The sequence below is a fragment of the Schistocerca serialis genome, chromosome 2, assembly GCF_023864345.2.
Source record: "Schistocerca serialis cubense isolate TAMUIC-IGC-003099 chromosome 2, iqSchSeri2.2, whole genome shotgun sequence".
Taxonomy (NCBI): domain Eukaryota; kingdom Metazoa; phylum Arthropoda; class Insecta; order Orthoptera; family Acrididae; genus Schistocerca; species Schistocerca serialis.
In genome coordinates, this window is record NC_064639.1 from 25,856,598 (window position 1) to 26,000,776 (window position 144,179).

Genomic DNA, 144,179 nt, shown 5'->3' on the forward strand with positions numbered 1-144,179 from the left:
TTCCGATGTAATTGCAGTGTTTCATCGTCAATGTGTATGCCCAAGGAAAATATTGAATCTGCAGTGGTGTTCGGATACTAATACTGGTCTCACAGGGAACGCTCAAAGCACAGACTGTAAGAAAAGTCTCTATTCTTGTACATAAAGCGGAATTGTGCCTTATGTATTTAATTCCAATGCGATTTCTGTGTTTCATCGTCAATGTGAAGGTCCAAGGACTACTGTGGACCTGCAGTGGTGTATCGGAAACTAATACTGGTCACGTAGGGAATACTCGACGTACCGGCTGTGAGAAGAGTCTCTAATCTTGTACTTAAGGCGGCATTGTGGCTTTTGTATATAATTACGATGCAATTTCTGTGTGTCATCGTCAATCTGAAGGTCCAAGGAATACTTTGAACCTCCAGTGGTGTATCGGAAACTAATATAGGTCTCACAGGGAATGCTCAAAGCACCGACTGTAAGAAGAGTCTCTATTCCTGTACTTAAGGCGGCATTGTGCCTTTTGTATTTAATTCCGATGCGATTTCTGTGTTTCATCATCAATGTGAAGGTCCAAGGAATTCATTGAACCTGCAGTGGCGTATCCGAAATTAATACGGGTCGCACAGGAAAGGATCAAAACATAGACATTAAGAAGTCTCACTCTTCTTGCACTTATGGCGGCATTGTGCCTTTTGTATTTAATTCCGATGTAATTTCAGTGTTTCATCGTCAATGTGTATGTCCAAGGAATACATTGAATCTGCAGTGGTGAATCGGATACTAATACTGGTCTCACAGGGAATGCTCAAAGCACAGACTGTAAGACGAGTCTCTATTCTTGTACTTAAGGCGGCATTGTGCCTTTTGTATTTAATTCCGATGCGATTTCTGTGTTTCATCGACAATGTGAAAGTCCAAGGAATACATTGAACATGCAGTGGTGTATCAGAAACTAATACTGGTCTCACAGGGAATGCTCAAAGCACCGACAGTAAGAGGAGTCTCTATTCTTGTACTTAAGGTGGCATTGTTCCTTTTGTATTTAATTCCGATGTAATTGCAGTGTTTCATCGTCAATGTGTATGTTCAAGGAATACATTGAAACTGCAGTTGTGTATCGGATACTAATACTGGTCTCACAGGGAACGCTCAAAGCACAGACTGTAAGAATAGTCTCTATTCTTGTACTTAAAGTGGCATTGTGCCTTATGTATTTAATTCCATTGCGATTTCTGTGTTTCATCGTCAATTTGAAGGTCCAAGGAATACATTGAATCTGCAGTGGTGTATCGGAAACTAATACTGGTGTAACAGGGAATGCTCAAAGCACTGACTGTAAGTAGAGTCTGTATTCTAGTACTTAAGGCGACATTGTGCTTTTTGTATTTAATTCCGATGCGATTTCTGTGTTTCATCGTCAATGTGAAGGTCCAAGGAATACATTGAACATGCGGTGGTGTATCGGAAACTAATACTAGTCTCACAGGGAATGCTCAAACACCGTCTGTAAGAAGAGTGCCTTTCTTGTAGTTAAGGCGGAATTGTGCCTTTTGTATTTAATTCTGTTGCCATTTCTGTGTTCTTCGTCAATGTGAAGGTCCAAGGAATGCACTGAACCTGCAGCGGTGTTTCGGAAACTAATACTGGTCTCACAGGGAATGCTCAAAGCACCGACTGTAAGAAGAGTCTCCATTCTTGTACTTAAGGCGGCATTGTGCCTTTTGTATTTAATTCCGATGCCATTTCTGTGTTTCATCGTCAATGTGAAGGTCCAAGGAATACACTGAACCTGCAGTGGTGTATCGGAAACTAATACTGGTCTCACAGGGAATGCTCAAAGCACCGACTGTAAGAAGAGTCTCTATTCTTGTACTTAAGGCGGCATTGTGCCTTTTGTATTTAATTCCGATGTGATATCTGAGTTTAATTGTCAATGTGAAGGTCCAAGGAATACATTGAACCCGCAGTGGTGTATCGGAAACTAATACTGCTCTCACAGGGAATGCTCAAAGCACCGACCGTAAGAAGAGTCTCTATTCTTGTACTTAAGGCGGCATTGTGCTTTTGTATTTAATTCCAATGCGATTTCTGTGTTTAATCGTCAATGTGAAGGTCCAAGGAATACATTGAACCTGCAGTGGTGGATCGGAAACTAATACTGGTCTCACAGGGAATGCTCAAAGCACCGACTGTAAGAAGACTCTCTATTCTTGTACTTAAGGCGGCATTGTGCCTTTTGTATTTAATTCCGATGCCATTTCTGTGTTTCATCGTCAATGTGAAGGTCCAAGGAATACACTGAACCTGCAGTGGTGTATCGGAAACTAATACTGCTTTCACAGGGAATGCTCAAAGCACCGACTGTAGGAAGAGCCTCTATTCTTGTACTTAACGCGGTATTGTGCCTTTTGTATTTAATTTCGATGCGATTTCTGTGTTTCATCGTCAATTTGTAGGTCCAAGAAATAGATTGAGGCTGCAGTGGCGTATCGAAAACTAATACGGGTCGCACAGGAAAGGATCAAAACACAGACTCTAAGAAGTCTCACTCTTCTTGCACTTATGGCGGCATTTTGCCTTTTCTATTTAATTCCGTTGTAGTTTCAGTGTTTCATCGTCAATGTGTATGTCCAAGGAATACATTGAACCTTCAGTGGTGTATCAGAAACTTATACTGGTCTCACAGGGAATGCTCAAAGCACCGACTGTAAGAAGAGTCTCTATTCTTGTACTTATGGCGGCATTGTGCCTTTTGTATTTAATTCCGATGCCATTTCTGTGTTTCATCGTCAATGTGAAGTTCCAAGGAATACACTGAACCTGCAGTGGTGTATCGGAAACTAATACTGGTCTCACAGGGAATGTTCAAAGCACCGACTGTAAGAAGAGTCTCTAATCTTGTACTTAAGGCGGCATTGTGCCTTTTGTATTTAATTCCGATGTGATATCTGTGTTTAATCGTCAATGTGAAGGTCCAAGGAATACATTGAACCTGCAGTGGTGTATCGGAAACTAATACTGCTCTCACAGGGAATGCTCAAATCACCGACTGTAGGAAGAGCCTCTATTCTTGTACTTAAGGCGGTATTGTGCCTTTTGTATTTAATTTCGATGCGATTTCTGTGTTTCATCGTCAATTTGAAGGTCCAAGGAATACATTGAAGCTGCAGTGGCGTATCGAAAACTAATACGTGTCGCACAGGAAAGGAACAAAACACAGACTCTAAGAAGTCTCACTCTGCTTGCACTTATGGCGGCATTTTGCCTTTTCTATTTAATTCCGTTGTAGTTTCAGTGTTTCATCGTCAATGTGTATCTCCAAGGAATACATTGAACCTGCAGTGGTGTATCGGAAACTAATACTGGTCTCACAGGGAATGCTCAAAGCACCGACAGTACGAAGAGTCTCTATACTTGTACTTAAGGCGGCATTGGGCTTTTGTATTTAATTCCGATGTAATTTCAGTGTTTCATCGTCAATGTAAATGTCCAAGGAATACATTGAACCTCCAGTGGTGTATCGGAAACTAATACTGGTCTCACAGGGAATGCTCAAAGCACCGACTGTAAGAAGAGTCTCTATTCTTGTACTTAAGGCGGTATTGTGCCTTTTGTATTTATTTCCGATGCGATTTCTGTGTTTCATCTTCAATATTAAGGTCCAAGGAATTCATTGAACCTGCAGTGGCGTATCCGAAACTAATACGTGTCGCACAGGAAAGGATCAAAACACAGACTTTAAGAAGTCTCACTCTTCTTGCACTTATGGCGGCATTGTGCCTTTTGTATTTAATTCCGATGTAATTTCAGTGTTTCATCGTCAATGTGTATGTCCAAGGAATACAGTGAATCTGCAGTGGTGAATCGGATACTAATACTGGTCTCACAGGGAATGCTCAAAGCACAGACTGTAAGACGTCTCTCTATTCTTGTATTTAAGGCGGCATTGTGCCTTTTGTATTTAATTCCGATGCGATTTCTGTGTTTCATCGTCAATGTGAAAGTCCAAGGAATACATTGAACATGCAGTGGTGTATCGGAAACTAATACTGGTCTCACAGGGAATGCTCAAAGCACCGACAGTAAGAGGAGTCTCTACTCTTGTACTTAAGGTGGCATTGTTCCTTTTGTATTTAATTCCGATGTAATAGCAGTGTTTCATCGTCAATTTGTATGTCCAAGGAATACATTGAATCTGCAGTGGTGTATCGGATAGTAATACTGGTCTCACAGGGAACGCTCAAAGCACAGACTGTAAGAATAGTCTCTATTCTCATACTTAAAGTGGCATTGTGCCTTATGTATTTAATTCCAATGCGATTTCTGTGTTTCATCGTCAATGTCAAGGTCCAAGGAATACATTGAACCTGCAGTGGTATATCGGAAACCAATACTGCTCTCACAGGAAAGGATCAAAGCACAGACTCTAAGAAGTCTCACTCTGCTTGTACTTAAGGCGTCATTGTGCCCTTTGTATTTAATTCCGATGTAATTTCAGTATTTCATCGTCAATGTGTATGTCCAAGGAATACATTGAACCTGCAGTATTGTATCGGAAAATAATACTGGTCTCACAGGGAATGCTCAAAACACCGACAGTAAGAAGGGTCTCTATTATTGTACTTAAGGCGAAATTTTTCCTCTTGTATTTAATTCCGATGTAATTTCAGTGTTTCATCGTCAATGTGTATGTCCAAGGAATACATTGAACCTGCAGTGGTGTTTTGGAAACTATTACTGGTCTCACAGGGAATGCTCAAAGCACCGACTGTAAGAAGAGTCTCTATTCTTGTACTTAAGGCGGCATTGTGACTTTTGTATTTAATTCCGATGCGATTTCTGTGTTTCATCGTCAATTTGAAGGTCCAAGGAATGCATTGAAGCTGCAGTGGCGTATCGAAAACTAATACGGGTCGCACACGAAAGGATCAAAACACAGACTCTAAGAAGTCTCACTCTTCTAGCACTTATGGCGGCATTTGGCCTTTTGTATTTAATTCCGTTGAAGTTTCAGTGTTTCATCGTCAATGTGTATGTCCAAGGAATACATTGAACCTGCAGTGGTGTATCGGAAACTAATACTGGTCTCACAGGGAATGCTCAAAGCTCCGACAGTAAGAAGAGTCCCTAGTCTTGTACTTAAGGCGGCATTGTGGCTTTTGTATTTAATTCCGATGCAATTTCTGTGTTTCATCGTCAATGTGAATGTCCAAGGAATACATTGAACCTGCTGTGGTGTATCGGAAACTAATACTGGTCTTACAGGGAATGCTCAAAGCACCGACTGTTAGAAGAGTCTCTATGCTTGTACTTAAGGCATCATTGTGCCTTTCGTATTTAATTCCGATGTAATTTCAGTGTTTCATCGTCAATGTGAATGTCCAAGGAATATATTGAACCTCCAGTGGTGTATCGGAAACTAATACTGGTCTCACAGGGAATGCTCAAAGCACCGACCGTATGAAGAGTCTCAATTCGTGTACTTAAGGCGGCATTGTGCCTTTTGTATTTTTATTCCGATGCGATTTCTGTGCTTCATCGTCAATGTGAAGGTCCAAGGAATACATTGAAGCAGCAGTGGTGTATCGGAAACTAATACCGGTCTCACAGGGAATGCTCAAGGCACCGACTGTAAGAAGAGTGTCGATTCTTGTGCTTAAGGCGGCATTGTGCCCTTTGTATTTAATTCCGATGCCATTTCTGTGTTTCATCGTCGATGTGAAAGTCCAAGGAATACACTGAACCTGCAGTGGCGTATGGGAAACTAATACTGGTCTCACAGGGAATGCTCAAAACACCGACTGTAAGAAGAGTCTCTATTCTTGTACTTAAGGCGGCATTGTGCCTTTTGTATTTAATTCCGATGCGATTTCTGTGTATAATCGTCAATGTGAAGGTGCAAAGAATACATTGAACCTGCAGTGGAGTATCGGAAACTAATACTGGTCTCAAGGGGAATGCTCAAATCACCGACTGTAAGAAGAGTCTCTATTCTTGAACTTAAGAGGGCATTGTGCCTTTGGTATTTAATTCCGATGCGATTTATGTGTTTCTTCGTCAATGTGAAGGTCCAAGGAATACATTGAACCTGCAGTGGTATATCGGAAACCAATACTGGTCTCACAGGAAATGATCAAAGCACAGACTCTCAGAAGTCTCACTCTGCTTCTACTTAGGGCGTCATTGTGCTCTTTGTATTTAATTCCGATGTAATTTCAGAGTTTCATCGTCAATGTGTATGTCCGAGGAATACATTGAAACTGCTGTGGTGCATCGGATACTAATACTGGTCTCACAGGGAATGCTCCAAGCACCGACTCTAAGAAAGCCTCTATTCTTGTACTTAAGGCGGCATTGTGCCTTTTGTATTTAATTCCGATGCGATTTCTGTGTTTCATCGTCAATGTGAAGGTCCAAGGAATACATTGTACCTGCAGTGGCGTATCGAAAACTAATACGGGTCGCACAGGAAAGGATCAAAACAAAGACTCTAAGAAGTCTCACTCTTCTTGCATTTATGGCGGCATTTTGCCTATTCTATTTAATTCCGTTGTAGTTTCAGTGTTTCATCGTCAATGTGTATGTCCAAGGAATACATTGAACCTGCAGTGGTGTATCGGAAACTAATACTGGTCGCACAGGGAATGCTCAAAGCACCGACTGTAAGAAGAGTGTCAATTCTTGTGCTAAAGGCGGCATTGTACCCTTTGTATTTAATTCCGATGAAATTTCTGTGTTTCATCGTCGAAGTGAAAGACCAAGTAATACACTGAACCTGCAGTGGCGTATCGGAAACTAATACTGGTCTCACAGGGAATACTCGAAACACCGACTGTGACAAGAGACTATATTCTTGCACTTATGGCGGCATTGTGACTTTTGTATTTAATTCCGATGTAATTTCAGTGTTTCATCGTCAATGTGTATGTCCAAGGAATACATTGAACCTGCAGTGGTAACTCGGAAACTAATACTGGTCACACGGGGAATGCTCAAAGCACCGAGTGTTTATTCTTGTACTTTAGGCGGCATTGTGCCCTTTGTATTTAATTCCGATGCCATTTCTGTGTATAATCGTCAATGTGAAGCTCCAAAGAATACATTGAACCTGCAGTGGTGTATCGGAAACTTATACTGGTCTCACAGGGGATCCTCAAAGCACCGACTGTAAGAAGAGTCTCTATTCTTGAGGGCGGCATTGTGCCTTTTGTATTTAATTCCGATGCGATTTATGTGTTTCTTCGTCAATGTTAAGGTCCAAGGAATACATTGAACCTGCAGTGGTATATCGGAAACCAATACTGCTCTCACAGGAAAGGATCAAAGCACAGACTCTAAGAAGTCTCACTCTGCTTGTACTTAAGGCGTCATAGTGCCCTTTGTATTTAATTCCGATGTAATTTCAGTATTTCATCGTCAATGTGTATGTCCAAGGAATACATTGAACCTGCAGTATTGTATCGGAAAATAATACTGGTCTCACAGGGAATGCTCAAAACACCGACAGTAAGAAGGGTCTCTATTATTGTACTTAAGGCGAAATTTTTCCTCTTGTATTTAATTCCGATGTAATTTCAGTGTTTCATCGTCAATGTGTATGTCCAAGGAATACATTGAACCTGCAGTGGTGTATCGGAAACTATTACTGGTCTCACAGGGAATGCTCAAAGCACCGACTGTAAGAAGAGTCTCTATTCTTGTACTTAAGGCGGCATTGTGGGTTTTGTATATAATTACGATGCAATTTTTGTGTGTCATCGTCAATGTGAAGGTCCAAGGAATACATTGAACCTCCAGTGGTGTATCGGAAACTAATACTGGTCTCACAGGGAGTGCTCAAAGCACCGACTGTAAGATGAGTCTCTATTCTTGTACTTAAGGCGGCATTGTGCCTTTTGTATTTAATACCGATGCGATTACTGTGTTTCATCGTCAATTTGAAGGTCCAAGGAATGAAAATGAAGCTGCAGTGGCGTATCGAAAACTAATACGGGTCGCACACGAAAGGATCAAAACACAGACTATAAGAAGTCTCACTCTTCTTGCACTTATGGCGGCATTTTGCCTTTTGTATTTAATTCCGTTGAAGTTTCAGTGTTTCATCGTCAATGTGTATGTCCAAGGAATACATTGAACCATCAGTGGTGTATCGGAAACTAATACTGGTCTCACAGGGAATGCTCAAAACACCGACAGTATGAAGAGTCCCTATTCTTGTACTTAAGGCGGCATTGTGGCTTTTGTATTTAATTCCGATGCAATTTCTGTGTTTCATCGTCAATGTGAAGGTCCAAGGAATACATTGAACCTGCTGTGGTGTATCGGGAACTAATACTGGTCATACTGGGAATGCTCAAAGCACCGACTGTTAGAAGAGTCTCTATTCTTATACTTAAGGAATCATTGTGCCTTTTGTATTTAATTCCGATGTAATTTGAGTGTTTCATCGTCAATGTGAATGTCCAAGGAATACATTGAACCTCCAGTTGTGTATCGGAAACTAATACTGGTCTCACAGGGAATGCTCAAAGCACCGACTGTAGGAAGAGTCTCTATTCTTGTACTTAAGGCGGCATTGTGCCTTTTGTATTTAATTCCGAAGCGATTTCTGTGTTTCATCGTCAAAGTGAAGGGCCAAGGAATACATTGAACCTGCGGAGGTGAATCGGAAACTAATACTGGTCTCGCAGGGAAACCTCAAAGCACCGACTGTAAGAAGAGTCTCTATTCTTGTACTTAAGGCCCCATTGTGCCTTTTGTATTTAATTCCGTTTCGAATTCTGTGTATCATCGTCAATTTGAAGGTCCAAGGAATACATTGAACCTGCAGTGGCGTATCGAAAACTAATACGGGTCGCACAGGAAAGGATCAAACCACAGATTCTAAGAAGTCTCACTTTTCTTGCACTTATGGCGGCATTGTGCATTTTGTATATAATTCCGATGTAATTTCAGTGTTTCATCGTCAATGTGTATGTCCAAGGAATACATTAAACCTGCAGTGGTGTATCGGAAACTAATACTGGTCTCACAGGGAATGCTCAAAGCTCCGACAGTAAGAAGAGTCCCTAGTCTTGTACTTAAGGCGGCATTGTGGCTTTTGTATTTAATTCCGATGCGATTTCTGTGTATAATCGTCAATGTGAAGGTCCAAAGAATACATTGAACCTGCAGTGGTATATCGGAAAACCAATACTGGTCTCACAGGAAAGGATCAAAGCACAGACTCTCAGAAGTCTCACACTGCTTGTACTTAAGGCGTCATTGTGCCCTTTGTATTTAATTCCGATGTAATTTCAGAGTTTCATCGTCAATGTGTATGTCCGAGGAATACATTGAAACTGCAGTGGTGCATCGGATACTAATACTGGTCTCACAGGGAATGCTCAAAGCACCGACTCTAAGAAAGCCTCTATTCTTGTACATAAGGCGGCATTGTGCCTTTTGTATTTAATTCCGATGCTATTTCTGTGTTTCATCGTCAATGTGAAGGTCCAAGGAATACATTGTACCTGCAGTGGCGTATCGGAGACTAATACGGGTCGCACAGGAAAGGATCAAAACACAGACTTTAAGAAGTCTCTCTCTTCTTGCACTTATGGCGGTATTGTGCCTTTTGTATTTAATTCCGATGTAATTTCAGTGTTTCATCGTCAATGTGTATGTCCAAGGAATACATTGAACCTACAGTGGTGTATTCGAAACGAATACTGGTCTCACAGGGAATGCTCAAAGCACCGACCGTAAGAAGAGTCTCTATTCTTGTTCTTAAGGCGGCATTGTGCCTTTTGTATTTAATTCCGATGCGATTTCGGTGTTTCATCGTCAATGTGAAGGTCCAAGGAATACATTGTACCTGCAGTGGCGTATCGGAAACTAATACGGGTCGCACAGGAAAGGATCAAAGCACAGACTTTAAGAAGTCTCACTCCTCTTGCACTTATGGCGGCAATGTGCCTTTTGTATTTAATTCCGATGCAATTTCAGTGTTTCATCGTGAATGTGTATGTCCAAGGAACACATTGAATCTGCAGTGGTGAATCGGATACTAATACTGGTCTCACAGGGAATGCTCAAAGCACAGACTGTAAGAAGAGTCTCTATTCTTGTACATAAGGCGGCATTGAGCCATTTGTATTTAATTCCAATGCGATTTCTGTGTTTCATCGTCAATGTGAAGGTCCTAGGAGTACATTGAACCTGCAGTGGTGTATCGCAAACTAATACTAGTATCACAGGGAATTCTCAAACACCGTCTGTAAGAAGAGTGTCTATTCTTGTACTTAAGGCGGCATTATACTTTTTGTATTCAATTTCGATGTGATTTCTGTGTTTAATCGTCAATGTGAAGGTCCAAGGAATACATTGGACCTGCAGTGGTGTATCGGAAACTAATACTGGTCTCACATGGAATGCTCAAAGCACCGACAGTAAGAGGAGTCTCTATTCTCGTACTTAAGGTGGCATTGTTCCTTTTGTATTTAATTCCGATGTAATTTCAGTGTTTCATCGTCAATGTGTATGTCCAAGGAACACATTGAACCTGCAGTGGTGTATCGGGACCTAATACTGGTCTCACAGGGAATGCTCAAAGCACCAACTGTAAGAAGAGTCACTATTCTTGTACTTATGGCGGCATTGTGGCTTTTGTATATAATTACAATGCAATTTCTGTGCGTCATCGTCAATGTGAAGGTCCAAGGAATACATTGAACCTCCAGTGGTGTATCGGAAACTAATACTGGTCTCACAGGGAATGCTCAAATCACCGACTGTAAGAAGAGTGTCTATTCCTGTACTTAATGCGGCATTGTGCCTTTTGTATTTAATTCCGATGCCATTTCTGTGTTTCATTGTCAATGTGAAGGTCCAAGGAATACACTGAACCTGCGGTGGTGTATCGGAAACTAATACTGGTCTTACAGGGAATGCTCAAAGCACCGACTGTTAGAAGAGTCTCTATGCTTGTACTTAAGGCATCATTGTGCCTTTCGTATTTAATTCCGATGTATTTTCAGTGTTTCGTCGTCTATGTGAATGTCCAAGGAATATATTGAATTTCCAGTGGTGTATCGGAAACTAATACTGGTCTCACAGGGAATGCTCAAAGCACCGACCGTAAGAAGAGTCTCTATTCTTGTACTTAAGGCGGCATTGTGCCTATTGTATTTTTATTCCGATGCGATTTCTGTGCTTCATCGTCAATGTGAAGGTCCAAGGAATACATTGAAGCTGCAGTGGTGTATCGGAAACTAATACTGGTCTCACAGGGAATGCTCAAAGCACCGACTGTAAGAAGAGTGTCTATTCTTGTGCTTAAGGCGGCATTGTTCCCTTTGTATTTAATTCCGATGCCATTTCTGTGTTTCATCGTCGATGTGAAAGTCCAAGGAATACACTGAACCTGCAGTGGCGTATGGGAAACTAATACTGGTCTCACAGGGAATGCTCAAAGCACCGACTGTAAGAAGACTCTCTATTCTTGTACTTAAGGCGGCATTGTGCCTTTTGTATTTAATTCCGATGCGATATCTGTGTTTCATCATCAATTTGAAGGTCCAAGGAATACATTGAAGCTGCAGTGGCGTATCGAAAACTAATACGGGTCGCACAGGAAAGGATCAAACACAGTCTCTAAGAAGTCTCACTCTTCTTGCACTTATGGCGGCATTTTGCCTATTGTATTTAATTCCAATGTAGTTTCAGTGTTTCATCGTCAATGTGTATGTCCAAGGAATACATTGAACCTGCAGTGGTGTATCGGAAGCTAATACTGGTCTCACAGGGAATGCTCAAAGCACCAACTGTAAGAAGAGTGTCTATTCTTTAGCTTAAGGCGGCATTGTGCCCTTTGTATTTAATTCCGATGCCATTTCTGTGTTTCATCGTCGATGTGAAGGTCCAAAGAATACATTGACCCTGCAGTGGTGTATCGGAAACTAATACTGGTCTCACAGGGAATGCTCAAAGCACCGACTCTAAGAAAGCCTCTATTCTTGTATATAAGGCGGCATTGTGCCTTTTGTATTTAATTCCGATGCGATTTCTGTGTTTCATCGTCAATGTGAAGGTCCAAAGAATACATTGAATTTGCAGTGGTGAATCGGATACTAATACTGGTCTCACAGGGAATGCTCAAAGCACAGACTGTAAGAAGAGTCTCTATTCTTGTACATAAGGCGGCATTGAGCCTTTTGTATTTGATTCCAATGCGATTTCTGTGTTTCATCGTCAATGTGAAAGTCCAAGGAATACATTGAACATGCAGTGGTGTATCGGAAACTGATACTGGTCTCACAGGGAATGCTCAAAGCACCGACAGTAAGAGGAGTCTCCATTCTTGTACTTAAGGTGACATTGTTCCTTTTGTATTTAATTCCGATGTAATTGCAGTGTTTCATCGTCAATGTGTATGTCCAAGGAATACATTGAATCTGCAGTGGTGTATTGGATACTAGTTCTAATCTCACAGGGAACGCTCAAAGCACAGACTGTAAGAATAGTCTCTATTCTTGTACTTAAAGCGGCATTGTTCCTTATGTATTTAATTCCAATGCGATTTCTGTGTTGCATCGTCAATTTGAAGGTCCAAGGAATACATTGAACCTGCAGTGGTGTATCGGAAACTAATACTGGACTCACAGGGAATGCTTAAAGCACCGACTGTAAGTAGAGTTTGTATTCTTGTACTTAAGGCGGCATTGTGCCTTTTGTATTTAATTCCGATGCGATTTCTGTGTTTCATCGTCAATATGAAGGTCCAAGGAGTACATTGAACCTGCAGTGGTGTATCGGAAACTAAAACTAGTATCACAGGGAATGCTCAAACACCGTCTGTAAGAAGAGTGTCTATTCTTGTACTTAAGGCGGCATTATTCTTTTTGTATTCAATTCCGATGTGATTTCTGTGTTTAATCGTCAATGTGAAGGTCCAAGGAATACATTGGACCTGCAGTGGTGTATCGGAAACTAATACTGGTCTCACAGGGAATGCTCAAAGCACCGACAGTAAGAGGAGTCTCTATTCTCGTACTTAAGGTGGCATTGTTCCTTTTGTATTTAATTCCGATGTAATTTCAGTGTTTCATCGTCAATGTGTATGTCCAAGGAACACATTAAACCTGCAGTGGTGTATCGGGACCTAATGCTGGTCTCACAGGGAATGCTCAAAGCACCGACTGTAAGAAGAGTCTCTATTATTGTGCTTAAGGTGGCATTGTGCCTTTTGTATTTAATTCAAATGTAGTTTCAGTGTTTCATCGTCAATGTGTATGTCCAAGGAATACATTGAACCTGCAGTGGTGTATCGGAAACTAATACTGGTCTCACAGGGAATGCTCAAACACCGTCTGTAAGAAGAGTGTCTATTTTCGTACTTAAGGCGGCATTGTTCCTTTTGTATTTAATTCCGATGTAATTTCGGTGTTTCATCGTCAATGTGTATGTCCAAGGAACACATTGAACCTACAGTGGTGTATCGGAAACTAATACTGGTCTCACAGGGAATGCTCAAAGCACCGACTGTAAGAAGAGTCTCTATTCTTGTACTTAAGGCGGCATTGTGGCTTTTGTATATAATTACGATGCAATTTCTGTGTGTCATCGTCAATGTGAAGGTCCAAGGAATACATTGAACTTCCAGTGGTGTATCGGAAACTAATACTTGTCTCAAAGGGAATGCTCAAATCACCGACTGTAAGAAGAGTCTCTATTCTTGTACTTAAGGCGGCATTGTGCCTTTTGTATTTAATTCCGATGCGATTTCTGTGTTTAATCGTCAATGTGAAGGTCCAAGGAATACATTGAACATGCAGTGGTGTATCGGAAACTAAGACTGGTCACACAGGGAATGCTCAAAGCACCGATTGTAAGTGGAGTCTGTATTCTTGTACTTAAGGCGGCATTGTGCCTTTTGTTTTTTATTCCGATGGGATTTCTGTGTTTCATCGTCAATGTGAACGTCCAAGGAATACATTGAACTTGCAGTGGTGTATCGGAAACTAATACTGGTCTCACAGGGAATGCTCAAAGCACTGACTGTCAGAAGAGTGTCTGTTCCTGTACTTAATGCGGCATTGTGGCTTTTGTATTTAATTCCGATGCCATTTCAGTGTTTCATCGTTAATGTGAAGGTCCAAGGAATAAACTGAACCTGCAGAGGTGAAGCGGAAACTAATACTGGTCTCACAGGGAATGCTCAAAGCACCGACTGTAAGAAGAGTCTATATTCTTGTACTTATGGCGGCATTGTGCCTTTTGTATTTAATTCCAATGCGATTTCGGTGTTTCATCGTCAATGTGTATGTCCAAGGAATTCATTGAACCTCCAGTGGTGTATCGGAAACTAATACTGGTCTCACAGGGATTGCTCGAAGCAATGATTGTAAGATGAGTCTCCATTCTTGTTTTTAGGGCGGCATTGTGCCTTTTGTATTTAATTCCGATGCGTTTTCTGTGTTTCATCGTCAATGTGAAGGTCCAAGGAATAAACTGAACCTGCAGAGGTATAGCGGAATCTAATACTGGTCTCACAGGGAATGTTCAAAACACCGATTGTAAGAAGAGTCTCTATTCTTGTACTTAAGGCGGCATTGTGCCTTTTGTATTTAATTCCAATGCGATTTCAGTGTTTCATCGTCAATGTGAAGGTCCAAGGAATAAACTGAACCTGCAGAGGTGAAGCGGAAACTAATACTGGTCTCACAGGGAATGCTCAAAGCACCGACTGTAAGAAGAGTCTATATTCTTGTACTTATGGCGGCATTGTGCCTTTTGTATTTAATTCCAATGCGATTTCGGTGTTTCATCGTCAATGTGTATGTCCAAGGAATTCATTGAACCTCCAGTGGTGTATCGGAAACTAATACTGGTCTCACAGGGAATGCTCAAAGCACCGACAATAAGAAGAGTCTCTATTCTTGTACTTAAGGCGGCATTGTGCCTTCGGTATTTAATTCCGATGCGATTTCTGTGTTTCATCGTCAATGTGAAGGTCCGAGGAATACATTGAACCTGCAGTGGTGTATCGGAAACTAAGACTGGTCACACAGGGAATGCTCAAAGCACCGACTGTAAGTGGAGTCTGTATACTTGTACTTAAGGCAGCATTGTGCCTTTTGTATTTTTATTCCGATGCGATTTCTGTGCTTCATCGTCAATGTGAAGGTCCAAGGAATACATTGAAACAGCAGCGGTGTATCGGAAACTAATGCTGGTCTCACAGGGAATGCTCAAAGCACTGACTGTAAGAAGAGTGTCTATTCCAGTACTTAATGCGGCATTGTGCCTTTTGTATTTAATTCCGATGCCATTTCTGTGTTTCATTGTCAATGTGAAGGTACAAGGAATACACTGAACCTGCAGTGGTGTATCGGAAACTAAAACTGGTCTCACAGGGAATGCTCAAAGCACCGACTGTAAGAAGAGTCTCTATTCTTGTACTTATGGCGGCATTGTGCCTTTTGTATCTAATTCCGATGTGATTTCTGTGTTTCATCATCAATTTGAAGGTCCAAGGAATACATTGAAGCTGCAGTGGCGTATCGAAAACTAATACGGGTCGCACAGGAAAGGATCAAACACAGACTCTAAGAAGTCTCACTCTTCTTGCACTTATGGCGGCATTTTGCCTTTTGTATTTAATTCCAACGTAGTTTCAGTGTTTCATCGTCAATGTGTATGTCCAAGGAATACATTGAACCTGCAGTGGTGTATCGGAAACTAATACTGGTCTCACAGGGAATGCTCAAAGCACCGACCATAAGAAGAGTCTCTATTCTTGTACTTAAGGCGGCATTGTGGCTTTTGTATATAATTACGATGCAATTTCTGTGTGTCATCGTCAATGTGAAGGTCCAAGGAATACATTGAACCTCCAGTGGTGTATCGGAAACTAATACTTGTCTCAAAGGGAATGCTCAAATCACCGACTGTAAGAAGAGTCTCTATTCTTGTACTTAAGGCGGCATTGTGCCTTTTGTATTTAATTCCGATGCGATTTCTGTGTTTAATCGTCAATGTGAAGGTCCAAGGAATACATTGAACATGCAGTGGTGTATCGGAAACTAAGACTGGTCACACAGGGAATGCTCAAAGCACCGATTGTAAGTGGAGTCTGTATTCTTGTACTTAAGGCGGCATTGTGCCTTTTGTTTTCAATTCCGATGGGATTTCTGTGTTTCATCGTCAATGTGAACGTCCAAGGAATACATTGAACTTGCAGTGGTGTATCGGAAACTAATACTGGTCTCACAGGGAATGCTCAAAGCACTGACTGTCAGAAGAGTGTCTGTTCCTGTACTTAATGCGGCATTGTGGCTTTTGTATTTAATTCCGATGCCATTTCTGTGTTTCATCGTTAATGTGAAGGTCCAAGGAATAAACTGAACCTGCAGAGGTGTAGCGGAAACTAATACTCGTCTCACAGGGAATGCTCAAAGCACCGTCTGTAAGAAGAGTCTATATTCTTGTACTTATGGCGGCATTGTTCCTTTCATATTTAATTTCGATGCGATTTCTGTTTTCATCCGATTACATCCTTCCGATGTAATTTCAGTGTTACATCGTCAATGTGTATGTCCAAGGAACACATTGAATCTGCAGTGGTGAATCGGACACTAATACTGGTCTCACTGGGAATGCTCAAAGCACAGACTGTAAGAAGAGTCTCTATTCTTGTACTTAAGGCGGCATTGAGCCTTTCGTATTTGATTCCAATGCGATATCTGTGTTTCATCGTCAATGTGAAAGTCCAAGGAATACATTGAACATGCAGTTGTGTATCGGAAACTAATACTAGTATCACAGGGAATGCTCGAACATCGTCTGTAAGAAGAGTGTCTATTCTTGTACTTTAGGTGGCATTGTTTTTTTTGTATTCAATTCCGATGTGATTCCTGTGTTTAATCGTCAATGTGAAAGTCCAAGGAATACATTGGACCTGCAGTGGTATATCGGAGACTAATATTGGTCTCACAGGGAATGCTCAAAGCACCGACAGTAAGAAGAGACTCTATTCTCGTACTTAAGGTTGCATTGTTCCTTTTGTATTTAATTCCGATGTAATTTCAGTGTTTCATCGTCAATGTGTATGTCCAAGGAACACATTGAACCTGCAGTGGTGTATCGGAAACTAATACTGTCTCACAGAGAATGCTCAAAGCACCGACTGTAAGAAGAGTCTCTATTCTTGTACTTAAGGCGGCATTGTGGCTTTTGTATATAATTACGATGCAATTTCTGTGTGTCATCGTCAATGTGAAGGTCCAAGGAATACATTGAACTTCCAGTGGTGTATCGGAAACTAATACTTGTCTCACAGGGAATGCTCAAATCACCGACTGTAAGAAGAGTCTCTATTCTTGTACTTAAGGCGGCATTGTGCCTTTTGTATTTAATTCCGATGCGATTTCTGTGTTTAATCGTCAATGTGAAGGTCCAAGGAATACATTGAACCTGCAGTGGTGTATCGGAAACTAAGACTGGTCACACAGGGAATGTTCAAAGCACCGATTGTAAGTGGAGTCTGTATTCTTGTACTTAAGGCGGCATTGTGCCTTTTGTTTTTAATTCCGATGCGATTTCTGTGTTTCATCGTCAATGTGAAGGACCATGGAATACATTTAACCTCCAGTGGTATATCGGAAACTAATACTGGTCTCACAGGAAAGGATCAAAGCACAGACTCTAAGAAGCCTCATTCTTCTTGTAGTTAAGGCGTCATTTTGCCCTTTGAATTTAATTCTGATGTAATTTCAGTGTTTCATCGTCAATGTGTATGTCCAAGGAATACATTGAACCTGCAGTGGTGTATCAGAAACTAATACTGGTCTCACAGGGAATGCTCAAAGCACCGACGATAAGAAGAGTCTCTATTCTTGTACTTAAGGCGGCATTGTGCCTTTTGTATTTAATTCCGTGGCGATTTCTGTTTTTCATCGTCAATATGAAGGTCCAAGGAATATATTGAACCTGCAGTGGTGTAGCGGAAACTAATACTGGTCTCACAGGGAATGCTCCAAGCACCGACTGTAAGAAGAGTCTCTATTCTTGTACTTAGGGCGGCATTGTTCCTTTCATATTTAATTTCGATGCGATTTCTGTTTTCATCGTCAATGTGAAGGTCCAAGGAATGCATTGATCCTGCAGTGGCGTATCGGAAACTAATACGGGTCGCACAGGAGAGGATCAAAACACAGACTCTAAGAAGTCTCACTCTTCTTGCACTTATGGCGGCATTGTACCTTTTGTATTTAATTCCGATGTAATTTCAGTGTTTCATCGTCAATGTGAATGTCCAAGGAATACATTGAACCTCCAGTGGCGTATCGGAAACTAATACTGGTCTCACAGGGAATGCTCAAAGCACCGACTGTAAGAGGAGTCTCTATTCATGTACTTAAGGCGGCATTGTGCCTTTTGTATTTAATTCCGATGCGATTTCTGTGTTTAATCGTCAATGTGAAGGTCCAAGGAATACATTGATCCTGCAGTGGCGTATCGGAAACTAGTTCTGGTCGCACAGGAAAATGTCAAGACACAGTCTCTAAGCAGTCTCACTCTTCTTGCACTTATGACGGCATTGTGCCTTTTGTATTTAATTCCGAGGTACTTTCAGTATTTCATCGTCAATGTGTATGTCCTAGGAATATATTGAACCTGCAGTGGTGTATCGGAAAGTAATACTGGTCACACAGGGAATGCTCAAAGCACCGAGTGTTTATTCTTGTACTTAAGGCGGCATTGTGCCCTTTGTATTTAATTCCGATGCCATTTCTGTGTTTCATCGTCAATGTGAAAGTCCAAGGAATACACTGAACATGCAGTGGTGTATCGGAAACTAATACTGGTCCCACAGGGAATGCTCAAAGCACCGACAGTAAGAAGAGTCTCTATTCTTCTACTTATGGCGGCATTGTGCCTTTTGTATTTAATTCCGATTCGATTTCTGTGTTTCATCGTCAATGTGAAGGCCCAAGGAATTCATTTAACCTGCAGTGGTATATCGGAAACTAATACTGGTCTCACAGGGAATGCTCGAAGCACCGATTGTAAGATGAGTCTCCATTCTTGTATTTAGGGCGGCATTGTGCCTTTTGTATTTAATTCCGATGCGATTTCTGTGTTTCATCGTCAATGTGAAGGTCCAAGGAATAAACTGAACCTGCAGAGTTGTAGCGGAATCTAATACTGGTCTCACAGGGAATGCTCAAAACACCGATTGTAAGAAGAGTCTCTATTCTTGTACTTAAGGCGGCATTGTGCCTTTTGTATTTAATTCCAATGCGATTTCAGTGTTTCATCGTCAATGTGAAGGTCCAAGGAATAAACTGAACCTGCAGAGGTGTAGCGGAAACTAATACTGGTCTCACAGGGAATGCTCAAAGCACCGACTGTAAGAAGAGTCTATATTCTTGTACTTATGGCGGCTTTGTGCATTTTGTATTTAATTCCCATGTAATTTCAGTGTTTCATCGTCAATGTGTATGTCCAAGGAATTCATTGAACCTCCAGTGGTGTATCGGAAACTAATACTGGTCTCACAGGGAATGCTCAAAGCACCGACGGTAAGAAGAGTCTCTATTCTTGTACTTAAGGCGGCATTGTGCCTTCGGTATTTAATTCCGATGCGATTTCTGTGTTTCATCGTCAATGTTAAGGTCCAAGGAATACAATGAACCTGCAGTGGTGTGTCGCAAATTAATACTGGTCTCTCAGGGAATGCTCGAAGCACCGATTGTAAGATGAGTCTCCATTCTTGTACTTAGGGCGGCATTGTGCCTTTTGTATGTAATTCCGATGCGATTTCTGTGTTTCATCGTCAATGTGAAGGACCATGGAATACATTTAACCTGCAGTGGTATATCGGAAACTAATACTGGTCTCACAGGAAAGGATCAAAGCACAGACTCTAAGAAGCCTCATTCTTCTTGTAGTTAAGGCGTCATTTTGCCCTTTGTATTTAATTCCTATGTAATTTCAGTGTTTCATCGTCAATGTGTATGTCCAAGGAATACATTCAACCTGCAGTGGTGTATCGGAAACTAATACTGGTCTCACAGGGAATGCTCAAAGCACCGACGATAAGAAGAGTCTCTATTCTTGTACTTAAGCCGGCATTGTTCCTTTTGTATTTAAATCCGATGTAATTTCAGTGTTTCATCGTCAATGTGTATGTCCAAGGAATAGATTGAACCTGCAGTGTTGTATCGGATACTATTACTGGTCTCACAGGGAATTCTCAAGGCACCGACTGTAAGAAGAATTTCTATTCTTGTACTTAAGGCGGCATTGTGCCTTTTGTATTTGATTCCGATGCGATTTCTGTGTTTCATCGACAATGTGAGGGTCCAAGGAATACATTGAACCTACAGTAGTGTATCGGAAACTAAAACTGGTCTCACTGGGAATGCTCAAAGCACCGACTGTAACAAGAGTCTCTATTCTTGTACTTAAGGCTGCATTGTGACTTTTGTATTTCATTCCGATGCCATTTCTGTGTTTCATCGTCAATGTGAAGGTCCAAGGAATAAACTGAACCTGCAGAGGTGTAGCGGAAACTAATACTGGTCTCACAGGGAATGCCCAAATCACCGACTGTAAGAAGAGTCTCTATTCTTGTACTTAAGGCGGCATTGTGCCTTTTGTATTCAATTCCGATGCCATTTCTGTGTTTCATCGTCAATGCGAATGGCCAAGGAATAAACTGAACCTGCAGAGGTGTAGCGGAAACTAATACTGGTCTAACAGGGAATGCTCAAAGCACCGACGGTAAGAAAAGTCTCTATTCTTGTACTTATGGCGGCATTGTTCCTTTTGTATTTAATTCCGATGTATATTCTGTGTTTCATCGTCAATGTGTTTGTCCAAGGTATAGATTGAACCTGCAGTGTCGTATCGTATACTATTACTGGTCTCACAGGGATTGCTCAAAGCACCGACTGTAAGAAGAGTCTCTATTCTTGTACTTAAGGCGGCATTCTGCCTTTTGTATTTAATTCCGATGTAATTTCAGTGTTTCATCGTCAATGTGAATGTCCAAGGAATTCATTCACCCTCCAGTGGTGTATCGGAACCTAATACTGGTCTCACAGGGAATGCTCAAAGCACCGACGGTAAGAAGAGTCCCTATTCTTGTACTCAAGGCGGCATTGTTCTTTTTGTATTTAATACCGATGTAATTTCTGTGTTTCATCGTCAATGTGTATGTCCAAGGAATAGATTGAACCTGCAGTGGTGTATCGGATACCATTACTGGTCTCACAGGGAATGCTCAAAGCACCGACTGTAAGATGAGTCTCTATTCCTGTACTTAAGGCGGCATTGTGCCAATTGTATTTAATTCCGATGCGATTTCTGTGTTTCATCGTCAATGTGAAGGTCCAAGGAATAAACTGATCCTGCAGAGATGTAGCGGAAACTAATACTGGTCTTACAGGGAATGCTCAAAGCACCGACTATAAGAAGAGTCTCTATTCTTGTACTTAATGCGGCTTTGTGCCTTTTGTATTTAATTCCGATGCTATATCTGTGTTTCATCGTCAATGTGAAGGACCAAGGAATAAACTGAACCTGCAGAGGTGTAGCGGAAACTAATTCTGGTCTCACAGGGAATGCTCAAAGCACCGACTGTAAGAAGAGTCTCTATTCTTGTACTTAAGGCGGCATTGTGCCATTTGTATTTAATTCCGATGCGGTTTCTGTGTTTCATCGTCAATGTGAAGGTCCAAGGAATAAACTGAACCTGCAGAGGTGTAGCGGAAACTAATACTGGTCCCACAGGGAATGCTCAAAAGACCGACTGTAAGAAGAGTCCCTATTCTTGTACTTAGGGCGGCATTGTGCCTTTTGTGTTTAATTCGGATGCGATTTCTGTGTTTCATCGTCATTGTGAAGGTCCAAGGAATACATTGAACCTGCAGTGGTGTATCGGAAACTAATACTGGTCTCACAGGGAATGCTAATGCACCGACGGTAAGAAGAGTCTCTATTCTTGTACTTAAGGCGGCATTGTTCGTTTTGTATTTAATTCCGATGTAATTTCTGTGTTTCATCGTTAATGTGTATGTCCAAGGAATAGATTGAACCTGCAGTGGTGTATCGGATACTATTACTGGTCTCACAGGGAATGCTCAAAGCACCGACTGTAAGAAGTGTCTCTATTCTTGTACTTAAGGCGGCATTGTGCCTTTTGTATTTAATTCCGATGGGATTTCTGTGTTTCATCGTCAGTGTGAAGGTCCAAGGAATAAACTGAACCTGCAGAGGTGTAGCGAAAACTAATACTGGTCTCACAGGGAATGCTCAAAACACTGACTGTAAGAAGAGTCTTAATTCTAGTACTTAGGGCGGCATTGTGCCGTTTGTATTTAATTACGATGCGATTTCTGTGTTTCATCGTCAATGTGAAGGTCCAAGGAATAAACTGAACCTGCAGAGGTGTAGCGGAAACTAATACTGGTCTCACAGGGAATGCTCAAAGCACCGACTGTAACAAGAGTCTCTATTCTTGTACTTAAGGCGGCGTTGTGCCTTTTGTATTTAATTCCGATGCGATTTCTGTGTTTCATCGTCTATGTGAAGGTCCAAGGAATAAACTGAACCTGCAGAGGTGTGGCGGAAACTAATACTGGTCTCACAGGGAATGCTCAAAGCACCGACTGTAAGAAGAGTCTCTGTTCTTGTTCTTAAGGCGGCATTGCGCCTTTTGTATTTAATTCCGATGCGATTTCTGTGTATCATCGTCAATGTGAAGGTCCAAGGAATAAATTGAACCTGCAGAGGTGTAGCGGAAACTAATACTGGTCTCACAAGGAATGCTCAAAGCACCGACTGTAAAAAGAGTCTCTATTCTTGCACATAGGGCGGCATTGTGCCTTTTGTATTTAATTCCGATGCGATTTCTGTGTTTCATCGTCAATGTGAACGTCCAAGAAATAAACTGAACCTGCAGAGGTGTAGCGGAAACTAATACTGGTCTCACAGGGAATGCTCAAAGCACCGACTGTAAGAAGAATCTCTACTCTTGTACTTAAGTCGGCATTGTGCCTTTTGTATTAAATTCCGTTGAAATTTCAATGTTTTATCGTCAATGTGAAGGTCCAAGGAATACATTGAACCTGCAGTGGAGTATCGGAAACTAATACTGGTCTCACAGGGAATGCTCAAATCACCGACGGTAAGAAGAGTCTCTATTCTTGTACTTAAGGCGGCATTGTTCCTTTTGTATAAAATTCCTATGTATTTTCTGTGTTTCATCGTCAATGTGTATGTCCAAGGAATAGATTGAACCTGCAGTGGTGTATCGGATACTATTACTGGTCTCACAGGGAATGCTCAAAGCACCGACTGTAAGAAGAGTCTCTATTCTTGTACTGAAGGCGGCATTGTGCCTTTTGTATTTAATTCCGATGCGATTTCTGTGTTTCTTAGTCAATGTGAAGGTCCAAGGAATGAACTGAACCTGCAGTGGTGTAGCGGAAACTAATACTGGTCTCACAGGGAATGCTCAACGCACCGACTGTAAGAGGAGTCTCTATTCTTGTACTTAAGGCGGCATTGTGCCTTTTGTATTTAATTCCGATGCGATTTCTGTGTTTCATCGTCAATGTGAAGGTCGAAGGAATAAACTGAACCTGCAGAGGTGTAGCGGAAACTAATACTGGTCTCACAGGGAATGCTCAAAGCACCGACTGTAAGAAGAGTCTCTATTCTTGTACTTAAGGCGGCATTGTGCCCTTTGTATTTAATTCCGATGCGATTTCTGTGTTTCATCGCCAATGTGAAGGTCCAAGGAATAAACTGAACCTTCAGAGGTGTAGCGGAAACTAATACTGGTCTCACAGGGAATGCTCAAATCAGCGACTGTAAGAAGAGTCTCTATTCATGTACTTAAGGCGGCATTGTGCCTTTTGTATTTCATTCCGATGCGATTTCTGTGTTTCATCGTCAATGTGAAGGTCCAAGGAATAAACTGAACCTGCAGAGGTGTAGCGGAAACTAATACTGGTCACACAGGGAAAGCTCAAAACACCGACTGCAAGAAGATTCTCTAATCTTGTACTTAAGGCGGCATTGTGCCTTTTGTATTTAATTCCGATGCGATTTCTGTGTTTTATCGTCAATGTGAAGGTCCAAGGAATAAACTGAACCTGCATAGGTGTACCGGAAACTAATACTGGTCTCACAGGGAATGCTCAAAGCACCGACTGCAAGAAGAGTCTCTATTCTTGTACTTAAGGCGACATTGTTCCTTTTGTATTTAATTCCGAGGCGATTTCTATGTTTTATCGTCAATGTGAAGGTCCAAGGAAGAAACTGAACCTGCAGAGGTGTAGCGGAAACTAATTCTGGTCTCACAGGGAATGCTCAAAGCACCGACTGTAAGAAGAGTCTCTATTCTTGTACTTAAGGCGGCATTGTACCTTTTGTATTTAATTCCGTGGCTATTTCTGTTTTTCATCGTCAATATGAAGGTGCAAGGAATATATTGAACCTGCAGTGGTGTAGCGGAAACTAATACTGGTCTCACAGGGAATGCTCTAAGCACCGACTGTAAGAAGAGTCTCTATTCTTGTACTTAAGGCGGCATTGTGCCTTTTGTATTTAATTCCGATGCGATTTCTGTGTTTCATCGTCAATGTGAACGTCCAAGGAATAAAAAGAACATGCAGTGGAGTATCGGATACTATTACAGGTCTCACAGGGAATGCTCAAAGCACCGACTGTAAGAAGAGTCTCTATTCTTGTACTTAAGGCGGAATTGTGCCATTTGTATTTAATTGCGATGCGACTCCTGTGTTTCATCGTCAATGTGAAGATCCAAGGAATAAACTGAACCGGCAGTGGTGTATCGGATACTATTACTGGTCTCACAGGGAATGCTCAAACCACCGACCGTAAGAAGAGTCTCTATTCATGTACTTAAGGCGGCATTGTGCGTTTTGTATTTAATTCCGATGCCATTTCTGTGTTTCATCGTCAATGGGAAGGTCCAAGGAATACATTGAACCTGCAGTGGTGTATCGGAAACTAATACTAGTCTCACAGGGAATGCTCAAAGCACCGACTGTAAGAAGAGTCTCTATTCTTGTTCTTTAGGCGGCATTGTGCGTTTTGTATTTAATTCCGATGTAATTTCAGAGTTTCATCGTCAATGTGCATGTCCAAGGAATTCATTGAACCTCCAGTGGTGTATCGGAAACTAATACTAGTCTCACAGGGAATGCTCAAAGCACCGACGGGAAGAAGAGTCTCTATTCATGCACTTAAGGCGGCATTGTTCCTTTTGTATTTAATTCCGATGTAATTTCTGTGTTTCATCGTCAAGGTGTATGTCCAAGGCATAGATTGAACCTGCAGTGGTATATCGGATACTATTACTGGTCTCACAGGGAATGCTCAAAGCACCGACTATAAGAAGAGTCTCTATTCTTGTACTTAAGGCGGCATTGTGCCTTTTGTATTTAATTCGGATGCGATTTCTATGTTTCATCGTCAATGTGAAGGTCCAAGGAATAAACTGAACTTGCAGTGGTGTATCGGATACTATTACTGGTCTCACAGGGAATGCTCAAAGCACCGACTGTAAGAAGAGTCTCTATTCTTGTACTTGTGGCGGCATTGTGCCTTTTGTATTTAATTCCGATGCGATTTCTGTGTTTCATCGTCAATGTGAAGATCCAAGGAATAAACTGAACCTGCAGTGGTGTATCGGATACTATTACTGGTCTCACAGGGAATGCTCAAAGCACCGACTGTAAGAAGAGTCTATATTCTTGTACTTAAGGCGGCATTGTGCCTTTGGTATTTAATTCCAATGCGATTTCTGTGTTTCACCGTCAATGTGAAGGTCCATGAAATAAACTGAACCTGCAGAGGTGTAGCGGAAACTAATACTGGTCTCACAGGGAATGCTCAAAGCACCGACTGTAAGAAGAGTCTCTATTCTTGTACTTAAGGCGGCATTGTGCCTTTTGTATTTAATTCCCATCTAATTTCAGAGTTTCATCGTCAATGTTAATATCCAAGGAATTCATTGAACCTCCAGTGGTGTATCAGAAACTAATACTAGTCTCACAGGGAATGCTCAAAGCACCGACGGTAAGAAGAGTCTCTATTCTTGTACTTAAGGCGGCATTGTTAGTTTTGTATTTAATTCCGATGTAATTTCTGTGTTTCATCGTCAATGTGTATGTTTAAGGAATAGATTGAAGCTGCAGTGGTGTATCGGATACTATTACTTGTCTCACAGGGAATGCTCCAAGCACCGACTGTAAGAAGAGTCTCTATTCTTGTACTTAAGGCGGAATTGTGCGTTTTGGATTTAATTCCGATGCCATTTCTGTGTTTCATCGTCAATGTGAAGGTCCAAGGAATACATTGAACCAGCAGTGGTGTATCAGAAACTAATACGGGTCTCACAGGGAATGCTCAAAGCACCGACTGTAAGAAGAGTCTCTATCCTTGTACTTAAGGCGGCAATGTGCCTTTTGTATTTAATTCCGATGCGATTTCTGTGTTTCATCGACAATGTGAAGGTCCAAGGAATAAACTTAACCTGCAGAGGTGTAGCGGGAACTAATACTGGTCTTACAGGGAATCCTAAAAGCACCGACGGTAAGAAGAGTCTCTATTCTTGTACTTAAGGCGGCATTGTTCCTTTTGTATTTAATTCCGATGTAATTTCTGTGATTCATCGTCAATGTGTATGTCCAAGGAATAGATTGAACCTGCAGTGGTGTATCGGATACTACTACTGGTCTCACAGGGAATGCTCAAAGCACCGACTGTAAGAAGAGTCTCTATTCTTGTACTTAAGGCGGCATTGTGCGTTTTGGATTTAATTCCGATGCCATTTCTGTGTTTCATCGTCAATGTGAAGGTCCAAGGAATACTTTGAACCTGCAGTGGTGTATGGGAAACTAATACTGGGCTCACAGGGAATGCTCAAAGCACCGACTGTAAGAAGAGTCTCTATTCTTGTACTTAAGGCGGCATTCTGCCTTTTGTATTTAATTCCGATGTAATTTCAGTGTTTCATCGTCAATGTGAATGTCCAAGGAATTCATTCACCCTCCAGTGGTGTATCGGAAACTAATACTGGTCTCACAGGGAATGCTCAAAGCACCGACGGTAAGAAGAGTCCCTATTCTTGTACTTAAGGCGGCATTGTTCTTTTTGTATTTAATACCGATGTAATTTCTGTGTTTCATCGTCAATGTGTATGTCCAAGGAATAGATTGAACCTGCAGTGGTGTATCGGATACCATTACTGGTCTCACAGGGAATGCTCAAAGCACCGACTGTAAGATGAGTCTCTATTCCTGTACTTAAGGCGGCATTGTGCCAATTGTATTTAATTCCGATGCGATATCTGTGTTTCATCGTCAATGTGAAGGTCCAAGGAATAAACTGATCCTGCAGAGATGTAGCGGAAACTAATACTGGTCTTACAGGGAATGCTCAAAGCACCGACTATAAGAAGAGTCTCTATTCTTGTACTTAATGCGGCTTTGTGCCTTTTGTATTTAATTCCGATGCTATATCTGTGTTTCATCGTCAATGTGAAGGACCAAGGAATAAACTGAACGTGCAGAGGTGTAGCGGAAACTAATTCTGGTCTCACAGGGAATGCTCAAAGCACCGACTGTAAGAAGAGTCTCTATTCTTGTACTTAAGGCGGCATTGTGCCATTTGTATTTAATTCCGATGCGGTTTCTGTGTTTCATCGTCAATGTGAAGGTCCAAGGAATAAACTGAACCTGCAGAGGTGTAGCGGAAACTAATACTGGTCCCACAGGGAATGCTCAAAAGACCGACTGTAAGAAGAGTCCCTATTCTTGTACTTAGGGCGGCATTGTGCCTTTTGTATTTAATTCGGATGCGATTTCTGTGTTTCATCGTCAATGTGAAGGTCCAAGGAATAAACTGAACCTGCAGAGGTGTAGCGGAAACTAATACTGGTCTCACAGGGAATGCTCAAAGCACCGACTGTAACAAGAGTCTCTATTCATGTACTTAAGGCGGCGTTGTGCCTTTTGTATTTAATTCCGATGCGATTTCTGTGTTTCATCGTCTATGTGAAGGTCCAAGGAATAAACTGAACCTGCAGAGGTGTGGCGGAAACTAATACTGGTCTCACAGGGAATGCTCAAAGCACCGACTGTAAGAAGAGTCTCTGTTCTTGTTCTTAAGGCGGCATTGCGCCTTTTGTATTTAATTCCGATGCGATTTCTGTGTATCATCGTCAATGTGAAGGTCCAAGGAATAAATTGAACCTGCAGAGGTGTAGCGGAAACTAATACTGGTCTCACAGGGAATGCTCAAAGCACCGACTGTAAAAAGAGTCTCTACTCTTGCACATAAGGCGGCATTGTGCCTTTTGTATTTAATTCCGATGCGATTTCTGTGTTTCATCGTCAATGTGAACGTCCAAGAAATAAACTGAACCTGCAGAGGTGTAGCGGAAACTAATACTGGTCTCACAGGGAATGCTCAAAGCACCGACTGTAAGAAGAATCGCTACTCTTGTACTTAAGGCGGCATTGTGCCTTTTGTATTAAATTCCGTTGAAATTTCAATGTTTTATCGTCAATGTGAAGGTCCAAGGAATACATTGAACCTGCAGTGGAGTATCGGAAACTAATACTGGTCTCACAGGGAATGCTCAAATCACCGACGGTAAGAAGAGTCTCTATTCTTGTACTTAAGGCGGCATTGTTCCTTTTGTATAAAATTCCTATGTGTTTTCTGTGTTTCATCGTCAATGTGTATGTCCAAGGAATAGATTGAACCTGCAGTGGTGTATCGGATACTATTACTGGTCTCACAGGGAATGCTCAAAGCACCGACTGTAAGAAGAGTCTCTATTCTTGTACTGAAGGCGGCATTGTGCCTTTTGTATTTAATTCCGATGCGATTTCTGTGTTTCATAGTCAATGTGAAGGTCCAAGGAATGAACTGAACCTGCAGTGGTGTAGCGGAAACTAATACTGGTCTCACAGGGAATGCTCAAAGCACCGACTGTAAGAAGAGTCTCTATTCTTGTACTTAAGGCGGCATTGTGCCCTTTGTATTTAATTCCGATGCGATTTCTGTGTTTCATCGTCAATGTGAAGGTCCAAGGAATAAACTGAACCTTCAGAGGTGTAGCGGAAACTAATACTGGTCTCACAGGGAATGCACAAATCAGCGACTGTAAGAAGAGTCTCTATTCATGTACTTAAGGCGGCATTGTGCCTTTTGTATTTAATTCCGATGCGATTTCTGTGTTTCATCGTCAATGTGAAGGTCCAAGGAATAAACTGAACCTGCAGAGGTGTAGCGGAAACTAATACTGGTCTCACAGGGAAAGCTCAAAGCACCGACTGCAAGAAGAGTCTCTATTCTTGTACTTAAGGCGGCATTGTGCCTTTTGTATTTAATTCCGATGCGATTTCTGTGTTTTATCGTCAATGTGAAGGTCCAAGGAATAAACCGAACCTGCAGAGGTGTACCGGAAACTAATACTGGTCTCACAGGGAATGCTCAAAGCATCGACTGTAAGAAGAGTCTCTATTCTTGTACTTAAGGCGACATTGTTCCTTTTGTATTTAATTCCGAGGCGATTTCTATGTTTTATCGTCAATGTGAAGGTCCAAGGAAGAAACTGAACCTGCAGAGGTGTAGCGGAAACTAATTCTGGTCTCACAGGGAATGCTCAAAGCACCGACTGTAAGAAGAGTCTCTATTCTTGTACTTAAGGCGGCATTGTGCCTTTGGTATTTAATTCCAATGCGATTTCTGTGTTTCACCGTCAATGTGAAGGTCCATGAAATAAACTGAACCTGCAGAGGTGTAGCGGAAACTAATACTGGTCTCACAGGGAATGCTCAAAGCACCGACTGTAAGAAGAGTCTCTATTCTTGTACTTAAGGCGGCATTGTGCCTTTTGTATTTAATTCCCATCTAATTTCAGAGTTTCACTGTCAATGTTAATATCCAAGGAATTCATTGAACCTCCTGTGGTGTATCAGAAACTAATACTAGTCTCACAGGGAATGCTCAAAGCACCGACGGTAAGAAGAGTCTCTATTCTTGTACTTAAGGCGGCATTGTTAGTTTTGTATTTAATTCCGATGTAATTTCTGTGTTTCATCGTCAATGTGTATGTTTAAGGAATAGATTGAAGCTGCAGTGGTGTATCGGATACTATTACTTGTCTCACAGGGAATGCTCCAAGCACCGACTGTAAGAAGAGTCTCTATTCTTGTACTTAAGGCGGAATTGTGCGTTTTGGATTTAATTCCGATGCCATTTCTGTGTTTCATCGTCAATGTGAAGGTCCAAGGAATACATTGAACCAGCAGTGGTGTATCGGAAACTAATACGGGTCTCACAGGGAATGCTCAAAGCACCGACTGTAAGAAGAGTCTCTATTCTTGTACTTAAGGCGGCAATGTGCCTTTTGTATTTAATTCCGATGCGATTTCTGTGTTTCATCGACAATGTGAAGGTCCAAGGAATAAACTTAACCTGCAGAGGTGTAGCGGGAACTAATACTGGTCTTACAGGGAATCCTAAAAGCACCGACGGTAAGAAGAGTCTCTATTCTTGTACTTAAGGCGGCATTGTTCTTTTTGTATTTAATTCCGATGTAATTTCTGTGATTCATCGTCAATGTGTATGTCCAAGGAATAGATTGAACCTGCAGTGGTGTATCGGATACTACTACTGGTCTCACAGGGAATGCTCAAAACACCGACTGTAAGAAGAGTCTCTATTCTTGTACTTAAGGCGGCATGTGCGTTTTGGATTTAATTCCGATGCCATTTCTGTGTTTCATCGTCAATGTGATGGTCCAAGGAATACTTTGAACCTGCAGTGGTGTATGGGAAACTAATACTGGTCTCACAGGGAATGCTCAAAGCACCGACTGTAAGAAGAGTCTCTATTCTTGTACTTAAGGCGGCTTTGTGCCTTTTGTATTTTATTCCGATGCGATTTCTGTGTTTCATCGTCAATGTGAAGGTCCAAGGAATAAACTGAACCTGCAGAGGTGTAGCGGAAACTAATTCTGGTCTCAGGGATTGCTCAAAGTACCGACGGTAAGAAGAGTCTCTATTCTTGTACTTAAGGCGGCATTGTTCCTTTTGTATTTAATTCCGATGTAATTTCTGTGTTTCATCGTCAATGTGTTTGTCCAAGGAATAGATTGAACCTGCAGTGGTGTATCGGATACTATTACTGGTCTCACAGGGAATGCTCAAAGCACCGACTGTAAGAAGAGTCTCTATTATTGTACTTAAGGCGGCATTGTGCGTTTTGGATTTAATTCCGATGCCATTTCTGTGTTTCATCGTCAATGTGAAGGTCCAAGGAATACATTGAACCTGCAGTGGTGTATCGGAAACTAATACTGGTCTCACAGGGAATGCTCAAAGCACCGACCATAAGAAGAGTCTCAATTCTTGTACTTAAGGCGGCATTATGCGTTTTGTATTTAATTCCGATGCAATTTCTGTGTTTCATCGTCAATGTGAACGTCCAAGGAATACATTGAACCTGCAGTGGTGTATCGGAAACTAATACTGGTCTCACAGGGAATGCTCAAAGCACCGACGGTAAGAAGAGTCTCTATTCTTGTACTAAAGGCGGCATTGCGCCTTTTGTATTGAATTCCGATGTAATTGCAGTGTTTCATTGTCAATGTGAATGTCACAGGAATTCATTCAACCTCTAGTGGTGTATCGGAAACTTATACTGGTCTCATAGGGAATGCTCAAAGCACCGACGGTAAGAAGAGTCTCTATTCATGTACTTAAGTTGGCATTGTTCTTTTGTATTTAATTCCGATGTAATTTATGTGTTTCATCGTCAATGTGTATGTCCAAGGAATAGATTGAACCTGCGGTGCTGAATCGGATACTATTACTGGTCTCACAGGGAATGCTCAAAGCACCGACTGTAAGAAGAGACTCTATTCTTGTACTTATGGCGGCATTCTGCCTTTCGTATTTAATTCCGATGCGATTTCTGTGTTTCATCGTCAATGTGAAGGTCCAAGGAATAAACCGAACCTGCAGAGGTGTAGCGGAAACTAATACTGGTCTCACAGGGAATGCTCAAAGCACCGACGGTAAGAAGAGTCTCTATTCTTGTACTTAAGGCGGCATTGTTCCTTTTGTATTTAATTCCGATATAATTTCTGTGTTTCATCGTCAATGTATATGTCCAAGGAATAGATTGAACCTGCAGTGGTGTATCGGATAATATTACTGGTCTCACAGGGAATGCTCCAAGCACCGACTGTTAGAAGAGTCTCTATTCTTGTACTTAAGGCGGCATTCTGCCTTTTGTATTTAATTCCGATGTAATTTCAGTGTTTCATCGTCAATGTGAATGTCCAAGGAATTCATTCAACCTCCAGTGGTGTATCGGAAACTAATACTGGTCTCACAGGGAATGCTCAAAGCACCGACGGTAAGAAGAGTCCCTATTCTTGTACTTAAGGCGGCATTGTTCTTTTTGTATTTAATTCCGATGTAATTTCTGTGTTTCATCGTCAATGTGTATGTCCAAGGAATAGATTGAACCTGCAGTGGTGTATCGGATACCATTACTGGTCTCACAGGGAATGCTCAAAGCACCGACTGTAAGAAGAGTCTCTATTCTTGTACTTAAGGCGGCATTGTGCCAATTGTATTTAATTCCGATGAGATTTCTGTGTTTCATCGTCAATGTGAAGGTCCAAGGAATAAACTGATCCTGCAGAGATGTAGCGGAAACTAATACTGGTCTTACATGGAATGCTCAAGGCACCGACTATAAGCAGAATCTCTATTCTTGTACTTAAGGCGGCTTTGTGCCTTTTGTATTTAATTCCGATGCTATTTCTGTGTTTCATCGTCAATGTGAAGGACCAAGGAATAAACTGAACCTGCAGAGGTGTAGCGGAAACTAATACTGGTCTCACAGGGAATGCTGAAAGCACCGACTGTAAGAAGAGTCTCTATTCTCTTATTTAAGGCGGCATTGTGCCTTTTGTATTTAATTCCGATGCGATTTCTGTGTTTCATCGTCAATGTGATGGTCCAAGGAATAAACTGAACCTGCAGAGGTGTAGCGGAAAGTAATACTGGTCTCGGAGGGAATGCTCAAAAGACCGACTGTAAGAAGCGTCTCTATTCTTGTACTTAAGGCGACATTGTGCCTTTTGTATTTAATTCCGATGCCATTTCTGTGCTTCATCGTCAATGTGAAGGTCCAAGGAATAAACTGAATATGCAGAGGTGTAGCGGAAACTAATACTGGTCTCACAGGGAATGCTCAAAGCACCGACTGCAAGAAGAGTCTCTATTCTTGTATTTAAGGCTGCATTGTGCCTTTTGTAATTAATTCGGATGCGATTTCTATGTTTCATCGTCAATGTGAAGGTCCAAGGAATACATTGAACCTGCCGTGGTGTATCGGAAACTAATACTGGTCTCACAGGGAATGCTCAAAGCACCGACGGTAAGAAGAGTCTCTATTCTTGTACTTAAGGCGGCATTGTTCGTTTTGTATTTAATTCCGATGTAATTTCTGTGTTTCATCGTTAATGTGTATGTCCAAGGAATAGATTGAACCTGCAGTGGTGTATCGGATACTATTACTGGTCTCACAGGGAATGCTCAAAGCGCCGACTGTAAGAAGAGTCTCTATTCTTGTACTTAAGGCGGCATTGTGCCTTTTGTATATAATTCCGATGGGATTTCTGTGTTTCATCGTCAGTGTGAAGGTCCAAGGAATAAACTGAACCTGCAGAGGTGTAGCGGAAACTAATACTGGTCTCACAGGGAATGCTCAAAGCACTGACTGTAAGAAGAGTCTTAATTCTAGTACTTAAGGCGGCATTGTGCCTTTTGTATTTAATTCCGATGCGATTTCTGTGTTTCATCGTCAATGTGAAGGTCCAAGGAATAAACTGAACCTGCAGAGGTGTAGCGGAAACTAATACTGGTCTCACAGGGAATGCTCAAAGCACCGACTGTAACAAGAGTCTCTATTCTTGTACTTAAGGCGGCATTGTGCCTTTTGTATTTAATTCCGATGCGATTTCTGTGTTTCATCGTCTATGTGAAGGTCCAAGGAGTAAACTGAATCTGCAGAGGTGTGGCGGAATCAAATACTGGTCTCACAGGGAATGCTCAAAGCACCGACTCTAAGAAGAGTCTCTATTCTTGTACTTAAGGCGGCATTGTGCCTTTTGTATTTAATTCCGATGCGATTTCTTTGTATCACCGTCAATGTGAAGGTCCTAGGAATAAACTGAACCTGCAGAGGTGTAGCGGAAACTAATACTGGTCTCACAGGGAATGCTCAAAGCACCGACTGTAAAAAGAGTCTCTATTCTTGCACTTAAGGCGGCATTGTGCCTTTTGTATTTAATTCCGAAGCTATTTCTGTGTTTCATTGTCAATGTGAAGGTCCAAGGAATAAACTGAACCTGCAGAGGTGTAGCGGAAACTAATACTGGTCTCACAGGGAATGCTCAAAGCACCGACTGTAAAAAGAGTCTCTATTCTTGTACTTAAGGCGGCATTGTGCCTTTTGTATTTAATTCCGATTCGATTTCTGTGTTTCATCGTCAATGTGAACGTCCAAGGAAGAAACTGAACCTGCAGAGGTGTAGCGGAAACTAATACTGATCTCACAGGGAATGCTTAAAGCACCGACTGTAAGAAGACTCTCTATTCTTGTACTTAAGGCGGCATTGTGCCTTTTGTATTTAATTCCGTTGAAATTTCAATGTTTTATCGTCAATGTGAAGGTCCAAGGAATACTTTGAACCTGCAGTGGAGTATCGGAAGCTAATACTGGTCTCACAGGGAATGCTCAAATCACCGACGGTAAGAAGAGTCTCTATTCTTGTACTTAAGGTGGCATTGTTCCTTTTGTATATAATTCCTATGTAATTTCTGTGTTTCATCGTCAATGTGTATATCCAAGGAATAGATTGAACCTGCAGTGGTCTATCGGATACTATTACTGGTCTCACAGGGAATGCTCATAGCACCGACTGTAAGAAGAGTCTCTAATCTTGTACTGAAGGCGGCATTGTGCCTTTTGTATTTAATTCCGATGCGATTTCTGTGTTTCATAGTCAATGTGAAGGTCCAAGGAATGAACTGAACTTGCAGTGGTGTAGCGGAAACTAATACTGGTCTCACAGGGAATGCTCAACGCACCGACTGTAAGAAGAGTCTCTATTCTTGTACTTAAGGCGGCATTGTGCCTTTTGTATTTCATTCCGATGCGATTTCTGTGTTTCATCGTCAATGTGAAGGTCGAAGGAATAAACTGAACCTGCAGAGGGGTAGCGGAAACTAATACTGGTCTCACAGGGAATGCTCAAAGCACCGACTGTAAGAAGAGTCTCTATTCTTGTACTTAAGGCGGCATTGTGCCTTTTGTATTTATTTCCGATGCGATTTCTGTGTTTCATCGTCAATGTGAAGGTCCAAGGAATAAACTGAACCGGCAGTGGTGTATCGGATACTATTACTGGTCTCACAGGGAATGCTCAAAACACCGACTGTAAGAAGAGTCTCTATTCTTGTATTTCAGGCGGCATTGTGTCTTTTGTATTTATTTCCAATGCGATTTCTGTGTTTCACCGTCAATGTGAAGGTCCAAGAAATAAACTGAACCTGCAGAGGTGTAGCGTAAACTAATACTGGTCTCACAGGGAATGCTCAAAACACCGACTGTAAGAAGAGTCCCTATTCTTGTACTTAAGGCGGCATTGTGCCTTTTGTATTTAATTCCGATGTAATTTCAGAGGTTCATCGGCAATGTGAATGTCCAAGGAATTCATTGAACCTCCAGTGGTGTATAGGAAACTAATACTAGTCTCACAGGGAATGCTCAAAACACCGACGGGAACAAGAGTCTCTATTCTTGCACTTATACTGGCATTGTTCATTTTGTATTTAATTCCGATGTAATCTCTGTGTTTCATCGTCAATGTGTATGTCCAAGGCATAGATAGAACCTGCAGTGGTATATCGTATACTATTACTGGTCTCACAGGAAACGCTCAAAGCACCGACTGTAAGAAGAGTCTCTATTCTTGTACTTAAGGCGGCATTGTGCCATTTGTATTTAAATCGGATGCGATTTCTGTGTTTCATCGTCAATGTGAAGGTCCAAGGAATAAACTGAACTTGCAGTGGTGTATCGGATACTATTACTGGTCTCACAGGGAATGCTCAAAGCACCGACTGTCAGAAGAGTCTCTATTCTTGTACTTAAGGCGGCATTGTGCCTTTTGTATTTAATTCCGATGCGATTTCTGTGTTTCATCGTCAATGTGAAGATCCAAGGAATAAACTGATCCTGCAGTGGGGTATCGGATACTATTACTGGTCTCACAGGGAATGCTCAAAGCACCGACTGTAAGAAGAGTCTCTATTGTTGTACTTAAGGCGGCATTGTGCCTTTTGTATTTAATTCCGATGCGATTTCTGTGTTTCATCGTCAATGTGAAGATCCAAGGAATAAACTGAACCTGCAGTGGGGTATCGGATACTATTACTGGTCTCACAGGGAATGCTCAAAGCACCGACTGTAAGAAGAGTCTCTATTCTTGTACTTAAGGCGGCATTGTGCCTTTTGTATTTAATTCCGATATAATTTCAGAGTTTCATCGTCAATGTTAATATCCAAGGAATTCATTGAACCTCCAGTGGTGTATCGGAAACTAATACTAGTCTCACAGAGAATGCTCAAAGCACCGACGGTAAGAAGAGTCTCTATTCTTGTACTTAAGGCGGCATTGTTCGTTTTGTATTTAATTCCGATGTAATTTCTGTGTTTCATCGTCAATGTGTATGTCCAAGGAATAGATTGAACCTGCAGTGGTATATCGGATACAATTACTGGTCTTACAGGGAATGCTCAAAGCACCGACTGTAAGAAGAGTCTCTATTCTTGTACTTAAGGCGGCATTGTGCCTTTTGTATATAATTCCGATGCGATTTCTGTGTTTCATCGTCAATGTGAAGGTCCAAGGAATAAACTCAACCTGCAGAGGTGTTGCGGAATGTAATACTGGTCTCACAGGGAATGCTCAAAGCACCGACTGTAAGAAGAGTCTCTATTCTTGTACTTAAGGCGGAATTGTGCCTTTTGTATTTATTTCCGATGCGATTCCTGTGTTTCATTGTCAATGTGAAGATCCAAGGAATAAACTGAACCGGCAGTGGTGTATCGGATACTATTACTGGTCTCACAGGGAATGCTCAAAACACCGACTGTAAGAAGAGTCTCTATTCTTGTATTTCAGGCGGCATTGTGTCTTTTGTATTTATTTCCAATGCGATTTCTGTGTTTCACCGTCAATGTGAAGGTCCAAGAAATAAACTGAACCTGCAGAGGTGTAGCGTAAACTAATACTGGTCTCACAGGGAATGCTCAAAACACCGACTGTAAGAAGAGTCCCTATTCTTGTACTTAAGGCGGCATTGTGCCTTTTGTATTTCATTCCGATGTAATTTCAGAGGTTCATCGGCAATGTGAATGTCCAAGGAATTCATTGAACCTCCAGTGGTGTATAGGAAACTAATACTAGTCTCACAGGGAATGCTCAAAACACCGACGGGAACAAGAGTCTCTATTCTTGCACTTAAACTGGCATTGTTCATTTTGTATTTAATTCCGATGTAATCTCTGTGTTACATCGTCAATGTGTATGTCCAAGGCATAGATAGAACCTGCAGTGGTATATCGTATACTATTACTGGTCTCACAGGAGACGCTCAAAGCACCGTCTGTAAGAAGAGTCTCTATTCTTGTACTTAAGGCGGCATTGTGCCTTTTGTATTTAATTCGGATGCGATTTCTGTGTTTCATCGTCAATGTGAAGGTCCAAGGAATAAACTGAACTTGCAGTGGTGTATCGGATACTATTACTGGTCTCACAGGGAATGCTCAAAGCACCGACTGTCAGAAGAGTCTCTATTCTTGTACTTAAGGCGGCATTGTGCCTTTTGTATTTAATTCCGATGCGATTTCTGTGTTTCATCGTCAATGTGAAGATCCAAGGAATAAACTGATCCTGCAGTGGGGTATCGGATACTATTACTGGTCTCACAGGGAATGCTCAAAGCACCGACTGTAAGAAGAGTCTCTATTCTTGTACTTAAGGCGGCATTGTGCCTTTTGTATTTAATTCCGATGCGATTTCTGTGTTTCATCGTCAATGTGAAGATCCAAGGAATAAACTGAACCTGCAGTGGGGTATCGGATACTATTACTGGTCTTACAGGGAATGCTCAAAGCACCGACTGTAAGAAGAGTCTCTATTCTTGTACTTAAGGCGGCATTGTGCCTTTTGTATTTAATTCCGATATAATTTCAGAGTTTCATCGTCAATGTTAATATCCAAGGAATTCATTGAACCTCCAGTGGTGTATCGGAAACTAATACTAGTCTCACAGAGAATGCTCAAAGCACCGACGGTAAGAAGAGTCTCTATTCTTGTACTTAAGGCGGCATTGTTCGTTTTGTATTTAATTCCGATGTAATTTCTGTGTTTCATCGTCAATGTGTATGTCCAAGGAATAGATTGAACCTGCAGTGGTATATCGGATACAATTACTGGTCTTACAGGGAATGCTCAAAGCACCGACTGTAAGAAGAGTCTCTATTCTTGTACTTAAGGCGGCATTGTGCCTTTTGTATTTATTTCCGATGCGATTTCTGTGTTTCATCGTCAATGTGAAGGTCCAAGGAATAAACTGAACCTGCAGAGGTGTTGCGGAATGTAATACTGGTCTCACAGGGAATGCTCAAAGCACCGACTGTAAGAAGAGTCTCTATTCTTGTACTTAAGGCGGCATTGTGCTTTTTGGATTTAATTCCGATGCCATTTCTGTGTTTCATCGCCAATGTGAAGATCCAAGGAATAAACTGAACCTGCAGTGGTGTATCGGATACTATTACTGGTCTCACAGGGAATGCTCAAAGCACCGACTGTAAGAAGAGTCTATATTCTTGTACTTAAGGCGGAATTGTGTCTTTGGTATTTAATTCCAATGAGATTTCTGTGTTTCACCGTCAATGTGAAGGTCCATGAAATAAACTGAACCGGCAGAGGTGTAGCGGAATCTAATACTGGTCTCACAGGGAATGCTCAAAGCACCGACTGTAAGAAGAGTCTCTATTCTTGTACTTAAGGCGGCATTGTGCCTTTTGTATTTAAGTCCGATGTAATATAAGTGTTTCATCGTCAATGTGTATGTTTAAGGAATAGATTGAAGCTGCAGTGGTGTATCGGATACTATTACTGGTCTCACAGGGAATGGTCCAAGCACCGACTGTAAGAAGAGTCTCTATTCTTGTACTTAAGGCGGCATTGTGCGTTTTGGATTTAATTCCGATGCGATTTGTGTGTTTCATCGTCAATGTGAAGGTCCAAGGAATAAACTGAACCTGCAGAGGTGTAGCGGAAACTAATACTGGTCTCACAGGGAATCCTCAAAGCACCGACGGTAAGAAGTGTCTCTATTCTTGTACTTAAGGCGCCATTGTGGCTTCTGTATTTAATTCCGATGAGATTTCTGTGTTTCATCGTCAATGTGAAGGTCCAAGGAATACATTGAACCGGCAGTGGTGTATCGGAAACTAATACTGGACTCACAGGGAATGCTAAGCACCGACTGTAAGAAGAGTCTCTATTCTTGTACTTAAGGCGGCATTGTGCGTTTTGGATTTAATCCCGATGTGATTTCTGTGTTTCATCGTCAATGTGAAGGTCCAAGGAATACATTGAACCTGCAGTGATGTATCGGAAACTAATACTGGTCTCACAGGGAATGCTCAAAGCACCGACTGTAAGAAGAGTATCTACTCTTGTACTTAAGGCAGCATTATGCCTTTTGTATTTAATTCCGATGTAATTTCTGTGTTTCATCGTCAATGTGAATGTCCAAGGAATACATTGAACCTGCAGTGGTGTATCGGAAACTAATACTGGTCTCACAGGAAATGCTCAAAGCACCGACGGTAAGAAGAGTCTCTATTCTTGTACTTAAGGCGGCATTGTGAATTTTATATTTAATTCCGATGTAATATCAGAGTTTCATCGTCAATGTGAATGTCCAAGGAATTCATTGAACATCCAGTGGTGTATCGGAAACTAATACTGGTCTCACAGGGAATGCTCAAAGCACCGACGGTAAGAAGAGTCTGTATTCTTGTACTTAAGGCGGCATTGTTCCTTTTGTATTTAATTCCCATGTAATTTCTGTGTTTCATCGTCAATGTGTATGCCCAAGGAATAGATTGAACCTGCAGTGGTGTATCGGATACTATTACTGGTCTCACAGGGAATGCTCAAAGCACCGACTGTAAGAAGAGTCTCTATTCTTGTACTTTAGGCGGCATTGTGCGTTTTGGATTTAATTCCGATGCCATTTATGTGTTTAATCGTCAATGTGAAGGTTCAAGGAATACATTGTACTGGGAGTGGTGTATCGGAAACTAATACTGGTCTCACAGGGAATGCTCAAAGCACCGACGGTAAGAAGAGTCTCTATTCATGTACTTAAGGCGGCATTGTGCCTTTTGCATTTAATTTCGATGCGATATCTGTGTTTCATCGTGAATGTGAAGGTCCAAGGAATAAACTGAACCTGTAGAGGTGTAGCGGAAACTAATACTGGTCTCACAGAGAATGCTCAAATCACCGAGTGTAAGAAGAGTCTCTATTCTTGTACTTAAAGCGGCATTGTGCGTTTTGGATTTAATTCCGATGACATTTCTGTGTTTCATCGTCAATGTGAAGGTCCAAGGAATACATTGAACCTGTAGTGGTGTATCGGAAACTAATACTGGTCTCACAGGGAATGCTCAAAGCACCGACTGTAAGAAGAGTCTCTATTCTTGTACTTAAGGTGGCATTGTGCGTTTTGGATTTAATTCCGATGCCATTTCTGTGTTTCATCGTCAATGTGAAGGTCCAAGGAATACATTGAACCTGCAGTGGTGTATCGGAAACTAATACTGGTCTCACAGGGAATGCTCAAAGCACCGAATGTAAGAAGAGTCTCTATTCTTGTACTTAAGGCGGCATTGTGCCTTTTGTATTTAATTCCGAAGTAATTTCTGTGTTTCATCGTCAATGTGTACGTCCAAGGAATAGATTGAACCTGCAGTGGTGTATCGGATACTATTACTGGTCTCACAGGGAATGCTCAAAGCACCGACTGTAAGAAGAGTCTCTATTCTTGTACTTAAGGCGGCATTGTGCCTTATGTATTTAATTCCGATGCGATTTCTGTGTTTCATCGTCAATGTGAAGGTCCAAGGAATAAACTGAACCTGCAGAGGTGTAGCAGATAACTAATACTGCTCTCACAGGGAATGCTCAAAGCACCGACTGTAAGAAGAGTCTCTATTCTTGTACTTAAGGCGGCATTGTGCGTTTTGGATTTAATTCCGATGCCATTTCTGTGTTTCATCGCCAATGTGAAGGTCCAAGGAATACATTGAACCTGCACTGGTGTATCGGAAACTAATACTGGTCTCACAGGGAATGCTCAAAGCACCGACAGTAAGAAGAAACTCTATTCTTGTACTTAAGGCGGCATTGTGCCTTTTGTATTTAAGTCCGATGTAATTTCAGTGTTTCATCGTCAATGTGTATGTTTAAGGAATAGATTGAAGCTGCAGTGGTGTATCGGATACTATTACTGGTCTCACAGGGAATGCTCCAAGCACCGACTGTAAGAAGAGTCTCTATTCTTGTACTTAAGGCGGCATTGTGCCTTTTGTATTTAATTTCGATGCGATATCTGTGTTTCATCGTGAATGTGAAGGTCCAAGGAATAAACTGAACCTGTAGAGGTGTAGCGGAAACTAATACTGGTCTCACAGGGAATGCTCAAATCACCGAGTGTAAGAAGAGTCTCTATTCTTGTACTTAAAGCGGCATTGTGCGTTTTGGATTTAATTCCGATGACATTTCTGTGTTTCATCGTCAATGTGAAGGTCCAAGGAATACATTGAACCTGTAGTTGTGTATCGGAAACTAATACTGGTCTCACAGGGAATGCTCAAAGCACCGACTGTAAGAAGAGTCTCTATTCTTGTACTTAAGGTGGCATTGTGCGTTTTGGATTTAATTCCGATGCCATTTCTGTGTTTCATCGTCAATGTGAAGGTCCAAGGAATACATTGAACCTGCAGTAGTGTATCGGAATCTAATACTGGTCTCACAGGGAATGCTCAAAGCACCGGATGTAAGAAGAGTCTCTATTCTTGTACTTAAGGCGGCATTGTGCCTTTTGTATTTAATTCCGATGTAATTTCTGTGTTTCATCGTCAATGTGTATGTCCAAGGAATAGATTGAACCTGCAGTGGTGTATCGGATACTATTACTGGTCTCACAGGGAATGCTCAAAGCACCGACTGTAAGAAGAGTCTCTATTCTTGTACTTAAGGCGGCATTGTGCCTTATGTATTTAATTCCGATGCGATTTCTGTGTTTCAACGTCGATGTGAAGGTCCAAGGAATAAACTGAACCTGCAGAGGTGTAGCGGATAACTAATACTGGTCTCACTGGGAATGCTCAAAGCACCGACTGTAAGAAGAGTCTCTATTCTTGTACTTAAGGCGGCATTGTGCGTTTTGGATTTAATTCCGATGCCATTTCTGTGTTTCATCGCCAATGTCAAGGTCCAAGGAATACATTGAACCTGCACTGGTGTATCGGAAACTAATACTGGTCTCACAGGGAATGCTCAAAGCACCGACAGTAAGAAGAAACTCTATTCTTGTACTTAAGGCGGCATTGTGCCTTTTGTATTTAAGTCCGATGTAATTTCAGTGTTTCATCGTCAATGTGTATGTTTAAGGAATAGATTGAAGCTGCAGTGGTGTATCGGATACTATTACTGGTCTCACAGGGAATGCTCCAAGCACCGACTGTAAGAAGAGTCTCTATTCTTGTACTTAAGGCGGCATTGTGCCTTTTGTATTTAATTCCGATGCGATTTGTGTGTTTTATCGTCAATATGAAGGTCCAAGGAATAAACTGAACCTGCAGAGGTGTAGCGGAAACTAATACTGGTCTCACAGGGAATCCTCAAAGCACCGACGGTAAGAAGAGTCTCTATTCTTGTACTTAAGGCGGCATTGTTCCTTTTGTATTTAATTCCGATATAATTTCTGTGTTTCATCGTCAATGTGTATGTCCAAGGAATAGATTGAACCTGCAGTGGTGTATCGGATACCATTACTGGTCTCACAGGGAATGCTCAAAGCACCGACCGTAAGAAGAGTCTCTATTCTTGTACTTAAGGCGGCATTGTGCGTTTTGTATTTAATTCCGATGCCATTTCTGTGTTTCATCGTCAATGTGAAGGTCCAAGGAATACACTGAACCTGCAGTGGTGTATCGGAAACTAATACTGGTCTCACAGGGAATGCTCAAAGCACCGACGGTAAGAATGGTCTCTATTCTTGTACTAAAGGCGGCATTGCGCCTTTTGTATTTAATTCCGATGTAATTTCAGTGTTTCATCGTCAATGTGAATGTCACAGGAATTCATTGAACCTGTAGTGGTGTATCGGAAACTAATACTGGTCTCATAGGGAATGCTCAAAGCACCGACGGTAAAAAGAGTCTCTATTCATGTACTTAAGGCGGCATTGTTCTTTTGTATTTAATTCCGATGTAATTTATGTGTTTCATCGTCAATGTGTATGTCCAAGGAATAGATTGAACCTGCGGTGCTGTATCGGATACTATTACTGGTCTCACAGGGAATGATCAAAGCACCGACTGTAAGAAGAGATTCTATTCTTGTACTTATGGCGGCTTTCTGCCTTTTGTATTTAATTCCGATGCGATTTCTGTGATTCATCGTCAATGTGAAGGTCCAAGAAATAAACTGAACCTGCAGAGGTGTAGCGGAAACTAATACTGGTCTCACAGGGAATGCTCCAAGCACCGACTGTAAGAAGAGTCTCTATTCTTGTACTTAAGGCGGCATTGTGCCTTTAGTATTTAATTCCGATGCCATTTCTGTGTTTCATCGTCAATGTGAAGGTCCAAGGAATACATTGAACCTGCAGTGGTGTATCGGAAACTAATACTGGTGTCACAGGGAATGCTCAAAGCACCGACTGTAAGAAGAGTCTCTATTCTTGTACTTAAGGCGGCATTGTGCGTTTTGGATTTAATCCCGATGTGATTTCTGTGTTTCATCGTCAATGTGAAGATCCAAGGAATACATTGAACCTGCAGTGATGTATCGGAAACTAATACTGGTCTCACAGGGAATGCTCATAGCACCGACTGTAAGAAGAGTCTCTACTCTTGTACTTAAGGCGGCATTATGCCTTTTGTATTTAATTCCGATGTAATTTCAGTGTATCATCGTCAATGTGAATGTCCAAGGAATTCATTGAACCTCCAGTGGTGTATCGGAAACTAATACTGGTCTCACAGGGAATGCTCAAAACACCGACGGTAAGAAGAGTCTCTATTCTTGTACTTAAGCGGCATTGTTCCTTTTGTATTTAATTCCGATGTAATTTCAGTGTTTCATCGTCAATGTGTATGTCCAAGGAATAGAGTGAACCTGCAGTGGTGTATCGGATACTATTACTGGTCTCACAGGGAATGCTCAAAGCACCGACTGTAAGAAGAGTCTCTATGCTTGTACTTAAGGCGGCATTGTGCGTTTTGGATTTAATTCCGATGCCATTTCTGTGTTTCATCGTCAATGTGAAGGTCCAAGGAATACATTGAACCTGCAGTGGTGTATCGGAAACTAATACTGGTCTCACAGGAAATGCTCAAAGCACCGACGGTAAGAAGAGTCTCTATTCTTGTACTTAAGGCGGCATTGTGAATTTTATATTTAATTCCGATGTAATATCAGAGTTTCATCGTCAATGTGAATGTCCAAGGAATTCATTGAACATCCAGTGGTGTATCGGAAACTAATACTGGTCCCACAGGGAATGCTCAAAGCACCGACGGTAAGAAGAGTCTGTATTCTTGTACTTAAGGCGGCATTGTTCCTTTTGTATTTAATTCCCATGTAATTTCTGTGTTTCATCGTCAATGTGTATGCACAAGGAATAGATTGAACCTGCAGTGGTGTATCGGATACTATTACTGGTCTCACAGGGAATGCTCAAAGCACCGACTGTAAGAAGAGTCTCTATTCTTGTACTTTAGGCGGCATTGTGCGTTTTGGATTTAATTCCGATGCCATTTATGTGTTTAATCGTCAATGTGAAGGTTCAAGGAATACATTGATCCTGCACTGGTGTATCGGAAACTAATACTGGTCTCACAGGGAATGCTCAAAGCACCGACGGTAAGAAGAGTCTGTATTCATGTACTTAAGGCGGCATTGTGCCTTTTGTATTTAATTTCGATGCGATATCTGTGTTTCATCGTGAATGTGAAGGTCCAAGGAATAAACTGAACCTGTAGAGGTGTAGCGGAAACTAATACTGGTCTCACAGGGAATGCTCAAATCACCGAGTGTAAGAAGAGTCTCTATTCTTGTACTTAAAGCGGCATTGTGCGTTTTGGATTTAATTCCGATGACATTTCTGTGTTTCATCGTCAATGTGAAGGTCCAAGGAATACATTGAACCTGTAGTGGTGTATCGGAAACTAATACTGGTCTCACAGGGAATGCTCAAAGCACCGACTGTAAGAAGAGTCTCTATTCTTGTACTTAAGGTGGCATTGTGCGTTTTGGATTTAATTCCGATGCCATTTCTGTGTTTCATCGTCAATGTGAAGGTCCAAGGAATACATTGAACCTGCAGTGGTGTATCGGAAACTAATACTGGTCTCACAGGGAATGCTCAAAGCACCGAATGTAAGAAGAGTCTCTATTCTTGTACTTAAGGCGGCATTGTGCCTTTTGTATATAATTCCGATGTAATTTCTGTGTTTCATCGTCAATGTGTATGTCCAAGGAATAGATTGAACCTGCAGTGGTGTATCGGATACTATTACTGGTCTCACAGGGAATGCTCAAAGCACCGACTGTAAGAAGAGTCTCTATTCTTGTACTTAAGGCGGCATTGTGCCTTATGTATTTAATTCCGATGCGATTTCTGTGTTTCATCGTCAATGTGAAGGTCCAAGGAATAAACTGAACCTGCAGAGGTGTAGCGGATAACTAATACTGGTCTCACAGGGAATGCTCAAAGCACCGACTGTAAGAAGAGTCTCTATTCTTGTACTTTAGGCGGCATTGTGCGTTTTGGATTTAATTCCGATGCCATTTCTGTGTTTCATCGCCAATGTGAAGGTCCAAGGAATACATTGAACCTGCACTGGTGTATCGGAAACTAATACTGGTCTCACAGGGAATGCTCAAAGCACCGACAGTAAGAAGAAACTCTATTCTTGTACTTAAGGCGGCATTGTGCCTTTTGTATTTAAGTCCGATGTAATTTCAGTGTTTCATCGTCAATGTGTATGTTTAAGGAATAGAATGAAGCTGCAGTGGTGTATCGGATACTATTACTGGTCTCACAGGGAATGCTCCAAGCACCGACTGTAAGAAGAGTCTCTATTCTTGTACTTAAGGCGGCATTGTGCCTTTTGTATTTAATTTCGATGCGATATCTGTGTTTCATCGTGAATGTGAAGGTCCAAGGAATAAACTGAACCTGTAGAGGTGTAGCGGAAACTAATACTGGTCTCACAGGGAATGCTCAAATCACCGAGTGTAAGAAGAGTCTCTATTCTTGTACTTAAAGCGGCATTGTGCGTTTTGGATTTAATTCCGATGACATTTCTGTGTTTCATCGTCAATGTGAAGGTCCAAGGAATACATTGAACCTGTAGTGGTGTATCGGAAACTAATACTGGTCTCACAGGGAATGCTCAAAGCACCGACTGTAAGAAGAGTCTCTATTCTTGTACTTAAGGCGGCATTGTGCCTTTTGTATATAATTCCGATGTAATTTCTGTGTTTCATCGTCAATGTGTATGTCCAAGGAATAGATTGAACCTGCAGTGGTGTATCGGATACTATTACTGGTCTCACAGGGAATGCTCAAAGCACCGACTGTAAGAAGAGTCTCTATTCTTGTACTTAAGGCGGCATTGTGCCTTATGTATTTAATTCCGATGCGATTTCTGTGTTTCATCGTCAATGTGAAGGTCCAAGGAATAAACTGAACCTGCAGAGGTGTAGCGGATAACTAATACTGGTCTCACAGGGAATGCTCAAAGCACCGACTGTAAGAAGTGTCTCTATTCTTGTACTTTAGGCGGCATTGTGCGTTTTGGATTTAATTCCGATGCCATTTCTGTGTTTCATCGCCAATGTGAAGGTCCAAGGAATACATTGAACCTGCACTGGTGTATCGGAAACTAATACTGGTCTCACAGGGAATGCTCAAAGCACCGACAGTAAGAAGAAACTCTATTCTTGTACTTAAGGCGGCATTGTGCCTTTTGTATTTAAGTCCGATGTAATTTCAGTGTTTCATCGTCAATGTGTATGTTTAAGGAATAGATTGAAGCTGCAGTGGTGTATCGGATACTATTACTGGTCTCACAGGGAATGCTCCAAGCACCGACTGTAAGAAGAGTCTCTATTCTTGTACTTAAGGCGGCATTGTGCCTTTTGTATTTAATTTCGATGCGATATCTGTGTTTCATCGTGAATGTGAAGGTCCAAGGAATAAACTTAACCTGTAGAGGTGTAGCGGAAACTAATACTGGTCTCACAGGGAATGCTCAAATCACCGAGTGTAAGAAGAGTCTCTATTCTTGTACTTAAAGCGGCATTGTGCGTTTTGGATTTAATTCCGATGACATTTCTGTGTTTCATCGTCAATGTGAAGGTCCAAGGAATACATTGAACCTGTAGTGGTGTATCGGAAACTAATACTGGTCTCACAGGGAATGCTCAAAGCACCGACTGTAAGAAGAGTCTCTATTCTTGTACTTAAGGTGGCATTGTGCGTTTTGGATTTAATTCCGGTGCCATTTCTGTGTTTCATCGTCAATGTGAAGGTCCAAGGAATACATTGAACCTGCAGTGGTGTATCGGAATCTAATACTGGTCTCACAGGGAATGCTCAAAGCACCGAATGTAAGAAGAGTCTCTATTCTTGTACTTAAGGCGGCATTGTGCCTTTTGTATTTAATTCCGATGTAATTTCTGTGTTTCATCGTCAATGTGTATGTCCAAGGAATAGATTGAACCTGCAGTGGTGTATCGGATACTATTACTGGTCTCACAGGGAATGCTCAAAGCACCGACTGTAAGAAGAGTCTCTATTCTTGTACTTAAGGCGGCATTGTGCCTTATGTATTTAATTCCGATGCGATTTCTGTGTTTCATCGTCGATGTGAAGGTCCAAGGAATAAACTGAACCTGCAGAGGTGTAGCGGATAACTAATACTGGTCTCACAAGGAATGCTCAAAGCACCGACTGTAAGAAGAGTCTCTATTCTTGTACTTAAGGCGGCATTGTGCGTTTTGGATTTAATTCCGATGCCATTTCTGTGTTTCATCGCCAATGTGAAGGTCCAAGGAATACATTGAACCTGCACTGGTGTATCGGAAACTAATACTGGTCTCACAGGGAATGCTCAAAGCACCGACAGTAAGAAGAAACTCTATTCTTGTACTTAAGGCGGCATTGTGCCTTTTGTATTTAAGTCCGATGTAATTTCAGTGTTTCATCGTCAATGTGTATGTTTAAGGAATAGATTGAAGCTGCAGTGGTGTATCGGATACTATTACTGGTCTCACAGGGAATGCTCCAAGCACCGACTGTAAGAAGAGTCTCTATTCTTGTACTTAAGGCGGCATTGTGCCTTTTGTATTTAATTCCGATGCGATTTGTGTGTTTCATCGTCAATATGAAGGTCCAAAGAATAAACTGAACCTGCAGAGGTGTAGCGGAAACTAATACTGGTCTCACAGGGAATCCTCAAAGCACCGACGGTAAGAAGAGTCTCTATTCTTGTGCTTAAGGCGGCATTGTTCCTTTTGTATTTAATTCCGATATAATTTCTGTGTTTCATCGTCAATGTGTATGTCCAAGGAATAGATTGAACCTGCAGTGGTGTATCGGATACTATTACTGGTCTCACAGGGAATGCTCAAAGCACCGACCGTAAGAAGAGTCTCAATTCTTGTACTTAAGGCGGCATTGTGCGTTTTGTATTAAATCCGATGCCATTTCTGTGTTTCATCGTCAATGTGAAGGTCCAAGGAATACACTGAACCTGCAGTGATGTATCGGAAACTAATACTGGTCTCACAGGGAATGCTCAAAGCACCGACGGTAAGAAGAGTCTCTATTCTTGTACTAAAGGCGGCATTGCGCCTTTTGTATTTAATTCCGATGTAATTTCAGTGTTTCATCGTCAATGTGAATGTCACAGGAATTCATTGAACCTGTAGTGGTGTATCGGAAACTAATACTGGTCTCATAGGGAATGCTCAAAGCACCGACGGTAAAAAGAGTCTCTATTCATGTACTTAAGGCGGCATTGTTCTTTTGTATTTAATTCCGATGTAATTTATGTGTTTCATCGTCAATGTGTATGTCCAAGGAATAGATTGAACCTGCGGTGCTGTATCGGATACTATTACTGGTCTCACAGGGAATGATCAAAGCACCGACTGTAAGAAGAGATTCTATTCTTGTACTTATGGCGGCATTCTGCCTTTTGTATTTAATTCCGATGCGATTTCTGTGTTTCATCGTCAATGTGAAGGTCCAAGGAATAAACCGAACCTGCAGAGGTGTAGCGGAAACTAATACTGGTCTCACAGAGAATGCTCAAAGCACCGACTGTAAGAAGAGTCTCTATTCTTGTACCTAAGGCGGCATTGTGCGTTTTGGATTTAATTCCGATGCCATTTCTGTGTTTCATCGTCAATGTAAAGTTCCAAGAAATACATTGAACCTGCAGTGGTGTATCGGAAACTAATACTGGTCTCACAGGGAATGCTCAAAGCACCGACTGTAAGAAGATCCACTATTCTTGTACTTAAGGCGGCATTGTGCCTTTTGTATTTAATTCCGATGTAATTTCAGTGTTTCATCGTCAATGTGTATGTCCAAGGAATAGATTGAACCTGCAGTGGTGTATCGGATACTATTACTGGTCTCACAGGGAATGCTCAAAGCACCGACTGTAAGAAGAGTCTCTACTCTTGTACTTAAGGCGGCATTGTGCCGTTTGTATTTAATTCCGATGTAATTGCTGTGTTTCATCGTCAATGTGTATGTCCAAGGAATAGATTGAACCTGCAGTGGTGTATCGGATACTATTACTGGTCTCACAGGGAATGCTCAAAGCACCGACTGTAAGAAGAGTTTCTATTCCTGTACTTAAGGCGGCATTGCACCTTTTGTATTTAATTCCGATGCGATTTCTGTGATTCATCGTCAATGTGAAGGTCCAAGAAATAAACTGAACCTGCAGAGATGTAGCGGAAACTAATACTGGTCTCACAGGGAACGCTCAAAGCACCGACTGTAAGAAGAGTCTCTATTCTTGTACTTAAGGCGGCATTGTGCCTTTAGTATTTAATTCCGATGCCATTTCTGTGTTTCATCGTCAATGTGAAGGTCCAAGGAATACATTGAACCCGCAGTGGTGTATCGGAAACTAATACTGGTCTCACAGGGAATGCTGAAAGCACCGACTGTTAGAAGAGTCTCCATTCTTGTACTTAAGGCGGCATTGTGCGTTTTGGATTTAATTCCGATGCCATTTCTGTGTTTCATCGTCAATTTGAAGGTCCAAGGAATACATTGAACCTGCAGTGGTGTATCGGAAACTAATACTGGTGTCACAGGGAATGCTCAAAGCACCGACTGTAAGAAGAGTCTCTATTCTTGTACTTAAGGCGGCATTGTGCGTTTTGGATTTAAATCCGAGGCCATTTCTGTGTTTCATCGTCAATGTGAAGATCCAACGAATACATTGAACCTGCAGTGGTGTATCGGAAACTAATACTGGTCTCACAGGGAATGCTCAAAGCACCGACGGTAAGAAGAGTCTCTATTCTTGTACTTAAGGCGGCATTGTGCCTTTTGTATTTAATTCCGATGTAATTTCAGTGTTTCATTGTCAATGTGAATGTCCAAGGAATTCATTGAACCTCCAGTGGTGTATCGAAAACTAATACTGTCCTCACAGGGAATGCTCAAAGCACCGACGGTAAGAAGAGTCTCTATTCTTGTACTTAAGGCGGCATTAATCCTTTTGTATTTAATTCCGATGTAATTTCTGTGTTTCATCGTCAATGTGAATGTCCAAGGAATAGATTGAACCTGCAGTGGTGTATCGGATACTATTACTGGTCTCACAGGGAATGCTCAAAGCACCGACTGTAAGAAGAGTCTCTATTCTTGTACTTAAGGCGGCATTGTGCCTTTTCAATTTAATTCCGATGCGATTTCTGTGTTTCATCGTCAATGTGAAGGTCCAAGGAATACATTGAACCTGCAGTGGTGTATCGGAAACTAATACTGGTCTCACAGGGAATGCTCAAAGCACCGACTGTAAGAAGAGTCTCTACACTTGTACTTAAGGCGGCATTATGCCTTTTGTATTTAATTCCGATGTAATTTCAGTGTTTCATCGTCAATGTGAATGTCCAAGGAATTCATTGAACCTCCAGTGGTGTATCGGAAACTAATACTGGTCTCACAGGGAATGCTCAAAACACCGACGGTAAGAAGAGTCTCTATTCTTGTACTTAAGGCGGCATTGTTCCTTTTGTATTTAATTCCGATGTAATTTCAGTGTTTCATCGTCAATGTGTATGTCCAAGGAATAGAGTGAACCTGCAGTGGTGTATCGGATACTATTACTGGTCTCACAGGGAATGCTCAAAGCACCGACTGTAAGAAGAGTCTCTATTCCTGTACTTAAGGCGGCATTGCACCTTTTGTATTTAATTCCGATGCGATTTCTGTGATTCATCGTCAATGTGAAGGTCCAAGAAATAAACTGAACCTGCAGAGATGTAGCGGAAACTAATACTGGTCTCACAGGGAATGCTCAAAACACCGACGGTAAGAAGAGTCTCTATTCTTGTACTTAAGGCGGCATTGTTCCTTTTGTATTTAATTCCGATGTAATTTCAGTGTTTCATCGTCAATGTGTATGTCCAAGGAATAGAGTGAACCTGCAGTGGTGTATCGGATACTATTACTGGTCTCACAGGGAATGCTCAAAGCACCGACTGTAAGAAGAGTCTCTATTCTTGTACTTAAGGCGGCATTGTGCCTTTAGTATTTAATTCCGATGCCATTTCTGTGTTTCATCGTCAATGTGAAGGTCCAAGGAATACATTGAACCCGCAGTGGTGTATCGGAAACTAATACTGTTCTCACAGGGAATGCTGAAAGCACCGACTGTTAGAAGAGTCTCCATTCTTGTACTTAAGGCGGCATTGTGCGTTTTGGATTTAATTCCGATGCCATTTCTGTGTTTCATCGTCAATTTGAAGGTCCAAGGAATACATTGAACCTGCAGTGGTGTATCGGAAACTAATACTGGTGTCACAGGGAATGCTCAAAGCACCGACTGTAAGAAGAGTCTCTATTCTTGTACTTAAGGCGGCATTGTGCGTTTTGGATTTAAATCCGAGGCCATTTCTGTGTTTCATCGTCAATGTGAAGATCCAACGAATACATTGAACCTGCAGTGGTGTATCGGAAACTAATACTGGTCTCACAGGGAATGCTGAAAGCACCGACTGTTAGAAGAGTCTCCATTCTTGTACTTAAGGCGGCATTGTGCGTTTTGGATTTAATTCCGATGCCATTTCTGTGTTTCATCGTCAATTTGAAGGTCCAAGGAATACATTGAACCTGCAGTGGTGTATCGGAAACTAATACTGGTGTCACAGGGAATGCTCAAAGCACCGACTGTAAGAAGAGTCTCTATTCTTGTACTTAAGGCGGCATTGTGCGTTTTGGATTTAAATCCGAGGCCATTTCTGTGTTTCATCGTCAATGTGAAGATCCAACGAATACATTGAACCTGCAGTGGTGTATCGGAAACTAATACTGGTCTCACAGGGAATGCTCAAAGCACCGACGGTAAGAAGAGTCTCTATTCTTGTACTTAAGGCGGCATTGTGCCTTTTGTATTTAATTCCGATGTAATTTCAGTGTTTCATTGTCAATGTGAATGTCCAAGGAATTCATTGAACCTCCAGTGGTGTATCGAAAACTAATACTGGTCTCACAGGGAATGCTCAAAGCACCGACGGTAAGAAGAGTCTCTATTCTTGTACTTAAGGCGGCATTAATCCTTTTGTATTTAATTCCGATGTAATTTCTGTGTTTCATCGTCAATGTGAATGTCCAAGGAATAGATTGAACCTGCAGTGGTGTATCGGATACTATTACTGGTCTCACAGGGAATGCTCAAAGCACCGACTGTAAGAAGAGTCTCTATTCTTGTACTTAAGGCGGCATTGTGCGTTTTGGATTTAATCCCGATGCGATTTCTGTGTTTCATCGTCAATGTGAAGGTCCAAGGAATACATTGAACCTGCAGTGGTGTATCGGAAACTAATACTGGTCTCACAGGGAATGCTCAAAGCACCGACTGTAAGAAGTGTCTCTACACTTGTACTTAAGGCGGCATTATGCCTTTTGTATTTAATTCCGATGTAATTTCAGTGTTTCATCGTCAATGTGAATGTCCAAGGAATTCATTGAACCTCCAGTGGTGTATCGGAAACTAATACTGGTCTCACAGGGAATGCTCAAAACACCGACGGTAAGAAGAGTCTCTATTCTTGTACTTAAGGCGGCATTGTTCCTTTTGTATTTAATTCCGATGTAATTTCAGTGTTTCATCGTCAATGTGTATGTCCAAGGAATAGAGTGAACCTGCAGTGGTGTATCGGATACTATTACTGGTCTCACAGGGAATGCTCAAAGCACCGACTGTAAGAAGAGTCTCTATTCCTGTACTTAAGGCGGCATTGCACCTTTTGTATTTAATTCCGATGCGATTTCTGTGATTCATCGTCAATGTGAAGGTCCAAGAAATAAACTGAACCTGCAGAGATGTAGCGGAAACTAATACTGGTCTCACAGGGAATGCTCAAAGCACCGACTGTAAGAAGAGTCTCTATTCTTGTACTTAAGGCGGCATTGTGCCTTTAGTATTTAATTCCGATGCCATTTCTGTGTTTCATCGTCAATGTGAAGGTCCAAGGAATACATTGAACCCGCAGTGGTGTATCGGAAACTAATACTGGTCTCACAGGGAATGCTGAAAGCACCGACTGTTAGAAGAGTCTCCATTCTTGTACTTAAGGCGGCATTGTGCGTTTTGGATTTAATTCCGATGCCATTTCTGTGTTTCATCGTCAATTTGTAGGTCCAAGGAATACATTGAACCTGCAGTGGTGTATCGGAAACTAATACTGGTGTCACAGGGAATGCTCAAAGCACCGACTGTAAGAAGAGTCTCTATTCTTGTACTTAAGGCGGCATTGTGCGTTTTGGATTTAAATCCGAGGCCATTTCTGTGTTTCATCGTCAATGTGAAGATCCAACGAATACATTGAACCTGCAGTGGTGTATCGGAAACTGATACTGGTCTCACAGGGAATGCTCAAAGCACCGACGGTAAGAAGAGTCTCTATTCTTGTACTTAAGGCGGCATTGTGCCTTTTGTATTTAATTCCGATGTAATTTCAGTGTTTCATTGTCAATGTGAATGTCCAAGGAATTCATTGAACCTCCAGTGGTGTATCGAAAACTAATACTGGTCTCACAGGGAATGCTCAAAGCACCGACGGTAAGAAGAGTCTCTATTCTTGTACTTAAGGCGGCATTAATCCTTTTGTATTTAATTCCGATGTAATTTCTGTGTTTCATCGTCAATGTGAATGTCCAAGGAATAGATTGAACTTGCAGTGGTGTATCGGATACTATTACTGGTCTCACAGGGAATGCTCAAAGCACCGACTGTAAGAAGAGTCTCTATTCTTGTACTTAAGGCGGCATTGTGCGTTTTGGATTTAATCCCGATGCGATTTCTGTGTTTCATCGTCAATGTGAAGGTCCAAGGAATACATTGAACCTGCAGTGGTGTATCGGAAACTAATACTGGTCTCACAGGGAATGCTCAAAGCACCGACTGTAAGAAGAGTCTCTACACTTGTACTTAAGGCGGCATTATGCCTTTTGTATTTAATTCCGATGTAATTTCAGTGTTTCATCGTCAATGTGAATGTCCAAGGAATTCATTGAACCTCCAGTGGTGTATCGGAAGTTAATACTGGTCTCACAGGGAATGCTCAAAACACCGACGGTAAGAAGAGTCTCTATTCTTGTACTTAAGGCGGCATTGTTCCTTTTGTATTTAATTCCGATGTAATTTCAGTGTTTCATCGTCAATGTGTATGTCCAAGGAATAGAGTGAACCTGCAGTGGTGTATCGGATACTATTACTGGTCTCACAGGGAATGCTCAAAGCACCGACTGTAAGAAGAGTCTCTATGCTTGTACTTAAGGCGGCATTGTGCGTTTTGGATTTAATTCCAATGCCATTTCTGTGTTTCATCGTCAATGTGAAGGTCCAAGGAATACATTGAACCTGCAGTGGTGTATCGGAAACTAATACTGGTCTCACAGGAAATGCTCAAAGCACCGACGGTAAGAAGAGTCTCTATTCTTGTACTTAAGGCGGCATTGTGAATTTTATATTTAATTCCGATGTAATATCAGAGTTTCATCGTCAATGTGAATGTCCAAGGAATTCATTGAACATCCAGTGGTGTATCGGAAACTAATACTGGTCTCACAGGGAATGCTCAAAGCACCGACGGTAAGAAGAGTCTGTATTCTTGTACTTAAGGCGGCATTGTTCCTTTTGTATTTAATTCCCATGTAATTTCTGTGTTTCATCGTCAATGTGTATGCCCAAGGAATAGATTGAACCTGCAGTGGTGTATCGGATACTATTACTGGTCTCACAGGGAATGCTCAAAGCACCGACTGTAAGAAGAGTCTCTATTCTTGTACTTAAGGCGGCATTGTGCGTTTTGGATATAATTCCGATGCCATTTATGTGTTTAATCGTCAATGTGAAGGTTCAAGGAATACTTTGTACTGGGAGTGGTGTATCGGAAACTAATACTGGTCTCACAGGGAATGCTCAAAGCACCGACTGTAAGAAGAGTCTCTATTCTTGTACTTAAGGCGGCATTGTTCCTTTTGTATTTAATTCCGATGTAATTTCAGTGTTTCATCGTCAATGTGTATGTCCAAGGAATAGATTGAACCTGCAGTGGTGTATCGGATACTATTACTGGTCTCACAGGGAATGCTCAAAGCACCGACTGTAAGAAGAGTCTCTATTCTTGTACTTAAGGCGGCATTGTGCGTTTTGGATTTAATTCCGATGCGATTTCTGTGTTTCATCGTCGATGTGAAGGTCCAAGGAATAAACTGAACCTGCAGAGGTGTAGCGGATAACTAATACTGGTCTCACAGGGAATGCTCAAAGCACCGACTGTAAGAAGAGTCTCTATTCTTGTACTTAAGGCGGCATTGTGCGTTTTGGATTTAATTCCGATGCCATTTCTGTGTTTCATCGCCAATGTGAAGGTCCAAGGAATACATTGAACCTGCACTGGTGTATCGGAAACTAATACTGGTCTCACAGGGAATGCTCAAAGCACCGACAGTAAGAAGAAACTCTATTCTTGTACTTAAGGCGGCATTGTGCCTTTTGTATTTAAGTCCGATGTAATTTCAGTGTTTCATCGTCAATGTGTATGTTTAAGGAATAGATTGAAGCTGCAGTGGTGTATCGGATACTATTACTGGTCTCACAGGGAATGCTCCAAGCACCGACTGTAAGAAGGGTCTCTATTCTTGTACTTAAGGCGGCATTGTGCCTTTTGTATTTAATTCCGATGCGATTTGTGTGTTTCATCGTCAATATGAAGGTCCAAGGAATAAACTGAACCTGCAGAGGTGTAGCGGAAACTAATACTGGTCTCACAGGGAATCCTCAAAGCACCGACGGTAAGAAGAGTCTCTATTCTTGTACTTAAGGCGGCATTGTTCCTTTTGTATTTAATTCCGATATAATTTCTGTGTTTCATCGTCAATGTGTATGTCCAAGGAATAGATTGAACCTGCAGTGGTGTATCGGATACTATTACTGGTCTCACAGGGAATGCTCAAAGCACCGACCGTAAGAAGAGTCTCAATTCTTGTACTTAAGGCGGCATTGTGCGTTTTGTATTTAATTCCGATGCCATTTCTGTGTTTCATCGTCAATGTGAAGGTCCAAGGAATACACTGACCCTGCAGTGATGTATCGGAAACTAATACTGGTCTCACAGGGAATGCTCAAAGCACCGACGGTAAGAAGAGTCTCTATTCTTGTACTAAAGGCGGCATTGCGCCTTTTGTATTTAATTCCGATGTAATTTCAGTGTTTCATCGTCAATGTGAATGTCACAGGAATTCATTGAACCTGTAGTGGTGTATTGGAAACTAATACTGGTCTCATAGGGAATGCTCAAAGCACCGACGGTAAGAAGAGTCTCTATTCATGTACTTAAGGCGGCATTGTTCTTTTGTATTTAATTCCGATGTAATTTATGTGTTTCATCGTCAATGTGTATGTCCAAGGAATAGATTGAACCTGCGGTGCTGTATCGGATACTATTACTGGTCTCACAGGGAATGATCAAAGCACCGACTGTAAGAAGAGATTCTATTCTTGTACTTATGGCGGCATTCTGCCTTTTGTATTTAATTCCGATGCGATTTCTGTGTTTCATCGTCAATGTGAAGGTCCAAGGAATAAACCGAACCTGCAGAGGTGTAGCGTAAACTAATACTGGTCTCACAGAGAATGCTCAAAGCACCGACTGTAAGAAGAGTCTCTATTCTTGTACCTAAGGCGGCATTGTGCGTTTTGGATTTAATTCCGATGCCATTTCTGTGTTTCATCGTCAATGTAAAGTTCCAAGGAATACATTGAACCTGCAGTGGTGTATCGGAAACTAATACTGGTCTCACAGGGAATGCTCAAAGCACCGACTGTAAGAAGATCCACTATTCTTGTACTTAAGGCGGCATTGTGCCTTTTGTATTTAATTCCGATGTAATTTCAGTGTTTCATCGTCAATGTGTATGTCCAAGGAATAGATTGAACCTGCAGTGGTGTATCGGATACTATTACAGGTCTCACAGGGAATGCTCAAAGCACCGACTGTAAGAAGAGTCTCTATTCCTGTACTTAAGGCGGCATTGCACCTTTTGTATTTAATTCCGATGCGATTTCTGTGATTCATCGTCAATGTGAAGGTCCAAGAAATAAATTGAACCTGCAGAGATGTAGCGGAAACTAATACTGGTCTCACAGGGAACGCTCAAAGCACCGACTGTAAGAAGAGTCTCTATTCTTGTACTTAAGGCGGCATTGTGCCTTTAGTATTTAATTCCGATGCCATTTCTGTGTTTCATCGTCAATGTGAAGGTCCAAGGAATACATTGAACCCGCAGTGGTGTATCGGAAACTAATACTGGTCTCACAGGGAATGCTGAAAGCACCGACTGTTAGAAGAGTCTCCATTCTTGTACTTAAGGCGGCATTGTGCGTTTTGGATTTAATTCCGATGCCATTTCTGTGTTTCATCGTCAATTTGAAGGTCCAAGGAATACATTGAACCTGCAGTGGTGTATCGGAAACTAATACTGGTGTCACAGGGAATGCTCAAAGCAACGACTGTAAGAAGAGTCTCTATTCTTGTACTTAAGGCGGCATTGTGCGTTTTGGATTTAAATCCGAGGCCATGTCTGTGTTTCATCGTCAATGTGAAGATCCAACGAATACATTGAACCTGCAGTGGTGTATCGGAAACTAATACTGGTCTCACAGGGAATGCTCAAAGCACCGACGGTAAGAAGAGTCTCTATTCTTGTACTTAAGGCGGCATTGTGCCTTTTGTATTTAATTCCGATGTAATTTCAGTGTTTCATTGTCAATGTGAATGTCCAAGGAATTCATTGAACCTCCAGTGGTGTATCGAAAACTAATACTGGTCTCACAGGGAATGCTCAAAGCACCGACGGTAAGAAGAGTCTCTATTCTTGTACTTAAGGCGGCATTAATCCTTTTGTATTTAATTCCGATGTAATTTCTGTGTTTCATCGTCAATGTGAATGTCCAAGGAATAGATTGAACCTGCAGTGGTGTATCGGATACTATTACTGGTCTCACAGGGAATGCTCAAAGCACCGACTGTAAGAAGAGTCTCTATTCTTGTACTTAAGGCGGCATTGTGCGTTTTGGATTTAATCCCGATGCGATTTCTGTGTTTCATCGTCAATGTGAAGGTCCAAGGAATACATTGAACCTGCAGTGGTGTATCGGAAACTAATACTGGTCTTACAGGGAATGCTCAAAGCACCGACTGTAAGAAGAGTCTCTACACTTGTACTTAAGGCGGCATTATGCCTTTTGTATTTAATTCCGATGTAATTTCAGTGTTTCATCGTCAATGTGAATGTCCAAGGAATAGATTGAACCTGCAGTGGTGTATCGGATACTATTACTGGTCTCACAGGGAATGCTCAAAGCACCGACTGTAAGAAGAGTCTCTATTCTTGTACTTAAGGCGGCATTGTGCGTTTTGGATTTAATCCCGATGCGATTTCTGTGTTTCATCGTCAATGCGAAGGTCCAAGGAATACATTGAACCTGCAGTGGTGTATCGGAAACTAATACTGGTCTCACAGGTAATGCTCAAAGCACCGACTGTAAGAAGAGTCTCTACACTTGTACTTAAGGCGGCATTATGCCTTTTGTATTTAATTCCGATGTAATTTCAGTGTTTCATCGCCAATGTGAATGTCCAAGGAATTCATTGAACCTCCAGTGGTGTATCGGAAACTAATACTGGTCTCACAGGGAATGCTCAAAACACCGACGGTAAGAAGAGTCTCTATTCTTGTACTTAAGACGGCATTGTTCCTTTTGTATTTAATTCCGATGTAATTTCAGTGTTTCATCGTCAATGTGTATGTCCAAGGAATAGAGTGAACCTGCAGTGGTGTATCGGATACTATTACTGGTCTCACAGGGAATGCTCAAAGCACCGACTGTAAGAAGAGTCTCTATGCTTGAACTTAAGGCGGCATTGTGCGTTTTGGATTTAATTCCAATGCCATTTCTGTGTTTCATCGTCAATGTGAAGGTCCAAGGAATACATTGAACCTGCAGTGGTGTATCGAAAACTAATACTGGTCTCACAGGGAATGCTCAAAGCACCGACGGTAAGAAGAGTCTCTATTCTTGTACTTAAGGCGGCATTAATCCTTTTGTATTTAATTCCGATGTAATTTCTGTGTTTCATCGTCAATGTGAATGTCCAAGGAATAGATTGAAGCTGCAGTGGTGTATCGGATACTATTACTGGTCTCACAGGGAATGCTCAAAGCACCGACTGTAAGAAGAGTCTCTATTCTTGTACTTAAGGCGGCATTGTGCGTTTTGGATTTAATCCCGATGCGATTTCTGTGTTTCATCGTCAATGTGAAGGTCCAAGGAATACATTGAACCTGCAGTGGTGTATCGGAAACTAATACTGGTCTCACAGGGAATGATCAAAGCACCGACTGTAAGAAGAGTCTCTACACTTGTACTTAAGGCGGCATTATGCCTTTTGTATTTAATTCCGATGTAATTTCAGTGTCTCATCGTCAATGTGAATGTCCAAGGAATTCATTGAACCTCCAGTGGTGTATCGGAAACTAATACTTGTCTCACAGGGAATGCTCAAAACACCGACGGTAAGAAGAGTCTCTATTCTTGTACTTAAGGCGGCATTGTTCCTTTTGTATTTAATTCCGATGTAATTTCAGTGTTTCATCGTCAATGTGTATGTCCAAGGAATAGAGTGAACCTGCAGTGGTGTATCGGATACTATTACTGGTCTCACAGGGAATGCTCAAAGCACCGACTGTAAGAAGAGTCTCTATGCTTGTACTTAAGGCGGCATTGTGCGTTTTGGATTTAATTCCAATGCCATTTCTGTGTTTCATCGTCAATGTGAAGGTCCAAGGAATACATTGAACCCGCAGTGGTGTATCGGAAACTAATACTGGTCTCACAGGAAATGCTCAAAGCACCGACGGTAAGAAGAGTCTCTATTCTTGTACTTAAGGCGGCATTGTGAATTTTATATTTAATTCCGATGTAATATCAGAGTTTCATCGTCAATGTGAATGTCCAAGGAATTCATTGAACATCCAGTGGTGTATCGGAAACTAATACTGGTCTCACAGGGAATGCTCAACGCACCGACGGTAAGAAGAGTCTCTATTCTTGTACTTAAGGCGGCATTGTTCCTTTTGTATTTAATTTCGATGTAATTTCTGTGTTTCATCGTCAATGTGTATGTCCAAGGAATATATTGAACCTGCAGTGGTGTATCGGATACTATTACTGGTCTCACAGGGAATGCTCAAAGCACCGACTGTAAGAAGAGTCTCTATTCTTGTACATAAGGCGGCATTGTGCGTTGTGGATTTAATCCCGATGCGATTTCTGTGTTTCATCGTCAATGTGAAGGTCCAAGGAATACATTGAACCTGCAGTGGTGTATCGGAAAGTAATACTGGTCTCACAGGGAATGCTCAAAGCACCGACGGTAAGGAGAGTCTCTATTCTTGTAATTAAGGCGTTATTATGCCATTTGTATTTAATTCCGATGTAATTTCAGTGTTTCATCGTCAATGTGTATGTCCAAGGAATAGATTGAACCTGCAGTGGTGTATCGGATACTATTACTGGTCTCACAGGGAATGCTCAAAGCACCGACTGTAAGAAGAGTCTCTATTCTTGTACTTAAGGCGGCATTGTGCGTTTTGGATTTAATTCCGATGCGATTTCTGTGTTTCATCGTCGATGTGAAGGTCCAAGGAATAAACTGAACCTGCAGAGGTGTAGCGGATAACTAATACTGGTCTCACAGGGAATGCTCAAAGCACCGACTGTAAGAAGAGTCTCTATTCTTGTACTTAAGGCGGCATTGTGCGTTTTGGATTTAATTCCGATGCCATTTCTGTGTTTCATCGCCAATGTGAAGGTCCAAGGAATACATTGAACCTGCACTGGTGTATCGGAAACTAATACTGGTCTCACAGGGAATGCTCAAAGCACCGACAGTAAGAAGAAACTCTATTCTTGTACTTAAGGCGGCATTGTGCCTTTTGTATTTAAGTCCGATGTAATTTCAGTGTTTCATCGTCAATGTGTATGTTTAAGGAATAGATTGAAGCTGCAGTGGTGTATCGGATACTATTACTGGTCTCACAGGGAATGCTCCAAGCACCGACTGTAAGAAGGGTCTCTATTCTTGTACTTAAGGCGGCATTGTGCCTTTTGTATTTAATTCCGATGCGATTTGTGTGTTTCATCGTCAATATGAAGGTCCAAGGAATAAACTGAACCTGCAGAGGTGTAGCGGAAACTAATACTGGTCTCACAGGGAATCCTCAAAGCACCGACGGTAAGAAGAGTCTCTATTCTTGTACTTAAGGCGGCATTGTTCCTTTTGTATTTAATTCCGATATAATTTCTGTGTTTCATCGTCAATGTGTATGTCCAAGGAATAGATTGAACCTGCAGTGGTGTATCGGATACTATTACTGGTCTCACAGGGAATGCTCAAAGCACCGACCGTAAGAAGAGTCTCAATTCTTGTACTTAAGGCGGCATTGTGCGTTTTGTATTTAATTCCGATGCCATTTCTGTGTTTCATCGTCAATGTGAAGGTCCAAGGAATACACTGACCCTGCAGTGATGTATCGGAAACTAATACTGGTCTCACAGGGAATGCTCAAAGCACCGACGGTAAGAAGAGTCTCTATTCTTGTACTAAAGGCGGCATTGCGCCTTTTGTATTTAATTCCGATGTAATTTCAGTGTTTCATCGTCAATGTGAATGTCACAGGAATTCATTGAACCTGTAGTGGTGTATTGGAAACTAATACTGGTCTCATAGGGAATGCTCAAAGCACCGACGGTAAGAAGAGTCTCTATTCATGTACTTAAGGCGGCATTGTTCTTTTGTATTTAATTCCGATGTAATTTATGTGTTTCATCGTCAATGTGTATGTCCAAGGAATAGATTGAACCTGCGGTGCTGTATCGGATACTATTACTGGTCTCACAGGGAATGATCAAAGCACCGACTGTAAGAAGAGATTCTATTCTTGTACTTATGGCGGCATTCTGCCTTTTGTATTTAATTCCGATGCGATTTCTGTGTTTCATCGTCAATGTGAAGGTCCAAGGAATAAACCGAACCTGCAGAGGTGTAGCGTAAACTAATACTGGTCTCACAGAGAATGCTCAAAGCACCGACTGTAAGAAGAGTCTCTATTCTTGTACCTAAGGCGGCATTGTGCGTTTTGGATTTAATTCCGATGCCATTTCTGTGTTTCATCGTCAATGTAAAGTTCCAAGGAATACATTGAACCTGCAGTGGTGTATCGGAAACTAATACTGGTCTCACAGGGAATGCTCAAAGCACCGACTGTAAGAAGATCCACTATTCTTGTACTTAAGGCGGCATTGTGCCTTTTGTATTTAATTCCGATGTAATTTCAGTGTTTCATCGTCAATGTGTATGTCCAAGGAATAGATTGAACCTGCAGTGGTGTATCGGATACTATTACAGGTCTCACAGGGAATGCTCAAAGCACCGACTGTAAGAAGAGTCTCTATTCCTGTACTTAAGGCGGCATTGCACCTTTTGTATTTAATTCCGATGCGATTTCTGTGATTCATCGTCAATGTGAAGGTCCAAGAAATAAATTGAACCTGCAGAGATGTAGCGGAAACTAATACTGGTCTCACAGGGAACGCTCAAAGCACCGACTGTAAGAAGAGTCTCTATTCTTGTACTTAAGGCGGCATTGTGCCTTTAGTATTTAATTCCGATGCCATTTCTGTGTTTCATCGTCAATGTGAAGGTCCAAGGAATACATTGAACCCGCAGTGGTGTATCGGAAACTAATACTGGTCTCACAGGGAATGCTGAAAGCACCGACTGTTAGAAGAGTCTCCATTCTTGTACTTAAGGCGGCATTGTGCGTTTTGGATTTAATTCCGATGCCATTTCTGTGTTTCATCGTCAATTTGAAGGTCCAAGGAATACATTGAACCTGCAGTGGTGTATCGGAAACTAATACTGGTGTCACAGGGAATGCTCAAAGCAACGACTGTAAGAAGAGTCTCTATTCTTGTACTTAAGGCGGCATTGTGCGTTTTGGATTTAAATCCGAGGCCATGTCTGTGTTTCATCGTCAATGTGAAGATCCAACGAATACATTGAACCTGCAGTGGTGTATCGGAAACTAATACTGGTCTCACAGGGAATGCTCAAAGCACCGACGGTAAGAAGAGTCTCTATTCTTGTACTTAAGGCGGCATTGTGCCTTTTGTATTTAATTCCGATGTAATTTCAGTGTTTCATTGTCAATGTGAATGTCCAAGGAATTCATTGAACCTCCAGTGGTGTATCGAAAACTAATACTGGTCTTACAGGGAATGCTCAAAGCACCGACGGTAAGAAGAGTCTCTATTCTTGTACTTAAGGCGGCATTAATCCTTTTGTATTTAATTCCGATGTAATTTCTGTGTTTCATCGTCAATGTGAATGTCCAAGGAATAGATTGAACCTGCAGTGGTGTATCGGATACTATTACTGGTCTCACAGGGAATGCTCAAAGCACCGACTGTAAGAAGAGTCTCTATTCTTGTACTTAAGGCGGCATTGTGCGTTTTGGATTTAATCCCGATGCGATTTCTGTGTTTCATCGTCAATGTGAAGGTCCAAGGAATACATTGAACCTGCAGTGGTGTATCGGAAACTAATACTGGTCTTACAGGGAATGCTCAAAGCACCGACTGTAAGAAGAGTCTCTACACTTGTACTTAAGGCGGCATTATGCCTTTTGTATTTAATTCCGATGTAATTTCAGTGTTTCATCGTCAATGTGAATGTCCAAGGAATAGATTGAACCTGCAGTGGTGTATCGGATACTATTACTGGTCTCACAGGGAATGCTCAAAGCACCGACTGTAAGAAGAGTCTCTATTCTTGTACTTAAGGCGGCATTGTGCGTTTTGGATTTAATCCCGATGCGATTTCTGTGTTTCATCGTCAATGCGAAGGTCCAAGGAATACATTGAACCTGCAGTGGTGTATCGGAAACTAATACTGGTCTCACAGGTAATGCTCAAAGCACCGACTGTAAGAAGAGTCTCTACACTTGTACTTAAGGCGGCATTATGCCTTTTGTATTTAATTCCGATGTAATTTCAGTGTTTCATCGCCAATGTGAATGTCCAAGGAATTCATTGAACCTCCAGTGGTGTATCGGAAACTAATACTGGTCTCACAGGGAATGCTCAAAACACCGACGGTAAGAAGAGTCTCTATTCTTGTACTTAAGACGGCATTGTTCCTTTTGTATTTAATTCCGATGTAATTTCAGTGTTTCATCGTCAATGTGTATGTCCAAGGAATAGAGTGAACCTGCAGTGGTGTATCGGATACTATTACTGGTCTCACAGGGAATGCTCAAAGCACCGACTGTAAGAAGAGTCTCTATGCTTGAACTTAAGGCGGCATTGTGCGTTTTGGATTTAATTCCAATGCCATTTCTGTGTTTCATCGTCAATGTGAAGGTCCAAGGAATACATTGAACCTGCAGTGGTGTATCGAAAACTAATACTGGTCTCACAGGGAATGCTCAAAGCACCGACGGTAAGAAGAGTCTCTATTCTTGTACTTAAGGCGGCATTAATCCTTTTGTATTTAATTCCGATGTAATTTCTGTGTTTCATCGTCAATGTGAATGTCCAAGGAATAGATTGAAGCTGCAGTGGTGTATCGGATACTATTACTGGTCTCACAGGGAATGCTCAAAGCACCGACTGTAAGAAGAGTCTCTATTCTTGTACATAAGGCGGCATTGTGCGTTGTGGATTTAATCCCGATGCGATTTCTGTGTTTCATCGTCAATGTGAAGGTCCAAGGAATACATTGAACCTGCAGTGGTGTATCGGAAAGTAATACTGGTCTCACAGGGAATGCTCAAAGCACCGACGGTAAGGAGAGTCTCTATTCTTGTAATTAAGGCGTTATTATGCCATTTGTATTTAATTCCGATGTAATTTCAGTGTTTCATCGTCAATGTAAATGTCCAAGGAATTCATTGAACCTCCAGTGGTGTATCGGAGACTAATGCTGGTCTCACAGTGAATGCTCAAATCGCCGACGGTAAGAAGAGTCTCTATTCTTGTACTTAAGGCGGCATTGTTTCTTTTGTATTTAATTCCGATGTAATTTCAGTGTTTCATCGTCAATGTGTATGTCCAAGGAATAGATTGAACCTGCAGTGGTGTATCGGATACTATTACTGGTCTCACAGGGAATGCTCAAAGCACCGACTGTTAGAGGAGTCTCTATGCTTGCACTTAAGGCGGCATTGTGCGTTTTGGATTTTATTCCGATGCCATTTCTGTGTTTCATCGTCAATGCGAAGGTCCAAGGAATACATTGAACCTGCAGTGGTGTATCGGAAACTAATACTGGTGTCACAGGGAATGCTCAAATCACCGACTGTAAGAAGAGTCTCTATTCTTGTACTTAAGGCGGCATTGTGCGTTTTGGATTTAAATCCGAGGCCATATCTGTGTTTCATCGTCAATGTGAAGGTCCAACGAATACATTGAACCTGTAGTGGTGTATCGGAAACTAATACTGGTCTCACAGGGAATGCTCAAAGCACCGACGGTAAGAAGAGTCTCTATTCTTGTACTTAAGGCGGCATTGTGCCTTTTGTATTTAATTCCGATGTAATTTCAGTGTTTCATCGTCAATGTGAATGTCCAAGGAATTCATTGAACCTCCAGTGGTGTATCGAAAACTAATACTGGTCTCACAGGGAATGCTCAAAGCACCGACGGTAAGAAGAGTCTCTATTCTTGTACTTAAGGCGGCATTAATCCTTTGGTATTTAATTCCGATGTACTTTCTGTTTTTCATCGTCAATGAGTATGTCCAAGGAATAGATTGAACCTGCAGTGGTGTATCGGATACTATTACTGGTCTCACAGGGAATGCTCAAAGCACCGACTGTACGAAGAGTCTCTTATCTTGTACTTAAGGCGGCATTGTGCGTTTTTGATTTAATCCCGATGCGATTTCTGTGTTTCATCGTCAATGTGAAGGTCCAAAGAATACATTGAACCTGCAGTGGTGTATCGGAAACTAATACTGGTCTCACAGGGAATGCTCAAAGCACCGACGGTAAGAAGAGTCTCTACTCTTGTACTTAAGGCGGCATTATGCCTTTTGTATTTAATTTCCATGCGATATCTGTGTTTCATCGTGAATGTGAAGGTCCAAGGAATAAACTGAACCTGTAGAGGTGTAGCGGAAACTAATACTGGTCTCACAGGGAATGCTCAAAGCACCGACCGTAAGAGGAGTCTCAATTCTTGTACTTAAGGCGGCATTGTGCGTTTTGTATTTAATTCCGATGCCATTTCTGTGTTTCATCGTCAATGTGAAGGTCCAAGGAATACACTGAACCTGCAGTGATGTATCGGAAACTAATACTGGTCTCACAGGGAATGCTCAAAGCACCGACGGTAAGAAGAGTCTCTATTCTTGTACTAAAGGCGGCATTGCGCCTTTTGTATTTAATTCCGATGTAATTTCAGTGTTTCATCGTCAATGTGAATGTCACAGGAATTCATTGAACCTGTAGTGGTGTATCGGAAACTAATACTGGTCTCATAGGGAATGCTCAAAGCACCGACGGTAAAAAGAGTCTCTATTCATGTACTTAAGGCGGCATTGTTCTTTTATATTTAATTCCGATGTAATTTATGTGTTTCACCGTCAATGTAAATGTCCAAGGAATAGATTGAACCTGCGGTGCTGTATCGGATACTATTACTGGTCTCACAGGGAATGATCAAAGCACCGACTGTAAGAAGAGATTCTATTCTTGTACTTATGGCGGCATTCTGCCTTTTGTATTTAATTCCGATGCGATTTCTGTGTTTCATCGTCAATATGAAGGTCCAAGGAATAAACCGAACCTGCAGAGGTGTAGCGTAAACTAATACTGGTCTCACAGAGAATGCTCAAAGCACCGACTGTAAGAAGAGTCTCTATTCTTGTACCTAAGGCGGCATTGTGCGTTTTGGATTTAATTCCGATGCCATTTCTGTGTTTCATCGTCAATGTAAAGTTCCAAGGAATACATTGAACCTGCAGTGGTGTATCGGAAACTAATACTGGTCTCACAGGGAATGCTCAAAGCACCGACTGTAAGAAGATTCACTATTCTTGTACTTAAGGCGGCATTGTGCCTTTTGTATTTAATTCCGATGTAATTTCAGTGTTTCATCGTCAATGTGTATGTCCAAGGAATAGATTGAACCTGCAGTGGTGTATCGGATACTATTACTGGTCTCACAGGGAATGCTCAAAGCACCGACTGTAAGAAGAGTCTCTACTCTTGTACTTAAGGCGGCATTGTGCCGTTTGTATTTAATTCCGATGTAATTGCTGTGTTTCATCGTCAGTGTGTATGTCCAAGGAATAGATTGAACCTGCAGTGGTGTATCGGATACTATTACTGGTCTCACAGGGAATGCTCAAAGCACCGACTGTAAGAAGAGTCTCTATTCCTGTACTTAAGGCGGCATTGCACCTTTTGTATTTAATTCCGATGCGATTTCTGTGATTCATCGTCAATGTGAAGGTCCAAGAAATAAACTGAACCTGCAGAGGTGTAGCGGAAACTAATACTGGTCTCACAGGGAACGCTCAAAGCACCGGCTGTAAGAAGAGTCTCTATTCTTGTACTTAAGGCGGCATTGTGCCTTTAGTATTTAATTCCGATGCCATTTCTGTGTTTCATCGTCAATGTGAAGGTCCAAGGAATACATTGAACCCGCAGTGGTGTATCGGAAACTAATACTGGTCTCACAGGGAATGCTGAAAGCACCGACTGTTAGAAGAGTCTCCATTCTTGTACTTAAGGCGGCATTGTGCGTTTTGGATTTAATTCCGATGCCATTTCTGTGTTTCATCGTCAATTTGAAGGTCCAAGGAATACATTGAACCTGCAGTGGTGTATCGGAAACTAATACTGGTGTCACAGGGAATGCTCAAAGCACCGACTGTAAGAAGAGTCTCTATTCTTGTACTTAAGGCGGCATTGTGCGTTTTGGATTTAAATCCGAGGCCATTTCTGTGTTTCATCGTCAATGTGAAGATCCAACGAATACATTGAACCTGCAGTGGTGTATCGGAAACTAATACTGGTCTCACAGGGAATGCTCAAAGCACCGACGGTAAGAAGAGTCTCTATTCTTGTACTTAAGGCGGCATTGTGCCTTTTGTATTTAATTCCGATGTAATTTCAGTGTTTCATTGTCAATGTGAATGTGCAAGGAATTCATTGAACCTCCAGTGGTGTATCGAAAACTAATACTGGTCTCACAGGGAATGCTCAAAGCACCGACGGTAAGAAGAGTCTCTATTCTTGTACTTAAGGCGGCATTAATCCTTTTGTATTTAATCCCGATGCGATTTCTGTGTTTCATCGTCAATGTGAAGGTCCAAGGAATACATTGAACCTGCAGTGGTGTATCGGAAACTAATACTGGTCTCACAGGGAATGCTCAAAACACCGACGGTAAGAAGAGTCTCTATTCTTGTACTTAAGGCGGCATTGTTCCTTTTGTATTTAATTCCGATATAATTTCAGTGTTTCATCGTCAATGTGTATGTCCAAGGAATAGAGTGAACCTGCAGTGGTGTATCGGATACTATTACTGGTCTCACAGGGAATGCTCAAAGCACCGACTGTAAGAAGAGTCTCTATGCTTGTACTTAAGGCGGCATTGTGCGTTTTGGATTTAATTCCAATGCCATTTCTGTGTTTCATCGTCAATGTGAAGGTCCAAGGAATACATTGAACCTGCAGTGGTGTATCGGAAACTAATACTGGTCTCACAGGAAATGCTCAAAGCACCGACGGTAAGAAGAGTCTCTATTCTTGTACTTAAGGCGGCATTGTGAATTTTATATTTAATTCCGATGTAATATCAGAGTTTCATCGTCAATGTGAATGTCCAAGGAATTCATTGAACATCCAGTGGTGTATCGGAAACTAATACTGGTCTCACAGGGAATGCTCGAAGCACCGACGGTAAGAAGAGTCTGTATTCTTGTACTTAAGGCGGCATTGTTCCTTTTGTATTTAATTCCCATGTAATTTCTGTGTTTCATCGTCAATGTGTATGCCCAAGGAATAGATTGAACCTGCAGTGGTGTATCGGATACTATTACTGGTCTCACAGGGAATGCTCAAAGCACCGACTGTAAGAAGAGTCTCTATTCTTGTACTTAAGGCGGCATTGTGCGTTTTGGATTTAATTCCGATGCCATTTATGTGTTTAATCGTCAATGTGAAGGTTCAAGGAATACATTGTACTGGGAGTGGTGTATCGGAAACTAATACTGGTCTCACAGGGAATGCTCAAAGCACCGACGGTAAGAAGAGTCTCTATTCATGTACTTAAGGCGGCATTGTGCCTTTTGTATTTAATTCCGATGCGATATCTGTGTTTCATCGTGAATGTGAAGGTCCAAGGAATAAACTGAACCTGTAGAGGTGTAGCGGAAACTAATACTGGTCTCACAGGGAATGCTCAAAGCACCGAGTGTAAGAAGAGTCTCTATTCTTGTACTTAAAGCGGCATTGTGCGTTTTGGATTTAATTCCGATGACATTTCTGTGTTTCATCGTCAATGTGAAGGTCCAAGGAATACATTGAACCTGTAGTGGTGTATCGGAAACTAATACTGGTCTCACAGGGAATGCTCAAAGCACCGACTGTAAGAAGAGTCTCTATTCTTGTACTTAAGGCGGCATTGTGCCTTTTGTATTTAATTCCGATGTAATTTCAGTGTTTCATCGTCAATGTGTATGTCCAAGGAATAGATTGAACCTGCAGTGGTGTATCGGATACTATTACTGGTCTCACAGGGAATGCTCAAAGCACCGACTGTAAGAAGAGTCTCTATTCTTGTACTTAAGGCGGCATTGTGCCATTTGTATTTAATTCCGATGTAATTGCTGTGTTTCTTCGTCAATGTGAAGGTCCAAGGAATAGATTGAACCGGCAGTGGTGTATCGGATACTATTACTGGTCTCACAGGGAATGCTCAAACCACCGACTGTAAGAAGAGTCTCTATTCTTGTACTTAAGGCGGCATTGCGCCTTTTGTATTTAATTCCGATGCGATTTCTGTATTTCATCGTCAATGTGAAGGTCCAAGGAATAAACTCAACCTGCAGAGGTGTAGCGGAAAATAATACTGGTCTCACAGGGAATGCTCAAAGCACCGACTGTAAGAAGAGTCTCTATTCTTGTACTTAAGGCGGCGTTGTGCCTTTTGTATTTAATTCCGATGCCATTTCTGTGTTTCATCGTCAATGTAAATGTCCAAGGAATACATTTAACCTGCAGTGGTGTATCGGAAACTAATACTGGTCTCACAGGGAATGCTCAAAGCACCGACTGTTAGAAGAGTCTCCATTCTTGTACTTAAGGCGGCATTGTGCGTTTTGGATTTAATTCCGATGCAATTTCTGAGTTTCATCGTCAATGTGAAGGTCCAAGGAATACATTGAACTTGCAGTGGTGTATCGGAAACTAACACTGGTCTCACAGGGAATGCTCAAAGCACCGACGGTAAGAAGAGGCTCTATTCTTGTACTTAAGGCGGCATTGGGCCTTTTGTATTTAATTCCGATGTAATTTCAGTGTTTCATCGTCAATGTAAATGTCCAAGGAATTCATTGAACTTCCAGTGGTGTATCGGAAACTAATACTGGTCTCACAGGGAATGCTCAACGCACCGACGGTAAGAAGAGTCTCTATTCTTGTACTTAAGGCGGCATTGTTCCTTTTGTATTTAATTTCGATGTAATTTCTGTGTTTCATCGTCAATGTGTATGTCCAAGGAATAGATTGAACCTGCAGTGGTGTATCGGATACTATTACTGGCCTCACAGGGAATGCTCAAAGCACCGACTGTAAGAAGAGTCTCTATTCTTGTACTTAAGGCGGCATTGTGCGTTGTGGATTTAATCCCGATGCGATTTCTGTGTTTCATCGTCAATGTGAAGGTCCAAGGAATACATTGAACCTGCAGTGGTGTATCGGAAAGTAATACTGGTCTCACAGGGAATGCTCAAAGCACCGACGGTAAGGAGAGTCTCTATTCTTGTAATTAAGGCGTTATTATGCCTTTTGTATTTAACTCCGATGTAATTTCAGTGTTTCATCGTCAATGTAAATGTCCAAGGAATTCATTGAACCTCCAGTGGTGTATCGGAGACTAATGCTGGTCTCACAGGGAATGCTCAAATCGCCGACGGTAAGAAGAGTCTCTATTCTTGTGCTTAAGGCGGCATTGTTTCTTTTGTATTTAATTCCGATGTAATTTCAGTGTTTCATCGTCAATGTGTATGTCCAAGGAATAGATTGAACCTGCAGTGGTGTATCGGATACTATTACTGGTCTCACAGGGAATGCTCAAAGCACCGACTGTAAGAAGAGTCTCTATTCTTGTACTTAAGGCGGCATTGTGCGTTTTGGATTTAAATCCGAGGCCATTTCTGTGTTTCATCGTCAATGTGAAGGTCCAACGAATACATTGAACCTGTAGTGGTGTATCGGAAACTAATACTGGTCTCACAGGGAATGCTCAAAGCACCGACGGTAAGAAGAGTCTCTATTCTTGTACTTAAGGCGGCATTGTGCCTTTTGTATTTAATTCCGATGTAATTTCAGTGTTTCATCGTCAATGTGAATGTCCAAGGAATTCATTGAACCTCCAGTGGTGTATCGAAAACTAATACTGGTCTCACAGGGAATGCTCAAAGCACAGACGGTAAGAAGAGTCTCTATTCTTGTACTTAAGGCGGCATTAATCCTTTTGTATTTAATTCCGATGTACTTTCTGTATTTCATCGTCAATGTGTATGTCCAAGGAATAGATTGAACCTGCAGTGGTGTATCGGATACTATTACTGGTCTCACAGGGAATGCTCAAAGCACCGACTGTACGAAGAGTTTCTTATCTTGTACTTAAGGCGGCATTGTGAGTTTTTGATTTAATCCCGATGCGATTTCTGTGTTTCATCGTCAATGTGAATGTCCAAGGAATACGTTGAACCTGCAGTGGTGTATCGGAAACTAATACTGGTCTCACAGGGAATGCTCAAAGCACCGACGGTAAGAAGAGTCTCTACTCTTGTACTTAAGGCGGCATTATGCCTTTTGTATTTAATTCCGATGTAATTTCAGTGTTTCATCGTCAATGTGAATGTCCAAGGAATTCATTGAACCTCCAGTGGTGTATCGGAAACTAATACTGGTCTCACAGGGAATGCTCAAATCACCGACGGTAAGAAGAGTCTCTATTCTTGTATTTAAGGCGGTATTGTTCCTTTTGTATTTAATTCCGATGTAATTTCAGTGTTTCATCGTCAATGTGTATGTCCAAGGAATAGAGTGAACCTGCAGTGGTGTATCGGATACTATTACTCGTCTCACAGGGAATGCTCAAAGCACCGACTGTAAGAAGAGTCTCTATGCTTGTACTTAAGGCGGCATTGTGCGTTTTGGATTTAATTCCGATGCCATTTCTGTGTTTCATCGTCAATGTGAAGGTCCAAGGAATACATTGAACCTGCAGTGGTGTATCGGAAACTAATACTGGTCTCACAGGAAATGTTCAAACCACCGACGGTAAGAAGAGTCTCTATTCTTGTACTTAAGGCGGCATTGCGAATTTTGTATTTAATTCCGACGTAATATCAGAGTTTCATCGTCAATGTGAATGTCCAAGGAATTCATTCAACATCCAGTGGTGTATCGGAAACTAATACTGGTCTCACAGGGAATGCTCAAAGCACCGACGGTAGGAAGAGTCTGTACTCTTGTACTTAAGGCGGCATTGTTCCTTTTGTATTTAATTCCCATGTAATTTCATTGTTTCATCGTCAATGTGTATGCCCAAGGAATAGATTGAACCTGCAGTGGTGTATCGGATACTATTACTGGTCTCACAGGGAATGCTCAAAGCACCGACTGTAAGAAGAGTCTCTATTCTTGTACTTAAGGCGGCATTGTGCGTTTTGGATTTAATTCCGATGCCATTTATGTGTTAAATCGTCAATGTGAAGGTTCAAGGAATACATTGTACCGGGAGTGGTGTATCGGAAACTAATACTGGTCTCTCAGGGAATGCTCAAAGCACCGACGGTAAGAAGAGTCTCTATTCATGTACTTAAGGCGGCATTGTGCCTTTTGTATTTAATTCCGATGCGATATCTGTGTTTCATGGTGAATGTGAAGGTCCAAGGAATAAACTGAACCTGTAAAGGTGTAGCGGAAACTAATACTGGTCTCACAGGGAATGCTCAAAGCACCGACTGTAAGAAGAGTCTCTATTCTTGTACTTAAAGCGGCATTGTGCGTTTTGGATTTAATTCCGATGACATTTATGTGTTTCATCGTCAATGTGAAGGTCCAAGGAATACATTGAACCTGCAGTGGTGTATCGGAAACTAATACTGGTCTCACAGGGAATGCTCAAAGCACCGACTGTAAGAAGAGTCTCTACTCTTGTACTTAAGGCGGCATTGTGCGTTATGGATTTAATTCCGATGCCATTTCTGAGTTTCATCGTCAATGTGAAGGTCCAAGGAATACATTGAACCTGCAGTGGTGTATCGGAAACTAATACTGGTCTCACAGGGAATGCTCAAAGCACCGACTGTAAGAAGAGTCTCTACTCTTGTACTTAAGGCGGCATTGTGCGTTTTGGATTTAATTCCGATGCCATTTCTGAGTTTCATCGTCAATGTGAAGGTCCAAGTAATACATTGAACCTGCAGTGGTGTATCGGAAACTAATACTGGTCTCACACGGAATGCTCAAAGCACCGACGGTAAGAAGAGTCTCTATTCTTGTACTTAAGGCGGCATTGGGCATTTTGTATTTAATTCCGATGTAATTTCAGTGTTTCATCGTCAATGTGATTGTCCAAGGAATTCATTGAACCTCCAGTGGTGTATCGGAAACTAATACTGGTCTCACAGGGAATGCTCAACGCACCGACGGTAAGAAGAGTCTTTATTCTTGTACTTAAGGCGGCATTGTTCCTTTTGTATTTAATTCCGATGTAATTTCTGTGTTTCATCGTCAATGTGTATGTCCAAGGAATAGATTGAACCTGCAGTGGTGTATCGGATACTATTACTGGTCTCACAGGGAATGCTCAAAGCACCGACTGTAAGAAGAGTCTCTATTCTTGTACTTAAGGCGGCATTGTGCGTTGTGGATTTAATCCCGATGCGATTTCTGTGTTTCATCGTCAATGTGAAGGTCCAAGGAATACATTGAACCTGCAGTGGTGTATCGGAAACTAATACTGGTCTCACAGGGAATGCTCAAAGCACCGCCGGTAAGGAGAGTCTCTATTCTTGTAATTAAGGCGTTATTATGCCTTTTGTATTTAATTCCGATGTAATTTCAGTGTTTCATCGTCAATGTAAATGTCCAAGGAATTCATTGAACCTCCAGTGTTGCATCGGAGACTAATGCTGGTCTCACAGGGAATGCTCAAATCGCCGACGGTAAGAAGAGTCTCTATTCTTGTACTTAAGGCGGCATTGTTTCTTTTGTATTTAATTCCGATGTAATTTCAGTGTTTCATCGTCAATGTGTATGTCCAAGGAATAGATTGAACCTGCAGTGGTGTATCGGATACTATTACTGGTCTCACAGGGAATGCTCAAAGCACAGACGGTAAGAAGAGTCTCTATGCTTGTACTTAAGGCGGCATTGTGCGTTTTGGATTTAATTCCGATGCCATCTCTGTGTTTCATCGTCAATGTGAAGGTCCAAGGAATACATTGAACCTGCAGTGGTGTAACGGAAACTAATACTGGTGTCACAGGGAATGCTCAAAGCACCGACTGTAAGAAGAGTCTCTATTCTTGTACTTAAGGCGGCATTGTGCGTTTTGGATTGAAATCCGAGGCCATTTCTGTGTTTCATCGTCAATGTGAAGGTCAAACGAATACATTGAACCTGTAGTGGTGTATCGGAAACTAATACTGGTCTCACAGGGAATGCTCAAAGCACCGACGGTAAGAAGAGTCTCTATTCTTGTACTTAAGGCGGCATTGTGCCTTTTGTATTTAATTCCGATGTAATTTCAGTGTTTCATCGTCAATGTGAATGTCCAAGGAATTCATTGAACCTCCAGTGGTGTATCGAAAACTAATACTGGTCTCACAGGGAATGCTCAAAGCACCGACGGTAAGAAGAGTCTCTATTCTTGTACTTAAGGCGGCATTCATCCTTTTGTATTTAATTCCGATGTACTTTCTGTGTTTCATCGTCAATGTGAAGGTCCAAGGAATAGATTGAACTTGCAGTGGTGTATCGGATACTATTACTGGTCTCACAGGGAATGCTCAAAGCACCGACTGTAAGAAGAGTCTCTTATCTTGTACTTAAGGCGGCATTGTGCGTTTTTGATTTAATCCCGATGCGATTTCTGTGTTTCATCGTCAATGTGAAGGTCCAAGGAATACATTGAACCTGCAGTGGTGTATCGGAAACTAATACTGGTCTCACAGTGAATGCTCAAAGCACCGACGGTAAGAAGAGTCTCTACTCTTGTACTTAAGGCGGCATTATGCCTTTTGTATTTAATTCCGATGTAATTTCAGTGTTTCATCGTCAATGTGAATGTCCAAGGAATTCATTGAACCTCCAGTGGTGTATGGAAAACTAATACTGGTCTCACAGGGAATGCTCAAAGCACCGACGGTAGGAAGAGTCTGTATTCTTGTACTTAAGGCGGCATTGTTCCTTTTGTATTTAATTCCCATGTAATTTCTGTGTTTCATCGTCAATGTGTATGCCCAAGGAATAGATTGAACCTGCAGTGGTTTATCGGAAACTAATACTGGTCTCACAGGGAATGCTCAAAGCACCGACTGTAAGAAGCGTCTCTATTCTTGTACTTAAGGCGGCATTCTGCGTTTTGGATTTAATTCCGATGACATTTCTGTGTTTCATCGTCAATGTGAAGGTTCAAGGAATACATTGCACCGGGAGTGGTGTATCGGAAACTAATACTGGTCTCACAGGGAATGCTGAAAGCACCGACGGTAAGAAGAGTCTCTATTCATGTACTTAAGGCGGCATTGAGCCTTTTGTATTTAATTCCGATGCGATATCTGTGTTTCATGGTGAATGTGAAGGTCCAAGAAATAAACTGAACCTGTAGAGGTGTAGCGGGAACTAATACTGGTCTCACAGGGAATGCTCAAAGCACCGACTGTAAGAAGAGTCTCTATTCTTGTACTTAAAGCGGCATTGTGCGTTTTGGATTTAATTCCGATGACATTTCTGTGTTTCATCGTCAATGTGAAGGTCCAAGGAATACATTGAACCTGCAGTGGTTTATCGGAAACTAATACTGGTCTCACAGGGAATGCTCAAAGCACCGACTGTAAGAAGCGTCTCTATTCTTGTACTTAAGGCGGCATTGTGCGTTTTGGATTTAATTCCGATGCCATTTCTGTGTTTCATCGTCAATGTGAAGGTCCAAGGAATACATTGAACCTGCAGTGGTGTATCGGAAACTAATACTGGTCTCACAGGGAATGCTCAAAGCACCGAATGTAAGAAGAGTCTCTATTCTTGTACTTAAGGCGGCATTGTGCCTTTTGTATTTAATTCCGATGTAATTTCTGTGTTTCATCGTCAGTGTGTATGTCCAAGGAATAGATTGAACCTGCAGTGGTGTATCGGATACTATTACTGGTCTCACAGGGAATGCTCAAAGCACCGACTGTAAGAAGAGTCTCTATTCTTGTACTTAAGGCGGCATTGTGCCTTATCTATTTAATTCCGATGCGATTTCTGTGTTTCATCGTCAATGTGAAGGTCCAAGGAATAAACTGAACCTGCAGAGGTGTAGCGGATAACTAATACTGGTCTCAAAGGGAATGCTCAAAGCAACGACTGTAAGAAGGGTCTCTATTCTTGTACTTAAGGCGGCATTGTGCGTTTTGGATTTAATTCCGATGCCATTTCTGTGTTTCATCGTCAATGTGAAGGTCCAAGGAATACATTGAACCTGCAGTGGTGTATGGGAAACTAATACTGGTCTCACAGGGAATGCTCAAATCACCGACTGTAAGAAGAGTCTCTATTCTTGTACTTAAGACGGCATTGTGCCTTTTGTATTTAATTCCGATGTAATTTCAGTGTTTCATTGTCAATGTGTATGTCCAAGGAATAGATTGAACCTGCAGTGGTGTTTCGGATACTATTACTGGTCTCACAGGGAATGTTCAAAGCACCGACTGTAAGAAGAGTCTCTAGTCTTGTACTTAAGGCGGCATTGTGCCGTTTGTATTTAATTCCGATGTAATTGCTGTGTTTCTTCGTCAATGTGAAGGTCCAAGGAATAGATTGAACCGGCAGTGGTGTATCGGATACTATTACTGGTCTCACAGGGAATGCTCAAAGCACCGACTGTAAGAAGAGTCTCTATTCTTGTACTTAAGGCGGCGTTGTGCCTTTTGTATTTAATTCCGATGCCATTTCTGTGTTTCATCGTCAATGTAAAGGTCCAAGTAATACATTTAACCTGCAGTGGTGTATCGGAAACTAATACTGGTCTCACAGGGAATGCTCAAAGCACCGACTGTTAGAAGAGTCTCCATTCTTGTACTTAAGGCGGCATTGTGCGTTTTGGATTTAATTCCGATGCCATCTCTGTGTTTCATGGTCAATGTGAAGGTCCAAGGAATACATTGAACCTGCAGTGGTGTATCGGAATCTAATACTGGTCTCACAGGGAATGCTCAAATCACCGACTGTAAGAAGAGTCTCTACTGTTGTACTTAAGGCGGCATTGTGCGTTTTTGGATTTAATTCCGATGCCATTTCTGAGTTTCATCGTCAATGTGAAGGTCCAAGGAATACATTGAACCTGCAGTGGTGTATCGGAAACTAATACTGGTCTCACAGGGAATGCTCAAAGCTCCGACGGTAAGAAGAGTCTCTATTCTTGTACTTAAGGCGGCATTGTTCCTTTTGTATTTAATTCCGATGTAATTTCTGTGTTTCATCGTCAATGTGTATGTCCAAGGAATAGATTGAACCTGCATTGGTGTATCGGATACTATTACTGGTCTCACAGGGAATGCTCAAAGCACCGACCGTAAGAAGAGTCTCTATTCTTGTACTTAAGGCGGCATTGTGCGTTTTGGATTTAATCCCGATGCGATTTCTGTGTTTCATCGTCAATGTGAAGGTCCAAGGAATACATTGAACCTGCAGTGGTGTATCGGAAACTAATACTGGTCTCACAGGGAATGCTCAAAGCACCGACTGTAAGAAGGGTCTCTATTCTTGTACTTAAGGCGGCATTGTGCGTTTTGGATTTAATTCCGATTCCATTTCTGTGTTTCATCGTCAATGTGAAGGTCCAAGGAATACATTGAACCTGCAGTGGTGTATCGGAAACTAATACAGGTCTCAAAGTGAATGCTCAAAGCACCCACAGTAAGAAGAGTCTCTATTCTTGTACTTAAGGCGGCATTGTGCCTTTTGTATTTAACTCCGATGTAATTTGTGTGTTTCATCGTCAATGTGTATGTCCAAGGAATAGATTGAACCTGCAGTGGTGTATCGGATACTATTACTATTCTCACAGGGAATGCTCATAGCACCGACTGTAAGAAGAGTCTCTATTCTTGTACTTAAGGCGGCATTGTGCCTTTTGTATTTAATTCCGAACGATTTCTGTGTTTCATCGTCAATGTGAAGGTCCAAGGAATAAACTGAACCTGCAGAGGTGTAGCGGAAACTAATACTGGTCTCACAGGGAATGCTCAAAGCACCGACTGTAAGAAGAGTCTCTATTCTTGTACTTAAGGCGGCATTGTGCGTTTTGGATTTAATTCCGATGCCATTTCTGTGTTTCATCGTCAATGCGAAGGTCCAATGAATAAATTGAACCTGCAGTGGTGTATCGGAAACTAATACTGGTCTCACAGGGAATGCTCAAAGCACCGACGGTAAGAAGAGTCTCTATTCTTGTACTTAAGGCGGCATTGTTCCTTTTGTATTTAATTCCGATGTAATTTCTGTGTTTCATCGTCAATGTGTATGTCCAAGGAATAGATTGAACCTGCAGTGGTGTATCGGATACTATTACTGGTCTCACAGGGAATGCTCAAAGCACCGACCGTAAGAAGAGTCTCTATTCTTGTACTTAAGGCGGCATTGTGCGTTTTGGATTTAATCCCGATGCGATTTCTGTGTTTCATCGTCAATGTGAAGGTCCAAGGAATACATTGAACCTGCAGTGGTGTATCGGAAACTAATACTGGTCTCACAGGGAATGCTCAAAGCACCGACTGTAAGAAGAGTCTCTATTCTTGTACTTACGGCGGCATTGTGCGTTTTGGATTTAGTTCCGATTCCATTTCTGTGTTTCATCGTCAATGTGAAGGTCCAAGGAATACATTGAACCTGCAGTGGTGTATCGGAAACTAATACAGGTCTCACAGGGAATGCTCAAAGCACCCACAGTAAGAAGAGTCTCTATTCTTGTACTTAAGGCGGCATTGTGCCTTTTGTATTTAACTCCGATGTAATTTCTGTGTTTCATCGTCAATGTGTATGTCCAAGGAATAGATTGAACCTGCAGTGGTGTATCGGATACTATTACTGGTCTCACAGGGAATGCTCAAAGCACCGACTGTAAGAAGAGTCTATATTCTTGTACTTAAGGCGGCATTGTGCCTTTTGTATTTAATTCCGATGCGATTTCTGTGTTTCATCGTCAATGTGAAGGTCCAAGGAATAAACTGAACCTGCAGAGGTGTAGCGGAAACTAATACTGGTCTCACAGGGAATGCTCAAAGCACCGACTGTAAGAAGAGTCTCTATTCTTGTACTTAAGGTGGCATTGTGCGTTTTGGATTTAATTCCGATGCCATTTCTGTGTTTCTTCGTCAATGCGAAGGTCCAATGAATACATTGAACCTGCAGTGGTGTATCGGAAACTAATACTGGTCTCACAGGGAATGCTCAAAGCACCGACTCTAAGAAGAGTCTCTATTCTTGTACTTGAGGCGGCATTGTGCGTTTTGGGTTTAATTCCGATTTTATTTCTGTGTTTCATCGTCAATGTGAAGGTCCAAGGAATACATTGAACCTGCAGTGGTGTATCGGAAACTAATACTGGTCTCACAGGGAATGCTCAAAGCACCCACAGTAAGAAGAGTCTCTATTCTTGTACTTAAGGCGGCATTGTGCCTTTTGTATTTAACTCCTTTGTAATTTCTGTGTTTCATCGTCAATGTGTATGTCCAAGGAATAGATTGAACCTGCAGTGGTGTATCGGATACTATTACTGGTCTCACAGGGAATGCTCAAAGCACCGACTGTAAGAAGAGTCTCTATTCTTGTACTTAAGGCGGCATTGTGCCTTTTGTATTTAATTCCGATGCGATTTCTGTGTTTCATCGTCAATGTGAAGGTCCAAGGAATAAACTGAACCTGCAGAGGTGTAGCGGAAACTAATACTGGTCTCACACTGAATGCTCAAAGTACCGACCATAAGAAAAGTCTCTATTCTTGTACTTAAGGCGGCATTGTGCGTTTTGGATTTAATTCCGATGCCATTTCTGTGTTTCATCGTCAATGTGAAGGTCGAAGGAATACATTGAACCTGCAGTGGTTTATCGGAAACTAATACTGGTCTCACAGGGAATGCTCAAAGCACCGACTGTAAGAAGAGTCTCTATTCTTGTACTTAAGGCGGCATTGTGCGTTTTGGATTTAATTCCGATGCCAATTCTGTGTTTCATCGTTAATGTGAAGGTCCAAGGAATACATTGAACCTGCAGTGGTGTATCGGAAACTAATACTGGTCTCACAGGGAATTCTCAAAGCACCTACTGTAATAAGAGTCTCTATTCTTGTACTTAAGGCGGCATTGTGCGTTTTTGATTTAATTCCGATGCCATTTCTGTGTTTCATCGTCAATGTGAAGGTCCAAGGAAAACATTGAACCTGCAGTGGTGTATCGGAAACTAATACTGGTCTCACAGGGAATGCTCAAAGCACCGACTGTAAGAAGAGTCTCTATTCTTGTACTTAAGGCGGCATTGTGCGTTTTGGATTTAATTCCGATGCCATTTCTGTGTTTCATCGTCGATGTGAAGGTCCAAGGAATACATTGAACCTGCAGTGGTGTATCGGAAACTAATACTGGTCTCACAGGGAATGCCCAAAGCACCGACTGTAAGAAGAGTCTCTATTCTTGTACTTAAGGCGGCACTGTGCGTTTTGGATTTAATTCCGATGCCATTTCTGTGTTTCATCGTCAATGTGAAGGACCAAGGAATACATTGAACCTGCAGTGGTGTATCGGAAAGGAATACTGGTCTCACAGGGATTGCTCAAAGCACCGACTGTAAGAAGAGTCCCTATTCTTGTACTTAAGGCGGCATTGTGCGTTTTGTATTTAATTCCGATGCCATTTCTGTGTTTCATCGTCAATGTGAAGGTCCAAGGAATAAACTGAACCTGCAGAGGTGTAGCGGAAACTAATACTGGTCTCACAGGGAATGCTCAAAGCACCGACTGTAAGAAGAGTCTCTATTCTTGTACTTAAGGCGGCATTGTGCGTTTTGGATTTAATTCCGATGCCATTTCTGTGTTTCATCGTCAATGCGAAGGTCCAATGAATACATTGAACCTGCAGTGGTGTATCGGATACTAATACTGGTCTCACAGGGAATGCTCAAAGCACCGACTCTAAGAAGAGTCTCTATTCTTGTACTTGAGGCGGCATTGTGCGTTTTGGATTTAATTCCGATGCGATTTCTGTGTTTCATCGTCAATGTGAAGGTCCAAGGAATACATTGAACCTGCAGTGGTGTATCGGAAACTAATACTGGTCTCACAGGGAATGCTCAAAGCACCGACTGTAAGAAGAGTCTCTATTCTTGTACTTAAGGCGGCATTGTGCGTTTTGGATTTAATTCCGAAGCCATTTCTGTGTTTCATCGTCAATGTGAAGGTCCAAGGAATACATTGAACCTGCAGTGGTGTATCGGAAACTTATACTGGTCTCACCGGGAAAGCTCAAAGCACCGACTGTAAGAAGAGTCTCTATTCTCGTACTTAAGGCGGCATTGTGCCTTTTGTATTTAATTCCGATGTAATTTCTGTGTTTCATCGTCAATGTGAAGGTCCAAGAAATAGATTGAACCTGCAGTGGTGTATCGGATACTATTTCTGGTTTCACAGGGAATGCTCAAAGCACCGACTGTAAGAAGAGTCTCTATTCTTGTACTTAAGGCGGCATTGTGCCTTTTGTATTTAATTCCGATGTAATTTCAGTGTTTCATCGTCAATGTGTATGTCCAAGGAATAGATTGAACCTGCAGTGGTGTATCGGATACTATTACTGGTCTCACAGGGAATGCTCAAAGCACCGACTGTAAGAAGAGTCTCTATTCTTGTACTTAAGGCGGCATTGTGCCTTTTGTATTTAATTCCGATGCGATTTCTGTGTTTCATCGTCAATGTGAAGGTCCAAGGAATAAACTGAACCTGCAGAGGTGTAGCGGAAACTAATACTGGTCTCACACTTAATGCTCAAAGTACCGACCATAAGAAAAGTCTCTATTCTTGTACTTAAGGCGGCATTGTGCGTTTTGGATTTAATCCCGATGCTATTTCTGTGTTTCATCGTCAATGTGAAGGTCCAAGGAATACATTGAACCTGCAGTGGTGTATCGGAAACTAATACTGGTCTCACAGGGAATGCTCAAAGCACCGACTGTAAGAAGAGTCTCTATTCTTGTACTTAAGGCGGCATTGTGCGTTTTGGATTTAATTCCGATGCCATTTCTGTGTTTCATCGTCATTGCGAAGGTCCAATGAATACATAGAACCTGCAGTGGTGTATCGGAAACTAATACTGGTCTCACAGGGAATGCTCAAAGCACCGACTCTAAGAAGATTCTCTATTCTTGTACTTGAGGCGGCATTGTGCGTTTTGGATTTAATTCCGATGCGATTTCTGTGTTTCATCGTCAATGTGAAGGTCCAAGGAATACATTGAACCTGCAGTGGTGTATCGGAAACTAATACTGGTCTCACAGGGAATGCTCAAAGCACCGACTGTAAGAAGAGTCTCTATTCTTGTACTTAAGGCGGCATTGTGCGTTTTGGATTTAATTCCGATGCCATTTCTGTGTTTCATCGTCAATGTGAAGGTCCAAGGAATACATTGAACCTGCAGTGGTGTATCGGAAACTAATACTGGTCTCACCGGGAATGCTCAAAGCACCGACTGTAAGAGGAGTCTCTATTCTTGTACTTAAGGCGGCATTGTGCCTTTTGTATTTAATTCCGATGTAATTTCTGTGTTTCATCGTCAATGTTAAGGTCCAAGAAATAGATTGAACCTGCAGTGGTGTATCGGATACTATTTCTGGTTTCACAGGGAATGCTCAAAGCACCGACGGTAAGAAGAGTCTCTATTCTTGTACTTAAGGCGGCATTGTGCCTTTTGTATTTAATTCCGATGCGATTTCTGTGTTTCATCGTCAATGTGAAGGTCCAAGGAATAAACTGAACTTGCAGAGGTGTAGCGGAAACTAATACAGGTCTCACACTGAATGCTCAAAGTACCGACCATAAGAAAAGTCTCTATTCTTGTACTTAAGGCGGCATTGTGCGTTTTGGATTTTATTCCGATGCCATTTCTGTGTTTCATCGTCAATGTGAAGGTCGAAGGAATACATTGAACCTGCAGTGGTTTATCGGAAACTAATACTGGTCTCACAGGGAATGCTCAAAGCACCGACTGTAAGAAGAGTCTCTATTCTTGTACTTAAGGCGGCATTGTGCGTTTTGGATTTAATTCCGATGCCAATTCTGTGTTTCATCGTTAATGTGAAGGTCCAAGGAATACATTGAACCTGCAGTGGTGTATCGGAAACTAATACTGGTCTCACAGGGAATGCTCAAAGCTCCGACTGTAAGAAGAGTCTCTATTCTTGTACTTAAGGCGGCACTGTGCGTTTTGGATTTAATTCCGATGCCATTTCTGTGTTTCATCGTCAATGTGAAGGACCAAGGAATACATTGAACCTGCAGTGGTGCATCGGAAAGGAATACTGGTCTCACAGGGATTGCTCAAAGCACCGACTGTAAGAAGAGTCCCTATTCTTGTACTTAAGGCGGCATTGTGCGTTTTGTATTTAATTCCGATGCCATTTCTGTGTTTCATCGTCAATGTGAAGGTTCAAGCAATACATTGAACCTGCAGTGGTGTATCGGAAACTAATACTGGTCTCACAAGGAATGCTCAAAGCACCGACGGTAAGAAGAGTCTCTATTCTTGTACTTAAGGCGGCATTGTGCGTTTTGGATTTAATTCCGATGCCATTTCTGTGTTTCATCGTCAATGTGAAGGTCCAAGGAATACATTGAACCTGCAGTGGTGTATCGGAAACTAATACTGGTCTCACAGGAAATGCTCAAAGCACCGACTGTAAGAAGAGTCTCTATACTTGTACTTAAGGCGGCATTGTGCCTTTTGTATTTAATTCCGATGTAATTTCTGAGTTTCATAGTCAATGTGAAGGTCCAAGGAAAAGATTGAACCTGCAGTGGTGTATCGGATACTATTACTGGTCTCACAGGGAATGCTCAAGGCACCGACTGAAAGAAGAGTCTCTTTTCTTGTACTTAAGGCGGCATTGTGCGATTTGGATTTAATTCCGAAGCCATTTCTGTATTTCATCGTCAATGTGAAGGTCCAAGGAATACATTGAACCTGCAGTGGTGTATCGGAAACTAATACTGGTCTCACAGGGAATGCTCAAAGCACCGACTGTGAGAAGAATCTCTATTCTTGTACTTAAGGCGGCATTGTGCCTTTTGTATTTAATTCCGATGTAATTTCTGTGTTTAATCGTCAATGTGTATGTCCAAGGAATAGATTGAACCTGCAGTGGTGTATCGGAAACTAATACTGGTCTCACAGGGAATGCTCAAAGCACCGACGGTAAGAAGAGTCTCTATTCTTGTACTTAAGGCGGCATTGTTCCTTTTGTATTTAATTCCGATGTAATTTCTGTGTTTCATCGTCAATGTGTATGTCCAAGGAATAGATTGAACCTGCAGTGGTGTATCGGAAACTAATACTGGTCTCACAGAGAATGTTCAAAGCACCGACTGTAAGTAGAGTCTGTATTCTTGTACTTAAGGCGGCATTGTTCGTTTTGGATTTAATTCCGATGCGATTTCTGTGTTTCATCGTCAATGTGAAGGTCGAAGGAATACATTGAACCTGCAGTGGTGTATCGGAAACTAATACTGGCCTCACAGGGAATGCTCAGAGCACCGACTGTAAGAAGAGTCTCTATTCTTGTACTTAAGGCGGCATTCTGCCTTTTGTATTTAATTCCGATGCCATTTCTGTGTTTCATCGTCAATGTGAAGGTCCAAGGAATAAACGGAACTTGCAGAGGTGTAGCGGAAACTAATACTGGTCTCACAGGGAATGCTCAAAGCACCGACTGTAAGTAGAGTCTGTATTCTTGTACTTAAGGCGGCATTGTTCCTTTTGTATTTAATTCCTATGCAATTTCAGTATTTCATCGTCAATGTGTATGTCCAAGGAATAGATTGGACCTGCAGTGGTGTATCGGATACTATTACTGGTCTCACAGGGAATGCTCAAAGCACCGACTGTAAGAAGAGTCTCTATTCTTGTACTTAAGGCGGCATTGTGCGTTTTTGATTTCATTCCGATGCGATTTATGTATTTCATCGTCAATGTGAAGGTCCAAGGAATATATTGAACCTGCAGTGGTGTATCGGAAACTAATACTGGCCTCACAGGGAATGCTCAAAGCACCGACTGTAAGAAGAGTCTCTATTCTTGTACTTAAGGCGGCATTGTGCCTTTTGTATTTAAATCCGATGGCATTTCTGTGTTTCATCGTCAATGTGAAGATCCAAGGAATTAACTGAACCTGCAGAGGTGTAGCGGAAACTAATACTGGTCTCACAGGGAATGCTCAAATCACCGACTGTAAGAAGAGTCTCTATTCTTGTACTTAAGGCGGCATTGTGCCTTTTGTATTTAATTGCGATGCCATTTCTGTGTTTCATCGTCAATGTGAAGGTCCAAGGAATAAACTGAACTGCAGAGGTGTAGCGGAAACTAATACTGGTCTCACAGGGAATGCTCAAAGCACCGACGGTAAGAAGAGTCTCTATTCTTGTACTTAAGGCGGCATTGTGCCTTTTGTATTTAACTCCGATGTAATTTCAGTGTTTCATCGTCAACGTGAATGTCCAAGGAATTCATTGAACCTCCAGTGGTGAATCGGAAACTAATACTGGTCTCACGGGGAATGCTCAAAGCACCGACCGTAAGAAGAGTCTCTATTCTTGTATTTAAGGTGGCATTGTGCGTTTTGGATTTAATTCCGATGCCATTTCTGTGTTTCATCGTCAATGTGAAGGTCCAAGGAATACATTGAACCTGCAGTGGTGTATCGGAAACTAATACTGGTCTCACAGGGAATGCTCAAAGCACCGACGGTAAGAAGAGTCTCTATTCTTGTACTTAAGGCGGCATTGTTCCTTTTGTATTTAATTCCGATGTAATTTCTGTGTTTCATCGTCAATGTGTATGTCCAAGGAATAGATTGAACCTGCATTGGTGTATCGGATACTATTACTGGTCTCACAGGGAATGCTCAAAGCACCGACCGTAAGAAGAGTCTCTATTCTTGTACTTAAGGCGGCATTGTGCGTTTTGGATTTAATCCCGATGCGATTTCTGTGTTTCATCGTCAATGTGAAGGTCCAAGGAATACATTGAACCTGCAGTGGTGTATCGGAAACTAATACTGGTCTCACAGGGAATGCTCAAAGCACCGACTGTAAGAAGGGTCTCTATTCTTGTACTTAAGGCGGCATTGTGCGTTTTGGATTTATTTCCGATTCCATTTCTGTGTTTCATCGTCAATGTGAAGGTCCAAGGAATACATTGAACCTGCAGTGGTGTATCGGAAACTAATACAGGTCTCAAAGGGAATGCTCAAAGCACCCACAGTAAGAAGAGTCTCTATTCTTGTACTTAAGGCGGCATTGTGCCTTTTGTATTTAACTCCGATGTAATTTCTGTGTTTCATCGTCAATGTGTATGTCCAAGGAATAGATTGAACCTGCAGTGGTGTATCGGATACTATTACTGGTCTCACAGGGAATGCTCATAGCACCGACTGTAAGAAGAGTCTCTATTCTTGTACTTAAGGCGGCATTGTGCCTTTTGTATTTAATTCCGATGCGATTTCTGTGTTTCATCGTCAATGTGAAGGTCCAAGGAATAAACTGAACCTGCAGAGGTGTAGCGGAAACTAATACTGGTCTCACAGTGAATGCTCAAAGCACCGACTGTAAGAAGAGTCTCTATTCTTGTACTTAAGGCGGCATTGTGCGTTTTGGATTTAATTCCGATGCCATTTCTGTGTTTCATCGTCAATGCGAAGGTCCAATGAATACATTGAACCTGCAGTGGTGTATCGGAAACTAATACTGGTCTCACAGGGAATGCTCAAAGCACCGACGGTAAGAAGAGTCTCTATTCTTGTACTTAAGGCGGCATTGTTCCTTTTGTATTTAATTCCGATGTAATTTCTGTGTTTCATCGTCAATGTGTATGTCCAAGGAATAGATTGAACCTGCAGTGGTGTATCGGATACTATTACTGGTCTCACAGGGAATGCTCAAAGCACCGACCGTAAGAAGAGTCTCTATTCTTGTACTTAAGGCGGCATTGTGCGTTTTGGATTTAATCTCAATGCGATTTCTGTGTTTCATCGTCAATGTGAAGGTCCAAGGAATACATTGAACCTGCAGTGGTGTATCGGAAACTAATACTGGTCTCACAGGGAATGCTCAAAGCACCGACTGTAAGAAGAGTCTCTATTCTTGTACTTACGGCGGCATTGTGCGTTTTGGATTTAATTCCGATGACATTTCTGTGTTTCATCGTCAATGTGAAGGTCCAAGGAATACATTGAACCTGCAGTGGTGTATCGGAAACTAATACAGGTCTCACAGGGAATGCTCAAAGCACCCACAGTAAGAAGAGTCTCTATTCTTGTACTTAAGGCGGCATTGTGCCTTTAGTATTTAACTCCGATGTAATTTCTGTGTTTCATCGTCAATGTGTATGTCCAAGGAATAGATTGAACCTGCAGTGGTGTATCGGATACTATTACTGGTCTCACAGGGAATGCTCAAAGCACCGACTGTAAGAAGAGTCTATATTCTTGTACTTAAGGCGGCATTGTGCCTTTTGTATTTAATTCCGATGCGATTTCTGTGTTTCATCGTCAATGTGAAGGTCCAAGGAATAAACTGAACCTGCAGAGGTGTAGCGACAACTAATACTGGTCTCACAGGGAATGCTCAAAGCACCGACTGTAAGAAGAGTCTCTATTCTTGTACTTAAGGTGGCATTGTGCGTTTTGGATTTAATTCCGATGCCATTTCTGTGTTTCTTCGTCAATGCGAAGGTCCAATGAATACATTGAACCTGCAGTGGAGTATCGGAAACTAATACTGGTCTCACAGGGAATGCTCAAAGCACCGACTCTAAGAAGGGTCTCTATTCTTGTACTTGAGGCGGCATTGTGCGTTTTGGGTTTAATTCCGATTCCATTTCTGTGTTTCATCGTCAATGTGAAGGTCCAAGGAATACATTGAACCTGCAGTGGTGTATCGGAAACTAATACTGGTCTCACAGGGAATGCTCAAAGCACCCACAGTAAGAAGAGTCTCTATTCTTGTACTTAAGGCGGCATTGTGCCTTTTGTATTTAACTCCGATGTAATTTCTGTGTTTCATCGTCAATGTGTATGTCCAAGGAATAGATTGAACCTGCAGTGGTGTATCGGATACTAATACTGGTCTCACAGGGAATGCTCAAAGCACCGACTGTAAGAAGAGTCTCTATTCTTGTACTTAAGGCGGCATTGTGCCTTTTGTATTTAATTCCGATGCGATTTCTGTGTTTCATCGTCAATGTGAAGGTCCAAGGAATAAACTGAACCTGCAGAGGTGTAGCGGAAACTAATACTGGTCTCACACTGAATGCTCAAAGTACCGACCATAAGAAAAGTCTCTATTCTTGTACTTAAGGCGGCATTGTGCGTTTTGGATTTAATTCCGATGCCATTTCTGTGTTTCATCGTCAATGTGAAGGTCGAAGGAATACATTGAACCTGCAGTGGTTTATCGGAAACTAATACTGGTCTCACAGGGAATGCTCAAAGCACCGACTGTAAGAAGAGTCTCTATTCTTGTACTTAAGGCGGCATTGTGCGTTTTGGATTTAATTCCGATGCCAATTCTGTGTTTCATCGTTAATATGAAGGTCCAAGGAATACATTGAACCTGCAGTGGTGTATCGGAAACTAATACTGGTCTCACAGGGAATTCTCAAAACACCTACTGTAAGAAGAGTCTCTATTCTTGTACTTAAGGCGGCATTGTGCGTTTTGGATTTAATTCCGATGCCATTTCTGTGTTTCATCGTCAATGTGAAGGTCCAAGGAAAACATTGAACCTGCAGTGGTGTATCGGAAACTAATACTGGTCTCACAGGGAATGCTCAAAGCACCGACTGTAAGAAGAGTCTCTATTCTTGTACTTAAGGCGGCATTGTGCGTTTTGGATTTAATTCCGATGCCATTTCTGTGTTTCATCGTCGATGTGAAGGTCCAAGGAATACATTGAACCTGCAGTGGTGTATCGGAAACTAATACTGGTCTCACAGGGAATGCTCAAAGCACCGACTGTAAGAAGAGTCTCTATTCTTGTACTTAAGGCGGCACTGTGCGTTTTGGATTTAATTCCGATGCCATTTCTGTGTTTCATCGTCAATGTGAAGGACCAAGGAATACATTGAACCTGCAGTGGTGTATCGGAAAGGAATACTGGTCTCACAGGGATTGCTCAAAGCACCGACTGTAAGAAGAGTCCCTATTCTTGTACTTAAGGCGGCATTGTGCGTTTTGTATTTAATTCCGATGCCATTTCTGTGTTTCATCGTCAATGTGAAGGTCCAAGGAATAAACTGAACCTGCAGAGGTGTAGCGGAAACTAATACTGGTCTCACAGGGAATGCTCAAAGCACCGACTGTAAGAAGAGTCACTATTCTTGTACTTAAGGCGGCATTGTGCGTTTTGGATTTAATTCCGATGCCATTTCTGTGTTTCATCGTCAATGCGAAGGTCCAATGAATACATTGAACCTGCAGTGGTGTATCGGATACTAATACTGGTCTCACAGGGAATGCTCAAAGCACCGACTCTAAGAAGAGTCTCTATTCTTGTACTTGAGGCGGCATTGTGCGTTTTGGATTTAATTCCGATGCGATTTCTGTGTTTCATCGTCAATGTGAAGGTCCAAGGAATACATTGAACCTGCAGTGGTGTATCGGAAACTAATACTGGTCTCACAGGGAATGCTCAAAGCACCGACTGTAAGAAGAGTCTCTATTCTTGTACTTAAGGCGGCATTGTGCGTTTTGGATTTAATTCCGATGCCATTTCTGTGTTTCATCGTCAATGTGAAGGTCCAAGGAATACATTGAACCTGCAGTGGTGTATCGGAAACTAGTACTGGTCTCACAGGGAATGCTCAAAGCACCGACTGTAAGAAGAGTCTCTATTCTTGTACTTAAGGCGGCATTGTGCGTTTTGGATTTAATTCCGAAGCCATTTCTGTGTTTCATCGTCAATGTGAAGGTCCAAGGAATACATTGAACCTGCAGTGGTGTATCGGAAACTTATACTGGTCTCACCGGGTATGCTCAAAGCACCGACTGTAAGAAGAGTCTCTATTCTCGTACTTAAGGCGGCATTGTGCCTTTTGTATTTAATTCCGATGTAATTTCTGTGTTTCATCGTCAATGTGAAGGTCCAAGAAATAGATTGAACCTGCAGTGGTGTATCGGATACTATTTCTGGTTTCACAGGGAATGCTCAAAGCACCGACTGTAAGAAGAGTCTCTATTCTTGTACTTAAGGCGGCATTGTGCGTTTTGGATTTAATTCCGATGCCATTTCTGTGTTTCATCGTCAATGTGAAGGTCCAAGGAATAAACTGAACCTGCAGAGGTGTAGCGGAAACTAATACTGGTCTCACAGGGAATGCTCAAAGCACCGACTGTAAGAAGAGTCTCTATTCTTGTACTTAAGGCGGCATTGTGCGTTTTGGATTTAATTCCGATGCCATTTCTGTGTTTCATCGTCATTGCGAAGGTCCAATGAATACATAGAAACTGCAGTGGTGTATCGGAAACTAAAACTGGTCTCACAGGGAATGCTCAAAGCACCGACTCTAAGAAGATTCTCTATTCTTGTACTTGAGGCGGCATTGTGCGTTTTGGATTTAATTCCGATGCGATTTCTGTGTTTCATCGTCAATGTGAAGGTCCAAGGAATACATTGAACCTGCAGTGGTGTATCGGAAACTAATACTGGTCTCACAGGGAATGCTCAAAGCACCGACTGTAAGAAGAGTCTCTATTCTTGTACTTAAGGCGGCATTGTGCGTTTTGGATTTAATTCCGATGCCATTTCTGTGTTTCATCGTCAATGTGAAGGTCCAAGGAATACATTGAACCTGCAGTGGTGTATCGGAAACTAATACTGGTCTCACCGGGAATGCTCAAAGCACCGACTGTAAGAGGAGTCTCTATTCTTGTACTTAAGGCGGCATTGTGCCTTTTGTATTTAATTCCGATGTAATTTCTGTGTTTCTTCGTCAATGTGAAGGTCCAAGAAATAGATTGAACCTGCAGTGGTGTATCGGATACTATTTCTGGTTTCACAGGGAATGCTCAAAGCACCGACGGTAAGAAGAGTCTCTATTCTTGTACTTAAGGCTTCATTGTGCCTTTTGTATTTAATTCCGATGCGATTTCTGTGTTTCATCGTCAATGTGAAGGTCCAAGGAATAAACTGAACTTGCAGAGGTGTAGCGGAAACTAATACTGGTCTCACACTGAATGCTCAAAGTACCGACCATAAGAAAAGTCTCTATTCTTGTACTTAAGGCGGCATTGTGCCTTTTGTATTTAATTCCGATGCGATTTCTGTGTTTCAACGTCAATGTGAAGGTCCAAGGAATAAACTGAACCTGCAGAGGTGTAGCGGAAACTAATACTGGTCTCACAGGGAATGCTCAAAGCACCGACTGTAAGAAGAGTCTCTATTCTTGTACTTAAGGCGGCATTGTGCGTTTTGGATTTAATTCCGATGCCATTTCTGTGTTTCATCGTCATTGCGCAGGTCCAATGAATACATAGAACCTGCAGTGGTGTATCGGAAACTAATACTGGTCTCACAGGGAATGCTCAAAGCACCGACTGTAAGAAGAGTCTCTATTCTTGTACTTAAGGCGGCATTGTGCGTTTTGGATTTAATTCCGATGCCATTTCTGTGTTTCATCGTCAATGTGAAGGTCCAAGGAATACATTGAACCTGCAGTGGTGTAACGGAAACTTATACTGGTCTCACCGGGAATGCTCAAAGCACCGACTGTAAGAGGAGTCTCTATTCTTGTACTTAAGGCGGCATTGTGCCTTTTGTATTTAATTCCGATGTAATTTCTGTGTTTCATCGTCAATGTGACGGTCCAAGAAATAGATTGAACCTGCAGTGGTGTATCGGATACTATTTCTGGTTTCACAGGGAATGCTCAAAGCACCAACGGTAAGAAGAGTCTCTATTCTTGTACTTAAGGCGGCATTGTGCCTTTTGTATTTAATTCCGATGTAATTTCTGTGTTTCTTCGTCAATGTGAAGGTCCAAGAAATAGATTGAACCTGCAGTGGTGTATCGGAAACTAATACTGGTCTCACAGGGAATTCTCAAAACACCGACTGTAAGAAGAGTCTCTATTCTTGTACTTAAGGCGGCATTGTGCCTTTTGTATTTAACTCCGATGTAATTTCTGTGTTTCATCGTCAATGTGTATGTCCAAGGAATAGATTGAACCTGCAGTGGTGTATCGGATACTAATACTGGTCTCACAGGGAATGCTCAAAGCACCGACTGTAAGAAGAGTCTCTATTCTTGTACTTAAGGCGGCATTGTGCCTTTTGTATTTAATTCCGATGCGATTTCTGTGTTTCATCGTCAATGTGAAGGTCCAAGGAATAAACTGAACCTGCAGAGGTGTAGCGGAAACTAATACTGGTCTCACACTGAATGCTCAAAGTACCGACCATAAGAAAAGTCTCTATTCTTGTACTTAAGGCGGCATTGTGCGTTTTGGATTTAATTCCGATGCCATTTCTGTGTTTCATCGTCAATGTGAAGGTCGAAGGAATACATTGAACCTGCAGTGGTTTATCGGAAACTAATACTGGTCTCACAGGGAATGCTCAAAGCACCGACTGTAAGAAGAGTCTCTATTCTTGTACTTAAGGCGGCATTGTGCGTTTTGGATTTAATTCCGATGCCAATTCTGTGTTTCATCGTTAATATGAAGGTCCAAGGAATACATTGAACCTGCAGTGGTGTATCGGAAACTAATACTGGTCTCACAGGGAATTCTCAAAACACCTACTATAAGAAGAGTCTCTATTCTTGTACTTAAGGCGGCATTGTGCGTTTTGGATTTAATTCCGATGCCATTTCTGTGTTTCATCGTCAATGTGAAGGTCCAAGGAAAACATTGAACCTGCAGTGGTGTATCGGAAACTAATACTGGTCTCACAGGGAATGCTCAAAGCACCGACTGTAAGAAGAGTCTCTATTCTTGTACTTAAGGCGGCATTGTGCGTTTTGGATTTAATTCCGATGCCATTTCTGTGTTTCATCGTCGATGTGAAGGTCCAAGGAATACATTGAACCTGCAGTGGTGTATCGGAAACTAATACTGGTCTCACAGGGAATGCTCAAAGCACCGACTGTAAGAAGAGTCTCTATGCTTGTACTTAAGGCGGCACTGTGCGTTTTGGATTTAATTCCGATGCCATTTCTGTGTTTCATCGTCAATGTGAAGGACCAAGGAATACATTGAACCTGCAGTGGTGTATCGGAAAGGAATACTGGTCTCACAGGGATTGCTCAAAGCACCGACTGTAAGAAGAGTCCCTATTCTTGTACTTAAGGCGGCATTGTGCGTTTTGTATTTAATTCCGATGCCATTTCTGTGTTTCATCGTCAATGTGAAGGTCCAAGGAATAAACTGAACCTGCAGAGGTGTAGCGGAAACTAATACTGGTCTCACAGGGAATGCTCTAAGCACCGACTGTAAGAAGAGTCTCTATTCTTGTACTTAAGGCGGCATTGTGCGTTTTGGATTTAATTCCGATGCCATTTCTGTGTTTCATCGTCAATGCGAAGGTCCAATGAATACATTGAACCTGCAGTGGTGTATCGGATACTAATACTGGTCTCACAGGGAATGCTCAAAGCACCGACTCTAAGAAGAGTCTCTATTCTTGTACTTGAGGCGGCATTGTGCGTTTTGGATTTAATTCCGATGCGATTTCTGTGTTTCATCGTCAATGTGAAGGTCCAAGGAATACATTGAACCTGCAGTGGTGTATCGGAAACTAATACTGGTCTCACAGGGAATGCTCAAAGCACCGACTGTAAGAAGAGTCTCTATTCTTGTACTTAAGGCGGCATTGTGCGTTTTGGATTTAATTCCGATGCCATTTCTGTGTTTCATCGTCAATGTGAAGTTCCAAGGAATACATTGAACCTGCAGTGGTGTATCGGAAACTAGTACTGGTCTCACAGGGAATGCTCAAAGCACCGACTGTAAGAAGAGTCTCTATTCTTGTACTTAAGGCGGCATTGTGCGTTTTGGATTTAATTCCGAAGCCATTTCTGTGTTTCATCGTCAATGTGAAGGTCCAAGGAATACATTGAACCTGCAGTGGTGTATCGGAAACTTATACTGGTCTCACCGGGAATGCTCAAAGCACCGACTGTAAGAAGAGTCACTATTCTCGTACTTAAGGCGGCATTGTGCCTTTTGTATTTAATTCCGATGTAATTTCTGTGTTTCATCGTCAATGTGAAGGTCCAAGAAATAGATTGAACCTGCAGTGGTGTATCGGATACTATTTCTGGTTTCACAGGGAATGCTCAAAGCACCGACTGTAAGAAGAGTCTCTATTCTTGTACTTAAGGCGGCATTGTGCGTTTTGGATTTAATTCCGATGCCATTTCTGTGTTTCATCGTCAATGTGAAGGTCCAAGGAATAAACTGAACCTGCAGAGGTGTAGCGGAAACTAATACTGGTCTCACAGGGAATGCTCAAAGCACCGACTGTAAGAAGAGTCTCTATTCTTGTACTTAAGGCGGCATTGTGCGTTTTGGATTTAATTCCGATGCCATTTCTGTGTTTCATCGTCATTGCGAAGGTCCAATGAATACATAGAACCTGCAGTGGTGTATCGGAAACTAATACTGGTCTCACAGGGAATGCTCAAAGCACCGACTCTAAGAAGATTCTCTATTCTTGTACTTGAGGCGGCATTGTGCGTTTTGGATTTAATTCCGATGCGATTTCTGTGTTTCATCGTCAATGTGAAGGTCCAAGGAATACATTGAACCTGCAGTGGTGTATCGGAAACTAATACTGGTCTCACAGGGAATGCTCAAAGCACCGACTGTAAGAAGAGTCTCTAATCTTGTACTTAAGGCGGCATTGTTCGTTTTGGATTTAATTCCGATGCCATTTCTGTGTTTCATCGTCAATGTGAAGGTCCAAGGAATACATTGAACCTGCAGTGGTGTATCGGAAACTAATACTGGTCTCACCGGGAATGCTCAAAGCACCGACTGTAAGAGGAGTCTCTATTCTTGTACTTAAGGCGGCATTGTGCCTTTTGTATTTAATTCCGATGTAATTTCTGTGTTTCTTCGTCAATGTGAAGGTCCAAGAAATAGATTGAACCTGCAGTGGTGTATCGGATACTATTTCTGGTTTCACAGGGAATGCTCAAAGCACCGACGGTAAGAAGAGTCTCTATTCTTGTACTTAAGGCGGCATTGTGCCTTTTGTATTTAATTCCGATGCGATTTCTGTGTTTCATCGTCAATGAGAAGGTCCAAGGAATAAACTGAACTTGCAGAGGTGTAGCGGAAACTAATACTGGTCTCACACTGAATGCTCAAAGTACCGACCATAAGAAAAGTCTCTATTCTTGTACTTAAGGCGGCATTGTGCCTTTTGTATTTAATTCCGATGCGATTTCTGTGTTTGAACGTCAATGTGAAGGTCCAAGGAATAAACTGAACCTGCAGAGGTGTAGCGGAAACTAATACTGGTCTCACAGGGAATGCTCAAAGCACCGATGGTAAGAAGAGTCTCTATTCTTGTACTTAAGGCGGCATTGTGCCATTTGTATTTAATTCCGATGTAATTTCAGTGTTTCATCGTCAATGTGAATGTCCAAGGAATTCATTGAACCTCCGTGGTATATCGGAAACTAATACTGGTCTCACAGGGAATGCTGAAAGCACCGACGGTAAGAATAGTCTCTATTCTTGTACTTAAGGCGCATTGTTCCTTTTGTATTTAATTCCGATGCCATTTCAGTGTTTCATCGTCAATGTGTATGTCCAAGGAATAGATTGAACCTGCAGTGGTGTATCGGATACTATTACTGGACCTACTCGGAATGCTCAAAGCACCGATTGTAAGTAGAGTCTCTATTCTTGTACTTAAGGCGGCATTGTGCCTTTTGTATTTGATTCCGATGCGATTTCTGTGTTTCATCGTCAATGTGGAGGTCCAAGGAATACATTGAACCTGCAGTGGTGTATCGGAAACTAATGCTGGTCTCACAGGGAATACTCAAAACACCGACTGTAAGTAGAGTCTGTATTCTTGTACTTAAGGCGGCATTGTGCGTTTTGGATTTCATTCCGATGCGATTTCTGTGTTTCATCTTCAATGTGAAGGTCCAAGGAATATATTGAACCTGCAGTGGTGTATCGGAAACTAATACTGGCCTCACAGGGAATGCTCAAAGCACCGACTGTAAGAAGAGTCTCTATTCTTGTACTTAAGGCGGCATTGTGCCTTTTGTATTTAAATCCGATGGCATTTCTGTGTTTCATCGTCAATGTGAAGATCCAAGGAATTAACTGAACCTGCAGAGGTGTAGCGGAAACTAATACTGGTCTAACAGGGAATGCTCAAAGCACCGACTGTAAGAAGAGTCTCTATTCTTGTACTTAAGGCGGCATTGTGCCTTTTGTATTTAATTGCGATGCCATTTCTGTGTTTCATCGTCAATGTGAAGGTCCAAGGAATAAACTGAACTGCAGAGGTGTAGCGGAAACTAATACTGGTCTCACAGGGAATGCTCAAAGCACCGACGGTAAGAAGAGTCTCTATTCTTGTACTTAAGGCGGCATTGTGCCTTTTGTATTTAATTCCGATGTAATTTCAGTGTTTCATCGTCAACGTGAATGTCCAAGGAATTCATTGAACCTCCAGTGGTGAATCGGAAACTAATACTGGTCTCACGGGGAATGCTCAAAGCACCGACCGTAAGAAGAGTCTCTATTCTTGTATTTAAGGTGGCATTGTGCGTTTTGGATTTAATTCCGATGCCATTTCTGTGTTTCATCGTCAATGTGAAGGTCCAAGGAATACATTGAACCTGCAGTGGTGTATCGGAAACTAATACTGGTCTCACAGGGAATGCTCAAAGCACCGACTGTAAGAAGAGTCTCTATTCTTGTACTTAAGGCGGCATTGTGCGTTTTGGATTTAATTCCGATGCCATTTCTGTGTTTCATCGTCAATGTGAAGGTCCAAGGAATACATTGAACCTGCAGTGGTGTGTCGGAAACTAATACTGGTCTCACAGGGAATGCTCAAAGCACCGACTGTAAGATGAGTCTCTATTCTTGTACTTAAGGCGGCATTGTGCCTTTTGTATTTAATTCCGATGCCATTTCTGTGTTTCATCGTCAATGTGAAGGTCCAAGGAATAAACTGAACCTGCAGAGGTGTAGCGGAAACTAATACTGGTCTCACAGGGATTGCTCAAATCACCGACGGTAAGAAGAGTCTCTATTCTTGTACTTAAGGCGGCATTGTGCGTTTTGGATTTATTTCCGATGCCATTTCTGTGTTTCATCGTCAATGTGAAGGTCCAAGGAATAAACTGAACCTGCAGAGGTGTAGCGGAAACTAATATTGGTCTCACAGGGAATGCTCAAAGCACCGACTGTAAGAAGAGTCCCTTTTCTTGTACTTAAGGCGGCATTGTACGTTTTGGATTTAATTCCGATGCCATTTCTGTGTTTCATCGTCAATGTGAAGGTCCAAGGAATAAACTGAACCTGCCGAGGTGTAGCTGAAACTAATACCAGTCTCACAGGGAATGCTCAAAGCACCGACGGTAAGAAGAGTCTCTATTCTTGTACTTAATTCGGCATTGTGCCTTTTGTATTTAATTCCGATGTAATTTCAGTGTTTCATCGTCAATGTGAACGTCAAAGGAATTCATTGATCCCCCAGTGGTGTATCGGAAACTAATACTGGTCTCACAGGGAATGCTCAAAGCACCGACTGTAAGAAGAGTCTCTATTCTTGTACTTAAGTTGGCATTGTGCGTTTTGGATTTAATTCCGATGCCATTTCTGTGTTTCATCGTCAATGTGAAGGTCCAAGGAATACATTGCACCTGCAGTGGTGTATCGGAAACTAAGACTGGTCTCACAGGGAATGCTCAAAGCACCGACGGTAAGAAGAGTCTCTATTCTTGTACTTAAGGCGGCATTGTGCCTTTTGGATTTAATTCCGATGTAATTTCAGTGTTTCATCGTCAATGTGAAGGTCCAAGGAATACATTGAACCTGCAGTGGTGTATCGGAAACTATTACTGGTCTCACAGAGAATGTTCAAAGCACCGACTGTAAGTAGAGTCAGTACTCTTGTACTTAAGGCGGCATTGTTCGTTTTGGATTTAATTCCGATGCGATTTCTGTGTTTCATCGTCAATGTGAAGGTCGAAGGAATACATTGAACCTGCAGTGGTGTATCGGAAACTAATACTGGCCTCACAGGGAATGCTCAAAGCACCGACTGTAAGAAGAGTCTCTATTCTTGTACTTAAGGCGGCATTCTGCCTTTTGTATTTAATTCCGATGCCATTTCTGTGTTTCATCGTCAATGTGAAGGTCCAAGGAATAAACGGAACCTGCAGAGGTGTAGCGGAAACTAATACTGGTCTCACAGGGAATGCTCAAAGCACCGACTGTAAGTAGAGTCTGTATTCTTGTACTTAAGGCGGCATTGTTCCTTTTGTATTTAATTCCTATGCAATTTCAGTATTTCATCGTCAATGTGTATGTCCAAGGAATAGATTGGACCTGCAGTGGTGTATCGGATACTATTACTGGTCTCACAGGGAATGCTCAAAGCACCGACTGTAAGAAGAGTCTCTATTCTTGTACTTAAGGCGGCATTGTGCCTTTTGTATTTGATTTCGATGCGATTTCTGTGTTTCATCGTCAATGTGAAGGTCCAAGGAATACATTGAACCTGCAGTGATGTATCGGAAACTAATACTGGTCTCACAGGGAATGCTCAAAGCACCGACTGCAAGTAGAGTCTGTATTCTTGTACTTAAGGCGGCATTGTGCGTTTTGGATTTAATTCCGATGAGATTTCTGTGTTTCATCGTCAATGTGAAGGTCCAAGGAATACATTGACCCTGCAGTGGCGTATCGGAAACTAATACTGGTCTCACAGGGAATGCTCAAAGCACCGACGGTAAGAAGAGTCTCTATTCTTGTACTTAAGGCGGCATTGTGCCATTTGTATTCAATTCCGATGTAATTTCAGTGTTTCATCGTCAATGTGAATGTCCAAGGAATTCATTGAACCTCCGTGGTATATCGGAAACTAATACTGGTCTCACAGGGAATGCTGAAAGCACCGACGGTAAGAATAGTCTCTATTCTTGTACTTAAGGCGTATTGTTCCTTTTGTATTTAATTCCGATGCCATTTCAGTGTTTCATCGTCAATGTGTATGTCCAAGGAATAGATTGAACCTGCAGTGGTGTATCGGATACTATTACTGGACCTACTCGGAATGCTCAAAGCACCGATTGTAAGAAGAGTCTCTATTCTTGTACTTAAGGCGGCATTGTGCCTTTTGTATTTGATTCCGATGCGATTTCTGTGTTTCATCGTCAATGTGGAGGTCCAAGGAATACATTGAACCTGCAGTGGTGTATCGGAAACTAATGCTGGTCTCACAGGGAATACTCAAAACACCGACTGTAAGTAGAGTCTGTATTCTTGTACTTAAGGCGGCATTGTGCGTTTTGGATTTCATTCCGATGCGATTTCTGTGTTTCATCGTCAATGTGAAGGTCCAAGGAATATATTGAACCTGCAGTGGTGTATCGGAAACTAATACTGGCCTCACAGGGAATGCTCAAAGCACCGACTGTAAGAAGAGTCTCTATTCTTGTACTTAAGGCGGCATTGTGCCTTTTGTATTTAAATCCGATGGCATTTCTGTGTTTCATCGTCAATGTGAAGATCCAAGGAATTAACTGAACCTGCAGAGGTGTAGCGGAAACTAATACTGGTCTCACAGGGAATGCTCAAAGCACCGACTGTAAGAAGAGTCTCTATTCTTGTACTTAAGGCGGCATTGTGCCTTTTGTATTTAATTGCGATGCCATTTCTGTGTTTCATCGTCAATGTGAAGGTCCAAGGAATAAACTGAACTGCAGAGGTGTAGCGGAAAATAATACTGGTCTCACAGGGAATGCTCAAAGCACCGACGGTAAGAAGAGTCTCTATTCTTGTACTTAAGGCGGCATTGTGCCTTTTGTATTTAATTCCGATGTAACTTCAGTGTTTCATCGTCAACGTGAATGTCCAAGGAATTCATTGAACCTCCAGTGGTGAATCGGAAACTAATACTGGTCTCACGGGGAATGCTCAAAACACCGACCGTAAGAAGAGTCTCTATTCTTGTATTTAAGGTGGCATTGTGCGTTTTGGATTTAATTCCGATGCCATTTCTGTGTTTCATCGTCAATGTGAAGGTCCAAGGAATACATTGAACCTGCAGTGGTGTATCGGAAACTAATACTGGTCTCACAGGGAATGCTCAAAGCACCGACTGTAAGAAGAGTCTCTATTCTTGTACTTAAGGCGGCATTGTGCGTTTTGGATTTAATTCCGATGCCATTTCTGTGTTTCATCGTCAATGTGAAGGTCCAAGGAATACATTGAACCTGCAGTGGTGTGTCGGAAACTAATACTGGTCTCACAGGGAATGCTCAAAGCACCGACTGTAAGAAGAGTCTCTATTCTTGTACTTAAGGCGGCATTGTGCCTTTTGTATTTAATTCCGATGCCATTTCTGTGTTTCATCGTCAATGTGAAGGTCCAAGGAATAAACTGAACCTGCAGAGGTGTAGCGGAAACTAATACTGGTCTCACAGGGATTGCTCAAATCACCGACGGTAAGAAGAGTCTCTATTCTTGTACTTAAGGCGGCATTGTGCGTTTTGGATTTATTTCCGATGCCATTTCTGTGTTTCATCGTCAATGTGAAGGTCCAAGGAATAAACTGAACCTGCAGAGGTGTAGCGGAAACTAATATTGGTCTCACAGGGAATGCTCAAAGCACCGACTGTAAGAAGAGTCCCTTTTCTTGTACTTAAGGCGGCATTGTACGTTTTGGATTTAATTCCGATGCCATTTCTGTGTTTCATCGTCAATGTGAAGGTCCAAGGAATAAACTGAACCTGCCGAGGTGTAGCTGAAACTAATACCAGTCTCACAGGGAATGCTCAAAGCACCGACGGTGAGAAGAGTCTCTATTCTTGTACTTAATTCGGCATTGTGCCTTTTGTATTTAATTCCGATGTAATTTCAGTGTTTCATCGTCAATGTGAATGTCAAAGGAATTCATTGATCCCCCAGTGGTGTATCGGAAACTAATACTGGTCTCACAGGGAATGCTCAAAGCACCGACTGTAAGAAGAGTCTCTATTCTTGTACTTAAGTTGGCATTGTGCGTTTTGGATTTAATTCCGATGCCATTTCTGTGTTTCATCGTCAATGTGAAGGTCCAAGGAATACATTGCACCTGCAGTGGTGTATCGGAAACTAAGACTGGTCTCACAGGGAATGCTCAAAGCACCGACGGTAAGAAGAGTCTCTATTCTTGTACTTAAGGCGGCATTGTGCCTTTTGGATTTAATTCCGATGTAATTTCAGTGTTTCATCGTCAATGTGAATGTCCAAGGAATTCATTGAACCTCCAGTGGTGTATCGTTAACTAATACTGGTCTCACAGGGAATGCTCAAAGCACCGACGGTAAGAAGAGTCTCTATTCTTGTACTTTAGGCGGCATTGTTCCTTTTGTATTTAATTCCGATGTAATTTCTGTGTTTCATCGTCAATGTGTATGTCCAAGGAATAGATTGAACCTGCAGTGGTGTATCGGAAACTAATACTGGTCTCACAGGAATGCTCAAAGCACCGACTGTAAGAAGAGTCTCTATTCTTGTACTTAAGGCGGCATTGTGCCTTTTGTATTTGATTCCGATGCGATTTCTGTGTTTCATCGTCAATGTGAAGGTCGAAGGAATACATTGAACCTGCAGTGGTGTATCGGAAACAAATACTGGCCTCACAGGGAATGCTCAAAGCACCGACTGTAAGAAGAGTCTCTATTCTTGTACTTAAGGCGGCATTCTGCCTTTTGTATTTAATTCCGATGCCATTTCTGTGTTTCATCGTCAATGTGAAGGTCCAAGGAATAAACGGAACCTGCAGAGGTGTAGCGGAAACTAATACTGGTCTCACAGGGAATGCTCAAACACCGACTGTAAGTAGAGTCTGTATTCTTGTACTTAAGGCGGCATTGTGCGTTTTGGATTTAATTCCGATGAGATTTCTGTGTTTCATCGTCAATGTGAAGGTCCAAGGAATATATTGAACCTGCAGTGGCGTATCGGAAACTAATACTGGTCTCACAGGGAATGCTCAAAGCACCGACGGTAAGAAGAGTCTCTATTCTTGTACTTAAGGCGGCATTGTGCCTTTTGTATTTAATTCCGATGTAATTTCAGTGTTTCATCGTCAATGTGAATGTCCAAGGAATTCATTGAACCTCCGTGGTATATCGGAAACTAATACTGGTCTCACAGGGAATGCTGAAAGCACCGACGGTAAGAAGAGTCTCTATTCTTGTACTTAAGGCGGCATTGTTCCTATTGTATTTAATTCCGATGTAATTTCTGTGTTTCATCGTCAGTGTGTATGTCCAAGGAATAGATTGAAACTGCAGTGGTGTATCGGATACTATTACTGGTCCTACACGGAATGCTCAAAGCAACGATTGTAAGATGAGTCTCTATTCTTGTACTTAAGGCGGCATTGTGCCTTTTGTATTTGATTCCGATGCGATTTCTGTGTTTCATCGTCAATGTGGAGGTCCAAGGAATACATTGAACCTGCAGTGGTGTATCGGAAACTAATGCTGGTCTCACAGGGAATACTCAAAGCACCGACCGTAAGTAGAGTCTGTATTCTTGTACTTAAGGCGGCATAGTGCGTTTTGGATTTCATTCCGATGCGATTTCTGTGTTTCATCGTCAATGTGAAGGTCCAAGGAATACATTGAACCTGCAGTGGTGTATCGGAAACTAATACTGGCCTCACAGGGAATGCTCAAAGCACCGACTGTAAGAAGAGTCTCTATTCTTGTACTTAAGGCGGCATTGTGCCTTTTGTACTTAAATCCGATTGCATTTCTGTGTTTCATCGTCAATGTGAAGATCCAAGGAATTAACTGAACCTGCAGAGGTGTAGCGGAAACTAATACTGGTCTCACAGGGAATGCTCAAAGCACAGACTGTAAGAAGAGACTCTATTCTTGTACTTAAGGCGGCATTGTGCCTTTTGTATTTAATTGCGATGCCATTTCTGTGTTTCATCGTCAATGTGAAGGTCCAAGGAATAAACTGAACTGCAGAGGTGTAGCGGAAACTAATACTGGTCTCACAGGGAATGCTCAAAGCACCGACGGTAAGAAGAGTCTATATTCTTGTACTTAAGGCGGCATTGTGCCTTTTGTATTTAATTCCGATGTAATTTCAGTGTTTCATCGTCAACGTGAATGTCCAAGGAATTCATTGAACCTCCAGTGGTGAATCGGAAACTAATACTGGTCTCACGGGGAATGCTCAAAGCACCGACCGTAAGAAGAGTCTCTATTCTTGTACTTAAGGTGGCATTGTGCGTTTTGGATTTAATTCCGATGCCATTTCTGTGTTTCATCGTCAATGTGAAGGTCCAAGGAATACATTGAACCTGCAGTGGTGTATTGGAAACTAATACTGGTCTCACAGGGAATGCTCAAAGCACCGACTGTAAGAAGAGTCTCTATTCTTGTACTTAAGGCGGCATTGTGCGTTTTGGATTTAACTCCGATGCCATTTCTGTGTTTCATCGTCAATGTGAAGGTCCAAGGAATACATTGAACCGGCAGTGGTGTGTCGGAAAATAATACTGTCTCACAGGGAATGCACAAAGCACCGACTGTAAGAAGAGTCTCTATTCTTGTACTTAAGGCGGCATTGTGCCTTTTGTATTTAATTCCGATGCCATTTCTGTGTTTCATCGTCAATGTGAAGGTCCAAGGAATAAACTGAACCTGCAGAGGTGTAGCGGAAACTAATACAGGTCTCACAGGGATTGCTCAAATCACCAACGGTAAGAAGAGTCTCTATTCTTGTACTTAAGGCGGCATTGTGCGTTTTGGATTTAATTCCGATGCCATTTCTGTGTTTCATCGTCAATGTGAAGGACCAAGGAAAACATTGAACCTGCAGTGGTGTATCGGAAACTAATACTGGGCGCACAGGGAATGCTCAAAGCAACGACTGTAAAAAGAGTCTCATTTCTTGTACTTAAGGCGGCATTGTGCGTTTTGGATTTAATTCCGATGCCATTTCTGTGTTTCATCGTCAATGTGAAGGTCCAAGGAATAAACTGAACCTGCAGAGGTGTAGCGGAAACTAATACTGGTCTCACAGGGAATGCTCAAAGGACCGACTGTAAGAAGAGTCCCTTTTCTTGTACTTAAGGCGGCATTGTACGTTTTGGATTTAATTCCGATGCCATTTCTGTGTTTCATCGTCAATGTGAAGGTCCAAGGAATAAACTGAACCTGCCGAGGTGTAGCTGAAACTAATACCAGTCTCACAGGGAATGCTCAAAGCACCGACGGTAAGAAGAGTCTCTATTCTTGTACTTAAGGCGGCATTGTCCCTTTTGTATTTAATTCCGATGTAATTTCAGTGTTTCATCGTCAATGTGAATGTCCAAGGAATTCATTGATCCCCCAGTGGTGTATCGGAAACTAATACTGGTCTCACAGGGAATGCTGAAAGCACCGACTGTAAGAAGAGTGTCTATTCTTGTACTTAAGGCGGCATTGTGCGTTTTGGTTTTAATTCCGATGCCATTTCTGTGTTTCATCGTCAATGTGAAGGTCCAAGGAATACATTGAACCTGCAGTGGTGTATCGGAAACTAATACTGGTCTGACAGGGAATGCTCAAAGCTCCGACGGTAAGAAGAGTCTCTATTCCTGTACTTAAGGCGGCATTGTTACTTTTGTATTTAATTCCGATGTAACTTCAGTGTTTCATCGTCAATGTGTATGTCCAAGGAATAGATTGAACCTGCAGTGGTGTATCGGATACTATTACTGGTCTCACAGGGAATGCTCAAAGCACCGACTGTAAGAAGAGTCTCAATTCTTGTACTTAAGGTGGCATTGTGCCTTTTGTATTTAATTCCGATGTAATTTCAGTGTTTCATCGTCAATGTGAATGTCCAAGGAATAGATTGAACCTGCAGTTGTGTATCGGAAACTAATACTGGTCTCACAGGGAATGCTCAAAGCTCCGACGGTAAGAAGAGTCTCTGTTCCTGTACTTAAGGCGGCATTGTTACTTTTGTATTTAATTCCGATGTAATTTCAGTGTTTCATCGTCAATGTGTATGTCCAAGGAATAGATTGAACCTGCAGTGGTGTATCGGAAACTAATACTGGTCTCACAGGGAATGCTCAAAGCACCGACTGTAAGTAGAGTCTGTATTCTTGTACTTAAGGCGGCATTGTGCGTTTTGGATTTAATTCCGATGCGTTTTCTGTGTTTCATCGTCAATGTGAAGGTCCCAGGAATACATTGAACCTGCAGTGGTGTATCGGAAACTAATACTGGTCTCACAGGGAATGCACAAAGCACCGACGGTAAGATGAGTCTCTATTCTTGTTTTTAAGGCAGCATTGTTCATTTTGGATTTAATTCCGATGTAATTTCTGTGTTTCATCGTCAATGTGTATGTGCAAGGAATAGATTGAACCTGCAGTGGTGTATCGGAAACTAATACTGGTCTCACAGGGAATGCTCAAAGCACCGACTGTAAGTAGAGTCTGTATTCTTGTACTTAAGGCGGCATTGTGCGTTTTGGATTTAATTCCGATGCGATTTCAGTGTTTCATCGTCAATGTGAAAGTCCAAGGAATACATTGAAACTGCAGTGGTGTATCGGAAACTAATACTTGTCTCACAGCGAATGCTCAAAGCACCAACTGTCAGAAGAGTCTCTATTCTTGTACTCAAGGCGGCATTGTGCCTTTTGTATTTAATTCCGATGCGATTTCTGTGTATCATCGTCAATTTGAAGGTCCAAGGAATACATTGAACCTGCAGTGACGTATCGGAAACTAATACTGGTCTCGCAGGGAAAGCTCAAAGCACCGACTGTAAGAAGAGTCTCTATTCTTGTACATAAGGCGTCATTGTGCCTTTTGTATTTAATTGCGATGCCATTTCTGTGTTTCATCGTCAATGTGAAGGTCCAAGGAATAAACTGAACTGCAGAGGTGTAGCGGAAACTAATACTGGTATCACAGGGAATGCTCAAAACACCGACTGTAAGAAGAGTCTCTATTCTAGTACTTAAGGCGGCATTGTGCCTTTTGTATTTAATTCCGATGCGATTTCTGTGTATCATCGTCAATGTGAAGGTCCAAGGAATACATTGAACCTGCACTGATGTATCGGAAACTAAAACTGGTCTCACAGGATATGCTTAAAGCACCGTCGGTAAGAAGAGTCTCTATTCTAGTACTTAAGGCGGCATTGTGCCTTTTGTATTTAATTGCGATGCCATTTCTGTGTTTCATCGTCAATGTGAAGGTCCAAGGAATAAACTGAACTGCAGAGGTGTAGCGGAAACTAATACTGGTATCACAGGGAATGCTCAAAACACCGACTGTAAGAAGAGTCTCTATTCTTGTACATAAGGCGTCATTGTGCCTTTTGTATTTAATTCCGATGCGATTTCTGTGTATCATCGTCAATTTGAAGGTCCAAGGAATACATTGAACCTGCACTGATGTATCGGAAACTAAAACTGGTCTCACAGGATATGCTTAAAGCACCGTCGGTAAGAAGAGTCTCTATTCTAGTACTTAAGGCGGCATTGTGCCTTTTGTATTTAATTGCGATGCCATTTCTGTGTTTCATCGTCAATGTGAAGGTCCAAGGAATAAACTGAACTGCAGAGGTGTAGCGGAAACTAATACTGGTATCACAGGGAATGCTCAAAACACCGACTGTAAGAAGAGTCTCTATTCTTGTACATAAGGCGTCATTGTGCCTTTTGTATTTAATTCCGATGCGATTTCTGTGTATCATCGTCAATTTGAAGGTCCAAGGAATACATTGAACCTGCACTGATGTATCGGAAACTAAAACTGGTCTCACAGGATATGCTTAAAGCACCGTCGGTAAGAAGAGTCTCTATTCTAGTACTTAAGGCGGCATTGTGCCTTTTGTATTTAATTGCGATGCCATTTCTGTGTTTCATCGTCAATGTGAAGGTCCAAGGAATAAACTGAACTGCAGAGGTGTAGCGGAAACTAATACTGGTATCACAGGGAATGCTCAAAACACCGACTGTAAGAAGAGTCTCTATTCTTGTACATAAGGCGTCATTGTGCCTTTTGTATTTAATTCCGATGCGATTTCTGTGTATCATCGTCAATTTGAAGGTCCAAGGAATACATTGAACCTGCACTGATGTATCGGAAACTAAAACTGGTCTCACAGGATATGCTTAAAGCACCGTCGGTAAGAAGAGTCTCTATTCTAGTACTTAAGGCGGCATTGTGCCTTTTGTATTTAATTCCGATGCCATTTCTCTGTTTCATCGTCAATGTGAAGGTCCAAGGAATAAACTGAACCTGCAGAGGTGTAGAGGAAACTAATACTGGTATCACAGGGAATGCTCAAAACACCGACTGTAAGAAGAGTCTCTATTCTTGTACTTAAGGCGGCATTGTGCCTTTTGTATTTAATTGCGATGCCATTTCTGTGTTTCATCGTCAATGTGAAGGTCCAAGGAATACATTGAACCTGCAGAGGTGTATCGGAAACTAATACTGGTATCACAGGGAATGCTCAAAACACCGACTGTAAGAAGAGTCTCTATTCTAGTACTTAAGGCGGCATTGTGCCTTTTGTATTTAATTGCGATGCCATTTCTGTGTTTCATCGTCAATGTGAAGGTCCAAGGAATAAACTGAACTGCAGAGGTGTAGCGGAAACTAATACTGGTATCACAGGGAATGCTCAAAACACCGACTGTAAGAAGAGTCTCTATTCTTGTACATAAGGCGTCATTGTGCCTTTTGTATTTAATTCCGATGCGATTTCTGTGTATCATCGTCAATTTGAAGGTCCAAGGAATACATTGAACCTGCACTGATGTATCGGAAACTAAAACTGGTCTCACAGGATATGCTTAAAGCACCGTCGGTAAGAAGAGTCTCTATTCTAGTACTTAAGGCGGCATTGTGCCTTTTGTATTTAATTGCGATGCCATTTCTGTGTTTCATCGTCAATGTGAAGGTCCAAGGAATAAACTGAACTGCAGAGGTGTAGCGGAAACTAATACTGGTATCACAGGGAATGCTCAAAACACCGACTGTAAGAAGAGTCTCTATTCTTGTACATAAGGCGTCATTGTGCCTTTTGTATTTAATTCCGATGCGATTTCTGTGTATCATCGTCAATTTGAAGGTCCAAGGAATACATTGAACCTGCACTGATGTATCGGAAACTAAAACTGGTCTCACAGGATATGCTTAAAGCACCGTCGGTAAGAAGAGTCTCTATTCTAGTACTTAAGGCGGCATTGTGCCTTTTGTATTTAATTCCGATGCCATTTCTCTGTTTCATCGTCAATGTGAAGGTCCAAGGAATAAACTGAACCTGCAGAGGTGTAGAGGAAACTAATACTGGTATCACAGGGAATGCTCAAAACACCGACTGTAAGAAGAGTCTCTATTCTTGTACTTAAGGCGGCATTGTGCCTTTTGTATTTAATTGCGATGCCATTTCTGTGTTTCATCGTCAATGTGAAGGTCCAAGGAATACATTGAACCTGCAGAGGTGTATCGGAAACTAATACTGGTATCACAGGGAATGCTCAAAACACCGACTGTAAGAAGAGTCTCTATTCTAGTACTTAAGGCGGCATTGTGCCTTTTGTATTTAATTCCGATGCGATTTCTGTGTATCATCGTCAATTTGAAGGTCCAAGGAATACATTGAACCTGCACTGATGTATCGGAAACTAAAACTGGTCTCGCAGGGAAAGCTCAAAGCACCGTCGGTAAGAAGAGTCTCTATTCTAGTACTTAAGGCGGCATTGTGCGTTTTGGATTTAATTCCGATGCCATTTCTGTGTTTCATCGTCAATGTGAATTTCCAATTAATTCATTGAACCTCCGGTGGTGTATCGGAAACTAATACTGGTCTCACAGGGAATGCTCAAAACACCGACTGTAAGAAGAGTCTCTATTCTTGTACTTAAGGCGGCATTGTGCCTTTTGTATTTAATTCCGATGCCATTTCTCTGTTTCATCGTCAATGTGAAGGTCCAAGGAATAAACTGAACCTGCAGAGGTGTAGAGGAAACTAATACTGGTATCACAGGGAATGCTCAAAACACCGACTGTAAGAAGAGTCTCTATTCTTGTACTTAAGGCGGCATTGTGCCTTTTGTATTTAATTGCGATGCCATTTCTGTGTTTCATCGTCAATGTGAAGGTCCAAGGAATAAACTGAACTGCAGAGGTGTAGCGGAAACTAATACTGGTCTCACAGGGAATGCTCAAAGCACCGACGGTAAGAAGAGTCTATATTCTTGTACTTAAGGCGGCATTGTGCCTTTCGTATTTAATTCCGATGTAATTTCAGTGTTTCATCGTCAACGTGAATGTCCAAGGAATTCATTGAACCTCCAGTGGTGAATCGGAAACTAATACTGGTCTCACGGGGAATGCTCAAAGCACCGACCGTAAGAAGAGTCTCTATTCTTGTACTTAAGGTGGCATTGTGCGTTTTGGATTTAATTCCGATGCCATTTCTGTGTTTCATCGTCAATGTGAAGGTCCAAGGAATACATTGAACCTGCAGTGGTGTATCGGAAACTAATACTGGTCTCACAGGGAATGCTCAAAGCACCGACTGTAAGAAGAGTCTCTATTCTTGTACTTAAGGCGGCATTGTGCGTTTTGGATTTAATTCCGATGCCATTTCTGTGTTTCATCGTCAATGTGAAGGTCCAAGGAATACATTGAACCTGCAGTGGTGTGTCGGAAACTAATACTGGTCTCACAGGGAATGCTCAAAGCACCGACTGTAAGAAGAGTCTCTATTCTTGTACTTAAGGCGGCATTGTGCCTTTTGTATTTAATTCCGATGCCATTTCTGTGTTGCATCGTCAATGTGAAGGTCCAAGGAATAAACTGAACCTGCAGAGGTGTAGCGGAAACTAATACTGGTCTCACAGGGATTGCTCAAGTCACCAACGGTAAGAAGAGTCTCTATTCTTGTACTTAAGGCGGCATTGTGCGTTTTGGATTTAATTCCGATGCCATTTCTGTATTTCATCGTCAATGTGAAGGTCCAAGGAAAACATTGAACCAGCAGTGGTGTATCGGAAACTAATACTGGGCGCACAGGGAATGCTCAAAGCAACGACTCTAAAAAGAGTCTCATTTCTTGTACTTAAGGCGGCATTGTGCGTTTTGGATTTAATTCCGATGCCATTTCTGTGTTTCATCGTCAATGTGAAGGTCCAAGGAATAAACTGAACCTGCAGAGGTGTAGCGGAAACTTATACTGGTCTCACAGGGAATGCTCAAAGGACCGACTGTAAGAAGAGTCCCTTTTCTTGTACTTAAGGCGGCATTGTACGTTTTGGATTTAATTCCGATGCCATTTCTGTGATTCATCGTCAATGTGAAGGTCCAAGGAATAAACTGAACCTGCCGAGGTGTAGCTGAAACTAATACCAGTCTCACAGGGAATGCTCAAAGCACCGACGGTAAGAAGAGTCTCTATTCTTGTACTTAAGCGGCATTGTCCCTTTTGTATTTAATTCCGATGAAATTTCAGTGTTTCATCGTCAATGTGAATGTCCAAGGAATTCATTGATCCCCCAGTGGTGTATCGGAAACTAATACTGGTCTGACAGGGAATGCTCAAAGTTCCGACGGTAAGAAGAGTCTCTATTCCTGTACTTAAGGCGGCATTGTTACTTTTGTATTTAATTCCGATGTAATTTCAGTGTTTCATCGTCAATGTGTATGTCCAAGGAATAGATTGAACCTGCAGTGGTGTATCGGATACTATTACTGGTCTCACAGGGAATGCTCAAAGCACCGACTGTAAGAAGAGTCTCAATTCTTGTACTTAAGGTGGCATTGTGCCTTTTGTATTTAATTCCGATGTAATTTCAGTGTTTCATCGTCAATGTGAATGTCCAAGGAATAGATTGAACCTGCAGTTGTGTATCGGAAACTAATACTGGTCTCACAGGGAATGCTCAAAGCTCCGACGGTAAGAAGAGTCTCTGTTCCTGTACTTAAGGCGGCATTGTTACTTTTGTATTTAATTCCGATGTAATTTCAGTGTTTCATCGTCAATGTGTATGTCCAAGGAATAGATTGAACCTGCAGTGGTGTATCGGAAACTAATACTGGTCTCACTGGGAATGCTCAAAGCACCGACTGTAAGTAGAGTCTGTATTCTTGTACTTAAGGCGGCATTGTGCGTTTTGGATTTAATTCCGATGCGATTTCAGTGTTTCATCGTCAATGTGAAAGTCCAAGGAATACATTGAACCTGCAGTGCTGTATCGGAAACTAATACTTGTCTCACAGCGAATGCTCAAAGCACCAACTGTCAGAAGAGTCTCTATTCTTGTACTTAAGGCGGCATTGTGCCTTTTGTATTTAATTCCGATGCCATTTCTGTGTATCATCGTCAATTTGAAGGTCCAAGGAATACATTGAACCTGCAGTGACGTATCGGAAACTAATACTGGTCTCGCAGGGAATGCTCAGAGCACCGACTGTAAGAAGAGTCTCTATTCTTGTACATAAGGCGGCATTGTGCCTTTTGTATTTAATTCCGATGCGATTTCTGTGTATCATCGTCAATTTGAAGGTCCAAGGAATACATTGAACCTGCAGTGGTGTATCGGAAACTAATACTGGTTTCAAAGGGAATGCTCAAAGCACCGACGGTAAGAAGAGTCTCTATTCTTGTACTTAAGGCGGCATTGTGCCTTTTGTATTTAATTCCGATGCGATTTCTGTGTATCATCGTCAATTTGAAGGTCCAAGGAATACATTGAACCTGCACTGATGTATCGGAAACTAATACTTGTCTCACAGCGAATGCTCAAAGCACCAACTGTCAGAAGAGTCTCTATTCTTGTACTTAAGGCGGCATTGTGCCTTTTGTATTTAATTCCGATGCCATTTCTGTGTATCATCGTCAATTTGAAGGTCCAAGGAATACATTGAACCTGCAGTGACGTATCGGAAACTAATACTGGTCTCGCAGGGAATGCTCAGAGCACCGACTGTAAGAAGAGTCTCTATTCTTGTACATAAGGCGGCATTGTGCCTTTTGTATTTAATTCCGATGCGATTTCTGTGTATCATCGTCAATTTGAAGGTCCAAGGAATACATTGAACCTGCAGTGGTGTATCGGAAACTAATACTGGTCTCACAGGGAATGCTCAAAAACCGACTGTAAGAAGAGTCTCTATTCTTGTACTTGAGGCGGCATTGTGCCTTTTGTATTTAATTCCGATGCCATTTCTCTGTTTCATCGTCAATGTGAAGGTCCAAGGAATAAACTGAACCTTCAGAGGTGTAGAGGAAACTAATACTGGTGTCACAGGGAATGCTCAAAGCACCGACTGTAAGAAGAGTCTCTATTCTTGTACTTAAGGCAGCATTGTGCGCTTTGGAATTAATTCCGATGCCATTTCTGTGTTTCATCGTCAATGTGAAGGTCCAAGGAATTAACTGAACCTGCAGAGGTGTAACTGAAACTAATACCAGTCTCACAGGGAATATTCAAAGCACCGACGGTAAGAAGAGTCTCTATTCTTGTACTTAAGGCGGCATTGTGTCTTTTGTATTTAATTCCGATGTAATTTCAGTGTTTCATCGTCAATGTGAATGTCCAAGGAATTCATTGAACCCCCAGTGGTGTATCGGAAACTAATACTGGTCTCACAGGGAATGCTCAAAGCACCGACTGTAAGAAGAGTCTCAATTTTTGTACTTAAGGCGGCATTGTGCGTTTTGGTTTTAATTCCGATGCCATTTCTGTGTTTCATCGTCAATGTGAAGGTCCAAGGAATACATTGAACCTGCAGTGGTGTATCGGAAACTAATACTGGTCTCACAGGGAAAGATCAAAGCACCGACTGTAAGAAGAGTCTCTATTCTTGTAGTTAAGGCGGCATTGTGCCTTTTGTATTTGATTCCGATGCGATTTCTGTGTTTCATCGTCAATGTGAAGGTCCAAGGAATACATTGAACCTGCAGTGGTGTATCGGAAACTAATACTGGTCTCACAGGGAATGCTCAAAGCACCGACTGTGTAGAGTCTGAATTCTTGTACTTAAGGCGGCATTGTGCGTTTTGGATGTAATTCCGATGCGATTTCTGTGTTTCATCGTCAATGTGAAGGTCCAAGGAATACATTGAACCTGCAGTGGCGTATCGGAAACTAATACTGGTCTCGCAGGGAATGCTCAAAGCACCGACTGTAAGAAGAGTCTCTATTCTTGTACTTAAGGCAGCATTGTGCCTTTTGTATTTAATTCCGATGCGATTTCTGTGTATCATCATCAAATTGAAGGTCCAAGGAATACATTGAACCTGCAGTGGTGTATCGTAAACTAATACTGGTCTCACTGGGAATGCTCAAAGCACCGACTGTAAGAAGAGTCTCTATTCTTGTACTTAAGGCGGCATTGTGCCTTTTGTATTTAATTCCGATGCGATTTCTGTGTATCATCGTCAATTTGAAGGTCCAAGGAATACCTTGAACCTGCAGTGGTGTATCGGAAACTAATACTGGTCTCACAGGGAATGAGCAAAGCACCGACTGTAAGAAGAGTCTCTTTTCTTGTACTTAAGGCGGCATTGTGCCTTTTGTATCTAATTCCGATGCCATTTCTGTGTTTCATCGTCCATGTGAAGGTCCAAGGAATAAACTGAACCTGCAGAGTTGTAGCGGAAATTAATACTGGTCTCACAGGGAATGCTCAAAGCACCGACGGTAAGAAGAGTCTCAATTCTTGTACTTAAGGCGGCATTGTGCCTTTTGTATTTGATTCCGATGTAATTTCAGTGTTTCATCGTCAATGTGAATATCCAAGGAATAGATTAAACCAGCAGTGGTGTACCGGAAACTAATTCTGGTCTCACAGGGAATGCTCAAATCTCCGACGGTAAGAAGAGTCTCTGTGCCTGTACTTAGGGCGGCATTGTTACTTTTGTATTTAATTCCGATGTAATTTCAGTGTTTCATCGTCAATGTGTATGTCCAAGGAATAGATTGAACCTGCAGTGGTGTATCGGAAACTAATACTGGCCTCACAGGGAATGCTCAAAGCACCGACTGTAAGAAGAGTCTCTATTCTTGTACTTAAGGCGGCATTGTGCCTTTTGTATTTGATTCCGTTGCGATTTCTGTGTTTCATCGTCAATGTGAAGGTCCAAGGAATACATTGAACCTGCAGTGGTGTATCGGAAACTAATACTGGTCTCACAGGGAATGCACAAAGCACCGACGGTAAGAAGTGTCTCTATTCTTGTACTTAAGGCGGCATTGTTCCTTTTGTATTTAATTCCGATGTAATTTCTGTGTTTCATCGTCAATGTGTATGTGCAAGGAATAGATTGTACCTGCAGTGGTGTATCGGAAACTAATACTGGACTCACAGGGAATGCTCAAAGCAACGACTTTAAGTAGAGTCTGTATTCTTGTACTTAAGGCGGCATTGTGCGTTTTGGATTTAATTCCGATGCGATTTCTGCGTTTCATCGTCAATGTGAAGGTCCAAGGAATACATTGAACCTGCAGTGGTGTCTCGGAAACTAATACTGGTCTCGCAGGGAATGCTCAAAGCACCGACTGTAGGAAGAGTCTCTATTCTTGTACTTAAGGCGGCATTGTGCCTTTTGTATTTAATTCCGATGGGATTTCAGTGTATCATCGTCAATTTGAAGGTCCAAGGAACACATTGAACCTGCAGAGGTGTATCGGAAACTAATATTGGTCTCTCAGGGAATGTTCAAAGCACCGACGGTAAGAAGAGTCTCTATTCTTGTACTTAAGGCGGCATTGTGCGTTTTGGATTTAATTCCGATGCCATTTCTGTGTTTCATCGTCAATGTGAATTTCCAATTAATTCATTGAACCTCCGGTGGTGTATCGGAAACTAATACTGGTCTCATAGGGAATGCTCAAAACACCGAATGTAAGAAGAGTCTCTATTCTTGTACTTAAGGCGGCATTGTGCCTTTTGTATTTAATTCCGATGCCATTTCTGTGTTTCATCGCCAATGTGAAGGTCCAAGGAATACATTGAACCTGCAGTGGTGTATCGGAAACTAATACTGGTCTAACAGGGAAAGATCAAAGCACCGACTGTAAGAAGAGTCCCTATTCTTGTACTTAAGGCGGCTTTGTGCCTTTTGTATTTAATTCCAATGCCATTTCTGTGTTTCATCGTCAATGTAAAGGGCCAAGGAATAAACTGAACCTGCAGTGGTGCAACGGATACTATTACTGGTCTCACAGGGAATGCTCAAAGCACCGACTGTAAGAAGAGTCTCTATTCTTGTACTTAAGGCGGCATTGTGCCTTTTGTATTTGATTCCGATGCGATTTCTGTTTTTCATCGTCAATGTGAAGGTCCAAGGAATACATTGAACCTGCAGTGGTGTATCGGAAACTAATACTGGTCTCACAGGGAATGCTCAAAGCACAGACTGTGAAGAGTCTGTATTCTTGTACTTAAGGCGGCATTGTGCGATTTGGATTTAATTCCGATGCGATTTCTGTGTTTCATCGTCAAAGTGAAGGTCCAAGGAATACATTGAACCTGCAGTGGTGTATCGGAAACTAATACTGGTCTCACAGGGAATGCTCAAAGCACCGACTGTAAGAAGAGTCTCTATTCTTGTACTTAAGGCGGCATTGTGCCTTTTGTATTTAATTCCGATGTGATTTCTGTGTATCATCGTCAATTTGAAGGTCCAAGGAATATATTGAACCTGCAGTGGTGTATCGGAAACTAATACTGGTCTCGCAGGGAATGCTCAAAGCACCGACTGTAAGAAGAGTCTCTATTCTTGTACTTAAGGCGGCATTGTGCCTTTTGTATTTAATTCCGATGCGATTTCTGTGTATCATCGTCAATTTGAAGGTCCAAGGAATACATTGAACCTGCAGTGGTGTATCGTAAACTAATACTGGTCTCACAGGGAATCCTCAAAGCACCGACTGTAAGAAGAGTCTCTATTCTTGTACTTAAGGCGACATTGTGCTTTTGTATTTAATTCCGATGCAATTTCTGTGTTTCATCGTCAATGTGAAGGCCCAAGGAATACATTGAACCTGCTGTGGTGTATCGGAAACTAATACTGGTCATACTGGGAATGCTCAAAGCACCGACTGTTAGAAGAGTCTCTATTCTTATACTTAAGGCATCATTGTGTCTTTTGTATTTAATTCCGATGTAATTTCAGTGTTTCATCGTCAATGTGAATGTCCAAGGAATACATTGAACCTCCAGTTGTGCATCGGAAACTAATACTGGTCTCACAGGGAATGCTCAAAGCACCGACTGTAAGAAGAGTCTATATTCTTGTACTTAAGACGGCATTGTGCGTTTTGGATTTAATTCCGATGCCATTTCTGTGTTTCATCGTCAATGTGAAAGTCCAAGGAATACATTGAACCTGCAGTGGTGTATCGGAAACTAATACTGGTCTCACAGGGAATGCTCAAAGCACCGACTGTAAGAAGAGTCTCTATTGTTGTACTTAAGGCGGCATTGTGCCTTTTGTATGTAATTCCGATGCGATTTCTGTGTACCATCGTCAATTTGAAGGTCCAAGGAATACTTTGTAGCTGCAGTGGTGTATCGGAAACTAATACTGGTCTCACAGGGAATGCTCAAAGCACCAACGGTAAGAAAAGTCTCTATTCTTGTACTTAAGGCGGCATTGTTCCTTTTGTATTTAATTCCGATGTAATTGCAGTGTTTCATCGTCAATGTGTATGTCCAAGGAATAGATTGAACCTGCAGTGGTGTATCGGATACTAATACTGGTCTCACAGGGAATGCTCAAAGCACCGTCGGTAAGAAGAGTCTCTATTCTTGTACTTAAGGCGGCATTGTGCCTTTTGTATTTGATTCCGATGCCATTTCTGTGTTTCATCGTAAATGTGAATTTCCAATTAATTCATTGAACATCCGGTGGTGTATCGGAAACTAATACTGGTCTCACAGGGAATGCTCAAACTACCGACTGTAAGAAGAGTCTCTATTCTTGTACTTAAGACGGCATTGTGCGTTTTGGATTTAATTCCGATGCCATTTCTGTGTTTCATCGTCAATGTGAAGGTCCAAAGAATACAATGAACCTGCAGTGGTGTATCGGAAACTAATACTGGTCTCACAGGGAATACTCAAAGCACCGACTGTAAGAAGAGTCTCTATTCTTGTACTTAAGGCGGCATTGTGCCTTTTGTATTTAATTCCGATGCGATTTCTCTGTTTCATCGTCAATGTGAAGGTACAAGGAATCAACTGAACGTGCAGAGGTGTAGCGGAAACTAATACTGGTCTCACAGGGAATGCTCAAAGCACCGACTGTAAGAAGAGTCTCTGTTATTGTATTTAAGGCGGCATTGTCCGTTTTGGATTTAATTCCGATGCCATTTCTGTGTTTCATCGTCATGTGAATGTCCAAGGGATAAACTGAAAATGCAGAGGTGTATCGGAAACTAATACCAGTCTCACAGGGAATGCTCAAAGCACCGACGGTAAGAAGAGTCTCTATTCTTGTACTTAAGGCGGCATTGTGCGTTTTGTATTTAATTCCGATGTAATTTCAGTGTTTCATCGTCAATGTGAATGTCCAAGGAATTCATTGTACACCCAGTGGTGTATCGGAAACTAATACTAGTCTCACAGGGAATGCTCAAAGCACCGACTGTAAGAAGTGTCTCTATTCTTGTACTTAAGGCGGCATTGTGCCTTTTGTATTTAATTCCGATGCGATTTCTGTGTATCATCGTCAATTTGAAGGTCCAAGGACGACATTGAACCTGCAATGGCGTATCGGAAACTAATACTGGTCTTGCAAGGAATGCTCAAAGCACCGATTGTAAGAAGAGTCTCTATTCTTGTACTTAAGGCGGCATTGTGCCTTTTCTATTTAATTCCGATGCGATTTCTGTGTATCATCGTCAATTTGAAGGTCCAAGGAATACATTGAACCTGCAGTGGTTTATCGGATACTATTACTGTTCTCACAGGGAATGCTCAAAGCACCGACTGTAAGAAGAGTCTCTATTCTTGTACTTAAGGCGGCATTGTGCCTTTTGTATTTGATTCCGATGCGATTTCTGTGTTTCATCGTCAATGTGAAGGTCCAAGGAATACATTGAACCTGCAGTGGTGTATCGGAAACTAATACTGGTCTCACAGGGAATGCTCAAAGCACCGACTGTAAGTAGAGTCTGTATTCTTGTACTTAAGGCCGCATTGTGCGTTTTGGATTTAATTCCAATGCGATTTCTGTGTTTCATCGTCAATGTTAAGGTCCAAGGAATACATTGAACCTGCAGTGGTGTATCGGAAACTAATACTGGTCTCACAGGGAATGCTCAAAGCACAGACTGTGAAGAGTCTGTATTCTTGAACTTAAGGCGGCATTGTGCGTTTTGGATTTAATTCCGATGCGATTTCTGTGTTTCATCGTCAATGTGAAGGTCCAAGGAATACATTGAACCTGCAGTGGTGCATCGGAAACTAATACTGGTCTCACAGGGAATGCTCAAAGCACCGACTGTAAGAAGAGTCTCTATTCTTGAACTTAAGGCGGCATTGTGCCTTTTGTATTTAATTCCGATGTGATTTCTGTGTATCATCGTCAATTTGAAGGCTCTAGGAATACATTGAACCTGCAGTGGCGTATCGGAAACTAATACTGGTCTCGCAGGGAATGCTCAAAGCACCGACTGTAAGAAGAGTCTCTATTCTTGTTGTTAAGGCGGCATTGTGCCTTTTGTATTTAATTCCGATGCGATTTCTGTGTATCATCGTCAATTTGAAGGTCCAAGGAATACATTGAACCTGCAGTGGTGTATCGTAAACTAATACTGGTCTCACAGGGAATGCTCAAAGCACCGACTGTAAGAAGAGTCTCTATTCTAGTACTTAAGGCGGCATTGTGCTTTTGTATTTAATTCCGATGCAATTTCTGTGTTTCATCGTCAATGTGAAGGCCCAAGGAATACATTGAACCTGCTGTGGTGTATCGGAAACTAATACTGGTCATACTGGGAATGCTCAAAGCACCGACTGTTAGAAGAGTCTCTATTCTTATACTTAAGGCATCTTTGTGTCTTTTGTATTTAATTCCGATGTAATGTCAGTGTTTCATCGTCAATGTGAATGTCCAAGGAATACATTGAACCTCCAGTGGTGTATCGGAAACTAGCAGAGGTCTCACAGGGAATGCTCAAAGCACCGACTGTAAGAAGAGTCTCTATTCTTGAACTTAAGGCGGCATTGTGCCTTTTGTATGTAATTCCGATGCGATTTCTGTGTACCATCGTCAATTTGAAGGTCCAAGGAATACTTTGTACCTGCAGTGGTGTATCGGAAACTAATACTGGTCTCACAGGGAATGCTCAAAGCACCAACGGTAAGAAGAGTCTCTATTCTTGTACTTAAGGCGGCATTGTTCCTTTTGTATTTAATTCCGATGTAATTACAGTGTTTCATCGTCAATGTGTATGTCCAAGGAATAGATTGAACCTGCAGTGGTGTATCGGATACTAATACTGGTCTCACAGGGAATGCTCAAAGCACCGTCGGTAAGAAGAGTCTCTATTCTTGTACTTAAGGCGGCATTGTGCCTTTTGTATTTGATTCCGATGCCATTTCTGTGTTTCATCGTAAATGTGAATTTCCAATTAATTCATTGAACCTCCGGTGGTGTATCGGAAACTAATACTGGTCTCACAGGGAATGCTCAAAGCACCGACTGTAAGAAGAGTCTCTATTCTTGTACTTAAGGCGGCATTGTGCCTTTTGTATTTAATTCCGATGCGATTTCTCTGTTTCATCGTCAATGTGAAGGTACAAGGAATAAACTGAACCTGCAGAGGTGTAGCGGAAACTAATACTGGTCTCACAGGGAATGCTCATAGCACCGACTGTATGAAGAGTCTCTATTCTTGTACTTAAGGCGGCATTGTCCGTTTTGGATTTAATTCCGATGCCATTTCTGTGTTTCATCGTCAATGTGAAGGTCCAAGGAATAAACTGAACCTGCAGAGGTGTATCGGAAACTAATACCAGTCTCACAGGGATTGCTCAAAGCACCGACGGTAAGAAGAGTCTCTATTCTTGTACTTAAGGCGGCATTGTGCCTTTTGTATTTAATTCCGATGTAATTTCAGTGTTTCATCGTCAATGTGAATGTCCAAGGAATTCATTGAACACCCAGTGGTGTATCGGAAACTAATACTGGTCTCACAGGGAATGCTCAAAGCACCGACTGTAGGAAGAGTCTCTATTCTTGTACTTAAGGCGGCATTGTGCGTGTTGGTTTTAATTCCGATGCCATTTCTGTTTTTCATCGTCAATGTGAAGGTCCAAGGAATACATTGAACCTGCAGTGGTGTATCGGAAACTAATACTGGTCTCACAGGGAATGATCAAAGCACCGACTGTAAGAAGAGTCTCTATTCTTGTACTTAAGGCTGCATTGTGCCTTTTGTATTTAATTCCGATGCCATTTCTGTGTTTCATCGTCCATGTGAAGGTCCAAGGAATAAACTGAACCTGCAGAGGTGGAGCGGAAACTAATACTGGTCTCACATGGAATGCTCATAGCACCGACGGTAAGAAGAGTCTCTATTCTTGTACTTAAGGCGGCATTGTGCCTTTTGTAGTTAATTCCGATGTAATTTCAGTGTTTTATCGTCAATGTGAATGTCCAAGGAATAGATTGAAACTGCAGTGGTGTATCGGAAACTAATACTGGTCTCACAGGGAATGCTCAAAGTTCCGATGGTAAGAAGAGTCTCTGTTCCTGTACTTAAAACGGCATTGTTCCATTTGTATTTAATTCCGATGTAATTTCAGTGTTTCATCGTCAATGTGTATGTTCAAGGAAGAGATTGAACCTGCAGTGGTGTATCGGATACTATTACTGGTCTCACAGGGAATGCTCAAAGCACCGACTGTAGGAAGAGTCTCTATTCTTGTACTTAAGGCGGCATTCTGCTTTTGTATTTAATTCCGATGCAATTTCTGTGTTTCATCGTCAATGTGAAGGCCCAAGGAATACATTGAACCTGCTGTGGTGTATCGGAAACTAATACTGGTCATACTGGGAATGCTCAAAGCACCGACTGTTAGAAGAGTCTCTATTCTTATACTTAAGACGGCATTGTGCCTTTTGTATTTAATTCCGATGCGATTTCTGTGTATCATCGTCAATTTGAAGGTCCAAGGAATACATTGAACCTGCAATGGCGTATCGGAAACTAATACTGGTCTCGCAGGGAATGCTCAAAGCACCGACTGTAAGAAGAGTCTCTATTCTTGTACTTAAGGCGGCATTGTGCCTTTTCTATTTAATTCCGATGCGATTTCTGTGTATCATCGTCAATTTGAAGGTCCAAGGAATACATTGAACCTGCAGTGGTGTATCGGAAACTAATACTGGTCTCACAGGGAATGCTCAAAGCACCGACTGTAAGTAGAGTCTCTATTCTTGTACTTAAGTCGGCGTTGTGCCTTTTGTATTTAATTCCGATGTAATTTCAGTGTTTCATCGTCAATGTGTATTTCCAAGGAATAGATTGAACCTGCAGTGGTGTATCGGATACTATTACTGTTCTCACAGGGAATGCTCAAAGCACCACTGTAAGAAGAGTCTCTATGCTTGTACTTAAGGCGGCATTGTGCCTTTAGTATTTAATTCCGATGCGATTTCTGTGTGTCATCGTCAATTTGAAGGTCCAAGGAATACATTGAACCTACACTGGTGTATCGGAAACAAATACTGCTCTCACAGGGAATGCTCAAAGCACCGACTGTAAGAAGAGTCTGTATTCTTGTACTTAAGGTGGCATTGTGCGTTTTGGATTTAATTCCTATGCGATTTCTGTGTTTCATCGTCAATGTGAAGGTCCAAGGAATACATTGAACCTGCAGTGGTGTATCGGAAACTAATACTGGTCTCACAGGGAATGCTCAAAGCACCGACTGTAAGAAGTGTCTCTATTCTTGTACTTAAGGCGGCATTGTGCCTTTTGTGTTTAATTCCGATGCGATATCTGTGTATCATCGTCAATTTGAAGGTCCAAGGAATACATTGAACCTGCATTGGCGTATCGGAAACTAATACTGGTCTCACAGGGAATGCTCAAGACACCGACTGTAAGAAGAGTCTCTATGCTTGTACTTAAGGCGGCATTGTGCCTTTAGTATTTAATTCCGATGCGATTTCTGTGTGTCATCGTCAATTTGAAGGTCCAAGGAATACATTGAACCTACACTGGTGTATCGGAAACTAATACTGCTCTCACAGGGAATGCTCAAAACACCGACTGTAAGAAGTGTCTCTATTCTTGTACTTAAGGCGGCATTGTGCCTTTTGTGTTTAATTCCGATGCGATTTCTGTGTATCATCGTCCATTGGAAGGTCCAAGGAATACATTGAACCTGCAGTGGTGTATCGGAAACTAATACTGGTCTCACAGGGAATGCTCAAAGCACCGACTGTAAGAAGAGTCTCTATTCTTGTGCTTAAGGCGGCATTATGCGTTTTGTAATTAATTCCGATGCCATTTCTGTGTTTCATCGTCGATGTGAAGGTCCAAGGAATACATTGAACCTGCAGTGGTGTATGGGAAACTAATACTGGTCTCACAGAGAATGCTCAAAGCACCGACTGTAAGAAGAGTCTCTATTCTTGTACTTAAGGCGGCATTGCGCCTTTTGTATTTAATTCCGATGTAATTTCAGTGTTTCATCGTCAATGTGTATGTCCAAGGAATAGATTGAAACTGCAGTGGTGTATCGGATACTATTACTGGTCTCACAGGGAATGCTCAAAGCACCGACTGTAAGTAGAGTTAGTATTCTTGTACTTAAGGCGGCATTGTGCGTTTTGGATTTAATTCCGATGCGCTTTCTGTGTTTCATCGTCAATGTGAAGGTCCAAGGCATACATTGAACCTGCAGTGGTGTATCGGAAACTAATACTGGTCTCACAGGGAATGCTCAAAGCACCGACTGTAAGAAGAGTCTCTATTCTTGTACATAAGGCGGCATTGTGCCTTTAGTATTTTATTCCGATGCGATTTCTGTGTATCATCGTCAACTTGAAGGTCCAAGGAATACATTGAACCTGCAGTGGAGTATCGGAAACTAATACTGGTCTCACAGGGAATGCTCAAAGCACCGACTGTAAGAAGAGTCTCTATTCTTGTACTTAAGGTTGCATTGTGCCTTTTGTATTTAATTCCGATGTAATTTCAGTGTTTCATCGTCAATGTGAATGTCCAAGGAATAGATTGAACCTGCAGTGGTGTATCGGAAACTAATACTGGTCCTACAGGGAATGCTCAAATCACCGACGTTAAGAAGAGTCTCTATTCCTGTACTTAAGGCGGCATTGTTCCTTTTGTATTTAATTCCGAAGTAATTTCAGTGTTTCATCGTCAATGTGAAGGTCCAAGGAATAGATTGAACCTGCAGTGGTGTATCGGAAACTAATACTGGTCTCAAAGGGAATGCTCAAAGCACCGACTGTAAGTAGAGTCTGTATTCTTGTACTTAAGGTGGCATTGTGCGTTTTGGATTTAATTCCGATGCGATTTCTGTGTTTCATCGTCAATGAGAAGGTCCAAGGAATACATTGAACATGCAGTGGTGTATCGGAAACCAATACTGGTCTCACAGGGAATGCTCAAATCACCAACTGTAAGAAGAGTCTCTATTCTTGTACTTAAGTCGGCATGGTCCCTTTTGTATTTAATTCCGATGCGATTTCTGTGTATCATCGTCAATTTGAAGGTCCAAGGAATACAGTGAACCTGCAGTGGTGTATCGGAAACTAATACTGGTCTCACAGGGAATGCTCAAAGCACCGACTGTAAGAAAAGTCTCTATTCTTGCACTTAAGGCGGCATTGTGCCTTTTGTATTTAATTCCGATGCGATTTCTGTGTATCATCGTCAATTTGAAGGTCCAAGGAATACATTGAACCTGCAGCGGTGTATCGGAAACTAATACTGGTCTCACAGGGAATGCTCAAAGCAGCGACGGTAAGAAGAGTCTCTATTCTTGTACTTAAGGCGGCATTGTTCCTTTTGTATTTAATTTCGATGTAATTTTAGTGTTTCATCGTCAATGTGTATGTCCAAGGAATAGGTTGAACCTGCAGTGGTGTATCGGATACTATTACTGGCCTCACAGGGAATGCTCAAAGCACCGACTTAAGAAGAGTCTCTATTCTTGTACTTAAGGCGGCATTGTGCCTTTTGTATTTATTTCCGATGCGATTTCTGCGTTTCATCGTCAATGTGAAGGTCCAAGGAATACATTGAACCTGCAGTGGTGTATTGGAAACTAATACTGGTCAGATTGGGAATGCTCAAAGTACCGACTGTAAGTAGAGTCTGTATTCTTGTACTTAAGGTGGCATTGTGCCAATTGTATTTAATTCCGATGCGATTTCTGTGTTTCATCGTCAATGTGAAGGTCTAAGGAATACATTGAACCTGCAGTGGTGTATCGGAAACTAATACTGGTCTCACAGGGAATGCTCAAAGCACCGACTGTAGGAAGAGTCTCTATTCTTGTACTTAAGGCGGCATTGTGCCTTTTGTATTTATTTCCGATGCGATTTCTGCGTTTCATCGTCAATGTGAAGGTCCAAGGAATACATTGAACCTGCAGTGGTGTATTGGAAACTAATACTGGTCAGATTGGGAATGCTCAAAGTACCGACTGTAAGTAGAGTCTGTATTCTTGTACTTAAGGTGGCATTGTGCCTATTGTATTTAATTCCGATGCGATTTCTGTGTTTCATCGTCAATGTGAAGGTCTAAGGAATACATTGAACCTGCAGTGGTGTATCGGAAACTAATACTGGTCTCACAGGGAATGCTCAAAGCACCGACTGTAGGAAGAGTCTCTATTCTTGTACTTAAGGCGGCATTGTGCCTTTTGTATTTATTTCCGATGCGATTTCTGCGTTTCATCGTCAATGTGAAGGTCCAAGAAATACATTGAACCTGCAGTGGTGTATTGGAAACTAATACTGGTCAGATTGGGAATGCTCAAAGCACCGACTGTAAGTAGAGTCTGTATTCTTGTACTTAAGGCGGCATTGTGCCTATTGTATTTAATTCCGATGCCATTTCTGTGTTTCTTCGTCAATGTGAAGGTCCAAGGAATACATTGAACCTGCAGTGGTGTAACGGAAACTAATTGTGGTCTCACAGGGAATGCTCAAAGCACCGACTGTAAGAAGAGTCAATATTCTTGTACTTAAGGCGGCATTGTGCATTTTGTATTTAATTCCGATGCCATTTCTGTGTTTCATCGTCAATGTGAAGGTCCAAGGAATAAACTGAATGTGCAGATGTGTGGCGGAAACTAATACTGGTCTCACAGGGAATGCCCAAACCACCGACGGTAAGAAGAGTCTCTATTCTTGTACTTAAGGCGGCATTGCGCCTTTTGTATTTAATTCCGATGTAATTTCAGTGTTTCATCGTCAATGTGTATGTCCAAGGAATAGATTGAAACTGCAGTGGTGTATCGGATACTATTACTGGTCTCACAGGGAATGCTCAAATCACCGACTGTAAGAAGAGTCTCTATTCTTGTACTTAAGGCGGCATTGTGCGTTTTGTATTTGATTCCGATACGATTTCTGTGTTTCATCGTCAATGTGAAGGTCCAAGGAATACATTGAACCTGCAGTGCTGTATCGGAAACTAATACTGGTCTCACAGGGAATGCTCAAAGCACCACTGTAAGTAGAGTTAGTATTCTTGTACTTAAGGCGGCATTGTGCGTTTTGGATTTAATTCCGATGCGATTTCTATGTTTCATCGTCAATGAGAAGGTCCAAGGAATACATTGAACATACAGTGGTGTATCGGAAACTAATACAGGTCTCACAGGGAATGCTCAAATCACCGACTGTAAGAAGAGTCTCTATTCTTGTACTTAAGGCGGCATGGTCCCTTTTGTATTTAATTCCGATGTAATTTTAGTGTTTCATCGTCAATGTGTATGTCCAAGGAATAGGTTGAACCTGCAGTGGTGTATCGGATACTATTACTGGCCTCACAGGGAATGCTCAAAGCACCGACTGTAAGAAGAGTCTCTATTCTTGTACTTAAGGCGACATTGTGCCTTTTGTATTTAATTCCGATGCGATTTCTGTGTATCATCGTCAATTTGAAGGTCCAAGGAATACATTGAACCTGCAGTGGTGTATCGGAAACTAATACTGGTCTCACAGGGAATGCTCAAAGCAGCGACGGTAAGAAGAGTCTCTATTCTTGTACTTAAGGCGGCATTGTTCCTTTTGTATTTAATTTCGATGTAATTTTAGTGTTTCATCGTCAATGTGTATGTCCAAGGAATAGGTTGAACCTGCAGTGGTGTATCGGATACTATTACTGGCCTCACAGGGAATGCTCAAAGCACCGACTGTAAGAAGAGTCTCTATTCTTGTACTTAAGGCGACATTGTGCCTTTTGTATTTATTTCCGATGCGATTTCTGCGTTTCATCGTCAATGTGAAGGTCCAAGGAATACATTGAACCTGCAGTGGTGTATTGGAAACTAATACTGGTCAGATTGGGAATGCTCAAAGTACCGACTGTAAGTAGAGTCTGTATTCTTGTACTTAAGGTGGCATTGTGCCTATTGTATTTAATTCCGATGCGATTTCTGTGTTTCATCGTCAATGTGAAGGTCTAAGGAATACATTGAACCTGCAGTGGTGTATCGGAAACTAATACTGGTCTCACAGGGAATGCTCAAAGCACCGACTGTAGGAAGAGTCTCTATTCTTGTACTTAAGGCGGCATTGTGCCTTTTGTATTTATTTCCGATGCGATTTCTGCGTTTCATCGTCAATGTGAAGGTCCAAGGAATACATTGAACCTGCAGTGGTGTATTGGAAACTAATACTGGTCAGATTGGGAATGCTCAAAGCACCGACTGTAAGTAGAGTCTGTATTCTTGTACTTAAGGCGGCATTGTGCCTATTGTATTTAATTCCGATGCCATTTCTGTGTTTCTTCGTCAATGTGAAGGTCCAAGGAATACATTGAACCTGCAGTGGTGTAACGGAAACTAATTGTGGTCTCACAGGGAATGCTCAAAGCACCGACTGTAAGAAGAGTCAATATTCTTGTACTTAAGGCGGCATTGTGCATTTTGTATTTAATTCCGATGCCATTTCTGTGTTTCATCGTCAATGTGAAGGTCCAAGGAATAAACTGAATGTGCAGAGGTGTGGCGGAAACTAATACTGGTCTCACAGGGAATGCCCAAAGCACCGACGGTAAGAAGAGTCTCTATTCTTGTACTTAAGGCGGCATTGCGCCTTTTGTGTTTAATTCCGATGTAATTTCAGTGTTTCATCGTCAATGTGTATGTCCAAGGAATAGATTGAAACTGCAGTGGTGTATCGGATACTATTACTGGTCTCACAGGGAATGCTCAAATCACCGACTGTAAGAAGAGTCTCTATTCTTGTACTTAAGGCGGCATTGTGCGTTTTGTATTTGATTCCGATACGATTTCTGTGTTTCATCGTCAATGTGAAGGTCCAAGGAATACATTAAACCTGCAGTGCTGTATCGGAAACTAATACTGGTCTCACAGGGAATGCTCAAAGCACCGACTGTAAGAAGAGTCTCTATTCTTGTACATAAGGCGGCATTGTGCCTTTAGTATTTTATTCCGATGCGATTTCTGTGTATCATCGTCAACTTGAAGGTCCAAGGAATACATTGAACCTGCAGTGGAGTATCGGAAACTAATACTGGTCTCACAGGGAATGCTCAAAGCACCGACTGTAAGAAGAGTCTCTATTCTTGTACTTAAGGTTGCATTGTGCCTTTTGTATTTAATTCCGATGTAATTTCAGTGTTTCATCGTCAATGTGAATGTCCAAGGAATAGATTGAACCTGCAGTGGTGTATCGGAAACTAATACTGGTCCTACAGGGAATGCTCAAATCACCGACGTTAAGAAGAGTCTCTATTCCTGTACTTAAGGCGGCATTGTTCCTTTTGTATTTAATTCCGAAGTAATTTCAGTGTTTCATCGTCAATGTGAAGGTCCAAGGAATAGATTGAACCTGCAGTGGTGTATCGGAAACTAATACTGGTCTCAAAGGGAATGCTCAAAGCACCGACGGTAAGAAGAGTCTCTATTCTTGTACTTAAGGCGGCATTGTGCCTTTTGTATTTGATTCCGATGCGATTACTGTGATTCGTTGTCAATGTGAAAGTCCAAGGAATACATTGAACCTGCAGTGGTGTATCGGAAACTAATACTGGTCTCACAGGGAATGCTCAAAGCACCGACTGTAAGTAGAGTCTGTATTCTTGTACTTAAGGTGGCATTGTGCGTTTTGGATTTAATTCCGATGCGATTTCTGTGTTTCATCGTCAATGAGAAGGTCCAAGGAATACATTGAACATGCAGTGGTGTATCGGAAACCAATACTGGTCTCACAGGGAATGCTCAAATCACCGACTGTAAGAAGAGTCTCTATTCTTGTACTTAAGGCGGCATTGTGCCTTTTGTATTTAATTCCGATGCCATTTCTGTGTATCATCGTCAATTTGAAGGTCCAAGGAATACAGTGAACCTGCAGTGGTGTATCGGAAACTAATACTGGTCTCACAGGGAATGCTCAAAGCACCGACTGTAAGAAGAGTCTCTATTCTTGTACTTAAGACGGCATTGTGCCTTTTGTATTTAATTCCGATGCGATTTCTGTGTATCATCGTCAATTTGAAGGTCCAAGGAACACATTGAACATGCAGTGGTGTATCGGAAGCTAATACTGGTCTCACAGGGAATGCTCAAAGCAGCGACGGTAAGAAGAGTCTCTATTCTTGTACTTAAGGCGGCATTATTCCTTTTGTATTTAATTTCGATGTAATTTCAGTGTTTCATCGTCAATGTGTATGTCCAAGGAATAGATTGAACCTGCAGTGGTGTATCGGATACTATTACTGGTCTCACAGGAAACGCTCAAAGCACCGACTGTAAGATGAGTCACTATTCTTGTACTTAAGGCGGCATTGTACCTTTTGTATTTAATTCCGATGCGATTTCTGTATATCATCGTCAATGTGAAGGTCCAAGGAATCCATTGAACTTGCAGTGGTGTATCGGAAACTAATACTGGTCTCACAGGGAATGCTCAAAGCACCGACTGTAAGAAGAGTCTCTATTCTTGTACTTAAGTCGGCATTGTGCATTTTGTATTTAATTCCGATGCCATTTCTGTGTTTCATCGTCAATGTGAAGGTCCAAGGAATAAACTGAACATGCAGAGGTGTAGCGGAAACTAATACTGGTCTCACAGGGAATGTTCAAAACACCGACGGTAAGAAGAGTCTCTATTCTTGTACTTAAGGCGGCGTTGCGCCTTTTGTATTTAATTCCGATGTAATTTCAGTGTTTCATCGTCAATGTGAATGTCCAAGGTATTCATTGAACCTCCAGTGGTGTATCGGAAATTAATACTGGTCTCACAGGGATGCTCAGAGCACCCACGGTAAGAAGAGTCTCTTTTCTTGTACTTAAGGCGGCATTGTTCCTATTGTATTTAATTCCGATGTAATTTCAGTGTTTCATCGTCAATGTGTATGTCCAAGGAATAGATTGAACCTGCAGTGGTGTATCCGATACTATTACTGGTCTCACAGGGAATGCTCAAAGCACCGACTGTATGAAGAATCTCTATTCTTGTACTTAAGGCGGCATTGTGCCTTTTGTATTTAATTCCGATGCGATTTCTGTGTATCATCGTCAATTTGAAGGGCCAAGGAATACATTGAACATGCAGTGGTGTATCGGGAACTAATACTGGTCTCACAGGGAATGCTCAAAGCAGCGACGGTAAGAAGAGTCTCTATTCTTGTACTTAAGGCGGCATTGTTCCTTTTGTATTTAATTCCGATGTAATTTCAGTGTTTCATCGTCAATGTGTATGTCCAAGGAATGGATTGAACCTGCAGTGGTATATCGGATACTATTACTGGTCTCACAGGGAACACTCAAAGCACCGACTGTAAGAAGAGTCACTATTCTTGTACTTAAGGCGGCATTGTACCTTTTGTTTTTAATTCCGATGCGATTTCTGTATATCATCGTCAATGTGAAGGTCCAAGGAATACATTGAACCTGCAGTGGTGTATCAGAAACTAATACTGGTCTCACAGGGAATGGTAAAGCACCGACTGTAAGAAGAGTCTCTATTCTTGTACTTAAGTCGGCATTGTGCATTTTGTATTTAATTCCGATGCCATTTCTGTGTTTCATCGTCAATGTGAATGTCCAAGGAATTCATTGAACCTCCAGTGGTGTATCGGAAACTAATACTGGTCTCACAGGGATGCTCAGAGCACCGACGGTAAGAAGAGTCTCTTTTCTTGTACTTAAGGCGGCATTGTTCCTATTGTATTAAATTCCGATGTAATTTCAGTGTTTCATCGTCGATGTGTGTGTCCAAGGAATAGATTGAACCTGCAGTGGTGTATCGGATACTATTACTGGTCTCACAGGGAATGCTCAAAGCACCGACTGTATGAAGAATCTCTATTCTTGTACTTGAGGCGGCATTGTGCCTTTTGTATTTGATTCCGATGTGATTTCTGTGTTACATCGTCAATGTGAAGGTCCAAGGAATACATTGAACCTGCAGTGGTGTATCGGAAACTAATTCTGGTCTCACAGGGAATGCTCAAAGCATCGACTGTAAGTAGAGTCTGTATTCTTGTACTTTAGGCGGCATTATACGTTTTGGATTTAATTCCGATGCGATTTCTGTGTTTCATCGTCAATGGGAAGCTCCAAGGAATTCATTGAACCTGCAGTGGTGTATCGGAAACTAATACTGGTCTCACAGGGAATGCTCAAAGCACCGACTGTAAGAAGAGTCTCTATTCTTGTACTTAAGGCGGCATTGTGCCTTTTGTATTTATTTCCGATGCCATTTCCGTGTTTCATCGTCAATGTGAGGGTCCAAGGAATAAACTGAACCTGCAGAGTTGTAGCGGAAGCTAATACTAGTCTCAAAGGGAATGCTCAAAACACCGACTGTAAGAAGAGTCTCTATTCTTGTACTTAAGGCGGCATTGTGCCTTTTGTATTTAATTCCGATGCGATTTCTGTGTTTCATCGTCAATGTGAAGTTCCAAGGAATACATTGAACCTGCAGTGGTGTATCGGAAACTAATACTGGTCTCACAGGGAATGCTCAAAGCACCGACTGTAAGAAGAGTCTCTATTCTTGTACTTAAGGCGGCATTGGGCCTTTTGTATTTAATTCCGATGCGATTTCTGTGTATCATCGTCAATTTGAAGGTCCAAGGAATACATTGAGCATGCAGTGGCGTATCGGAAACTAATACTGGTCTCACAGGGAATGCTCAAAGCACCGACTGTAAGAAGAGTCTATATTCTTGTACTTAAGGCGGCATTGTGCGTTTTGTATTTAATTCCGATGCGATTTCTGTGTTTCATAGTACATGTGAAGGTCCAAGGAATACATTGAACCTGCAGTGCTGTATCGGAAACTAATACTGGTCTCACAGGGAATGCTCAAAGCACCGACTGTAAGAAGAGTCTCTATTCTTGTACATAAGGCGGCATTGTGCCTTTAGTATTTTATTCCGATGCGATTTCTGTGTATCATCGTCAACTTGAAGGTCCAAGGAATACATTGAACCTGCAGTGGAGTATCGGAAACTAATACTGGTCTCACAGGGAATGCTCAAAGCACCGACTGTAAGAAGAGTCTCTATTCTTGTACTTAAGGTTGCATTGTGCCTTTTGTATTTAATTCCGATGTAATTTCAGTGTTTCATCGTCAATGTGAATGTCCAAGGAATAGATTGAACCTGCAGTGGTGTATCGGAAACTAATACTGGTCCTACAGGGAATGCTCAAATCACCGACGTTAAGAAGAGTCTCTATTCCTGTACTTAAGGCGGCATTGTTCCTTTTGTATTTAATTCCGAAGTAATTTCAGTGTTTCATCGTCAATGTGAAGGTCCAAGGAATAGATTGAACCTGCAGTGGTGTATCGGAAACTAATACTGGTCTCAAAGGGAATGCTCAAAGCACCGACGGTAAGAAGAGTCTCTATTCTTGTACTTAAGGCGGCATTGTGCCTTTTGTATTTGATTCCGATGCGATTACTGTGATTCGTTGTCAATGTGAAAGTCCAAGGAATACATTGAACCTGCAGTGGTGTATCGGAAACTAATACTGGTCTCACAGGGAATGCTCAAAGCACCGACTGTAAGTAGAGTCTGTATTCTTGTACTTAAGGTGGCATTGTGCGTTTTGGATTTAATTCCGATGCGATTTCTGTGTTTCATCGTCAATGAGAAGGTCCAAGGAATACATTGAACATGCAGTGGTGTATCGGAAACCAATACTGGTCTCACAGGGAATGCTCAAATCACCGACTGTAAGAAGAGTCTCTATTCTTGTACTTAAGGCGGCATTGTGCCTTTTGTATTTAATTCCGATGCCATTTCTGTGTATCATCGTCAATTTGAAGGTCCAAGGAATACAGTGAACCTGCAGTGGTGTATCGGAAACTAATACTGGTCTCACAGGGAATGCTCAAAGCACCGACTGTAAGAAGAGTCTCTATTCTTGTACTTAAGACGGCATTGTGCCTTTTGTATTTAATTCCGATGCGATTTCTGTGTATCATAGTCAATTTGAAGGTCCAAGGAACACATTGAACATGCAGTGGTGTATCGGAAGCTAATACTGGTCTCACAGGGAATGCTCAAAGCAGCGACGGTAAGAAGAGTCTCTATTCTTGTACTTAAGGCGGCATTATTCCTTTTGTATTTAATTTCGATGTAATTTCAGTGTTTCATCGTCAATGTGTATGTCCAAGGAATAGATTGAACCTGCAGTGGTGTATCGGATACTATTACTGGTCTCACAGGAAACGCTCAAAGCACCGACTGTAAGATGAGTCACTATTCTTGTACTTAAGGCGGCATTGTACCTTTTGTATTTAATTCCGATGCGATTTCTGTATATCATCGTCAATGTGAAGGTCCAAGGAATCCATTGAACTTGCAGTGGTGTATCGGAAACTAATACTGGTCTCACAGGGAATGCTCAAAGCACCGACTGTAAGAAGAGTCTCTATTCTTGTACTTAAGTCGGCATTGTGCATTTTGTATTTAATTCCGATGCCATTTCTGTGTTTCATCGTCAATGTGAAGGTCCAAGGAATAAACTGAACATGCAGAGGTGTAGCGGAAACTAATACTGGTCTCACAGGGAATGTTCAAAACACCGACGGTAAGAAGAGTCTCTATTCTTGTACTTAAGGCGGCGTTGCGCCTTTTGTATTTAATTCCGATGTAATTTCAGTGTTTCATCGTCAATGTGAATGTCCAAGGTATTCATTGAACCTCCAGTGGTGTATCGGAAATTAATACTGGTCTCACAGGGATGCTCAGAGCACCCACGGTAAGAAGAGTCTCTTTTCTTGTACTTAAGGCGGCATTGTTCCTATTGTATTTAATTCCGATGTAATTTCAGTGTTTCATCGTCAATGTGTATGTCCAAGGAATAGATTGAACCTGCAGTGGTGTATCCGATACTATTACTGGTCTCACAGGGAATGCTCAAAGCACCGACTGTATGAAGAATCTCTATTCTTGTACTTAAGGCGGCATTGTGCCTTTTGTATTTAATTCCGATGCGATTTCTGTGTATCATCGTCAATTTGAAGGGCCAAGGAATACATTGAACATGCAGTGGTGTATCGGAAACTAATACTGGTCTCACAGGGAATGCTCAAAGCAGCGACGGTAAGAAGAGTCTCTATTCTTGTACTTAAGGCGGCATTGTTCCTTTTGTATTTAATTCCGATGTAATTTCAGTGTTTCATCGTCAATGTGTATGTCCAAGGAATGGATTGAACCTGCAGTGGTATATCGGATACTATTACTGGTCTCACAGGGAACACTCAAAGCACCGACTGTAAGAAGAGTCACTATTCTTGTACTTAAGGCGGCATTGTACCTTTTGTTTTTAATTCCGATGCGATTTCTGTATATCATCGTCAATGTGAAGGTCCAAGGAATACATTGAACCTGCAGTGGTGTATCAGAAACTAATACTGGTCTCACAGGGAATGGTAAAGCACCGACTGTAAGAAGAGTCTCTATTCTTGTACTTAAGTCGGCATTGTGCATTTTGTATTTAATTCCGATGCCATTTCTGTGTTTCATCGTCAATGTGAATGTCCAAGGAATTCATTGAACCTCCAGTGGTGTATCGGAAACTAATACTGGTCTCACAGGGATGCTCAGAGCACCGACGGTAAGATGAGTCTCTTTTCTTGTACTTAAGGCGGCATTGTTCCTATTGTATTAAATTCCGATGTAATTTCAGTGTTTCATCGTCGATGTGTGTGTCCAAGGAATAGATTGAACCTGCAGTGGTGTATCGGATACTATTACTGGTCTCACAGGGAATGCTCAAAGCACCGACTGTATGAAGAATCTCTATTCTTGTACTTGAGGCGGCATTGTGCCTTTTGTATTTGATTCCGATGTGATTTCTGTGTTACATCGTCAATGTGAAGGTCCAAGGAATACATTGAACCTGCAGTGGTGTATCGGAAACTAATTCTGGTCTCACAGGGAATGCTCAAAGCATCGACTGTAAGTAGAGTCTGTATTCTTGTACTTTAGGCGGCATTATACGTTTTGGATTTAATTCCGATGCGATTTCTGTGTTTCATCGTCAATGGGAAGCTCCAAGGAATTCATTGAACCTGCAGTGGTGTATCGGAAACTAATACTGGTCTCACAGGGAATGCTCAAAGCACCGACTGTAAGAAGAGTCTCTATTCTTGTACTTAAGGCGGCATTGTGCCTTTTGTATTTATTTCCGATGCCATTTCCGTGTTTCATCGTCAATGTGAGGGTCCAAGGAATAAACTGAACCTGCAGAGTTGTAGCGGAAGCTAATACTAGTCTCAAAGGGAATGCTCAAAACACCGACTGTAAGAAGAGTCTCTATTCTTGTACTTAAGGCGGCATTGTGCCTTTTGTATTTAATTCCGATGCGATTTCTGTGTTTCATCGTCAATGTGAAGTTCCAAGGAATACATTGAACCTGCAGTGGAGTATCGGAAACTAATACTGGTCTCACAGGGAATGCTCAAAGCACCGACTGTAAGAAGAGTCTCTATTCTTGTACTTAAGGCGGCATTGGGCCTTTTGTATTTAATTCCGATGCGATTTCTGTGTATCATCGTCAATTTGAAGGTCCAAGGAATACATTGAGCATGCAGTGGCGTATCGGAAACTAATACTGGTCTCACAGGGAATGCTCAAAGCACCGACTGTAAGAAGAGTCTATATTCTTGTACTTAAGGCGGCATTGTGCGTTTTGTATTTAATTCCGATGCGATTTCTGTGTTTCATAGTACATGTGAAGGTCCAAGGAATACATTGAACCTGCAGTGGTGTATCGGAAACTAATACTGGTCTCACAGGGTATACTCAAAGCACCGACTTTAAGAAGAGTCTCTATTCTTGTACTTAAGGAGGCATTGTGCCTTTTGCATTTAATTCCGATGCCATTTCTGTGTTTCATCGTTAATGTGTATGTCCAAGGAATAGATTGAACCTGCAGTGGTGTATCGGATACTAATACTGGCCTCACAAAGAATGCTCAAAGCACCGACTGTAAGAAGAGTCTTTATTCTTGTACTTAAGGCGGCATTGTGCATTTTGTATTTAATTCCGATGCCATTTCTGTGTTTCATCGTCAATTTGAAGGTCCAAGGAATAAACTGAACCTGCGGAGGTGTAGCGGAAACCAATACTGGTCTCACAGGGAATGCTCAAAGCACCGACGGTAAGAAGAGTCTCTATTCTTGTACTTAACGCGGCATTGCGCCTTTTGTATTTAATTTCGATGTAATTTCAGTGTTTCATCGTTAATGTGAATGTCCAAGGAATTCATTGAACCAATAGTGGTGTATCGGAAACTAATACTGGTCTCACAGGGATGCTCAGAGCACCGACGGTAAGAAGAGTCTCTATTCTTGTACTTAAGGCGGAATTGTTCCTATTGTATTTAATTCCGAGGTAATTTCAGTGTTTCATCATCAATGTGTATGTCCAAGGAATAGAATGAACCTGCAGTTATGTATCGGATACTATTACTGGTCTCACAGGGAATGCTCAAAGCACCGACTGTTAGAAGAGTCTCTATTCTGGTACTTAGGGCGGCATTGTGCCTTTTGGATTTGATTCCGATGCGATTTCTGTGTTTCATCGTCAATGTGAAGGTCCAAGGAGTACATTGAACCTGCAGTGGTGTATCGGAAACTAATACTGGTCTCACAGGAAATGCTCAAAGAACCTACGGTAAGAAGAGTCTCTTTTCTTGTACTTAAGGCGGCATTGGGCCTTTTGTATTTAATTCCGATGTAATTTCAGTGTTTCATCTTCAATGTGTATGTCCAAGGAATAGATTGAACCTGCAGTGGTGTATCGGATACTATTACTGGTCTCACAGGGAATGCTCAAAGCACCGACTGTAAGAAGAGTCTCTATTCTTGTACTTAAGGCGGCATTGTGCCTTTTGTATTTGATTCCGATGCGATTTCTGTGTTTCATCGTTAATGTGAAGGTCCAAGGAATACATTGAACCTGCAGTGGTGTATCGGAAACTAATACTGGCCTCACAGGGAATGCTCAAAGCACCGACTGTAAGAAGAGTCTCTATTCTTGTACTTAAGGCGGCATTGTGCCTTTTGTATTTAATTCCGATGCGATTTCTGTGTATCATCGTCAATTTGAAGGTCCAAGGAACACATTGAACCTGCAGTGGTGTATCGGAAAGTAATACTGGTCTCACAGGGATTGCTCAAAGCACCGACTGTAAGAAGAGACTTTATTCTTGTACTTAAGGCGGCATTGTGCCTTTTGTATTTAATTCCGATGCCATTTCTGTGTTTCATCGTCAATGTGACGGTCCAAGGAAAAAACTGAACCTGCAGTGGTGTATTGGAAACTAATACTGGTCTCACAGGGAATGCTCAAAACACCGACTGTAAGAAGAGTCTCTATTCTTGTACTTAAGGCGGCATTTTGCCTTTTTTATTTAATTCCGATGCCATTTCTGTGTTTCATCGTCAATGTGAAGGTCCAAGGAATAAACTGTACCTGCAGAGGTGTAGCGGAAACTAATACTGGCCTCACAAAGAATGCTCAAAGCACCGACTGTGAAAAGAGTCTTTATTCTTGTACTTAAGGCGGCATTGTGCATTTTGTATTTAATTCCGATACCATTTCTGTGTTTCATCGTCAATGTGAAGGTCCAAGGAATAAACTGAACCTGCGGAGGTGTAGCGGAAACCAATACTGCTCTCACAGGGAATGCTCAAAGCACCGACGGTAAGAAGAGTCTCTATTCTTGTGCTTAAGGCGGCATTGCGCCTTTTGTATTTTTATTCCGATGTAATTTCAGTGTTTCATCGTTAATGTGAATGGCCAAGGAATTCATTGAACCAATAGTGGTGTATCGGAAACTAATACTGGTCTCACAGGTATGCTCAGAGCACCGACGGTAAGAAGAGTCTCTATTCTTGTACTTAAGGCGGCATTGTTCCTATTGTATTGAATTCCGATGTAATTTCAGTGTTTCATCGTCAATGTGTATGTCCAAGGAATAGATTGAACCTGCAGTGGTGTATCGGATACTATTACTGGTCTCACAGGGAATGCTCAAAGCACCGACTGTAAGAAGAGTCTCTATTCTGGTACTTAGGGCGGCATTGTGCCTTTTGTATTTGATTCCGATGCGATTTCTGTGTTTCATCGTCAATGTGAAGGTCCAAGGAATACATTGAACCTGCAGAGGTGTAGCGGAAACTAATACTGGTCTCACAGGGAATGCTCAAAGCACCGACTGTAAGATGAGTCTCTATTCTTGTACTTAAGGCGGCATTGTGCCTTTTGTATTTAATTCCGATGCGATTTCTGTGTTTCATCGTCAATGGGAAGGTCCAAGGAATACATTGAACCTGCAGTGGTGTATCGGAAACTAATATTGGTCTCACAGGGAATGCTCAAAACACCGACTGTAAGAAGAGTCACTATTCTTGTACTTAGGGCGGCATTGTGCCTTTTGTATTTAATTACGATGCGATTTCTGTGTATCATCGTCAATTTGAAGGTCCAAGGAACACATTGAACCTGCAGTGGTGTATCGGAAAGTAATACTGGTCTCACAGGGAATGCTCAAAGCACCGACTGTAAGAAGAGTCTTTATTCTTGTACTTAAGGCGGCATTGTGCCTTTTGTATTTAATTCCGATGCCATTTCTGTGTTTCATCGTCAATGTGAAGGTCCAAGGAATAAACTGAACCTGCAGTGGTGTATCGGAAACTAATACTGGTCTCACAGGGAATGCTCAAAGCACCGACTGTAAGAAGAGTCTCTATTCTTGTACTTAAGGCGGAATTGTGCCTTTTGTATTTAATTCCGATGCCATTTCTGTGTTTCATCGTCAATGTGATGGTCCAAGGAATAAACTGTATCTGCAGAGGTGTAGCGGAAACTAATACTGCCCTCACAAAGTATGCTCAAAGCACCGACTGTAAGAAGAGTCTTTATTCTTGTACTTAAGGCGGCATTGTGCATTTTGTATTTAATTCCGATGCCATTTCTGTGTTTCATCGTCAATGTGAAGGTCCAAGGAATAAACTGAACCTGCGGAGGTGTAGCGGAAACCAATACTGGTCTCACAGGGAATGCTCAAAGCACCGACGGTAAGAAGAGTCTCTATTCTTGTACTTAACGCGGCATTGCGCCTTTTGTATTTAATTCCGATGTAATTTCAGTGTTTCATCGTTAATGTGAATGTCCAAGGAATTCATTGATCCAATAGTGGTGTATCGGAATCTAATACTGGTCTCACAGGGATGCTCAGAGCACCGATGGTAAGAAGAGTCTCTATTCTTGTACTTAAGGCGGCATTGTTCCTATTGTATTTGATTCCGATGCGATTTCTGTGTTTCATCATCAATGTGTATGTCCAAGGAATAGATTGAACCTGCAGTGGTGTATCGGATACTATTACTGGTCTCACAGGGAATGCTCAAAGCACCGACTGTAAGAAGAGTCTCTATTCTGGTACTTAGGGCGGCATTGTGCCTTTTGTATTTAATTCCGATGCGATTTCTGTGTTTCATCGTCAATGTGAAGGTCCAAGGAATACATTGAACCTGCAGTGGTGTATCGGAAACTAATACTGGTCTCACAGGGAATGCTCAAAGCACCTACTGTAAGAAGAGTCTCTATTCTTGTACTTAAGGCGGCATTGTGCCTTTTGTATTTGATTCCGATGCGTTTTCTGTGTATCATCGTCAATGTGAAGGTCCAAGGAATAAACTGAACCTGCAGAGGTGTAGCGGAAACTAATACTGGTCTCACAGGGAATGCTCAAAGCACCGACTGTAAGAAGAGTCTCTATTCTTGTACTTAAGGCGGCATTGTGCCTTTTGTATTTATTTCCGATGCCATTTCTGTGTTTCGTCGTCAATGTGAAGGTCCAAGGAATAAACTGAACCAGCAGAGGTGTAGCGGAAACTAATACTGGCCTCACAAAGAATGCTCAAAGCACCGACTGTAAGAAGAGTCTCTATTCTTGTACTTAAGGCTGCATTGTGCCTTTTGTATTTAATTCCGATGTAATTTCAGTGTTTCATCGTCAATGTTAATGTCCAAGGAATTCATTGAACTTCCAGTGGTGTATCGGAAACTAATACTGGTCTCACAGGGAATGCTCAAAGCACCTACGATAAGAAGAGTCTCTTTTCTTGTACTTAAGGCGGCATTGGGCCTTTTGTATTTAATTCCGATATAATTTCAGTGTTTCATCTTCAATGTGTATGTCCAAGGAATAGATTGAACCTGCAGTGGTGTATCGGATACTATTACTGGTCTCACAGGGAATGCTCAAAGCACCGACTGTAAGAAGAGTCTCTATTCTTGTACTTAAGGCGGCGTTGTGCCTTTTGTATTTGATTCCGATGCGATTTCTGTGTTTCATCGTCAATGTGAAGGTCCAAGGAATACATTGAACCTGCAGTGGTGTATTGGAAACTAATACTGGCCTCACAGGGAATGCTCAAAGCACCGACTGTAAGTAGAGTCTCTATTCTTGTACTTAAAGCGGCATTGTGCCTTTTGTATTTTATTCCGATGCCATTTATGTGTTTCATCGTCAATGTGAAGGTCCAAGGAATAAACGGAACCCGCAGTGGTGTATCGGAAACTAATACTGGTCTCACAGGGAATGCTCAAAGCACCGACTGTAAGAAGAGTCTCTATTCTTGTACTTAAGGCGGCATTGTGCCTTTTGTATTTAATTCCGATGCCATTTCTGTGTTTCATCGCCAATGTGAAGGTCCAAGGAATAAACTGAACCTGCAGAGGTGTATCGGAAACAAATACTGGTCTCACAGGGAATGCTCAAAGCACTGACTGTAAGAAGAGTCTCTATTCTTGTACTTAAGGCGGCATTGTGCCTTTTGTATTTCATTCCGATGCCATTTCTGTGTTTCATCGACAATGTGAAGGTCCAAGGAATAAACTGAACCTGCAGAGGTGTAGCGGAAATTAATACTGGTCTCACAGGGAATGCTCAAAGCACCGACTGTAAGAAGAGTCTCTCTTCTTGTACTTAAGGCGGCATTGTGCCTTTTGTATTTAATTCCGATGCCATTTCTTTGTTTCATCATCAATGTGAAGGTCCAAGGAATAATCTGAACCTGCAGAGGTGTAGCGGAAAGTAATACTGGTCTCACAGGGAATGCTCAAAGCACCGACTGTAAGAAGAGTCTCTATTCTTGTACTTAAGGCGGCATTGTGCCTTTTGTATTTAATTCCGAAGCCATTTCTGTGTTTCATCGTCAAATTGAAGTTCCAAGGAATAAACTGATCCTGCTGAGGTGTACCGGAAACTAATACTGGTCTCACAGGGAATGCTCAAAGCACCGACTGTAAGAAGAGTCTCTATTCTTGTAATTAAGGCGGCATTGTGCCATTTGTATTTAATTCCGATGCCATTTCTGAGTTTCATCGTCAATGTGAAAGTCCAAGGAATAAACTGAACCTGCAGAGGTGTAGCGGAAACTAATACTGGTCTCACAGGGAATGCTCAAAGCACCGACTGTAAGATGAGTCTCTATTCTTGTACTTAAGGCTGCATTGTGCCTTTTGTATTTAATTCAGATGCGATTTCTGTGTTTTATCGTCAATGGGAAGGTCCAAGGAATTCATTAAACATCCAGTGGTGTATCGGAAACTAATACTGGCCTCACAGGGAATGCTCAAAGCACCGACGGTAAGAAGAGTCTCTATTCTTGTACTTAAGGCGGCATTGTGCCTTTTGTATTTAATTCCGATGCCATTTCTGTGTTTCATCGTCAATGTGAAGGTCCAAGGAATAAACTGAACCTGCAGAGGTGTAGCGGAAACTAATACTGGTGTCACAGGGAATGCTCAAAGCACCGACTGTAAGAAGAGTCTCTATTCTTGTACTTAAGGCGGCATTGTGCCTTTTGTATTTAATTCCGATGCGATTTCTGCGTTTCATCGTCAATGTGAAGGTCCAAGGAATACATTGAACCTGCAGAGGTGTAGCGGAAATTAATACTGGTCTCACAGGGAATGCTCAAAGCACCGACTGTAAGAAGAGTCTCTAGTCTTGTACTTAAGGCGGCATTGTGCGTTTTGTATTTAATTCCGATGCGATTTCTGTGTTTCATCGTCAATGTGAAGGTCCAAGGAATACATTGAACCTGCAGTGGTGTATCGGAAACTAATACTGGTCTCAC